Raw genomic sequence first — 144,179 nt, 5'->3', positions numbered from 1 at the left:
ATCTCAAACACAAACAAACCCAATAGTGATTTGGGAGGACTGGACTGTGGATTTAACTATAAAATTAAACTATAAAATCTTGACTATTGACTATACATTGTGGACATCCAGAAATATTATATGCATTTAATCTATTCACTTAGCTTATGGGAGGAGAGATTAAATTACATATATCAAAGACCAGGTGTGTAGCTTCTGAATTTAATCAATTTCAATTATAAAATTACTTCATGAATTTGGTGAAAGACATAATGGAGAAAAAAAAAGTTTTCTTACTCCAGTTAAAAACCATACTGATGACAGATCCTGGGTGGTTTAAAAATAAAATGAAAATATAAAAAAGTTTAAAATTCACATTATAAGGTGGTTTATTAAAAATAATACAAATTTTAGAGTCAGATCTGACTTCAAGCCTTATGATAAACTATTATTTACAACTATTATGTATAGCCCCATTTTGTATTATTTCCATAGCATGGGGTCAATGGTTCAACCTTCTTGAAACTTATTTATATATCATATGAAATGACAAAACAATACCTACCTTAAAAGGTTTTGATTACAATGAAAAGAGATACGTATTTTAAAAGATTTGACATGCACTTATCAGTGTACAATAAATACTCAGTAATTTCCAGAAAATAATATTACAAAGATGGGTTAGATCTCAACAGCCCAGTTTTAAATGTATTGACAGGCATTATGAACTAAAACATCGTCAGGGCACTGGAGACCTAAAGACGGTTAACCCAACTAAAGGTTCTGTATTAGCCTGTTTTCACACTGCTATAAAGAACTACCCAAGACTGGGTAATTTATAAAGGAAAGAAGTTTAATTGATTCACAGTTCAGGATGGCTGAGGAGGCCTCAGGACATTCACAATCATGGTGGAAGGTGAAGGGGAAGCAAGACGCCTTCTTCATAAGGCAGCAGGAAGGAGAATGCACACGGGAGGAACTACCAAACACTTATAAAACCATCAGATCTCTTGAGAACTCACTATCACAAGAACAGCATGGGGAAAACCACCTCCATGATTCAATTACCTCCACCTGTTCTCTCCCTTCACACATGGGGATTATAATTCCAGATGATGTTTGGGTGTGGACACAAAGCCTAACCATATCATTCCACTCCTGGCCCCTCCCAAATCTCACGTCCCTTTCACATTTCAAAACCAATCATGCCTTCCCAACAGTCCTCCAAAGTGTTAATTCATTCCAGCATTAACCCAAAAGTTCAAGTCCAAAGTCTCATCTGAGACAAGGCAAGTCTCTTCTGCCTAGGAGCCTGTAAAATGAAAAGCAAGTTAGTTACTTACTAGATACAACGGAGATACAGGAATTGGGTAAATGTTCTCATTCAAATAGGAGAAATCAGCCAAAGCAAAGGGGCTACAGGTCTCATGCAAGTCCAAAATTAGGCTGGGCAGTCATTAAATCTTAAAGTTCCAAAATAATCTCTTTTGACTCCATGTCTCACATCTAGGTCATGCTGATGCAATAGGTGGGATCCTGTGGCCTTGGGAAGCTCTGACCCTGTGACATTGCAGGGTACAGTGCCCCTTCTGGCTGCTCATATGGCTGGTATTGAGTGTCTGTCTATAGCTTTTCCAGGTGCACAGTGGAAGCTGTCAGTGGATCTTCCATTATGGGGTCTGAAGGATGATGTCTGTCTTAGAGCTCCATTAGGCAGTGTCCCAGTGGGGATTCTGTGTGGGGGCTCCAAACCCACATTTCCTTTTCTCACTGCCCTAGCAGAGGTTCTTCACGAGGGGTCCACCTCTGCAGCAAACTTCTGCCTGGACACTGAGGCATTTCCATACATCCTCTGAAATCTAGGCAGAAGTTCCCAAAGCTCAAGTATTGACTTCTTTGCACCCACAGGCTGAACACCATGTGTAAGCCACCAAGTCTTAGGGCTTTCAATGGCCTGAGCTGTATGTTGGCCCCTTTTAGCCATGACTGGGATGAAAGACACAAAGTCCCAAGACTGCACAAAACAGCAGGGTTCTAGGATGCAAAGCCCATAAAATTATTTTTTCCTCATAGGCCTCCAGACCTGTGATGGGAGGGGCTGCTGTGAAGACCTCTGACATGCTCTGGAGACATTTCCCCCTTTTTTTCTTGCTGATTAACATTTGGCTCTGTGTTACTTATGCAAATTTCTGAAGCGCGCTTGATTTTCTCTCCAAAAAAATGGGATTTTCTTTTCTATTGCATCATCAGGCTGCAAATTTTTCAAACTTTTATGCTCTGCTTCCTCCTGAATGCTTTGCTGCTTAGAAAATTCTTCCGCCATGTACTGTAAATCCAATCTCTCAAGTACAAAGTTCCATAGACCTCTAGGGCAGGGGTAAAATGCTGCCAGTCCTTTTGCAAAAGCATAGCAAGTATCACCTTTCTTCCAGTTCCCAAGAAGTTCCTCATCTCCATCTTACACAACCTCAGGCGGAACTTCATTGTCCATATGACTATCACCATTTTGGTCAAAGCCATTCAACAAATCTCTAGGAAGTTCCAAACTTTCCCACATTTTCCTGTCTTCTTCTAAGCACTCCAGACTGTTTCAATCTCTGCCTGTTACCCAGTTCCAAAGTCGTTTCCACATTTTTGGGTATCTTTACAGCAGCACCACATTTTTGGTACCAATTTACTGTATTAGTTGGTTTTCACGCTGCTTAAAGATCTGCCCAAGACTGGGTAATTTATAAAGAAAAAGGGATTTAATTGACTCACAGTTTAGAATGGCTGGGGAGGCTTCAGGAAACTTATAATCATGATAAAAGGTGAAGGGGAAGCAAAGCACCTTTTTCACAAGGCAGCAGGAAGGAGAATGAATGCAGGAGGGACTACCAAACACTTAAAAAGCCATCAGACCTCATGAGAACTCACTCACTATCAGGAGAACAGCATGGGGGAAACTGCCCCCATGATCCAGTTACCTCCACCTGGTCTCTCCCTTGACGTGTGGGTATTATGGGAATTGTAATTCAAGATGAGATTTGGGGGGGGACACAAAGCCTGACTATATCAGGTTCAATTCAATTTTTACAAGAAACACTGTACTAAATAAAAAAAGCATATGTGCCTTGTTTGCATCCCACTGGCTACCAGTTCAATATCCATGAAATACAGAAATAATACAAAAAATTCTTTATTCTTCCTATATCCAAGCAGTCTTTTATATAAGACATCTATAGGTTTTTGTCTGATTAAATAGTAAATCAATATACAGCAACATGTCAAACTCTAACTAGAAACACAAAGAAATATGAGACTATATCAAAATAAAAATTTTATTATATAGGCAAGTTCAAAAAAGAAAAAATATCTCCAGACACTATAAATTAGAAGAGAATTAAAACTTTCACATTAAACATGAGCTGATATTGCAGTGGTCCATAACGGTTTCGAAGCTCCATATATGCTTCTCTAAGGAGACAGGGCTCTAACACAAATGTGGATAAGATATATGACCCAGAACCTACTGGAGGAAAAGAAACTACACCTCTCACATAAAGCAAAATGCCTTCAAGTACTATCCTGTCTGACAAAATAGGACTTGAATACCTCTCACTAATACCCTGAAGATACTGCAACGAAGCTTCCCATTTAAGGCCTTTCACCTGATTCAGCCTCCAAAATTTGTCACTTGATTTACCATACGTATTTATTCTCATTCACAGATGATACAGTTATCTACACAGAAGTCAGTCAGACTGGCTCTAGAGTTTGTGACCTTCATCACTATGCTGTGCTCTCGTGTAAATTTTTTGTTATGCCTGAAATCTCCAATTGGAAATATAATAAAATTGCATTGGATTCATATATTAATAAAAGTAGAATTGATATCATTATCTTAATTTTCATTCAGAGACAGATGCTTCAGTCTCTTCATCTATAAGGTACAGATGATAATAGTAATACCTAATAGTGTAGTTGTGAGGAACGAATGAGCTACCGCTTTTAAATCACATAGAACAGAACTTGTTACATAGTAAGCGCAATATGTTTTTTAAACACGTATCAAAATATGAAACAAAAAATATAATGAAGTCCAATACAATTTTTGAGAAGACTAAGGAGTCCAACTACAGATCAGAATTTATTAAAAAATGGTAGTAATTAAGACATTGTATTTTTGATGCAGGAGTAGACAGTCCAAAGTAATAGAGAGCTGAACAACTAATGGAAGCACACTAGGGAACTTGGCATATGACACAGATGGCAATAAAAATCCCTGGGGAAACAAGGTAATCAATAAATGATTCTGGGACAATTGATTTCCCATTTGGAAAAATCATATTCCTATTTCACAGCATAGTGAAAGATAAATATCAGATGTATTAAAGATAAAAATGTAAAAAAAAGAACAAATTTCAAAGCTGTTAGATAAAAATGTAAGAGACTACGTCTATAACCTTAGGGTATAGAAGGATATTTTTAAGTAGAATAAACACAAAATGTCAAGGAAAATATTGGTTAATTTGACTACATGAAAATACAAACTCTTTGTACAATGAGGTCAAAACACTATGAACAAATAAAAACTTAAACCACTAACTTGGAAAAAAAAAAAAACACGTGGAAACATATTACCCATAAAGATTACTAACCACATTATATAAAGAACTTCTAATGAATAAGAAAAACAAACAACACAAAAGAAAATGATGAAAAAAGATATAATTAGGCACTAGAGACAAGAACATGGATGGGGCTTTGTATTTGGTGATATATTTATGAAGAGATGATTAGCCTGGAAAATTAAAGCAGTGCAAATTATATTACATGGGTAGAATTAGAAGGTCTTATACTTTAAACTCAGCAGATGTAGAGAAATTGGATCTCTCACACACTTCTGATATGAAGATAAACTGGCATGCTACCACTTTGAAGGGCAATATGACAGTGTCTTGTAAGGTGGAAGATTCACATACCATATGACTCAATTCTACTTCCAGGTATAGAGAATATCTCTACATGTACAAATTTATTGAGGGCTGATTCTGTGCCATAACTCTTCTGAGTGCTTTACATGAATTATCTTACTTTCACAACAATTGCATAAGATAGTCACTGTCATAACTTCATGTTACAGATAGCAAACCTAGGAAGAAAGAGAATTAACAATTTGTCCAGGTATACGTAGCTAATAAACCAAAGATCTGGGATTGAAACACAACAGTTTGGCTAGCACTATCATATGTCTTATACACAAAAGTGTGATTCTACATTGTTAGTAATTTTCATACACATAAACATAATTCAACATTGTTAGTAATAATAAAATAATAATTATTATTAAAATTACCTAAATATCCCCAGTATAAAATGGCTTGATAAATCGTTAATAATAACAAAATAATAATAATTAAAATTACCTAAGTATTCTCTAGTATTAAATGGCTTGATAAATCGTTAATAATAACAAAATAATAATAATTAAAATTACCTAAGTATCCTCTAGTATTAAATGGCTTGATAAATCATTAATAATAACAAAATAATAATAATTAAAATTACCTAAATATCATCTAGTATAAAATGGCTTGATAAATCGTTAATAATCATATGCCAGTTAAAATAAGGGAAGTAGATCTACATGTGTCAACACAGATCTCAAAACATAAAATTAAGTCATAAAACAAAAGTACAGAGTGATTCATGCTTTCTTTATATAATTTCTAAAACAAAATAATATATTAGTCATGAACATGAAAATATTTAATCAAATATAAATTTATGGACAGCAGTAGTATACACTCATTTTAAAATAGTGGTCACTTCTGGAAGTGTTTAGGGAATGAGAATATGGAATTAGGCATAAAAAGAGGATTTTAACTAGACTTTCAACATTTCATTTTTCAAAAAACCTGAGGCAAATTCCGGCAACTCAACAGTACAAAGACAAACCACTCAGTTAAAAATGGGCAAAGGACTTGAATAAACATTTCTCCAAGGATGATATGCACATGTCTAATAAGCATATGGAAAGATGCTCAACATTGATAATCATCAGAGATATGCAAGTCAAAACCATGATAATATGACTGTCCGTATCTACTAAGATGGCTATAACAAAAAAACTAAAGCTAATGTTGGCAAAGTGCAGAGAAATTGGAACTCCTATAACTTGACAGTGGGAATGGAGAATAGTGTGGCTGCTGTGGAAATTAGTTTGGTGGTTTTTCAAAAAGTTAAACATAGAATTACCATATGACCCAAAATTTTACTCCTAATTGAAAACAGGAACTCAAACCGATATATGTGTATGCTAATGTTCATTGCAGCATTATCTATAACAGACAAAATGTGGATATAACTCAGATGTTCATCAACAAATGCATGTATAATCAAAAGTGGCATATACATATAATGGAATATTATTCAGCCATAAAAGGCATTAAATTCTAATATATGCTACAACATGAAGTAATCTTGAAGATATGCTAAATGAAATAAGCCAGACACAAAAGGACAAATATTACGTGACTCCATTTACATGAGGTACTAGAATAGGTAAGCTCACAAATACAAAGTAGATTAGAGGTTATCTGGGGCTGGGAAAAGAGTAAATGGAGAATTATTGTTTAGTGGGTATAGTTTCCGTTTGGGGTAATGAGAAAGTTTTGGAAAGTGATAGTGATGGTGGTTGTACCACATTGTATATGTAATTATTCCAGCTGAATTGTAGACATGAAAATGGATAAAATGAGAAATTTTGTTATATTAATTTTACCACAATTTCTAAACCAGAGGTAAATATGGCTAAATATTAACATTTTTATTTTTCAGTGATGAATACTTGTGTGCTATGTTATTTGTATTTGTCTTTATGCTTGAAATATTTTATAATAAAAATATCAATGATTGATTTAATTGGAAGAAAAAGTAATAAATTATTGAAAAATAGTAACTTTGAATGTTTTTAAGATGTCTGGATATAGGGACTTCATGAATTCACTAACCGAAGATATCATGATGCATTGCATTAAATATTAAAACTAATGATTTAAAGCAACCCAAATCTGCTGAAATGATTTGGAAGCTGAAGCAATGCATGCTTTTATGTGCGTGAAAGCTTAAGTTTATTTGACTGTGAAGCAGACAAAGGGCCATACACTTTGACAATCTCAGCAGTTTAGGGAGAAAGCGGCATTTAAATTTTAAAAGGCAAGCAAAACAGACATACTACATTTACGCTGTCCCCATTAGAACTGCAAACTATGAATAAGCAGGAAAGAGTGCTATCAATGCTACTTCCAAGCCTATGACTAATTGTGTGAAAATTTCTCATATACTATGTTTCCCCCGTATAATCTATAGTAAGGGTATCTTTTTTCAATAAGAGTTTTATAAGAGGAACTTAACTACTGGTTCGTTTTCAACTGTTTGATGTTCATCTTAAAACAGTGGAGCTTAATTTCTATGGTTAAAAAAAGACTTGGAAATAGTCTTTAAGTGTGCTGTATTAATAAGAAAAAATTCAGAACAGGTGATAGAACTGAATTCAGATTGTGCCTTATCATTTATTGAGTAGGTGATGTTGAGCCAATTGCTTACCTTGTCTAGGTCTTCATCTCATCATGAAAAAATGAATGGGTTGACACCAGATGATCTCTGAGGATCAACTATTCTATATTAATAAAGCTCTGTGCTCATTTTATACAGTAAAGTAAAAATGATTCCAGAATCTTAAAATAAAAGCCAATTTAAAACAGAATTTTCCATGGATCATACCAGTTAGGCCGAATGATATTTTTTCACTTTCCTTTGGATAAATTTAAATAGAAGAATGAACACAGTTAAGAGGAAGGTCAAACTGATGACAGGTTCATGATGAATAAACACTCTTAATGATGCAAAATATCGTTTTGAAGATCTTGTTTTTCAAACCCACAAGCCTATTTAGTTGCTTATTTCATTGCAAAGTTGTTTTATGTACACCAAGAAAATGTGGGTATTTGTTTATTTGGTTGTTGTTTGACTTTGGGTTTTCATTCTTATAAAGATAAATTTATATTTGTCCTTCAAAAGTAATAAGCAGAAGTAAGGCAAGTAGGTACCCACTATTTGGGAGCAGCCCTGTCCAAAAGAAAGGTAATGTGAACCACATATATAAATTTAAAATCTTTAGTAGCCACATTAAATATTAAAAAGAAATGAATAAAATTCATTTTAACAATAGATTTTATTTAACATATTTTCATCTCAAAATGTAATCAATATCAAAAGTCATATTAGTGACACATTTTGCATTTATTCTTACTTGGCCTTTGAAATCCAATGTGTGTTTTATATTTATAGAACATGGAAATTTGGACTAGCCACATTTCAAGTGCTCTTGGCTACTGTACTACACAGTGATGATCTAGAAAAATGGTATAATATGGCTTTTACAAATTATTAAGTGAAAGCTATCTCTAGTATTGCCATGCCAAACAGGTCACTGGTGGGGAAATGCACTGATCTGAATAAAAAACCCAAGCTGGCTGGTGGAGCAAAGATTTCTAGTCCAGCTTTCGGTCCCCAAGATTCGAACTTCAGGGGGATGCATCAGGATGGACATAAGTGACTAAGTTGGGACCCATATGCAGATAATTGCAATATGGAGTAGTTCTGTGAAAGTAACATTTGCCAGACGTGATGTTATTGCAAACTTAAAATGCACGCAGTTCAGTAAATTTGGTTTGTTGATTATTTGATTATAATTTCACAGTATCTGTGAGAAGCTTTTTTTTATTTTAATTTTTATTTTTTGCTTGTTATGGTTTGAATGTCCCCTCCAAAACTCACACTGAAACTTGCTCCCCAACGCAGTAATGTTGACAAGTGAGGCCTTTAACAGGTAATTGTACTGTGAGGGCTGTGCCCTAATGAATAAATCAATCTATTCATAGAATAATGGATTCATGAATTAATGAGTTAATGAGTTTTCATGAGAGAACTGATAGCTTTATAGGAAGAAGGAGAGAGGCTTGCGCTAGCACGTAGCACACTTAGCCCTATTACTACGTGAAGAAACCACCTCAGGTCTCTTCACAGAGTACCCCCCAGCAAGAATGATCTTACCATATACGGCCCCTTGACTTGAGACATGTCAGACTACATAACTGTAATAAATAAATTCCTTTCCTTATAAATTACTCAGCTTCAGGTATTCTTTAATAAGCAACATAAAATGAACTAATACAAGGTTGTAGACAGAGGATAAGAGCATGATTTTTCATTTTCTTGGTATCGTTGGGGTGTATCCTGGATTAGGTGGGAATGACTGGAATAATTATGATGCAGGGACTGCATTGCATAACATTTGTCCACAGTCTTCCATAAGCTCAGAAGTGGCCCTTTGAGTTTCACTTTCTCTAGATCAATCAATCAATATATAGAAAGAAAGAAAAAGAAAGTTAGAAAGTTGAAAGAAGGAAAGGAAGAAAGAAGGAAGGAAGTAAGGAAAGAAAGAAAAGAAAGGAAAGGAAGAAAGAAAGAAAGGGAGAGAGAAAAGGAGTCTGTGAAGCTCTGGCAGATGTAGACGGCCCTATGCTCTTTATTTTATAGTAATGGCCCTTAGGCCTTTGCTCAGCAACTTTTCCTTCTTAAGTTTAGATGCCAACATATTATAAGAGTAATGATGATAACGTTACCCTCTGTTTATATTTCGTTTTCATTTTCAAAGTCACTTTTACATATATTATTTTGATTTCCATGAACTATTTGTAAGTTAAAGAAAGAAATTCATCCCTGCTATCCCCATGGTATTTAACCCTGATAAAATAAGCTCTGGTTCCTGAGCCTTACTCCTCTTACCCTGTAATGTGAATAATGTCACTTTTCTCATATAATTGTTAGATTAAATAAGAGGGCATATTTAAAATGCATTGCATAATGTATGTGATCATTAGATGTTAGTTACTCTCATGGATAGAAACTTAACTTAAAAATTTAGCAAACTGTATGGCCAGTTTTAGACATATTGCAACCAAATACGTAAACATTTTGTCAGATAAAATCATGCTCTCATAAAGCTAGAAGGATCTAAGATTCAATTCATTGGGAAGCTGCAGTGTAGCAGACACTGTGCTAGGCACAGATGATCTAATCCACACTTAAAGAGACTGAAGCTGAGGAGAGGAAGTGCTTTGTTCAAGGTCACATGGTTAATGTATAATGACAGTGTCATGAAAATATAAGTTTTTAAAGTAAGCACAAACACTTTTCAAGAGACTACTTTCATCCCTTCTTCGAAACTCATAATAATTTTGTGATTTAGCTTGGGTATCTACAGAAACAGCACACTGCGGGCAACCTTGATGGTATACGAGTCAGGTATACTGACAACAGTAGTGACAGTTGACATCCTGGGTTTAAGGGGAGAAAGCCAAAATAGTACATTCCTATGGTCCATGACAATATCTCATGTTCACAATGATGACACCGATTCTTCCAAAAACAGAGTTGAACATATTAAAAAAACAAAAAACAAAAAAAAAACCCTTTTTGAACTTTTTTGAAAAGTTCAAAAAATTTTCATCAAAATCGTTAAAATGAAACTAGAAAAGATATTAGGCAATAAATGATTTTCAAACGTGTTCCTTACAGAGGGGGCTCAGAGGCCACTGACTACAAATTTCATATAAGGTTTTATTTGACAATAGATAGATAGATAGATAGACATAGAGATACAACTCTATTTGTATCTCAACACTAATGTTGTTCAACCACTTTCTGTTGTCAAATGTGGAAACTTAGGCCTGGTTGTAGCTGCCCTTCAAGTCTTCTCCCATCCTTGTTTCCCTGGGTCCAGTAGGCTAGACTACTAAACCAGGTTCTAGCATATCACTAGGCTGCACACACTACTAAGATAAGCCAAGGAGATCACCCTATTCTAGGAATTTAAATCTCACACAGAGATATACGGAGACTGATAATGTTTTGACCTCCATCATCTGATAGCAGTTCCCTAAAGATGGAGTTCATGAGTTTCTTTTGCTGTAATCTCCAGCGCTACTCTGGTTCCTGTCCTTCCTGAGATTTGCTTATCTAGTTCTTTTCATTTAGTGAGTTAACCCAATACCCTCTCAATACATCACCTTAGTTGCTTAAATTAGTCAGATTATGTATCTTCTGTTTGCAACAAAGCTGCTTAAGGAAAGCCTTGGGGAAGAAAAGTGATTTGCTCAAAGTCAGACAGTGAATGGTAAAAACTTCAAAAAATGATAGTCTCCTGATTCTCAATCTGGTCTGTAGAGCTAGATGCCTCACCTCCCATGTGGAACTCCCCATTCTATAATGCTTCTGAATGAATGTGGCATTACTGTAGCAGACCAACACAAAATTGAGGGTTAAAATTGAGAAAGGGCTTTTCGGTCCCTGAGCTCAAAACATACCTACATAACATACGCCATTTGTATAGTACTTTCTCTCCATGACTTGCTCAAAGATCAAAGGTCCAGAAATTAAAAAGCTGGATTGCTGTCTTTGTTTTGGCACACTAAACCTGACAGCACCTTCCTATCTGAAGAAAGGATAACTGTGCTTCAGCTCTTATTAGTCAGGATCATCTAGGCTTTGCTCTAGTAACAAAAACAAATCCTGAAATTTGATGGATTAACACACGGAAGTATTTTCATTTACATATAGGTCTGCTGGTCTGTCCACTATGTGGGCCAATTCCCTTCCAGGAGTGACTCAGAAATCCAGGTTTTCCTCATCTTGTAGCGCTGCTATTTCAACAGGAGGCTTCTTTGGTGACAGTGAGGGTTAAAATACAGGAAGGCTTTTCACCTTCTCAGTTCAAAGAATGACAATGCACTTTACTTCTGCTTACGGCACGGCACTGGTTTACCTAGAATATTCAATATCTGAACTGAATAATTTTGTAACACTTCCCTCCTCTATATGACACAATTATTTTCAGTAACAATCATTACATAAAATAAATAATAATAATGATCCGAAAAGTTCAAACTTTTGTTTTCATATGAAGCCTGTAAAAACTAAAAGACTAAAAATAAAATATTTTAGCTAAAAAAATTAAAAAGTAATAGATTAATACTTCATATTTATAAAAAGGTCATTTTTGATAATAGGGAGAAATTATACCTACATATTGGTAGGACACAGTAATAAATAACAATGGTATTACTGTTTCTGATTTTAATATTTCTGCTAATTTGTCAGATTCATCAAAATCAACCTCATATTCATGTTCGCTCAGAGTCAATTGAAAAATACTTTTTGTTAGTTTTAATTTTAAAATGTTTCTTTTCTGTGAAACAGATTTACAAATAATTAGGAAACATTATACATAAGGATAAGTTTGATAGAGATTCATCAAATACAGCTTCAAAATAAATTCTACAAATTACAGTACTGTCCATGTCTTTGTTTCTTTAGGATTTCTTTCAGAGGCCTCCAAGTTTCTCTGCCGTCAAAACAAAATTTAAACACAAATTAAAATGCTGAGTGGTTGTATAGAAAGAAAGGTTTATGGTAACTCACGTCTAGGTCTTTGTCTTCAGGATCCCTATGCTATCATGGTTTATTTGGTATCTACTGGAGGGATATATAGTATCCCAGGAGTTGGAGATAAGAACTATGTTCCAAGGAGCTCAAATGATTCCAAACTCTGACAAACTTACCCTTAAAGGAAACTTGTGTAGTTGAGTCTGTGTCTTGGAATTGACTTTATTCCTGGTAGTTATCCAAATTCACTTTCATATAGAATATAGTATTTCTTTTTTTTTTAATACTTTAAGTTTTAGGGTACAAGTGCACAACGTGCAGGTTTGTTCCATATGTATACATGTGCCATGCTGGTGCGCTGCACCCATTAACTCGTCATTTAACATTAGGTATATCTCCTAATGCTATTCCTCCCCCTTCCCCCCACCCCACAACAGGCCCCGGTGTGTGAGGTTCCCCTTCCTGTGTCCATGTGTTCTCATTGTTCATTTCCCACCTATGAGTGAGAACATGCGGTGTTTGGTTTTTTGTCCTTGTGAGAATATAGTATTTCTTAAAGCAGGGGTCCCCAACCCCTGGGTCATGGACAGATATCAGTTCGTGGTTTGTTAGGAACTGGGCTGCTCAGCAGGAGATGAGCGGCACGTGAGCGAGCGAAGCTTCCCTGCATTCACAGCCTCTCCCCATCACTCACATTAGTGCCTGAGCTCCACCTCCTGTCAGATCAGCGGCAGCAATAGATTCTCATAGGCTCCTTCTCAGAATCTAATGTCTGATGGTCTGTCACTGTCTCCCATCACCCCCAGACGGGAGTGTCTAGTCGCAGGAAAACAAGCTCAACGCTCCCACTGATTCTACATTATGGTGAGTTGTATCATGATGTCATTATATATTACAATGTAATAATAATAGAAATAAAGTGCAAAATAAATGTAACGCCCTTGAATCATCTCAAAACCATCCCCCAACCCCCAGTCCGGGAAAAAAATTGTCTTCCATGAAAACGGTCCCTGGTGCCAAAAAGGTTGGGAAACACTGTCTTAAGGGATTAGTAATAGCAAAGTGCTAAGTTGAGATGTAGAGATATATGATTAAAACTCAACAGTAACCACGGCAATTACTTTGAACGTAGACTGCCAAAATATACAGTGTGTGTGCATATATATGTGTGTGTGTGTGTGTGCGTGTGTATTAAGGAAGGAATAATATATCACTGATACTTTATCGAATTGCCAAAATGAGGTGGGAATAGGTTGGTTTTAAATTCTCTACAGACTACCTTATTATATGTGCCCAGGGGTTGCTACAACAGTGGCTCACAATTCATTGGTGAGAACTAGTCACTCAACTTTCCTCAGCTGCAGGAGGTCTGGGAAGTGTGGGGCGCTACGAATTTGAAGTGCTCAAGCCACGCTATCCAGCTCTGTGCCCCAGGTTCTGCAGGATATTTCCAAGTGTGTGTGTAGAAACACTTCTGGCAATAGGGGGTCAGATTCTATCGGGCCTGGTAGAGATCGAGAGAAGAGATACACGTATATTAATGAAAAAGTTTTCCTACATAAGGCCAGAGGTTATTGTTCAGAGAGGTTTCAGTAAGAACACTGCATAAATCATAGCTTTGGTACAGAGGGATTAATTTTCTGATTGTTTTCAAGGCCTCCTTCTATTCTCAGAATTCAGTGCTATCTTCTGGGGTTTGGCTGCACCCCAGATAAGCCTAATCCTTGGTCAGAAGAGATACAATTGGGAAAATATACAGTAATGGAGTATTTTCAAAAAATGCTTGCTAAGAATCACCTGGGACAACCTGTTAACTATACACATTACCAGATCTTTCTCCAGGAAATTCTACTTCAGTAGTTCTGGTTTAGGCCCCAGGACTCTGTGTGTAGAACAAGTATACCAGGTGATTATTGTCTTCAGGTGATTTTGGAGAACACTGTGCTAGTTAGAAGAGTAGAGTCTCTGTAGTGGGGGGGAAAAAAAAAAAAACAAAAACCCCTGGGTTTGACTATCTGTTTAAAGGAAAATGTGAGTTTCCCTGAGTCAAGAGCAATTTTTAGCTGTCTGGTCCTGACAGCTTCATGCCCGACCAAAGGCAGACCCAGCACTCTTCAGTTACAGTTCTGGCTCATCTGGTCAATGTGGTTACTGGCCTCAAGGGGAACAATTGTAGCAGGTGACGGAACGAATTGTCTTGGTCGCTTGTGGGGATAGGTAGGACGATAGAGACGTATAAGGCAGGGGTTTTCAACATGTTCGGGGGAAGATGCATTGTAGTTTAAAGGAGATTTTCAGGTGCTTTTAGATGCATTCCACAAGTACTCAATCAGTGTATTTCAATGTTGGTCCCATCCAGAATCAGAAAGTAAGGGTAGCTTTAAAAAATAATGATGCCTAGATCCCAACCCCAGAGATTCTAATTTAATTGCTCTTGGGTATGGCGTGGGCACTGGGATTATTTTTAAGCTCCCAAGGTGATTTTAATGCTCATTCAATGTTTAGAACTGCTCCCTTAGATTGAAAAACCAATGATCAATGACTTCCACCTGGCAGGTAGTGGTTAGGGTTTTTCCTTTACATGGAGAGGCATGCAATTGGTAAATGGAAGCAGTAGGAAATGTAGTCAAAGTTTACCTTGGAACCAGGGTAGACTGGCAGCAAACTGTGACGTTTCAGGTTTGCATATATAGGTCAGGTCTGCGTTACAGACTCTGAGAAATCTTGAGATAAAAAGACTTTCAAAGATGCCTGGCACAGAGAAGATGATCAATGCAAAATAAGTGAATGGCAGTGCAATCTGACACCTGGATGAACTGGAGTATTTGAAAGTGAGCAGAAGAGGGCACTCTAAAACGGGTCAAATTGCAGCATGATCCCTAAGTATGTATGAGGTGGGGGCTTGATATGAGAATAAGGCAAGAGCCCAAATTGTAAAACCAGATTTTACCAGTTTAGATAATGTGGATGCAAGTAATAGAATACCCAACTAAAAGTAGCTTAAACAGTAAGAGTATATTAATCTCATATCGGAATTTTGGAGGTAGGCGGCTCCACATTAATTCATCTCAATGATCTCAGGGCTGTAGACCAGCTCGTCTGTTCCGTGATTCTGTTTGCTTAACCTTTACGGTCACAAGACGCATGCCATGTCTCTAAGTTTTGTGTCTTTGAAAAACTGCCTACAAGAGCACAAGAAAGAAGTTGAATCTGAGCTGGTGTCTTCAGGAAAAAAATGAGAAAAACAATTCTTTTCTAGAACACTCTGCACCCTACTCACCAACAGACTCCCCTCACGCTTCATTGGCCGTGCCAACCTCTACATTAATTACCGTCAAAAAGGTACAGAGCTACCATGACTGTCTTAGATTACTGTTCATTCCCTGGGACCTTTACTTTGCCATTTCATATTTTCTGTTGGAAAGGAAGGGGGAGAAGATCGAGGGGACTTGCACTACCCAGTTGATTTGAAATTGAGCTTATAACATCAGGATGTAACCCTCTTTGTATTTTCTTAGCTTGGGAATGGTTTCATCTTGGGATCTGGATTACTTTGCTCATGAATGATGACTGGGGTGGCCTTAGCAAGGAAGCAAGCCAGTTATTGCAGAGTATTGGATACTGAGTTTTGTTATTAGTTTGCACAACTGCTAACTAGAGGGCAAATGCATGTGTATTATTAACAAAGAGTGACAAAAGACATGCATGCTCTCATATACAAAGAGACTTGACAGAAAATGATGCAGCCAGCTGGAAGGTATTATTTTAATGGCCACCAGTTAAAGGATGGTTAGGCTGGACACCTGCCAAGTTGTATTTTCATTTTTTCTCTCTTTCTCTGTCTGTCTCTCTCTCACTCACCCTTGCAAGCACACAGAGCTTTGAGAGGGCACTTGATCTTGTTCTTGTTTGGAGATGCTTATTGACATATGTAGGGACTTATTGAGGTCAAACAATTCCTCATTTGTACACATTTGCTCCTTTTGCCCCACTCTGCACAAATTTCATATGCTTCTGAGAATCCCATCTTGGTGAGTAAATTCTAGAGAAGCCTGTCTCCTGTCCGAGGAAACCAGATACCCAGCCTGAAGCAGACTGTTGTATATATTTGATGTAAAAAAGAATAGAAATTATGCACTGCTGTTTTATATGGCAGTACTAGGAGCTTATTGCTGGTAACAATATCAACACATTGCGTGAGTCTTCTAGTGAACGTTTTTATCAATCTGATAGGTGACTATTGTCTGGTATTGATTCTTTGATGAATTTGCTGATTGCAGTGCAAGGAAACCTCAGATGAAACATGAGTGAACTCTAGCAATTTACTATTAATGAGCACCTATAGATTAATATCTGTTATGATAACCATATCTCCTAGAGTCGTATTTTTCATTACAATTGCCAAGAATTATTATAATAATTACAATAGCTAACACAAAATGCTTTCCTATATTCTGGGCACATTTGTAATTTGTTTATTCACCTTGACTTAATCTTCACAGCGATGCTATATGTACTAATGTTATCCCAATATTACAGGTGAGAAATCTGAGGTTTAGAAAGATTAAGTAATTAGGTAATTGAACACAGATATTAAAAACAGAGTCTGTGTTAAAATCCAAACTGTCAAATGTTAAAAATAATACATTTGCTCATTCTGCTAGAACACCAAACATTGTGGAACCATGTCATGTAAGTAGCAGGAATAGTGGAATTGTTTAGTTCCTCATTTTAATGGGACTGTCTATAATACAATGTTTCACATAGAAGTTTGATATTGGCTGTGATTTATCATGTTAAGTAGGTACCCTTTAATTTCTAATTTGTTAAACATTTTGTCAGGAATAAATTTTATTATTTTTTTTTCTTTTATTATTATTATTATCATTATTATACTTTAGGTTTTATGGTACATGTGTGCAATGTGCAGGTAAGTTACATATGTATACATGTGCCATGCTGGTGCACTGCACCCACCAACTTGTCATCTAGCATTAGGTATATCTCCCAATGCTATCCCTCCCCCCTCCCCCCACCCCACAACAGTCCCCGGAGTGTGATGTTCCCCTTCCTGTGTCCATGTGTTCTCATTGTTCAATTCCCACCTATGAGTGAGAATATGCGGTGTTTGGTTTTTTGTTCTTGCGATAGTTTACTGAGAATGATGATTTCCAATTTCATCCATGTCCCTACAAAGGACGTGAACTCATCATTTTTTATGGCTCCATAGTATTCCATGGTGTATATGTGCCACATTTTCTTAATCCAGTCTATCATTGTTGGACATTTGGGTTGGTTCCAAGTCTTTGCTATTGTGAATAATGCTGCAATAAACATACGTGTGCATGTGTCTTTATAGCAGCATGATTTATAGTCCTTTGGGTATATACCCAGTAATGGGATGGCTGGGTCGAATGGAATTTCTAGTTCTAGATCCCTGAGGAATCGCCACACTGACTTCCACAAGGGTTGAACTAGTTTACAGTCCCACCAACAGTGTAAAAGTGTTCCTATTTCTCCACATCCTCTCCAGCACCTGTTGTTTCCTGACTTTTTAATGATTGCCATTCTAACTGGTGTGAGATGGTATCTCATTGTGGTTTTGATTTGCATTTCTCTGATGGCCAGTGATGGTGAGCATTTTTTCATGTGTTTTTTGGCTGCATAAATGTCTTCTTTTGAGAAGTGTCTGTTCATGTCCTTCGCCCACTTTTTGATGGGGTTGTTTGTTTTTTTCTTGTAAATTTGTTGGAGTTCATTGTAGATTCTGGATATTAGCCCTTTGTCAGATGAGTAGGTTGCGAAAATTTTCTCCCATTTTGTAGGTTGCCTGTTCACTCTGATGGTAGTTTCCTTTGCTGTGCAGAAGCTCTTTAGTTTAATTAGATCCCATTTGTCAATTTTGGCTTTTGTTGCCATTGCTTTTGGTGTTTTAGACATGAAGTCCTTGCCCATGCCTATGTCCTGAATGGTATTGCCTAGGTTTTCTTCTAGGGTTTTTATGGTTTTAGGTCTAACATTTAAGTCTTTAATCCATCTTGAATTGATTTTTGTATAAGGTGTAAGGAAGGGATCCAGTTTCAGCTTTCTACATATGGCTAGCCAGTTTTCCCAGCACCATTTATTAAATAGGGAATCCTTTCCCCATTTCTTGTTTTTCTCAGGTTTGTCAAAGATCAGATACTTGTAGATATGTGGCATTATTTCTGACGGCTCTGTTCTGTTCCATTGATCTATATCTCTGTTTTGGTACCAGTACCATGCTGTTTTGGTTACTGTAGCCTTGTAGTATAGTTTGAAGTCAGGTAGTGTGATGCCTCCAGCTTTGTTCTTTTGGCTTAGGATTGACTTGGCGATGCGGGCTCTTTTTTGGTTCCATATGAACTTTAAAGTAGTTTTTTCCAATTCTGTGAAGAAAGTCATTGGTAGCTTGATGGGGATGGCATTGAATCTGTAAATTACCTTGGGAAGGATGGCCATTTTCATGATATTGATTCTTCCTACCCATGAGCATGGAATGTTCTTCCATTTGTTTGTATCCTCTTTTATTTCCTTGAGCAGTGGTTTGTAGTTCTCCTTGAAGAGGTCTTTCACATCCCTTGTAAGTTGGATTCCTAGGTATTTTATTCTCTTTGAAGCAATTGTGAATGGGAGTTCACTCATGATTTGGCTCTCTGTTTGTCTGTTATTGATGTATAAGAATGCTTGTGATTCTTGCACATTGATTTTGTATCCTGAGACTTTGCTGAAGTTGCTTATCAGCTTAAGGAGATTTTGGGCTGAGACAATGGGGTTTTCTAGATATACTATCATGTCATCTGCAAACAAGGACAATTTGACTTCCTCTTTTCCTAATTGAATACCCTTGATTTCCTTCTCCTGCCTAATTGCCCTGGCCAGAACTTCCAACACTATGTTGAATAGAAGTGGTGAGAGAGGGCATCCCGGTCTTGTGCCAGTTTTCAAAGGGAATGCTTCCAGTTTTTGCCCATTCAGTACAATATTGGCTGTGGGTTTGTCATAAATAGCTCTTATTATTTTGAGATACGTCCCATCAATTCCTAATTTATTGAGAGTTTTTAGCATGAAGGGTTGTTGAATTTTGTCAAAGGCCTTTTCTGCATCTATTGAGATAATCATGTGGTTTTTGTCTTTGGTTCTGTTTATATGCTGGATTACATTTATTGATTTGCGTATATTGAACCAGCCTTGCATCCCAGGGATGAAGCCCACTTGATCATGGTGGATAAGCTTTTTGATGTGCTGCTGGATTCTGTTTGCCAGTATCTTATTGAGGATTTTTGCATCAATGTTCATCAAGGATATTGGTCTAAAATTCTCTTTTTTTGTTGTGTCTCTGCCAGGCTTTGGTATCAGGATGATGCTGGCCTCATAAAATGAGTTAGGGAGGATTCCCTCTTTTTCTATTGATTGGAATAGTTTCAGAAGGAATGGTACCAGCTCCTCCTTGTACCTCTGGTAGAATTCGGCTGTGAACCCATCTGGTCCTGGACTTTTTTTGGTTGGTAAGCTATTGATTATTGCCACAATTTCAGCTCCTGTTATTGGTCTATTCAGAGATTCAACTTCTTCCTGGTTTAGTCTTGGGAGGGTGTATGTGTTGAGGAATTTATCCATTTCTTCTAGATTTTCTAGTTTATTTGCATAGAGGTGTTTGTAATATTCTCTGATGGTAGTTTGTATTTCTGTGGGATCGGTGGTGATATCCCCTTTATCATTTTTTATTGCATCTATTTGATTCTTCTCTCTTTTTTTCTTTATTAATCTTGCTAGCGGTCTATCAATTTTGTTGATCCTTTCAAAAAACCAGCTCCTGGATTCATTTATTTTTTGAAGGGTTTTTTGTGTCTCTATTTCCTTCAGTTCTGCTCTGATTTTAGTTATTTCTTGCCTTCTGCTAGCTTTTGAATGTGTTTGCTCTTGCTTTTCTAGTTCTTTTAATTGTGATGTTAGGGTGTCAATTTTGGATCTTTCCTGCTTTCTCTTGTGGGCATTTAGTGCTATAAATTTCCCTCTACACACTGCTTTGAATGCATCCCAGAGATTCTGGTATGTTGTGTCTTGGTTCTCGTTGGTTTCAAAGAACATCTTTATTTCTGCCTTCATTTCGTTATGTACCCAGTAGTCATTCAGGAGCAGGTTGTTCAGTTTCCACGTAGTTGAGCGGTTTTGAGTGAGATTCTTAATCCTGAGTTCTAGCTTGATTGCACTGTGATCTGAGAGACAGTTTGTTACAATTTCTGTTCTTTTACATTTATTGAGGAGAGCTTTACTTCCAAGTATATGGTCAATTTTGGAATAGGTGTGGTGTGGTGCTGAAAAAAATGTATATTCTGTTGATTTGGGGTGGAGAGTTCTGTAGATGTCTATTAGGTCCGCTTGGTGCAGAGCTGAGTTCAATTCCTGGGTATCCTTGTTGACTTTCTGTCTCATTGATCTGTCTAATGTTGACAGTGGGGTGTTAAAGTCTCCCATTATTAATGTGTGGGAGTCTAAGTCTCTTTGTAGGTCACTCAGGACTTGCTTTATGAATCTGGGTGCTCCTGTATTGGGTGCATATATATTTAGGATAGTTAGCTCTTCTTGTTGAATTAATCCCTTTACCATTATGTAATGGCCTTCTTTGTCTCTTTTGATCTTTGTTGGTTTAAAGTCTGTTTTATCAGAGACTAGGATTGCAACCCCTGCCTTTTTTTGTTTTCCATTTGCTTGGTAGATCTTCCTCCATCCTTTTATTTTGAGCCTATGTGTGTCTCTGCACGTGAGATGGGTTTCCTGAATACAGCACACTGATGGGTCTTGAGTCTTTATCCGATTTGCCAGTCTGTGTCTTTTAATTGGAGCATTTAGTCCATTTACATTTAAAGTTAATATTGTTATGTGTGAATCTGATCCTGTCATTATGATGTTAGCTGGATATTTTTCGCGTTAGTTGATGCAGTCTCTTCCTAGTCTCGATGGTCTTTACATTTCGGTATGATTTTGCAGTGGCTGGTACCGGTTGTGCCTTTCCATGTTTAGCGCTTCCGTCAGGAGCTCTTTTAGGGCAGGCCTGGTGGTGACAAAATCTCTCAGCATTTGCTTGTCTGTAAAGTATTTTATTTCTCCTTCACTTATGAAGCTTAGTTTGGCAGGATATGAAATTCTGGGTTGAAAATTCTTTTCTTTAAGAATGTTGAATATTGGCCCCCACTCTCTTCTGGCTTGTAGGGTTTCTGCCGAGAGATCCGCTGTTAGTCTGATGGGCTTCCCTTTGATGGTAACCCGACCTTTCTCTCTGGCTGCCCTTAACATTTTTTCCTTCATTTCAACTTTGGTGAATCTGACAATTATGTGTCTTGGAGTTGCTCTTCTCGAGGAGTATCTTTGTGGCGTTCTCTGTATTTCCTGAATCTGAATGTTGGCCTGCCTTGCTAGATTGGGGAAGTTCTCCTGGATAATATCCTGCAGAGTGTTTTCCAACTTGTTTCCATTCTCCCCGTCACTTTCAGGTACACCAATCAGACGTAGATTTGGTCTTTTCACATAGTCCCACATTTCTTGGAGGCTTTGCTCGTTTCTTTTTATTCTTTTTTCTCTAAACTTCCCTTCTCGCTTCATTTCATTCATTTCATCTTCCAGGGCTGATACCCTTTCTTCCATTTGATCGCATCGGCTCCTGAGGCTTCTGCATTCTTCACGTAGTTCTCGAGCCTTGGTTTTCAGCTCCATCAGCTCCTTTAAGCACTTCTCTGTATTGGTTATTCTAGTTATACATTCTTCTAAATTTTTTTCAAAATTTTCAACTTCTTTGCCTTTGGTTTGAATATCCTCCCATAGCTCGGAGTAATTTGATTGTCTGAAGCCTTCTTCTCTCAGCTCGTCAAAGTCATTCTCCGTCCAGCTTTGTTCCGTTGCTGGTGAGGAACTGCGTTCCTTTGGAGGAGGAGAGGTACTCTGGTTTTTAGAGTTTCCAGTTTTTCTGCTCTGTTTTTTCCCCATCTTTGTGGTTTTATCTACTTTTGGTCTTTGATGATGGTGATGTACAGATGGGTTTTTGGTGTGGATGTCCTTTCTGTTAGTTTTCCTTCTAACAGACAGAACCCTCAGCTGCAGGTCTGTTGGAGTACCTGGCCGGCCGTGTGAGGTGTCAGTCTGCCCCTGCTGGGGGGTGCCTCCCAGTTAGGCTGCTCGGGGGTCGGGGGTCAGGAACCCACTTGAGGAGGCAGTCAGCCCGTTCTCAGATCTCCAGCTGCGTGCTGGGAGAACTACTGCTCTCCTCAAAGCTGTCAGACAGGGACATTTAAGTCTGCAGAGGTTACTGCTGTCTTTTTGTTTGTCTGTGCCCTGCCCCCAGAGGTGGAGCCTACAGAGGCAGGCAGGCCTCCTTGAGCTGTGGTGGGCTCCACCCAGTTCAAGCTTCCAGGCTGCTTTGTTTACCTAAGCGAGCCTGGGCAATCGCGGGCGCCCCTCCCCTAGCCTCACTGCCGACTTGCTGTTTGATCTCAGACTGCTGTGCTAGCGATCAGCGAGACTCCGTGGGCGTAGGACCCTCTGAGCCAGGTGCGGGCTATACTCTCCTGGGGCACCGTTTCCTAAGCCCGTCGGAAAAGCACAGTATTCGGGTGGGAGTGGCCCGATTTTCCAGGTGCCGTCTGTCACCCCTGGAAGGGGAACTCCCTGACCCCTTGCGCTTCCCGAGTGAGGCAATGCCTCGCCCCTGCTTCGGCTGGCGCACGGTGCACTCACCCACTGACCTGCGCCCACTGTCTGGCACTCCCTAGTGAGATGAACACGGTACCTCAGATGGAAATGCAGAAATCACCTGTCTTCTGCGTCGCTCGCGCTGGGAGCTGTAGACCGGAGCTGTTCCTATTCGGCCATCTTGGCTCCTCCCCCAGGAATAAATTTTAATATGACCAAAAACATTTTCTGTATTTAATGAGAAGGTTGTCTCATCTTTTATTTTTTTCCTAGTGATGCAATTAATTATATTGATAAAATTTCAAATGTTACATAATCCTTGCATTTCAGGGATTTGAAAACCATTTTAATGCAAGTCAAAACCACAGAGAGATGTCACCTTGTGCCTGTAAGGATGGTTATTAAACAAAGTATAGCAAGTATTGGAGAGGATGTGGAGAAATTGGAACGCTTGTTACACTGTTAGTGAGAATGTAAAATGGTATAGCTGTTATGGAAAACAGTATAGAGGTTCCTAAAAAATTTCAAAATAGAGCTACCATGTGATACAGCAATCCTGTTTCTCAGTGTTTATTCAAAATAGATGAAATCAGGATCTCAAAGAGATATATACACTGCAATATATATTGCAGCATTATTTAAAATAGCCATGATATGGAGATAACCTAAGTGTCTATCAATGGATGAATGGATAGAGAAAATGTGGTATATACATACAATGTAATACACTTCAACCTTAAAAAAGAAATCCTGGCCCGGCGCAGTGGCTCAGGCCTGTAATCCCAACACTTTGGGAGGCCGAGGCGGGCCTATCACAAGGTCAGGAGATCGAGACCATCCTGGCTAACACGGTGAAACCCCGTCTCTACTAAAAATACAAAAAATTACCCAGGCGTGGTGGCGGGCGCCTGTAGTCCCAGCTACTTGGGAGGCTGAGGCAGAAGAATGGTGTGAACCCGGGAGGCGGAGCTTGCAGTGAGCCGAGATCGCGCCACTGCACTCCAGCCTGGGCAACAGAGCAAGACTCCATCTCAAAAAAAAAAAAAAAAAAAAAAGAGAAAGAAATCCTGTCATATGTGACAACATGGAGGAATCTGGGAAGACGTTATTCTAAATGAAATAAACCAGTCTCAGAAGCACAAATACTGCATGATTTCACTTAGATGAGGTATCTAAAGAAGTCAAAGCCACAGAAGGACAGAGAAAAATGTTGGTTCCTGGGCGCTGGCAGGATGAAAAAATTGGGGGAGGAGGTTGTTGTTCAATGGGTCTAGAGTTTCAGTTCTGCAAGATGAGTGAGTTCTGGAGGTCTGCTGTACAATGCTGTGCCTATAGTTAACGATAACGAATTGTGCACTTTAAGATGTGTTCAAAGAATAGATCTCACGTTAAGTGTTCCTACTGGAATAAACAATTATTAAATATATTATACACACTGCTAGATGTGTTTTATTATCATTTTACTTGGTGTTTTTTGCATATGTAAGTATAGTCTATAGAGTACTGTATGTTTTTGGTATTAACTGTCTGATTTCCAAATATCAGAATAATGTTTGCTATAGAAGTTGCTTTGAGGAACTTTCCTTATTTTCCTATGTGTTGGAATGTTTTATATAGCACAGAAATTCTTTTTAAGGGTAGAGAAGGGTTTCTTAACCTCAGCACTGTTGGCAGTTTCAGCTGGGTAATTATAAACTATAGAGTGTTTAGCAGCACCCTTGGCCTTAACCCACTACGTGTCAGTAATGATCCTCCCCACCCCGTTTGTGACAACCAAAAATATCTTCAGACATTGATGAGAGATTTTTGCCCCTGGGGGCAAAATCTACCCCCAAACCCTGCTGCCACACACACACCAGTTAAAAACACTGATGTAAAGGAATTCTGCTACTAACTGCCTGGGCCTGGAGCCTTTTTAAGAAGATTTTTCTTTAATAGCATTTTCTATTCCTTTCATGAGTATTATCTTTCCAAGTTTTCCACTTTGTGTGCCAGTTATGGTAGTTCTCATATATTCATAGAATCATTTATTTCCTCAAGAATTTCTTCATTATTAATAGAATCTCCATTGTATCTATTATTAGCAATATCATCTTTCCCATATTTTTTTATTTGAATTTTCTCTTTTGTTTGCAGTTACCAGAGGTCTCTCTATTTCAATGTTTTGGTGTTCATTTCCCAAATTCATTTCCTGATTTCTTACCAGGTACTAGGTACTGGGCCATGTACATCAAACAAGTTCCCTGATATAGTAAATGAGCCTGGCCGGGCGCAGTGGCTCACACCTGTAATCCCAGCACTTTGGGAGGCCAAGGCGGGTGGATCACCTGAGGTCAGGAGTTCAAGGCCAGCCTGACCAACATGGAGAAACCCTGTCTCTACTAAAAATACAAAATTAGCCAGGTGTGGTGGCGTGTGCCTGTAATCCCAGCTACTCGTGAGGCTGAGGCAGGAGAATCACTTGAGCCCAGGAGGTGGAGGTTACGGTAAGCCGAGATCGCACCACTGCACTCTAGCCTGGGCAACAAGAGTGAAACTCCGTCTCAAAAAAATAAAATAAAAAAAATATATGAGCCAGTTGCAGGGTACACATTTGTAAACCTATAATTGCAGTATTATAAATTGTAGAATAACAGCATAGACTAGGTACTGTCAAAAGACAAGAAGAACAAGTAAATATGAACTCTAGAGTCAAGGAACACTTACCAGAAGCTTGATTGGAGTCTCGAAGAAGTTAAAGCAAAATGATCTTAGAGATTATTATGTGGAACTGATGATAAATGTTCTAAAATTTTTAAGAAAGCACAGCTGAGTATGGGAAGATCTGGAGAACAGGTTACATTTTGGATAGAGTTGTTAGTGGTGGAGATAACTTCGGGTGAGGAGAACTGCAGAAAAAGAATTTTAAAATGTAAAAGTCAAAAAATTAAGGTACCTTTTTATATTTGAAAGAAAAAAGAATGCTTTTGAAAATCTCTAGAATTAGTGACAGGAATGTGTGTGCTGTATGAAAATTAGGATGCTGAAGTAATTAGAGGGCAAAACCATTAAAGTCTACTTTCACTCATACTTATTCATTATATTTCTGCATGTACCATGCACTTTCTAACTCTCCTTTTCTCTCTCTGATATGTCCTTTTCTGAAGTCTTACATTCATTTCCATAACTATAGGAATTTTGCTGTTGCCTGAGGAAACCTGTTCTTAATGTGAAAAACTAAAAGTGTTTCACATCCCTTAGCATAAGTGTTATGGTCATTGTACATACATTTCTCAAATTATTTTTATAAGGAATGGCAGGATCTCCCTTTGCGTCCATCTGATTTCTGGCATGAATCATAGTCCTGCTAGGCAGTGCACCAACGTAAGAAGGACTGAGTCAAGGTCAGGACTACTAAAGAGGAAAACGCTGAAGTGATAATGTTGTTAAATTAATATGAACTGAAGGTTTGGTTTCTGTTCACCTCTCTCGAAATTAGAATTGCCTAGCTTGTGCTCTGGAAATGTGTGCATTGCTTTCCAAGTCACCTTTTCTATTGCCGTTTCCAAAATTGTAATGTGACTTGTTCAGTTCTTTCCACGTGTTCATGTCCCTAAGTAGAAGAGCTATTATACTGCACCTTGCCAAATGGCAAGTGTACCAGCCTTTCTGAGGAATCCCATGTGACTTTAAAGAGATAGGCCAGAAATAATGGATTTTCAGTCAAACTAACTTTTACAATGGAAAATGTTTGATGCAATGCACATAAGTCGTGAAAGACCTATGCCAAGAATTGAAAGCACTTGGTGTACCACTTAGCTATTTTAAGAGTGAGGTGTTATATAAAGTTAGTCCGTGTGGAGTGGATTGGGATTCTCACTGGCGAGCATTTCCTGGTGTTTATGCAAGCATACTTGTGTTTACTTTTGAATAGCCTTTCCCTTCTCCATACTTTTCTTCCCGTTGAGAGAGAGACGGAAAGGAAAAATCATTTAGGAAAAATACAGACAGCAGAAGTGGCCTGCCTGAAAAATCACAGCAATGGGCAAAAATGAAACAACCTGGGAAAAATAAAACACTCAGCCTGCACCTGCACACAGATAAGCAAACAGGGTCCAGCACAGAAGGTCTTTTTCTTTGTATGATTGCTGAGTTCCCAGGAAAACGTTTCCTCCCCTTTTCAGGCATATACATGGTGGGAACTTGCACAGGGAGGAGGGAACTTACCTAAAACAAACACACAGTTATACAAAAAAGAGAAGCAGTGCTTTGTGCTTCCCTAGAGACATACCCATAGCTGCATAAGATAAGGGAAGTTGCACAGACAGCTTTACTGAAAAGTTACTCGTACTGCTGCAGAGATGAGAGGAGTTTCTTACAAAAGCTTTTAAACTCAGCTATAACTCAGCAATCCACTTGGACTCCCCTCTCTGGGGAGCTTTCTTCTTTCACTTATTAAACTTTTGCTCCAACCCCCGCTTTATGTCCATGTTCCTTAATTTTCTTGGAAGTTGGACAAAGAGCCTGGGGTACTGGTTCAGACAACAAGAAACTGCTACAATAAGGTGCATTGGTGAGACTGCAACATCATGGGCATGGCAGTGGGCCCTTTTTCATTCTTCAAGACTTCACTCCAGTCACTTATGCTAGGAGGCTGTCTGTGATTATTTTCTCTTATCCAAGGGGAGTTTGCCATTCATTTTTTTGTGCTTCCACTATAATATGTACATACCCTTTTCATTACATTTATCATGCTGTATTATAATATGTTTGTCTACTGTCCTCTCCTCCAGCAATTAATACACTCTGAGGTGGAGTGCCTAGCATGGGTCCTATCAAGCATTTGGGAAATGAATTGAATGCTGCCCTCTCTGCTGATGTGTCTGACTTCTATATAACTGTCACGTATTGTTCAGTCTTTGAAGCTAATAGAAACCTTCCCTTTGGCTTGGGGTAAAGACTTTATCTGGGGCCCCATAGAGCACTGAGTGCTTTTGCTCTAACAAAAAACTTTTGCACTGTATTATCCTTTTATTTTCTAAGCCTGTTTCCTGTGATTTTTTTGAGGGAAGAGTTTGCACTGGATTTATCTTTGTAGCACCCACAGCCTAGTGTTTGCCTGGTGCATAACACATAATCAATAAATGTTGGAAGAATGAATGGATGAATGGGTTTGTGGATAACTATTGGAAGTAATATGACAGAACAGTGACTTAGAATCACAACATCTGGGTGTAATTCCCAGACCTGTCCATTATTATCTGTTTGATTTTGGACCAGTCACTTGATTGTGTGAAGGCTCACTTTTCTCAATTATACCATAGAAACAGAAATCCTTATTCTGCCTACCTGAGGGGTCCGGTGCAAAGAGAAAACAAATAAATAAAGGCTATGAGATTAAAAACAAAAAAAACTTTAAGTGCAAAATTATGGGTGATTATAAAAGGAAAAAAAAAAATGGCCAGGTGTGGTGGCTCACGCCTGTAATCCCAGCACTTTGTGAGGGCGGGTGGATCACGAGGTCAGGAGTTCAAGACCAGCCTAGCCAACATGGTGAAACGCTGTCTCTACTAAAAATACAAAAATTAGCCAGGTGTGGTGGCCCATGCCTATAGACCCAGCTACTCATGAGGCTAAGGCAGGAGAATCCCTTGAACCCGTGAGACATAAGTTGCTGTGAGCCAAGATCGTGCCACTGCACTCCAGCCTGCGCGACAGAGCGAAACTCCGTCTCAAAAAAAAAAAAAAAAAAAAAAGTCAAAAAATGACCTACCTTTATCTTTTTTATATAAAGCTGGAATAGTATTTTTCTTTTCTTGAGACAAGATCTCACTCTGTCACCCAGGCTGGCATACAGTGGCTGGATCTCAGCTCACTGCAACTTCAGCCTCCTGGGCTCAAGCAATCCTCCCACCTTAGCCTCCCGAGCAGCTGGGACTACAGGCACAGTCTACCATACCTGGTTAATTTTTTATATTTTTTTGTGGAGATAAGGTTTTGCCATGTTGCACAGGCTGGAATAGTCTTCTTTTGACAATAAGATTTAAACATTGTTTTTGATGGTGGGCCACAACATGCTGACACTGGGCTAGATGAAATGCAGAACTCTTTGTTATACATGTCCCCAAGTGAGAGAAGGCTACTGGGTAGGACCACATAGGGGATTGCATCTGGGGACAGGGTGACAGCCAAGTGGAGCCGTAGGGGGCAACTTATGTATGACAAGCAGGTTGGGATTAGCTAGGTTTTTCAGGCTCCCTAAAGATTGGTTAATTTGAATAATTTCTCATACACCCAGTGGCATACAGGCTGTGCCTACTTGTCTGGCATCTAGCCCTTAGGCAAATAGGGTGAGTGCATACTGTCCCAAGTGTGAGAGTCTGGATAAGGGTTGCCAGCCAGTGTCTCAAAAGTGGGTCAAGAATGAACTGAAGGCCGGGCATGGTGGCTCACACCTGTAATCCCAGCACTTTGGGAGACAGAGGCGGGGGGATCACGGGGTCAGGAGTTCGAGACCAGCCTGGCCAAGATGGTGAAACCCCATGTCTACTCCAATTAAAAAAAAAAAAATAGCCAGACGTGGTGGCAGGCGCCTGTAATCCCAGCTACTCGGGAGGCTGAGGCAGACAATTACTTGAACCCGGGAGGCAGAGGTCGCAGTGAGCCAAGATCACGCCACTGCCCTCCAGTCTGGGTGGCAGAGTGAGACTGTCTCAAAAAAAAAAAAAATGTACTGAAAGCAGCAACAACACAAACAAAACTATAATAAAGTCTAAGGATCTCTAATATATATATTTTATCTACAACAACTACATGAGAAATATTTTTCCTACAGAAACTCCTAGTTTCTATCTAAATCAATGGATGGTAGATATGGAGGAGAAGAGTGGGGGCCAAATTCTCAGCTCTGTTTTACCTGAGATTCTTGGTAAAAGTGCAGCATTATAGATATAAACCAGAATTTGGACTTTCATCCTCTGCTTTCAAAATTTAGTTCTGTATTCTATTTGCTTTCGAATGTATCACCTAAAGTGCAAGGTTGTTAATAAGACAGAAGATAATACATGTAAAGTGCCTATGTAGAAATTATAGCTATATTTCAATTCCCAGTGAATATATGAATATAAGCAATAAGTTAAAATATCTGCTAAAATTAAAAAAGAGAGACATCCAGAGATAATATGCATCTGTATAAAAGTATATAAACCATCTATAAAACCATCTTGGAAAAGAAATATAAATAAGCAAAAAGTAGAAAAGACAGAAGAACATATTTAAAAAATCAAAGGCTTGAAATCTGCAAAAGCCACAATGCAGGAAATTTTACAGAAAAAAATTATTCATTTCCTAGGGCTGCCATAACAAATTACCAGAAACTTGTTGGCTTAAAACAGCAGAAATTTATTCTCCCACAGTTCCGAAAGACAGAAGTCTGAAATGAATATCAATAGGCTGAATTCAAGGTATCAGCAGGGCAAGACTTCCTTTTCCAGCTTCTGGTGACTGCTGGCATTGCTTGGCTTCTGGCTGCATCACTCCAATCTCTGCCTCTCTGGTCACTTTGCCACCTCCTCTTCTGTAAAATTTCCCTCTGCCTCTTACTTATAAGGACGCTTAAAATTGCCTTGAAAGATCACCCAGATAATCCAGGATAATCCCTTATTTCCAATATCCTTAACTTAATCACATCTGCAAAAACACTTTATTCTCATATAAGATAACATTCCAGGTTTCCATGAGTTCGGATTTGGATATCTTTGAGAGGAGTCATTTTTACCACAGATAACGATCAAGTTTCCTCAAAAATAATTTCAAAATTTAAAACAAAGAAGAGAAAGAATGGAGAAGAAACTATGAAAGAGATTTAAGAGCCAGTCACTGACTCTTGCCTGTAATTCAATTACTTTGGCAGGCTGAGATGGTAGGATCGCTTGAGGCCAGGAGTTCAAGACACACCCGGTCCACATAGTGAGACCGTATCTCTATTAAAAAATTAAAAATTATCTGGGCATGTTGGCAGGCTTCTGTGGTCCCAACTTCTTGGGAAGCTGAGGTAGGAGGATGGCTTGAGGCCAGGAGTTCAAGGTTACAGTAAGCTGTGATCATGTCACTGCACTTCAGACTGGGCAATGAAGGGGGTGGGTCGCCCCTTCACACCTGTGGGTGTTTCTCGTTGGGTGAAACGAGAGACTTGGAAAAGAAAAAGACACAGAGACAAAATATAGAGAAAGAAATAAGGGGACCCAGGGGACCAGCGTTCAGCATATGGAGGATCCCACTGGCTTCTGAGTTCCCTTAGTATTTATTACGGTGTTTTTCAGAGAGGGGGATGTGTCATGGTCACAAGACAATAGTGGGGAGAGGGTCAGCAGACAAACACGTGAACAAAGGTCTTTGCATCATAGACAAGGTAAAGAATCAAGTGCTGTGCTTTAGAAATGCATAGACATAAACATCTCAATGCTTTGTTAAGCAGTATTGCTGCCCGCATGTCTCACCTCCAGCCCTAAGGCGGTTTTTCCCTATCTCAGTAGATGGAAGGTACAATCGGGTTTTATACCGAGACATTCCATTGCCCAGGGACGGGCAGGAGACAGATGCCTTCCTCTTGTCTCAACTGCAAGAGGCATGCCTTCCTCTTATACTAATCCTCCTCAGCACAGACCCTTTACGGGTGTCGGGCTGGGGGACGGTCAGGTCTTTCCCTTCCCACGAGGCCATATTTCAGACTATCACATGGGGAGAAACCTTGGATAACACCTGGCTTTCCTAGGCAGAGGTCCCTGCGGCCTTCCACAGTTTTTGTGTCCCTGGGTACTTGAGATTAGGGAGTGGTGATGACTCTTAAGGAGCATGCTGCCTTCAAGCATTTGTTTAACAAAGCACGTCTTGCACAACCCTTAATCCATTTAACCCTGAGTTTGACACAGCACATGTTTCAGAGAGCACGGGGTTGGGGGTAAGGTCACAGATTAACAGCATCTCAAGGCGGAAGAATTTTTCTTAATACAGAACAAAATGGAGTCTCTTATGTCTACTTCTTTCTATACAGACATAATAACAATCTGATCTCTCTTGCTTTTCCCCACAGGGCAACACAGTGAGACCTGTCTCTATAAATAATTAATTGATTAAATGAGATTTAAGAGATAACATGAACCAATATCAAGATGTGAAACTTATTTGGATCCTGATTCAAACAAATACATTGAAAAAAAAAAGATGACCTTTGTGAAATTCGCATATCAAGTGATATTTCATGATGATAAAAGTTTGTTTTTTTCTGAGAGATAATGGTATTGTGGTATTCCTTAATGAAATAATTCTTATCTTCTAGAAATACATGATGGAAATACATGATGGAATAGTTAAAGAGGAAACGATATGACACTTCCATGATGAGACAAGATATAATGAAAAGCAGCCTATCTAAAGGCTTGGGACATAGTAGGAGCTAAATAACCGTAGCTGCTACCAAAATCTGCAGATGTTCAAGTCGCTTATATAAAAGGGTATAGTATTTGCATATGACCTATGTACATCCTTCCATATACTTTATTTATTTTATTATTTTTTTTTTGAGACAGAGTCTCGTGCTGTCACCCAGGAGTGCAGTGGTGCGATTTCGGCTCACTGCAACCTCCACCTCCTGGATTCAAATGATTCTCCTGCCTCAGCCTCCTGAGTAGCTAGAACTACAGGCACCCACCAGTATGCCCAGCTAATTTTTGTATTTATTTATTTATTTATTTAGTGGAGATGGGGTTTCACCATGTTGGCCAGGGTGGTCTCTAACTCCTGACCTCAAGTGATCTGCCTGCCTCGTCCTCCCAAAGTGCTGGAATTACAGGCGTGAGCCACCATGCCCAGCAATCCTTTCATACACTTTAAATCATCTCTAGTTTATTTATACCTAGTACAATGTAAGTGTTATGTAAATACTGGTTTTACTGTCTTGTTTTTGTTTGTATTATATTTTTAAAATATTTTCACCTTGCAGTTTGTTGCATCTCATGATGCAAAACCCATGGATATAGAGGGTGAACTATATAAATATACACATGCATATGTAGACACATACACACATAACATATATGTGTATGTACATACACATATTCATATTTGCATACAGATAGATGTGCATATCTATCATCTATCTATCTATCTGTAGGTTCAGCATCCCTAACTCAAAAACTTGAAATCCAAAATGCTCTAAAATCCGAAACTTTTCGAGCACCAACATGGTGCCACAGTGGAAAATTTCACACTGGACCCCATGTGATTGTTCAGAGCAAAAATATAGCTGAAACTTTGTTTCATGCATAAAATTATTAAAATTATTGTCTAAAATTATCTTCAGGGTATGTGTATAATTAATAAGGTGTATGTGGAACATAAATGAATTTTGCGTTGAGACTTGGGTCCCATCCCTACAATACCTCATTATATATATGCAAAATTCCAAAATCCAAATCTGAATTCCAAAACACTTTTGATGCGAGATAAGGGATAATCAACCTGTACTATATGTGCGCATATGTATATTATATATATACACATGTGTCATATGTGTATATGTAACATATACGTATATATAATATATACGTATATAACATATACGTATATATTATTGTGTGTGTGTGTGTGTAGTATATATACACATAGTATTAATGAGGGATCTCCAGAGAGGCAGAACCAATAGAATGTATATATTAGGTTGGTGCAAAAGTAATTGCGGTTTTGGACCTTGAATTTTAAATCTTTATAACTATGCTCAAACACATCTTTATTCATCAAAATAAGAACCATTACAATCAACACATTTTTGTCAATGAGAAATACATTTGTTTATTCCTGTGGTGTAAAAATCCATGCTTTGGGATTCAATGAACTCTTAGAAAGCATTTTCTGCATCCTGGTTGTGGAAGCATTTTTCCTCAAAAAGTTGTTGAGATGCTTGAAGAAGTGGTAGTCTGTTGGTCAGAGGTCAGGTGAATATGGCAGATGAGGCAAAACTTGGTAGCCCAATTTGTTCAACTTTTGAAGCGTTGATTGTGTGACGTGCAGTCAGGCGTTGTAGAGAAGAATTAGGCGCTTTCTGTTGACCAATGCCAGCTGCAGGTGTTGCAGTTTCTGGTGCTTCTCATTGATTTGCTGAGCATACTTCTCAGATGTAATGGTTTCGCTGAGATTCAGAAACCTGTAGTGGATCAGACCGGCAGCAGACCACCACCAAACAGTGACCATAACCTTTTTTTTTTTTTGGTGCAAGTTTGGCTTTGGGAAGTGCTTTGGAGCTTCTTCTCAGTCCAACTACTGAGCTGGTCGCAGCTGGTTGTCGGATAAAATCCACTTTTCATCGCATGTCCCAATCCAATCAAAAAGTGGTTCATTGTTGTTGGGTAGAATAAAAGAAGACAACACTTCAAAAGGACGATTTTTTAAAAAATTTTTCACTCAGTTCATGAGGCACCCACTTACCAAGCTTTTTCACATTTCCAATTTGCTTAAAATGCCGAATGACCATAGATAGCCCCTGTTGCCATAATTAGTCTCAGAGGTAAAATTGCTGTGTATTATCTCCCTCCTCCAATACCCATTCTAGATTTTCTTACATGAATCACCTCTTCTAGACCAGATGACTTTCCTGGAGTTCTGACGCAGCGATGCAGATTTGTTTTTTTTAAACTGAGACTTGAGTCTGTGTTCACATTTTTTTTTTTTGAGACAGAGTCTTGATCTGTTTCCCAGGCTGCAGTGCACAGTGGTGCAATCACAGTTCACTGCAGTATCAACCTCCCAGTCTGAAATGACTCTCCCAACTCAGCCTCCTTGCTAGCTGGGACTACAGGCATGTGCCACCACACCTGGCTAATTTTTAACTTTCTGTAGAGATGGGGTTTCTCTGTGTTGCTCAAGCTGATCCCAAACTCCTGGGCTCAAGCAGTCTTCCCGCCTCAGCCTCCTAAACTGCTGGGATTGCAGGCATGAGCCACCGCCCCTGGCAAGATTCTTAAGCTTAAACCTTTTGGCTACTCTACTTGTCCATTGACCATCAAAATTGGATAAGGAAGAAGCAAAAACACAGCTTACTATGGCCCTTTTAAAAGCATTCCTTCTCTGGGAACCAACATGTCTAGAACCACTGAGTCTAAATAAGTTGCAGGGATAGGACACACAAATTTCCTAAATAGGTCACAGAAAGTAATTATAAGCAGGCATTCCTATTGTCACCCATTGAGTTCTATCTATTGGTGATAATGTTCAATGTTTTAGAGCGTTATCTCTAAACTATAGCCTCAGCTGTATGTTTAAAAAGTCATTCCATTGCTCTATCAGACTGATCACTTCTGGGTATTGCTGTATGTGATAAAGACAGTGGACCCAAATGTCATGTGCCAAATACTATACTTCTTTTGATATAAAGTAGATCATTTGATCCAAGATCATGTTGTACAGAACCCCATAGCAGTGGGCTAAACATTCTATATTCCTTGAATAATTGTGCTGCCTGAGATCCTGCAAGCGGGAAAGTTCTATCCAAAATATACGTTGATCTCAGTCAATATGCCACCATCAAGTTGCTGGTGGGTCTAATTAATAAATATCGCCATATTAGAGCATTAGTTTTGGTCTCCTTTTATAGCATATTGAACAGTGGATGGTGGTAATAGCTATATCAGACTTGATGAATCAGAGTTCCTGCCATTAGGCCCATGCATAGCCTTCATTCATATCTATCAACATGGCTACTTCATCTATGTGCCTTTTATGCCAGCTGAGGTAGCCAATAAAAGAAACTGGTTAATGTCAGCTGACCAAGCAATTCTGTCTATTTGTTTGTTTAGTGCCTTTCTCGTGGTCGATGGTTCTTGGAGAGTATTAGCATGTAATGCAGATGTCTTCACAGTGTGCACACTACCATAAGTCCGTTCACATGCCTCTTCCTTAGACCTCCTTGTCTGTGATCCTCCAGTCTTTTTTATTCTAAGTCTTGGAGCAATAAGCCAAACAATGATTTTTTTTTAATAATTATTCTAGACCACTTCTCTTTTCACATGAAATGGATAAGCAGGTGCATTGGCTTCAGCTCTAAGGATTTAGAGGATTTTCTTTCTCTGCTATCTTAGGGGGCCATCCCTGTGTGAGGCTGTAATGTAGTCACAGTCCACCTGGGGGCTGTACCCACATACCAAGCAGACCCTACTGTAAACCAAGGTTGGCTTTCCTTAGCCTCAATTATGTGGCCATAGGGGTGAGCTGAGGGAAAAATGCCAGTGCAAGAACTGGGGGTGTCATAGGGTTTGAGGCCACTTGCCCATGCAGATTACCTGCATCATTGGCCAAATACCATTTACCCGAGGGCATAATTATCTGATCTGGCAAAGCTATTACATCAGCACAAAAGGTAAGATTGAGGATATTATTTGGTTGAGTTTTTTAATAGTCCAATTTCATCTGCCAGGGTACATTTATTTTTGTAGGATCCAAAAACAGATGGAAATATAATGATGGATGACTATCTCTGTTTCCCTGAAGTCTTTTAATAGGGTACTAATTTCTGCCATTTTTTCTGGGATCCAATATTGTTTTAGATTTGCTATGTTGGCCAGCAGTGAAAGGATTGTGGTGTTGAGTGTTTCAGAGACTATTGCTCGGTTTTATGCAGAATGATAACTCTTACCTTCAAGCCAAAACCCTAAGTGGGGTCTCTGCAAGCTCCCAAGTATGTACATTCCAATTATACAATCAGTAACTAGAATAATTACCATGAGGTAGGCCTGCAGACCCAGTGATCTCTATATGCTCCATAACTCCATTTATTATTTGCTCCCTATAAGTACCAACTCTAAAAGGGGGGCCCTAATGACATTTAAGGTCTCTGAGAATCAATGCCAACTTGGACTCCATGTCTCAAAATGTCTGGTATTATCCTTTCTACAATGTGCAATTACCCAAGTGGATGGTTATAGGTTCTTTTGGAGAAATACTGTGGTACTACTCACCTTATATCCTTACCATGGTGTTGGCAGGGTCTTTCTTTATGGGAACCTGGCCTATTTTTCAGTCAGTGAGTTCTGGGTCTGAGAACTATCATCCAGAACTTGGGTGAATTGACTGTCATCCAGAATGTGGGCAAGAGACCATAATTTTTCACTGGATCACCTACTTTCAGTTTCTTCATCACCTATTCTTGATTTGTCTTGGTTGTATAAATTAAGCAATACCATTGTTTACTGTCCATTTATCTTGCCCTCAGAGACACTGTATTCTATTAGTCATCCTTAAAGCTCTTTGTGGATCAGAATCCTTTGGCTACCTGATCCACTCTGATCTTGATGCACTTTATGATCATTGTGTCTACTGGGCTTCTATGATTTAATTGCTGTCACCTGGTCTCTAGTTATTTTTTGACTCCTTTTATCCTCTTTGCTGTCAGGAAACATAAATCTGTAACACAATCTCCTACTCTCAACACTGACATAGAGAGTACAGCCAGTGTATAAATCCTAAGATAACACTCAATATCTCACATGCCATTGTATAATCCCCTCCTCTTGAGTGTGGGAAGAACCTTTCACTTGCTTCTAGCCAATAGAATATAGCAGAGGTCATGGGATGTCATTCCTCGATTAGGTCACATTATATAACACTCTGTCTTAGTAGACTAGAATGAAAGTTTCTCCTTCCAGACTTAGAGAAGCAAAAAGCCATGTTGTGAAATGCCTATGGATAGGGCCAGCCACATGATGTTACTGTGGGCAGCCTCTGTGACCTGAGGACAATTTCCAGTGAATATCCAGTAAGAAGCCAGGCTTCTCAGTTCTACAAATAAATGGATTCTGCCAACAACCATGGAAGCTTGGAAAGAGAACCCTGAGGCCCGGGAAGGAATGCAGGATGGCTGGTACCTTGACTGTGGCCTTTTGAGAGATCTTCAAACAGAGGATCCAGTTAAGCTATACCTTGACTCCTGACCACAAAAATTGTTATATAATAATTGTATGTTGTTTTAAGCAATAAATTTGTGGTAATTTGGTACACAGCAATATAAAAGTAACACAGCCACACACTTGTTTCTCAACATTGCCAGTTCCTTTGTTACCAGAGTATTCCATATTCCTTTGTTAAATGGATTTTCATCTGGACCTGTCTGCAGCCTATGATGGGTTGGGTTTTCTGGCCTTATATAGTAAATCTGCTCTAGCATGTCTAACTAATTATGTGAACTTTTGGATTCCTTCTTCTTCCTTCTACCATGGTATTTATTTTTCACTTAGAGTAGGCACTTTTTACATTACTCTTCTTCACTTCAAGTAGGGACTTTTTTGCACTTTCTCCTTGGCCTTTGCTAGGTTTTTAAATCCTTAATCCTAAGAGATCCATTCCATATTGATAAACTCACCCCTTCCATCTGCATTTTCTCTCCCTTTGAGTCATCATCTCCAGGGTCTAGCCCTGTTTATACCCTTCTTTTAGTATCTCCAGTTCATTCAGCATATGCTCCCTTTCCCTCCTTTGCCAGCCCAGTACTTTCCCTAGCCAAGTTATGTTATGACTTCACCTTAGTTATTTTTCTGTTGGCCAGAAGGTGGATGGAGATTAATTGTGACTCTAAATTGTCGTACAAAGCAAAAACCTGTGTACTTTCTTCAAGAAAAGAATGTATGCTATTTTGAAAGAGAACAGTGAGACACTGGGCCAACCTAGTGGGTTCAAGGGAACCTGAGGAATCAAGAATTGCAGATATATTGACACAGATGGCCCCATCCCAAGATTCAGAGTTTTTTTCTTCTCTGTGATTGTTCTGTCTAACATAATCAGGATTAAACATTCAATCTTCTTGAGAGCTTGTTTGGGGGCTCTAGCAGGGGAGCGCAGCTACTCCTATACCCTTGACTGAAGACTGGTCCTCCTCTATCAGGGATGGTTGTCCTCTTTGACCAAGCAAGCAGCTTCAGGAGGGATGTACATGGAGTGGTGAGGCAGGAAGGGGACACCCACCTAGCCAGCCATATCAACCGGATCAACCCTGGCAATCAATGGGGTGACAGATGTCACAGCCAGACCACCCTCACATCCATGCATTCAAGCTTCTTGAGCTACGCTACCCTTGTAAATAATTTCTGATTCATAACCTCAGCTTTTTCTGCCCTTCAGCTGCAGGAGAGGAGAGGTTCTTTATATAAAAGAATCCCTCAGATTTTTCTATTTTGCCTTAAATTGGGAATTCGTTACACTCAGCCTTTCCTTGTTTTTCTCCAGTGCATCATTAATAACCACAAAATCATCCAATTTCATACCCCTTATAATTACCACTCTCCTAAAACCTCATAAAGGCCTCAGATATTGTGTATACTATTACATTCTTTTCTATCCCCCATTCCATTCCAGTTTACCACCAATGAATATTTTAATAATTGCACTGCTCTATCATGCCAGTGACTATTAGTACTCCAACTACTACCAGAAATGAGGTCATCCCATCTATCTTACCAGTGAATAATCCAGCTCCAAAATCCCATGGTTGAGACTATAGGTCAGGTTTCTCAGGGAAACAAACAGTTGTAAAATGTAGGTTTATTGGAGAATGGCCTCACAAGTGGCATCTTTAGGTGAACGAGAGAAGAGGGAAGAGCAGAGAGAGAATTTAAACCTTGAAGTGGTTGCAATCAAACTGTCCCACAGGGACCTCTGAAACTGGAGTTGTCCTTCAGAATTGTCCTGAATTGAGGCAAGGGGGTCAGGTCTTTGTCCCGTCACACTGACCGGACATTCAGTGCAGGCTGTTGCAAAGGAAGGGGTATAGCTTTGGGCAGGGTTGCTTCATTAAGTCAAAGGTAATTTCCAGAGGGGACTCATAAGCTGTGAGTCATTAGCAGCCACCAACAAGTGGGAAAAAGAGTGGCTTTGTCTCGGTGGGAATATTTGTATGGAGCACTGCACCATGTACTCTTACTTCTAAAGAGGCTGGTAGCCTGTGATTATAGATTATATTGTAGTTAAGGAGGTTTTCTCATCAGATCCATTTTTCCCAATAGTATACTTTAAAACAGAATGAACATTTTAACAATATTTTCCTTAGTCAATAAATATTTGTGGAATGCCTACTATGATAGGCACTGTGGATACATCCATAAACACTCTGCAACTGAAGAAATAAAAGCATCCCCTTCAGTCCTGCCAGATGGAGACTAGGAATTAGAATCATCCTTGATTTAGAATGTAGTCATTATAAACACTATTTTGAAAGCTTCAGCTGCATCTTTCTGTAGTTAAAGGACATAAAGAAATGTATGGCTCAGCAACCACGTTATTTTCCATTCACAGTTGACAAAATAAAACCCTGAAAGGGAAGTAGGTATTAAGGCAATGAAGACGAGGAACTAACACTTCTCTGTACAATAGAATAAACTAGCATCAGTGTGAGAGAGCCAGTTTTGCAAATTATGGGGCACTTGATAGGTTGATACTGTACTATCTTTGCCAATTAGTAATTGTCTGTTTTCTTGGTCGGTTTTATTAAGGTAAAATTTACATAATTTTTTTTTACCAACTTTAAGTGCACAATTTGATGAGTTTTGGCAAATGTACATAGGCATGGAGCAACACCAAAATCAAGATATAGAGTATTTCTATCACTCCTAAAATTTATTTGTGTTCCTTTGCCACTGATCAGATATCAGTCACTATACTTTGTCTCTTCTATAATATGTAAATAAAATGAGACAATATGTAGTCTTTTGTGTCTGAATTCTTTCACTTAGCGGTAATCTTTTTGAGATACACCAACAAAGATTTGTGCACAAATATTGATAGCAGCTTTATTCATAATAAACCCAAACTAGAAACAGCCCAAAGTCCATCAGCTGGTGAAAGGATGAAGAAACTGTGTTAAACTTTTACTATGGGATAGTACGCAGCATTAAAATGGAGCAAACTACTGATAAATATAATAAGGGTTTTCTGTTTTACAGGCATAATAAGTAGTTATGTTTTTATTCACTGAAAAATTGAATTTATAAGATAAGAGAAAAAATTACTCAATACTTGGATACAGCTAGGGGTTAGCTCAATGGAGGATGCTGAGGAGTCAAGAAGAGACAAACCTACTACCTTTGTTTTCCTATTAGAATAAGCATTTTGTTATTTCTATCCATATCCTCATGACTTAGCATACATGTAACCAATATATACTCTTTTGTGAGTTGACTTGACAGGATTAGAGTAGAGTAGTTCAAAAAATTGAAAATCCCCTACAAGAGTCTGAGATGGAACAGTGATCATTGGTGTGGGGATTGGTAAAACACTTTGGCAAATTCATTAATATATAACAATCATCTTAAATATAACCATACACATGTTTTTAACTTTTATTTTAGATTCAGGGTACATGTGCAGGTTTTTTATAGAGGTAAATTGTGTGTCATGGGGGTTTGGTATACAGATTATTTTGTCACCCAGCTAATAAGCATATTACCCAATAGATGATAGTTTTTCAGTCTCACCATCTTCCTACCCTGAACCCTCAAGCAGGCCCTGGTGTCTATTGTTTCCTTTTTTGTGTTCATTAGTACTCACTGTTTAGTTCCCACTTACAGGTGAGGACATGCCGAATTTAATTTTCTGTTCCTATGTTAGTTCACTTGGGATAATGGCCTCCAGCTCCATCCATGTTACTCCAAAGGAAATTATCTCATATATATCATTTATGTCTATGTACCATGTTTCCTTTACCCAGTCTACTGTTGATGGGCATTTAGGTTGATTCCATGTGTTTGCCATGGGGAACAGTGCTGCGATGAAAACATGCATGTATGTGTCTTTATGGTAGAATATTCCTTCGGGTATATGCCTAGTAGTGGGATTTCTGGGTAGAATGGTAGTTCTGTTTTTAGGTCTTTGAGGCATCTCCAAACTAATTTCCACAATGGCTGACCTAATTTACAATTTCCTCCAGCAGTGTTTAAGCCTTTCCTTTCCTCTGCAACCTTATCAGCATCTTTTATTTACTGACTTTTTAATAATAGCCATTCTGACTGTTGTGAGATAGTATTTCATTGTGGCTTTGATTCGTATTCCTCTAATGATTAATGATGTTGAGCATTTTTTCATATGCTTGTTGGCCATGTGTAAATCCTCTTTTGAAAATGTTTGTTCATGTATTTTGCCCACTTTTTAGTGGGGTTGTCTGTTTTTTGCTTGTTAATTTGTTTAAATTTCTTAATAGATTCTTCATATTAGATCTTTGTCCAAAGCATACTTTGCAAATAATTTTTCCCATTTTCTAGGTTGTCTGGTTACTCTGATGATAGTTTATTTGCTGTGCAGAAGCTCTTTATGTTAATTAGATTCCAATTGTCAATTTTTGTTTTTGTTGCAATTGCTTTTGGAGCCTTCATCATAAAATTTTTGCCAGGGCTTATGTCTAGAATGGTTTTCCTAGGTCATTGGTCATGGTTTATATAGTTTTAAATGTTAAATTTAAGTCTTTAATCCATCTTGAGTTAATTTTTATATGGTATAAGGAAGAGGTCCAATTTCAATCTTCTGCATATGGCTAGCCAGTTACTCCTGAACCATTTATTGAATTGGTAGTCCTTTCCTCATTCCTTGTTTTTGTTGACTTTGTCAAAAGTCAGATGCTTTTAGGTATGTAGCATTATCTCTGGAATGTCTGTTCTGTTCCATTGGTCTATGTGTCTGTTCTTGTACCAGTACCATGCTGTTTTGTTTACTATAGCCTAGTAGTATAGTTTTAAGCCAGGTAATGTGATGCCTCCAGCTTTGTTCCTTTTGCTTAGGATTGCATTGACGATTTGGTCTCTCTTTTGGTTCCATATGAATTTTAGCGTAGTTATCTTCTGATTCTGTGAAAAATGCCATTGGTAGTTTGACAGAAATAACATTGAATCTGTAAATTGCATTGGGCAATATGGCCATTTTAACAATATTTTTCCTATGCATGAACATGAAATGATTTTCCACTTGTTTATGTCATGTATGATTTCTTTCAACAGTATTTTGTAATTCTCATGTCAACATTCTTCACCTCCCTAGTAGGCTGTATTCTTAGGGTTTATTTTATTTTTTGGATATTGTAAAATAAGATTTATTTTTTTATTTGACACTCAGCTTGGATGTTGTTGGTGTACAGAAATGATACTGATTTTTGTAGGTTTATTTTGTAGCCTGAAACTTTGCTGAAATTGTTTACAGATCTAGGTGTTTATGAGCACAGACCACTGGAATTTTTACATATAAAATTATATCATCTGCTAATAGAGATAGCTTGACTTCCTGTCTTTCTATTTGGATGACTTTTTATCTATTTATCTTGCCTGATTCCTCTGGCCAGAAGTTCCAGTACTATATTCGATAGGAGTGGTAAGAGTGGGCATCCTTGTTCTGGTTTTCAAGGAGAATGCTTCCAGCTTTTGCCCATTCAGTACAATATTGGCTGTGGGTTTGTCATAGATGGCTCTTATTATTTTGAGACATGTTCTTTCAGTACCTAGTTTATTGAAGGACATGAGGGAATGTTTCATTTTGTCAAAAGTCTTTTTTGCATCTTTTGAGATAATCATGTGTTTTCTTTTTTGTTTGTTTTTAATTCATGTGTGTGATTTACTGATCTGTATGTGTTGAACCAGCCTTGAATCTCAGAGACAAAGCTTACTTGAGTGTGGTGGATTGGCTTTTTTATGTGCTGCTGGATGTGGTTTACTAGTGCTTTGTTGAGAATTTTTGCTTCTGTGTTCAGCAAGAATCTTGCCCTGAAGTCTTCTTTGTGTGTGTGTGTGTGTCTCTGCCAGGTTTTGGTATCAGAATGAAGCTGGCCTCATTGAATGAGTTAAGGAGATAACCCTTATCCTAATTTTTTTGGAATAGTTTTAATAGGAATGCTAACAAGTCTTATTTATACATCTGATAGAATTTGACTGTTAATCCATCTGGTCCAGGGCTGCTTCTGGTTGGTAAGCTTTTTATTACTGCATCAATTTAAGAACTTATTTCTGGTCTGCTCAGGTTTTAAACTTCTTCCTGGATCAATATTGGGAGATTTTACATTTTCAGAAATTTACTGATTTCTTATAGGTTTTCTAATTTGTGTATATAGAGGTTTCCACAATACCCCTTTTTTGTATTACTTTTAACATTTTTTAATTTTTTATTTTTGTAGGTGCATAGTAGGTACATACATTTATGAGTTACATGAGATGTCTTGATACAAACATGCAATGCATAATATTAACATTGGGGTAAATAGGTATGCATCACCTCAACCATTTATCCTTTGTCTTTCAAGCAATCAAATTATATACTTATACTCGTTTTAAAGTGAAAAATTAAATTATTTATTATTATAGTCATCATTTAGTTCTAGCAAACACTAGGTCTAATTTTTTCTTTATAACTATATTTTTTACTCATCAACATTCCTCTCTTCTGTCATAGCCCCTGGATTACTATTTCTAGTCTCTGTTAACCATCTTTGTATTCTCTATATCCATGGCTTCAATTGTTGGAATTTTTAGCTCCGACAAATAAGTGAGAACACATCATGCTTGTCTTTCTGTGTCTGGCTTATTTCATTAAACATAATGACCTCATATGCTATCCATGTTGTTGCCATTGACAGGATCTCATTTTTTATGGGTGAATGGTACTCCATTGTTTGTAAGTACCAAATTTTCTTTAGTCATCTATTTATAGAAACTTAAATTGTTTCCAAATCTTGGCTACCTGATTTTTGTAGGTTTATTTTGTAGCCTGAAACTTTGCTGAAATTGTTTACAGATCTAGGTGTTTATGAGCAGAGACCACTGGAATTTTTACATATAAAATTATATCATCTGCTAATAGAGATAGCTTGACTTCCTGTCTTTCTATTTGGATGACTTTTTATCTATTTATCTTGCCTGATTCCTCTGGCCAGAAGTTCCAGTACTATATTCGATAGGAGTGGTAAGAGTAATGAATATTGCTGCATTAAACGTGATAGTGCAGATATCTCTTCAATATAGTGATTTTTTTTTGTATATATACCCAGCAGTGGGATTGCTAGATCATGTGATAACTCTATTAACTCTATTTTTAGGTTTTTGAGGAACCTTCAAATTGTTCTCCATAGTGGTCGTACTAATTTGCATTTCCTGCAACAGTGAATGAGGTTCCCTTTTCTCCACATCTTCAGCAGAATTTGTTATTGCATGCCATTTGTTTTTCTTCTTTTGAGAAGTTGTATGTTCAAATATTTTCCCTGTATTTTGATTGGATTATTTGATTTTTTTTCTATAGAGCTGTTTGAGCTCCTTATATATTCTGGGTATTAATTCCTTTTCAGATAGTTAGTTTGTAAATATTTTTTCCCACTCCGTGTGTTGTCTCTTCACTTTGTTGGTTGTATCCTTTGCTGTGCGGAAGCTTTTTAACTTGATGTGATCCCATTTGTCCATTTTTACTTTGGTTGCCTGTGTTTGTGGAGTATTACCAAATAAATTTTTGCCCAGCCCAAAGTCCTAGAGAATTCCTACAATGTTTTCATTTTGTAGTTTCATAGGTTGAGGTCTAAGATTTAAGTCTTTGATTCATATTGATTCAATTTCTGTATATGGCAGTAGATAGGGGTTTGGTTTTATTCTTCTACATATGTATATCCAGGTTACCCAGCACCATTTGTTAAAGAGACTGTCTTTTCCCCTCTGTAGGTTCATAGAATCTTTGTGGAAAATGACTTAACTGTAGGTATTGGATTTGTTTCTGAGTTCTTTATTCTGTTCCATTGTTTTATTAGTCTGATTTTATGCCAGTAGTATGCAGTTTGGTTACTACATTTTTGCAGTATAATTTGAAATCAGGTAATGTAATTCTTCCAGTTTTGTTCTTTATGCTCAGGATACCTTTGGCTTTTCCGGGTCTTCTGTGATTTTATATAACTTTTAGGATTTTTTTTTCTACTTTTGTGAAGACTGTCATTGGTATTTTGATAGCGATTGCATTGAATATGTAGATTGCTTTGAGTAGTATGAACCCTTAACAATATTGACTCTTCCAGCCCATGTACCTGGAATATCTTTCCAGTTTTTTGTGTCCTCTTTGTTTTGTCAATATTTTATAGTTTTTATTGAAGAGATCTTTAACTTCTTTAATTAAGTTAATTAATTCTTGGGTATTTAACTTCATTTGTGACTATTGTAAATGTCATTAATTTATTGATTTTTTTTTCAGATTGTTCTCCCTTGACATGTGAAAATGGCACTGATTTTTTTTTTATGTTGACTTTGTATCTTGCAACTTCTGGATTTATTTATCCATTCTAATAGTTTCTGGTAGAGTCTTTATGATTTTCCAAAGGTAAGATGATGTCATCTGCAAACAAGTATAACTTGAATTCTTTCATTTTATTTTGAATGTCCTTTATTTCTTTCTCTTGTCTAATTGCTTTAGTTAGGACTTCCATTTTGATGTAAATTACAGTGGTGAAGGAGGGCATCCTTGGTATGTTCCAAATATTAGAAAAATCTTTCTATGATACCAGCTGTGGGTCTATCATATATGGCTTTAATTATGTTGCAATATGTTTCTTTCATCTCCACTTTTTTTAAGGTCTTTTATCATGAAGGGATGTTTACTTTTATCAAATGTTTTTACAGCATAAACTGAAATTATCATACAGTTTTTTCCCTTCATTCTGTTTGTATGATGTATCACATTAATTGATTTGCCTATGTTGAACCACCTTTGTATCCCTGGGATGAATACCACTTGATTATGATGAGTGATGCATTTGATGTGTTGTCAAATTTTATTTGCTAGTATTTTGTTGATTATTTTTACATAAACATTTATCAATGATAATATTGGCCCATAGTTTTCCTTTTTTAATATGTCTTTGGTTTTGCTCTCAGGGTAATACTGGCCTTGGTAGAATGAGTTTGGAACTATTCCCTCCTCCTCTACATTTTGCATAATTTGGGTGGAGCAGGTATTAGTTCTTCTTTAAACTTTTGGTAGAATTCAGCAGTGAAGCCATCGGGTCCCAGGTTTTTCTTTGATAGCAGACTATTTTATTTTATCATGGCTTCAATCTAATTACTTATTGTTGGTCTGTTCAGATTTCATATTTATTCATGGTTCAATATCGGTAGGTTGTATGTATCTAGGAATTTGTTCATTTCTTCTAGATTTTCCAATTTATTGGCATGTAATATTTCATAGTAGCCACCTAATGATCCTTTGAATTTCTGCAGTATGAATTACAGTGTCTTCTTTCTCATCTCTGATTTTATATGTTTGTGTCTTCTGGTTTTTTATTAGTCTTTGCTAAAAATTTGTCAATTTTGTTTAACTTTTCAAAAAGCCAACGTTTGGTTTTGCTAATGTTTTGTATTACTTTTCGTTTCAATTTTATTTATGCTTTGATATTTATTATTTCCTTTTTCTACTAATTTTTGGTTTGGTTTGCTCTTGCTTTTCTAGTTCTTCAAGATGCATCATTACGTTAATCATTCGAAGTTTTTCTCATTTTTTGATCTCATTTATAGCTACAAATTTTCCTCTTACTACTGCTTTCCCTGTATCATAGGTTTTGGTATATTGTGTTTTAAGAAATGTTTCAATTCTAATCAGCAGGTGGCAAAGCCAGTCAGCCTTCTTTCTTTTTCTTCAGGGCGTAAATTTCCCCATGTCCCAGGCAGGTAGAGAGGTGCCATTTGGGAGCCTGGGACTGGAGTCAAAGAGTTTTGAAGCCCACCTGTTTTTTTATTGTACTATTACTGAGCTGGGACTCAATCCATGAGGTGAAGTCCTTACTGCTCTTCCCTCCCCTTTTTACAGGCAGAGTAGCTTCACACTGTGGCCACCACAGGCCCGTGGGGAGTACTGCCGGGTTATTGCCAATGTTTCCTTAAGGCCCAAGGGCTTTCTTAAGTCAACTTGGGGTGAATGCTGCCTTGCCTCAGAGTCACCCTTCAGAGCAGTGGGCTCCCATCTGGCATAGGGCAGGTCCAGAAATGCCATTTAAAAGCCAAATCCTGGAATCAGGGACCTCCAAAGCCTGCCAGGTGCTCTACCCCACTGTGACAGAGATTGTAACTATCGTGAAAGACGAAGTCCTCTTTACTTTTCTCTTCACCTTTCTCAAGCAGAAGTCTCTCTCCATAGCCACCACAATTGGGAATGTACTGAATCTCACCTGAAGCCAGCAAGTCTTAGAGTCTCACCCAAGACCCATCATGTAGTACCTGGGTATTACTGCTGGCTATTCAGGGCCCAAGGGCTCTTCAGTTAGCAAGTGATAAATCCTGCCAAGACTGGGTTCTTCCCTTCAAGGCAGCAGGCTCCCTTCTGACCTAAGGTATGTCTAGAGATGTAATCTGGGTGCTAGTTCCTGGAAAGGGCACATCATATCTCTGACAAGTGCCCTATCCTGCTTTGACCGAGCTGGTATCTAAGATGTAAGACAATGTTCTCCCCACAATTTCCTCTCCTCTCCTCAAGTGGAAGGAAGGGGACTCTTGGAGCTGCAAGATATGCAGCCTGTGTTTAAGTGAAGGGTGGCACCAGCCCTCCTTTAGCAGCTCTGGCTCGTGTCTCAGTAGGTTGCATGTTTCACCCGTCTACTGGCTCTGAGCTCAGTTCAGCACTAGGACTCCCCTAGTAATTGCAGTACTTGTGGCTGTCTTTCATGTTTATTTAGGGACCCATAGCACTCCAGCCTGAAGTGGGGAGGCTTTCCAGAACTCAAGTTCCAACTGTTGGGATGAGTGATTCCCCTCAGCCTAGGGCTGGTTTAAATACCTCCTCTATGGACAGGCATCAGCTGAGTTTGGTCTGGTTTTGCTTTCTGCTATAACAGAGCAGCATTGAGTTCAATGCAGTGTGTCAAAATTGCTGCTCTCTGTATCTCCCAAGTGCACAGATTCTCTCTCCTCACTGCACAGCCACTACCAGGGACGGGGGGAGAGTCATGTTTGTAATTTAACATTGTTTTTTTCTGCCTCTTTAAGCTATATAAATATAAAACCAGATACTTTGAATTCTCACCTGATTTTTGGTTCTCATGAAGGTGGCCTTTTGTCTAGATGGTTATTAAATTAGCATCCTTGCTGGGGGCACCATCAATGGAGCCTTCTATTCTGCCATCTTTCTTCACTCCTCCCCCAACCTCAGTTTTGTTTTTTTTTTATTTCTCTGCAGTCGGTGGTAAAGTCTTTATTGTCTTTTCTGATTATGTTTGTTTGAAACCTCTCTGTCTCTCTGTCTCTCTCTCTCTGTCTCTCTTTCTCTCTCTTTATTAATCTAGCTAGCATTCTATCAATCTTATTCTTTCTAAGAACCAACTTCTGGTGACATTGATCTTTTGTGTGTTTTTTGTGCATGTCAATTTCATTTACTTCAGCTCTGCTGATTTTGTGTATTTCTTGTCTTCTGCTAGTTTTGGGTTTAGTTTTCTCTTGTTTTCTAGTTCCTCTATGTGTGATATCTGGTTGCTAATTTGAGAATTTCTAACTGTTTTATGTGGGCATTTAGCACTGTGAACTTTCCTCTTACTGCTGTAGTTGTGTTTCAGAGATTCTGGTCTGTTATATCTTTGTTCTCATTCATTTCAAGAAATTTCTTGAATACTTTCTTAAGTTCGTTGTTTACCCAAACATCATTCAGGAGCAGTTAGTTAAATTTTCATGTAGTGATATGGTTTTGAGTGATCTTCTTAGTATTAATTTTTATTTTTATTGCATTGTGGTCCAAGAGTGTGGTTGGCATAACTTATTTTAATTTGCGGAGAACAATTTCAGGTCCATTTATGTAGTCAGTTTTGAGGTATGTGCCATGAACACACGAGACTAATGTATATTCTGTTGTTTTTTGGTTGGAGAGTGCTGTAGATATCTGTTATGTCCATTTGTTCTAGGTTTGAGTTCAGGACTCAAATATCTTTATTCATTTTCTGCCCCCATGATCTGTCTAATGCTGTCAATGGAGTGTTGAAGTCACCTACTGTTATTGTGGCATTATCTAAGTCTCTTTGTTGGTTTCTTAGTTGTTGTTTCTTTTTTTTTTTTTGAGATGGAGTCTCACTTCTTCGCCCAGGCTGGAGTGGAGTGACACAATCTCGGCTCACTGCAACCTCCGACTCCCGAGTTCAAGCAATTCTTTTGCCTCAGCCTCCCCAGTATCTGGGATTACAGGCATGTGCCACCACACCTGGCTAATTTTTGTATGTTTAGTAGAGACAGGGTTTCACCATGTTAGCCAGGCTGGTCTCGAACTCCTGACCTCAAGTGATCCACCTGCCTCAGCCTCCCAAAGTGCTGGGATTACAGGTGTGAGCCACGGCACCTGGCGGTCTCTTAGTTCTTGCTTTATGAATCTAGGTGCTCCTGACTTGGGTTCAAATATATATAGAATAGTTAGGTCTTCTGGTTGAATTGAATCCTTTACCATTATGTAATACCCTTATTTGTCTGTTCTGATCACTGTTGGTTTAAAGTCTGTTTGTCTGAATTAGAGTAACAACTGTTTTTCTCTTTTCCATTTTATCAGTACATTTTTATGGATCCTTTTAGTTTGAGCCTATGGGCGTCATTGCATGGGAGATGGGTCTCTTGAAGACAACATACCATTTGGTCTTGCTTCTTTATCCAGTTTGCCACTCTGTGCCTTTTAATTGAGGCATTTAGCCTGTTTATATTCAAGGTTAATAATGATATTTGCGGATTTGATCCTGTCATCATGTTGTTAGCTGATTATTTTGCAGAGTTAATTGTGTAGTTGATTTATAGTTACAATAGTCTATGTATTTTAGTGTGTTTTCTGTGGTGGCCAGTAATAGTCTTTCATGTTCATAATTAGCACACTGTTAAGGACCTACTGTAAGGTAGATATGGTAGTAACAAATTCCCTTCACCTTTGTTTATCCTGTTTGAACAGGATCTTATTTCTCCTTTGCTTATTAAGCTTACTGTGGCTGTATATAAAATTCTTTTTTTTATTATACTTTAAGTTTTAGGGTGCATGTGCACAACGTGCAGGTTAGTTACATATGTATACATGTGACATGCTGCTGTGCTGCACCCATTAACTCATCATTTAACATTAGGTATATCTCCTAATGCTATCCCTCCCCCCTCCCCCCACCCCACAACAGGCCCCGGTGTGTGATGTTCCCCTTCCTGTGTCCATGTGTTCTCATTGTTCAATTCCCACCTATGAGTGAGAACATGTGGTGTTTGGTTGTTTGTCCTTGTGATAGTTTGCTGAGAATGATGGTTTCCAGCTTCATCCATGTCCCTACAAAGGACATGAACTCATCATTTTTTATGGCTGCATAGTATTCCATGGTGTATATGTGCCACATTTTCTCAATCCAGTCTATCATTGTTGGACATTTGGCTTGGTTCCAAGTCTTTGCTATTGTGAATAGTGCCGCACTAAACATACGTGTGCATGTGTCTTTATAGCAGCATGATTTATAATCCTTTGGGTATATACCCAGTAATGGGATTGATGGGTCAAATGGTATTTCTAGTTCTAGATCCCTGAGGAATCGCCACACTGACTTCCACAAGGGTTGAACTAGTTTACAGTCCCACCAACAGTGTAAAAGTGTTCCTATTTCTCCATATCCTCTCCAGCACCTGTTGTTTCCTGACTTTTTAATGATCGCCATTCTAACTGGTGTGAGATGGTATCTCATTGTGGTTTTGATTTGCATTTCTCTGATGGCCAGTGATGATGAGCATTTTTTCATGTGTCTTTTGGCTGCATAAATGTCTTCTTTTGAGAAGTGTCTGTTGACATCCTTCGCCCACTTTTTGATGGGGTTGTTTGTTTTTTTCTTGTAAATTTGCTGGAGTTCATTGTAGATTCTGGATATTAGCCCATTGTCAGATGAGTAGATTGCAAAAATTTTCTCCCATTCTGTAGGTTGCCTGTTCACTCTGATGGTAGTTTCTTTTGCTGTGCAGAAGCTCTTTAGTTGAATTAGATCCCATTTGTCAATTTTGGCTTTTGTTGCCATTGCTTTTGGTGTTTTAGACATGAAGTCCTTGCCCATGCCTATGTCCTGAATGGTAATGCCTAGGTTTTCTTCTAGGGTTTTTATGGCTTTAGGTCTAACATTTAAGTCTTTAATCCATCTTGAATTAATTTTTGTATAAGGTGTAAGGAAGGGATCCAGTTTCAGCTTTCTACATATGGCTAGCTAGTTTTCCCAGCACCATTTATTAAATAGGGAATTGTTTCCCCATTTCTTCTTTTTGTCAGGTTTGTCAAAGATCAGATGGTTGTAGATATGCGGCATTATTTCTGAGGGCTCTGTTCTGTTCCATTGATCTATATCTTTGTTTTGGTACCAGTGCCATGCTGTTTTGGTTACTGTAGCCTTGTAGTATAGTTCGAAGTCAGGTAGCGTGATGCCTCCAGCTTTGTTCTTTTGGCTTAGGATTGACTTGGCAATGTGGGCTCTTTTTTGGTTCCATATGAACTTTAAAGTAGTTTTTTCCGATTCTGTGAAGAAAGTCGTTGGTAGCTTGATGGGGATGTCATTGAATCTATAAATTACCTTGTGCAGTATGGCCATTTTCACGATATTGATTCTTCCTATCCATGAGCATGGAATGTTCTTCCATTTGTTTGTGTCCTCTTTTATTTTGTTGAGCAGTGGTTTGTAATTCTCCTTGAAGAGGTCCTTCACGTCCCTTTTAAGTTGGATTCCTAGGTATTTTATTCTCTTTGAAGCAATTGTGAATGGGAGTTCACTCATGATTTGGCTCTCTGTTTGTCTGTTATTGTTGTGTCAGAATCCTTGTGATATTTGCACATTGGTTTTGTATCCTGAGACTTTGCTGAAGTTGCCTATCAGCTCAAGGGGATTTTGGGCTGAGACGATGGGGTTTTTGGTTGGAATTACTTTCCTTTAAGAATGCTGAGTATAGGCTCCCAATCTCTTCTGGTTTTTAGGTTTCTACTGAAAGATCTTCTGTTAGCCTGATGGGGTTCCCTTTGTAGGTTACGTGCCTCCTCTCTCTAGCTGCCTTTAACATTTTTTCTTCCGTGACTTTCTTGGAGAATCTGATGACTATATGTCTTGAGGATGGATGTCTTCCATAGAATCTTACAGGTTTTTTTAATTATTTTTGTTCATTTCCTGAATTTGAATGTTGGCCTCTCTAATGAAGTCGTGAAAAATTTCATGGATGATATCCTGAAATACGTTTTCCAAGTTACTTGCTTTCTCTTCCTCTCTTTCAGGGATATGAGTCATAGATTTTGTCTCTCCATAATCCCATATTTCTCAAATTTTAGTTTTTTATTCTTTTTTTCTTTATTTTTGTCTGACCGAGTTAATTCAGACAAGCAATTATTGAGCTCTGAGATTCTTTCCTCAGCTTGGTACATTTTGCTTAATATATGCAATTCTTCTCTGAAATTCTTGAAGTAAATTTTTCAGTTCTGTCAGATCAGTTTGGTTCCTTCTTAAAATGGCTATTTCATCTTTCAGTAAATTCTTTGTATTGTGTTTTGACTTCCTCCTGAATCTTGATAAACTTCATTCCTATCCATATTCTGAATCCCATGTCTGTCATTTAAGCCATTTCAGCATGTTTAAGAACCGTTTCTGGGAAACTAGTGCTGTCATTTGGAGGTAAGAAGAGACACTCTGTTTTTTTGTTCTTGCACTGGCTCTTTCTCATCTGTGTTGGGTGATATTCCTTTAATCTTTGAAGTTGCACTCCTTTGTATAGGGATTTTTACTTTTATTTTTGTTGATACCCTTGGGTATTTTATTGTGTTATGAGTTCAGCTTAGTCAACTGGCTTCCTCTCTGGAAGGTTTCAGGGTGCTGAGGTTCAGATCAGCACTCCTGGGATGTATGCTCTAACTCTGGGGGACTAATACCAGACCCTTTGCTTTGTTCTCTGGCCCCTTGAGGTTAGGAAACTGTTGCACTTGAGGGATTGAATTGTTCCTAGTTTTCTGGTCACAGCAGTCTAATGGGGGTTGCCAGACAAAGTACTTCATTAGGATAGTGGCAGCAGGGACTGTGGTCCCTTGTGCATGCCAGCAGCAACAGTGGTGTGGATGTGTGGTACTCATCAGTGGGGTTACTTTGGCAACATTCTTGCATGGGCTTGCACCAGTGGCAGCAGCACAGCAGGGGCAGGACTCCAGTGTTTTTGCATGTACTTGTGCTGGCTACAGCAGTGGAGTGCCCATGCATCAATGGGATGAGATGCTGGCAGGAGCAAAGTGATGGGGGAGGATTTGGTGGGGGAAGGCTATGAGTGGGTGTGTGTGCATTGGTGGGACCAATTTTTCTGGAGCTCTTTAAAAGTTAGGCTTGGTCTGCAGTGAAGAAGTTATAAAGAGGGTCCTTGGGCAGCATTCTGATTCAGGATCTAAGGCTGCCCTGCATGCAGGTATGTCCAGGGTGGGGCCCCAAGAGAGGCTAGCAGACAGGGTAGCACTCAGATCAGGCTGTCCCCATTTCATGGGCAAGACGTTGCTGCTTTGTCCAAGTCCAATAGTTACCCAAAAGCTAAAGCCACATAGGGAAATGTGGGAAGCCGTGGAGTATGGGGATCACTGGCCATCTTCCACTGCAGCCGTTTCGTTTCCATGCCAAACCCTCTAGGTTCTGCAGAGGCTGGAGTCCTGCTCCTGCCACCTCTCTAAGCAGCTCTCTCTTCCGGCTCAAGTGTCCACCGGGGTCATGGGGTCTCCTGTAGCTAGGATTCCAAGGTCCATGATAAGATTGGGCCACTCCTTGTCTGTTTGACTCACCTCTTCCCAGGAGCCACTGGGAGCCAGGGATGAGTTCCAGTGTTCAATACCCCAGTCACGTGTTCCCAGCTTCATCCCTCTCCAACCTAGTGTTTGCATCCTCCCTCTATCCACTCTGAATGCCTTCCTTCCAAAAATCTGCTCACAGTTTGCCAGCCTTCCTGATGTCTCTGTCTTTTGGTGCAAGATGTTTTTCCTGGCTGCATTTAGTTGGCCGTCTTAGCTGACATCCACTGAACTGTTCTCAGGAGGGTTTAGTAATTAAGTAATGGAGAGTAACATTTCCCAGCTTTTGGGTGTCCCAGTATCCTCCCTATGGATTCCCCAGCACCTCCAGGTCACAGGGTGACATGGGCTGTGACAGAGTCACCTGGTGCCTTCCAGAGAATAGGAGATGGAGCAATGGAGACAGGACCCAAGCTCAGTGTGCAGGCACAAGAGACATACATATTGACTCACTTTACTTATGGAACTCTTTTCTATAAAAACAGAAATGCAACTCAAGGATTTTATATACTGATGGTCAATGTAATTTTATCCATTTTATTTTATTTTTAAATAAAATAATTTATTAGAACACTTTTATATATTTAAATAATATATTTATTAGAACACTTTTAAATTTACAGAAAAATTGACCTCAAGTATAGAGTTCCTATATGACTCTATACCCGCCCCCAGTTTTCTCTATTATTAACATCTTGTATTTATATAGTACATTGCTGTTAGAATCAATAAACCAATCATTGATATATTATTGTTAATTAAAATTAATAGCTAAATTGGGGTTCATTCTTTGTGTTGTACAGGTCCATGAATTTTTACAAATTCACAATATAATATATTCACCATTATATCATAAATAATAGTTTTACTACCCTAAAATTATTTGTGCTTCACCTATTCATAAAATCCCTTCTCACTCTTCAACCTTTGACAACCACTGATATTTCTACTGTTTCTGTAGTTTTGCTTTTCAAAAATGTTATATAGTTGGAATCATACAGTATGTAGCCTTTTCAGATTGATTTATTCCCTAAGCAATGTAGTTTTAATGATCTTGTGTGGCTTGATAGCCCATTTATGTTTATTACTGAATAATAATCCATGATATGGATATATCACAGTTTGAATAGCAATTCATCTATCGAAAGACTTCTTGGTTGCTGACAATTTCTGAAAATTACTAATATAGCTGCTATAAACATTTGTGTGCAGGTTTTTTGTGTAGACATGTTTTCTACTCATGAGTATAGGAATACCTCAAAGAGATATTGGGGTTTGGTTCCAGACCACCACAATAAAGCATATATCCCCATAAAGCAAGTCACGTGAATTTTTTCCAGTGCATAAAAAGTTGTATTTATACTGTTCTGAAGTCTATTAAGTGTGCAATAGCATTATATCTGAAGAAAACAATGTACATACTTTTTAATTTAAAAATACTTTATTGCTAAAAACTGCTAAGGCTCATTTGAACCTTCAATGATTTGTAATCCTTTATTCTGATGAACAATCTTGCCTCATTTTTGATGACTGCTGACTTATGGAGGTGATGGTTGCTTAACATCATAAACCAAACTCTACTAGCTTCAAACTTTCTTGCTGCACCTTTCTAGCCTTCCTCGGCTTTCATAGAATTACAGAGAGTTAGGACATTGCTGTAGATTAGGCTTTGGCTTAAGGGAATCTTATGGCTGGTTTTCGATCTTCTATCCAGGCGACTAAAATTTTCTTCATATCAGCAATAAGGCTGTTTTGCTTTCCTATCATTCATGTGTTCACTGGAGTAACAATTTTAATTTCCTCTAATAACTTTCCCTTTGCATTGACAACTTCGCCAACTGATTGTCACAAGCAGCCTAGCTTTCAGCCTATCTAAGCTTTCAGCATTTCTTTCTCACTAAACGTAATCACGTTCTGGCTTTTGATTTAAAGTGAAAGATGGACAGCTCTTCATTTCACTTGACCACTATGAGGCCATTGTAGCATTATTAATTGGTTTAATTTTAATATTTTTGTGTCTCATTGAATAGGGAGACCAGAGAAGAGGGAGAGAGATGGGAAATAGCCAATAGTTCAGCAATCAGAACGTATACAACATTTATCAATTAGATTCACCATCTTATGTGGGTATGATTCTTGGTACCCCAAAATAGTAATGATAGTAACATCAAAGATCACTGATTACAGATCACTGATCACAGAACAGATATACTAATAATGAAAAAGTTTAAAATGTCATGAGAATTACCAAAATGTGATACAAAGACACAAAATGAGTACATGCAAAAAGGCAATGATAGATTTTTCTATACATAGAGATGCCACAAGTCTTCAATGTGTAAAAGAAGCAATATATGCACAATACTGTGAAACGCATGAAACAAGATATGCCTGTAAATACTTAGGAGCACTATTTCTTCATTTTATAACAGCCTCACCAGAATTTGGTGTTTTGAGTATTTTGGATTTTAGCCATTCTTATAAGTGCGTAGTGATATCTCACACCTTGTTTTACTTTGCAATTCCCTAATGCCATTTGATCAAGCATCTTTACATTGTTTATTTGTTAACTGTATATCTTCTGTATTGAGGTGTCTATGAAGACGCTTCACCCATATTTTAATTAGGTTGTTTTCTTTCATATTGTTGAATTTTAAGAGTTATTTAAATATTTTGGATATAAGTCTTTTATAAGTTTTGTATTTCTTGTTATGTCTTTATCAAATGGTTTTGGTATTAGGGCAATGCTCACTCATAGAATCAGTTGGGAAGTATTCTCTTTGCTTTTATTTTTTGTGGAACAAGTTGCAGATAAAAAATGCTATCATTTTTTTTTCCATAATTGCGTCCTAGAATTAACCAGTAGAATCATTTTGGCTTGCTGTTTTTATTTTTTGGAGGTAATTAACTATTGATGCAAGTTTTAAAACAGATGTAGCCATTTTCAGATTATCTGTTTCTCCTTGTGTGAGACTTGATTATTTGCATATTTCAAATAGTCTATTTTATCTCAGTTATCAAATTTGTGAATTTTTACTCTAACATTTATTATGTAAAATTTCTGATTATGTTGGATTGAATTTACCCTTTTTTATAGTTTACTAAGGTGAAATTTTAAATTATTATTTTACATATTCTAATTTTCTTATATGCATTTATTGTTCTAAATTTACAATTAAGGACTGCTTTTATTGCATGTAACAAATTTTAAATGTTGTTTTATTTAAAGAATTGGCAAATAATGTATATATTTATCATAAACAACATGGTGTTTTGAAGTATATATATATACACACACATACATACATACACACATACATATATATATACACACATTGTGGAATTTCTAAATAGAGCTAATTAAAATATGCATTACCTTAAATATAAAATAACCTGTTATAACAAGGTTTCTTGTAAGACTAATGGTAAACACAAAGCAAAAATCTATAACAGATGCAGTAAAGCTAAAAAGCAAGGGATTAAAAAACACAATTAGAGAAATTTACCACAAAGGAAGATATTAAGAGAGGAAAAAGGCAAAAAGACCTACAAAACAACTAGAAAACAATGAACAAAATAATAGTTGTAAGTTCTTACGATCAATAATTACCTCAAATGCAAATGAATTACATTATCCAATTAAAGAACATAGAGTGGCAGAATGCATAAAGAAACAAAACTTGAAGCGATTCATGAGGAGGAGGCAGAGAAAAACGGTGGAATAGAAGGCTAAACCAATTGTGCTCCCCAAAAGGGTACCAATTTAAGAACTATCAACACAAAAAACAACTTTCTAAGAACCCAAAATCAGGTGAACCCTCATAGCACCTGGTTTTTACTCCGCATCACTGAAAGAGGCTCAGAAAAGATAGAAAAAACAGTCTTGGATCTCTGAGGCCACACCTCCCCCACCCCCCTCCAGCAGTAGCCTAGTGCTGAGACTATATCTGGGTACTGGAGGAGGGAGAACACAACAACTGTGAGGCATTAAACTCATTGCTGTCCTATCAGAGCAGAAAGGAAAACCAGACCAAACTCAGGTGATGCCCTCCCATGGAGCAAGCATTTAAACCAGTCCTAGCCAGAGAGAACTGCGGATCCCAGTGATCCAAAAGTAAGTTTCTGTAAACGTCACCACCAAAGGCCAAAGTGCTCTGGGTATCTAAGTAAACTTGAAAGTCAGTCTAGGCCATAGGGCCAAGCTCATAGGCAAGTCCTAGGGCTGAACTGGGCATAGAGACAGTGGAATAGAAGGGCATGCAAGCTACTGAGATGCCAGCTGTGGCAGTTAAGGGAGTGCTGGCATCACCCCTCCCCAAACAAGCTGCATAGCTCCTGGCTCCAAAAGAGACCCCTTCCTTTTGCTTGAGAGGAGAAAAAAGAGTGAGAGGAGTTTGTCTTTCATCTTATATACCTACAGATTGTGAAGACCCAGGGCCTTGAGCAAACATAAGCAGTTGCCAGAAAGTTCTTACAGCAGGCCTGGACAAGATCCAGTGCTGTGCTGGCTTCAGGTCTGATCCAGAAGAGCCATACTTGTGGTGGCCATGGGGGCGCTTTTGTCACTTCACTCCCAGCATTCAGTGGCTCAGAACAGAGAGAGAGAGACAGAGACAGACTCTGTTTGGGAGAAGCAACCAAAGAGAACAAAAGTCTCTGCCTGGTAATCTAGAGAACTGCCTCACATCTAGTCCAAGAACATCAAGATGCTACGTCTACAAGTCTGCAAGAACCACAATGTTACTGGGCTTGAGGTACCCCCTAAAGCAGCTACAGCTTAGATCACAACACACACTTCCTTTCAAATATCTGGAAGGGTTTTTCAAGAAGTACAACTACAAATAAGCCCAGACAGTGGGCACTACAATAAATATCTAACTCCTCAACACCCAGATATTAATATCTACTACCATCCACACAATGTGGGAAAACATGAACTCACCAAATGAACTAAGTAAGAAACCAGGGATCAATTCTGCAAAAACAGAAATATGCAAATTTTCAGAAATTTTAAAATAGCTGTTTTGAGAGAGCTCAAAAAAATTTAAGGTAACACAGATGAGGAATTCATAATTCTATCAGATAAATTTAACAAAGAGACATAAATAATTTAAAAGAATAAAACAAATTCTGGAGCTAAAAATGCATGCAATTGGCATACTGAAAAATGCATCAGAGTCCTTTAATAGCAGAATTAATTAAGCAGAAGAAAAAATTATTGAGCTGGAAGACAGGTTATTTGAAAATACACAGAGGAGAAAAAAATAAAATAATTTTAAAACCATTAAACACACCTACAGGATCTAGGAAATAGCCTCAAAAGGGCAAATTTATGAGTTATTGGCCTTAAAGAGGAGGCAGAAAAAGAGATAAGGGAAGAAAGTTTATTGAAAGGGATAATAGCAGAGAACATTCAAAACCTTGAGGAAGATATATATCAATATTAAAATACAAGAAGGCTATAGAACACCAAACATTTAACCCAAAGAGGACTACCTCAAAGAACTTAACAACCACATGCCCAAATATCAAGGATAGAGAAAGAATCCTAAATGCAGCAAGAGAAAAAAAAAAAGAATAATGTACAATGGAGCTCCAATATGTCTGGCTATACGCTATTTAATGGGAAAGTTATAGGCCAGAAAAAAGTAGCATGTTGTAAGAAAAGTGCTGAATGAGAAAAACTTTTACCCTAGAATAGTATATCTAGCAAAAATACTTTTCAGACATGAAACAGAAATAAAGACTTTCCCAGAAAAGCAAATGCTGTGGGATTTCAACACCACATCATTCCTACAAGAAATGTTATAGGAAGTACTTCAAATAGAAAGGAAAAGGACTTGAATATACAATAAGTAATCACATAAAGGTACAACACTCACCGGTAATAGTAAGTCCAAAAAAACCCCAGATGTTTTAACACTATTATTTGATGTGCAAAATATTCTTATTTTAAGTAGGAAAACAAAAAGATGAACCGATCAAAAATAATAACTACAACAACTTTTCAAGACTTTGGCAAAAGTACAGAAATATATAAATAGAAACAGCAAAAAGTAAAATAGTGAGGGGGATAAGTTAAGACATAGAGTATTAGTTTTCTTTCTCCATGTTTGTTTATGTAAACTGTTCTTATTAAGATAAAATAATGGGCTACAAGACAGTATTTGCAAGCCTCTTGATAAACTAAAAAATATATGATGGATGCACAAAAAATAAAAAAGCAAGAAACTAAATCATATTACCAGAGAAAATCACTTCACTAAAGGAAGACAGGAAGGAAAGAAAGAAAGAACTACACACTCGCACACACACACACACACACACACACACACACACAGAGAAAGGAAAAATGAAAACAAGAAAATGGCAGGAGTAAGTTCCTACTTATCAATAATAACCTTAAATGAGAATGGACTAAATTCTTTAATCAAAAGATATAAAGTAGCTGAAAGGGTAATAAAATAAAGATTTATTTATATTTGGCCTGCAAGAAACACAGTTCACCTATAAAGACACACATAGACTGAAAATAAAGGATGGAAAAAGATATGCCATGTCAATGGAAACCAAAATAATAGCAGGAGTCACTGTACTTACATCAGATGAAACAGAATTTAAGACAAAGTTATAATAAGTGACAAAGAAGATCACTATATAATAATAAAGGGGTCCATTCAGGAAGAGAATATAACAGTTTTAAATACATATACACCCCAATCTGGAGTATCCATATATATAAAAAGATATTATTAGCACTACAAAGAATGATAGGTCCCAATATGATAATAGCTGGAGATTTCAACAACCCACTTTCAACACTGGGCAGAAGTTCTAGACAGAATATCAACAAAGAAACATTTGATCTAATTAATATAGACTAAATGGATCTTTTTTTTTTCTCTTCTTCCTTGAATTTTTATTTACTGAACTAATATCACAGTAAGAAAAGCTGAAGTCTGTCAACAAACCTGGACAGAATTTTGTCACAAACCATCGTAGGCTCTTCAGGCCCAGTAGATTTTGTCCCAGGCCATTATATGTTCTCTAAGCCCATTGAATTCCCCTGAAAATCAGTTACTACCCTCCGAAAATCATCCACACTTTTCCATTTCCCTTCCCCAGTTATCCATTGGGATACTGGGTAATCACTCTGTGGTTTTTCTCCTGTGCACACTAATAAATTTGGATGCCATATCTCCTATTAATCTGCCTGTCTTCAGTCGATTGTTCTGCAGACCTTCAGAGGGCAAAGGAAGAGTTTTACCTTGGCTCCCACACCTTCAATACTGCTCTCTTCTGGAGAGAAAAGGAGAAAAGTCTACTCCTCAATAAAAATGTGCAGCTGCCATGTTATCTGCCATGAGATCTGAGGAGCAGAGGAAGCCACTGCTGAAGAGAAGAAAGAAGCACGACATGAGATGGAGAGCACTGCTGCTTTAGGTTCCTGGTAGCTTTCAGTTCCTTCGGAGGCCTAAATGGATCTAATAGATATTTACGGAACATCTCATACAGTGACTACAGAATAAATATTCCTTTATTTAGCGCATGGATAATTCTCAAGAAGAGGCCATATGTTAGGTTCACAAAATGAATCTTAAATTTTTTTTAAATGAAATTATATCAAGCATTTTCTCTGGCCATAATGGAATAAAACTAGATACTAATAACATGAGGAATTTTGGGAACTATACAAAATACAAAGAAATTGAACAATATGCTCCTGAATTACCAGAGAGTCAATGAAGAAATTAAGAAGAAAATTGGAATATGTCTTGAAATGTGTAATAATAGAAACACAATATATGAAAACCTGTGAATCACAGTAAAAACAGTACAAAGAGGGAAGTTAATTGATATAAGTGCTTACATAAAAACAGAAAAAACTTTATATAAACAATTTAGCCATGCATTTTAACAATGCATCATTAAAAAGCAAGTTCAAACCAAACCCCAAATTAATAAAAATAAATATCAGAGCAGAAATAAATTTGAAATGAAAAAAATACAAAAGATCAATGGAACAAAAAGTTAATGTTACATTTCAAAATGCAATTCCGCTTTCCTGACAGTCTCCCAAAGTCTTAATTCACTCCAGCGTTTACACAAAAGTTCACAGTTCAAAGTCTTACCTCAGACAAGGCAAGTCCCTTACACCAATGAACCTGTAAAATTTTAAACAAGTCAGTTAATTCCAAGATACAATGGGAGTGCAGGCATTGGTTAGTACTCCTGTTTCAAAAGAGAGAAATCAGACAAAACAAAGGGGTTACAGGCCCTATGCAAGTCCAAAAACGAGCAGATCAGTCATTCAATCTTAAAGCTACAAAATAATCTCCTTTGTCTCCATGTCTCACGTCTAAGTAACATTGACGCAAGAGGTGGGCTCCCAAGGTCTTCAATAGCTCTGCCTCTGTGGCTTTGCAGTTTACAGCTCCCCCTGCCCCACCCTGCCACCAACCGCTGCTTTTACAAGCTGATATTAAGTGCCTCTGGCTTTTCCAAGCACATGGTGCAAACTGTCAGTGGGTCTATCATTCTGGCGTCTGGAGAATTGTGGCCCTGTTCTCTTAGCTTCACTAGGCAGTGCTCTAGTGGGGACTCTGTGTGGGGGCTCAAACCCCACATTTTCCCTCTGCACTGCCCTAGTAGAGGTTCTCCATGAGGGCTCCACCCCTCAAGCAGACTTCTGCCTGGGAATCCAGGCATTTCCATACATCTTCTAAAATCTAGGAGGATGTTACCAAGCCTCAACTCTTGCTCTCTGTACACCTGAAGGCTAAACGCCCCATGGAAGCCATGGCTTGCACCCTCTGAAGCAGCAGCCAGAGCTGTACCTTGGCTCTTTTGAGCCATGGCTGGAGCTGCAGTGGCTGGGACACAGGGAGCAGTGTCCTGAGGTCGTGCAGGGCAGCAGGGTCCTGGATCTGGTACACAAAATATTCTTTCCCTCTTAGGCCACCAGGCCTGTGATGAGAGAATCTGCCCTGGATGTCTCTGAAATGCCTTCCAGGCATTTTCCCCATTGTCTTGGCTTGGCTCCTCTGTATAAAAATTTCTGCCACCTGCTTGAATTTCTCCCTGGAAACAGGTTTTTCTTTTCCACCACATGGTCAGGCTGCAAATTTTTTAAACTTTTATGCTCTGCTTTTGTCTTAAATAAAAGTTCCAGTTTCAAATTATCTCTTTGAACAAAGCTAGAGCTATCATTCTGTCTGACTTCAAAATATACCACAAAACTATAGTAATCAAAACTACATGGTACTGGCATAAAAACAGACATATGACCAATGGAACAAAGTTGAGAGCCCAAGAATAAATCCTCTAATTTTCAACCAACTGATTTTCAACAAAGGGGCCAAGCACATACACTGGGGAAAGGAGAATTTGTTTAATAAATGGTGTTGGAAAAACAGGATACTCATATACAGAAGAATGAAATTAGACCCTTCCCTTATTTATCACCGTATTCAAAAATAAACTCAAAATGGATTAAAGACTTAAATGTAATTTCTGAAACTATGAAGAAATTGCAAGGGAAATTTTAAAATTTCTTGAGAGAAGCACATCAAAAAGATCATTCACAATAATCAAGTGAAATTTATCTCAAAGAGAGGTTTCCAAACCTGGGCTAATTTTGTGACTATTTAGTAATGATCCACACCCTCAAATTTTTCATTTGCCTTATATTCTGTTCAGTGCTTTAATGAAGATGGTTGTAAGCAGGTCATAAAATTCAGATGCATGGAGGGGAGTTTGTAAGCATTTCATATGATACTGAGGTTAAATGCGGCTGATATTACTTTGGTGTAATGGTGAACTAATTAATGTTTAACAACTGGCACTCTGGGTTGAAAAAGCCCCTATTAATAGCATTGGCTCACTTCCGTGGTGGTAAAATTCTTACTATTGCTAAGTTAAAGTTACCAAGCTGATGTTACTGAGTGTATAGGTGGGAAGAGATACACAGTAGCACATTCTTATTTAGTATTGCATTATATATGTACAATATAGATGTAAATAATCTCAATAACATAATAAAATGGAACAAAATATTTAAGTTTATATAACTTAATTTTTAATAATGACTGTGGGAACCAGATATAAAAATTCCTACAGATTTGGGCCAGGCATGGTGGCTCACACCTGTAATCCTAGCACTTTGAGAGGCCGAGGTGGGTGGATCATGAGGTCAGGAGTTTGAGACCAACCTGGCCAACATGGCAAAACCCCGTCTTTACTAAAAATACAAAAATTAGCCAGGCATGGTGGTGGGCATCTGTAATCCCAGCTACTTGGGTGGCTGAGGCAGGAGAATTGCTTGAACCCGGAAGGCAGAGGTTGCAGTGAGCCAAGATCATGCCATTGCACTCCAGCCTGGGTGACAAGCACAAGACTCCATCTCAAATAATAATGATAATAAAAAAATAAAAAATAAAAAATCCTAAAGATTTAACATTTAATTCTTATGAGTTTGACAGGATGGTTTCAGCACAGTACTTCTATAGGTTGCAAATATTTGCTATAATTAACCCAGATGCCTTTTCAAGGAAGTATGGATGATTCCATCTTCACTGTGGGTGAACATCCTCATGACTACTCATAATTATAATAATAAGGACTGAATATATGGTAAGCACAACTCTAAGAAGCAACTGTTATTGATTTTAATATTTAATATTTCCATTAAAACAATTAGAGTTCTGAGGCACTCAATAGACAATGATCTTTCCATTGTTTATATAACTTATGTGAAAGAGCTAGACTACAGGTCTACATCTGTCCAATACCAAAACCCACACTTTTAAACAATATCCCATACTGCATATATGTAAGCATGTTAAATCATACAAAATCACTGGAATTTTGCTAATTTTGACTTACAAAAATGCAATGTGATTGCATTTAACTTAATATAAATATGAATATGGATACAGATACAGGTGCAGATAAGGGACCACCTGCCTGCTCTAGTTGGCATGTACTTTTAATATTATTGAGAGGTAGCAAATGGAAGAGCACACCTCTAGAGATCAGCAACCTTGCATGTTGTAGCAGGAGCACTGCATGGTATCAGAAGATTCGGACCCTATACTTTATTAGCTACAATAAACACAACAAAACTTGTTCTGCCTCATTTTCAGGATTTTTACATATTAAGGAAAGCACTTTAAACAATATTGATATAAAAATTATTTTTATGAGTTTCATAGTGTTTTTGGTATAACAATGCCCTGTATGGCAATGGGAAAAAAATATAGCAATAGCATTTATCACCAAAGCTGTGCTCCCTCATTTTTCATTAGATGCATTTCATGTTGCTTGTACTACCTAGCTTTCTATTAATAATAATAACTTTAATAAAAGTGTTTAACTTTTGTACACCAACTATGTGTCAGACTCTGGACACTTTATCTATGTTAAACTATGAAATCCTCACAAAAATTTTCTGAAGTGTATGTTATTATTTTCAGTTAAACATAATGTGAGTTTCAGAAATAATAGTGGATCCAGGGCTGGGAGCATTGTCTGCGTCTTTAGCTGGTGCTTTTATCTTCCAGCACTGATTCCCACTTTGAAGACATAATTGTGTTTTATAACTTGTATCTATTCTTATAGCTTCTTGCATCTATCTGTGTCCAACACAGTGAGTGGCATCATAGCAGATATCTCAATGACCATTGAAAGAAATATTTGAAACAAAATTTGTTTAGAGATTTGAATTCTATGTAGAATCCTAGATTGAAGTTTAATATTTTGGTCTAGAACTTTGAAATAAAATCAGTTGACTGTGGAATTACTCCTAACTTTGCTATCTGAATCAGAAACCAAAGGGCCCATTTCCTGCATTTTGGGGCTTGGAATCAGATTCCAACACGTTGAGGAGCTCACACAGACCCTTTGGAAACTGTAAAGTTTCCAATAATATCTACTTAAAATGATTTTCTTTCCTTCAGGTACCCTAAGTATTCACAGGTTAGAAATTTATCTAGTACCACCAGCTGTGTTAATTAATGTATTTTGGCAGAATTTATTGTGTAGATAATTTATTCAGAATCTGAACACATGGTCAGGATTTGGTACCAGGCTATGTGGAATATGTTACAGAGGAGAAAATGACCTGAAGTGATTCTAATTCATAACTCTAGGCTGCTATCAACAACCTCAGAAAGGAATGTTAATTAGAAAATGGCAATGTTGTAGAGTGAAGAAAGCAATGTCCTATTTCTCTGAAGACCCGGGTACATGTCATGAATAACACTTCTCAAATGGGTGGCTTTATAGTGTTCCTTCAACTCTCTGAGCCTCTGGTGTTTTCATCTAGAAAGAGAGGATTATAATTGTATCTTCATCATTGGGTTGTTGTGAGGATTACTTGAGATAACATATATACATAAGTGGCTAGAATACAAGTTGTTGCAATATAAATATCACCTGCCTCTAATGTAAAACCTCTAAGGTTTTTAATAATGTCCTCTGAAGTCAAAGAAAGTCGAGTGAAAGGTGGATTTTCAAGTTCTCTGTGGCTTGGCTCTTCAGTCTAGTTCATTTAACAAGTTGTCATCTTGTTTCTCTGTTAAAAATAAGTCTGCTCCATGTCAATGAAAATGAAAAAAAAGGAACTCTTCAATCAGCTTTGTTGCTAGTCCTATAGGGATGCTATGCCTGCCTAGTCTGAAATGTAGTCATTTCACAATATTAGTTGCCTATCAACCATAAATTTTATTAAAGCGTTTTCATGTATGTCTGTTATAATGATAAATCCTGGGTTGAAGGCTCTTTAAGTATTAATCTATAAATCTGATTATAGCATAAGTTAATTTTTTCTCTAAATAGTATTCAATATTAATTAATTAATTCAACCAGTATTTTCTGAGCACTTATGTGCTAGAACATATTCTAGGCATGGGGATACAGCAGAGAAAAAGGTGATGTTTCTGTACACAATTAGCTGTCATTCTAGTAGGGAGTAGTCAGAAAACAAATTTTAAGTAAATAAATAAATATATTGTATGTTAGATAGCAGGTACCACAATGAACAATAAACAGAAGGTATATGAAGATATGCTAGCAAGGGAAATAGAAAGTTATGACTTTTAAAAGAATGGTCAATTAAGACTTCACTGACAATGTATAATTTTAGCCAAAGTTGGAAGAAAATAAGGTAAGATAAATTATATTGATCTATAAATTACTGTCAGTTTATATGCTAAATTATTTAGAAATGATTATCTTATTTAATCTTCACAACCACTCAATAAAGTAGACATTTTTGTACTCATTTTTTCATTGAGGAAACAGAAGATTAAAGAAATTACGTAAGTTGTTCAAGGTCACACTATTAATCTTTCGATGAATAAATGAACTAGGAATCATCAAAGACTTTTCTAATGTCAAAATTTTAATTTCTTTTTGTTACATGGTTCTATCTTAGGTTTACATATATGGACAAGTTTATAATAGATTAATTTCCCCTGTTATGGGGAACCTTTTGTGTTCCCCCAAAAGTCATGTATTGAAGTCTTAAAACTCGGTAGCTCAGAATGTGACTGTATTTGGAGATAGTGCTCTTAAAAAGCTGATAAAATTAAAATGAGGCCTTTAGGGTGGGCCTAAACCAATCTGACTGGTGTCCTTATGAAACAAGAAATTTTGGACACCTAAGGAGATATCTGGGATACAAACAAACTGAAGAAAGGTTATATGACACCAGAGTGAGAAGACAGCTATCTGCAAGCCCAGGAGAGAGGCCTAAGGAGAAACCAACCCTGCTGACACTTGACCTTGGACTTCCAGCCTCCAGAGCTCTGTTTAAACTACCAAGTCTGTGGTATTTTGTTATGGCAGCCCTAATAAACTAATATAGATACACAGTGATATTTCACGGTATTTCATTGTGTCATCTGACATACTCTTCTTTCACGGTACTTTTAACACTGGTACTTTGCCTCAGGCTGTTTACTTCACCTTAAACCTTCCTTCTTAGGCTTTCCCTTCTCTTCATTACAGATCAGTACCACATAAAATGCAAATTAGTGTATAAAACTTTTCTCTACTTTTTGAAACTAGAAGCAATTTTCTTTTCCTTCACAGCCCACTAGCAATTGTCTTGAACCTTATTTACTTATTTATTTATTGAGACAGAGTTTTGCTCTTGTTCTCCAGGCTGGAGTGGAATAGCATGATCTCGGCTCACCACAACCTTCGCCTCCCAGGTTCAAGCGATTCTCCTGCCTCAGCCTCCCGAGTAGCTGGGATTACAGGCATGCACCACCATGCCTGGCTAATTTTGTATTTTTAGTAGAGATGGGGTTTCTCCATGTCGGTCAGGTGGGTCTCGAACTCCCGACCTCGGGTGATCTGCCTGCCTTGGCCTCCCAAAGTGCTGGGATTACAGGCGTGAGCCACCACACTCGGCTTTGAACCTTTCTTATAGCATTATTCATAGTATCTTTGGCATTATAATTATTTGAGTACTTACCTTAGCAAAGTTGGTTAGCTCTTGGGCCCTTGAATAACCACTGGAGGGGAGTGAATAGCCTCCCATATGAAGCAGCATCTTGTTTTCACTACCCGACAAAGTTGACTTAGGCCTCCATATTTTTGTGGGTGGAGTTAGACCACAGTCTACTGAGTTTCTCAAACTTCAAGAAATCCACCTTAGGATTTTAAAATTGGATGCATTAAAGCTTCTTTTCCTAAGTTTGACATGAAAAGGATATCCCTCCCCCACCACCAAAAAAAAAAAAAAAGAAAGAAAAAAAACCACTTTTCTTCTTCAGAGCACAGCAATAATTCTCTTTTAAATAACATAAATTATTCACAAATCCTCCCCTTATCTCTCTTAACTTAAATTTTTAATATCTTTGTTTGGGATTAGAACTTTGTAATAGGTAAGGTATCAATCCACCATAAGATCTCTTCAGGACCAATGTTGGGAATGTCTTCTGCTGGCAGCTCACAGTTGGGAACCCCAAAGAACACTGCATCCTTACCCAAATTTACAACAACTCTTATGTCATTTAGTCTATGGACAATGACTGGCTCTCTGAGGGTTCAAAAGTAAAAGCCCCTTTCTTCAATTTGAGACAACACCGAAGAGCTGGAAATTCAAGCTCCAGTTATTTCTGAAGTATACTCTAAGGCTCCATTTGCAAAGTAGTGGGAATAAAATTTTTCCTCTGCTCCACCTTGCCTTCCCTACTTCCTTATACGTATATCTTCTGAGAACATTCCCAGCAAACCTCCTGCATATAAACCCTCATCTCACAGTCTGTTTCCAAGAAATCAAATCTGTCATAAAAACAAAATCAGATATATACTTTGGAAAGATGCCTCTGCTGACAATGTAGAGTAAAGAATGGAGGGATATGGGTGAGACTAGAGGCAGTCAGACAAATTAGAAGACTAACTTAGGTAAGATTTGATGAAGTCATTGAAATGGTCTTGTTGCACCATTTATTGGTTTATAAATTATAAACATGTATAACCATACCAGTATTTATGTGAATTACAAAACACAAAAAAACAAGAATTAAAAGACATGAGATAAAAATCATCATTCTCAGTAAACTATCGCAAGAACAAAAAACCAAACACCGCATATTCTCACTCATAGGTGGGAACTGAACAATGAGAACACATGGACACAGGAAGGGGAACATCACACTCTGGGGACTGTTGTGGGGTGGGGGGAGGGGGGAGGGATAGTATTGGGAGATATACCTAATGCTAGATGACGAGTTGGTGGGTGCAGCGCACCAGCATGGCACATGTATACATATGTAACTTACCTGCACATTGCGCACATGTACCATAAAACCTAAAGTATAATAATAATAATAATAATAATAATAAAAGAAAAAAAAAAAAGATTCCACATCAAAAAAAAAAAAAATGAATAAATAAACATGAGTTTTTTAAATTATTTTCTTCTAACACCTCTTTGGATGATATTTGTTTCACTTATCTTGGAATTATCTTTTAGCAAGAAGACTTTTTTGAAGAAGAAATAAAGTGCTTTTCTTCGTTCTCCTTTTTGTACAAGAATTTTATTACCATACCCTGCCATTATCATTTCACTTAACTTATAACATAATGGCTTCCATCAATTCTTAATGTTATTCTACAATTACGTTATGTGTTGGCACAGCATTAAAAGGGCATGCAATGGAATATATTTTACAGTGCAAAAACATATAAATATACTACTGTGATGTTAAATGCTTGAGTCCTTTTCAAGTGATTATAGAGATCTGTAATTTGCAATAACACACGAGGACTTTGTCATTTATCACACTGGTTATTTTCTGTGTGTTAATTTATTTTGTGTTTGTATTCCTTTGTTTTAACATGTAAACTTTCATCATAAACTGACAAACAGCCTTTGAATAGTATTTGAAAGTTTATAATAAATCCTGTGTTCGCTAAGTATCATCTTAGTTCCACAGTTAAAATAAAAAGCAGTAATGACGTTTTTGTCTCTTGTACCAGTAGCAAATCTTGTCAGAGATGAACCCCGAGTCCCCTGACACATAATAGAGTTCTTTGTTAAAAACCTTTGTTAACTATTCCAAATTTCAGGTGAAAAAAAAATGTCATTTGCTCCTCTGTATGGAGCTATGGATAATTAATCTCCAATTAGTTTTCAAGTAACCATAAGGAAGCAATAGGAAATAATACTATGTGGGATGTCAGTCCCTTTGAATCAAGCAACATTACAAACAGTCATTTCATCACTGATTTTCTTTTTGCATTTTATTAGAAAAGTAACAGCCTGAAATGTTGAAAGTACTGAGTTGATATGAAGTGGGATTTGCCTGGACTAAAAATGCAGAATCATTTCCTTCTTTCATTTACTTTTACAGGAGAGATATAAGAAAAAGTGGTTTGACAGTAGATAGACATTTCATTTCATTTCATAGCAAAATTATTTTGTATAATATTTAAAGGCAGTAACAAATGTACCCTTATTGAAAATGCCATCCTACAGAACTATCTGGTAAAGTGAATAATATCTGTGAAAACTGTCTCCAAACTGCTAAACTTTGTAATTCTTTTGATGGAAAAAGTGGCAGATAGGTAGAGAAGGGCCTGTCTTAAATTCTTTCCTACAAAACGGCATAAGGAGGTGAAGGAATTCAGGAATAAAAGCTCCTATTGTGTTGTGCCCTCCTTTATGAGAGCAGGTAGGAAGAGGCTTGTTCAAGTTATACCAGCCCATAACTTCCATCAGAGTGGTTTTCCCAGGAGATGACTTTTGTTACCTCATTACTTCAAAAACGATGTTTTACCTCCAATAGTCTATTAAATAAAAAACAAATTTATGACTTCAAGACGCTTACTGTCACTCAACTTTCTTTTCATCCTTTTTTCATCCAAGTATAACATGAATATTGCTTAATGTCTATATTATCTTCTATTCCTCTTCCCAAGACCTCTAACCCTTTAAATGAGGTGACACACACACATGCACACACAAAGATTGCTTGATTCTTTTATTGCTGTTTATCCCAAATTCAACTTTAGCCTAGAAATAGCCTGCTAACCCAAAGAATATTTTGTTCTTTGCCCCACTCAAAAAGTCCAGTTAGTTTCATATGAACCCAAGTTTTATGTATATAGGTAGTTTTGTATATATATGAAGTTTAAACATACAAAATACAAGAAAACATAAGGTGCTGATAGCAATATCTGTATACCTATCACTGAGATTTAACAAATATTAATATTTGATTCAGATTTATTTTTATTTTTATTTTTTAGTTTTGTATGTACATGGAAGGTTTATGTAGTTATGGGTTACATGACATATTTTGTCACAAGAATGCAATGCGTAATAATCACATCAGAGTAAATAGTGTATCCATCACCTCAAGCATTTATCCTTTGTATTACAATCTAATTATACTCATTTAGTAACTTTAAAATGTACAATGAAATTACATTTGATTATAAATTACATTTGACTATTGTGCTAGAAAACACTAGGTCTTATTTATTATTTCTAACTTTTTTTTGTACCCATTAACCATTGCCACTTAAGCCCCACACCCCCACTACCATTCCCAGCTTCTGGTAGCCAGTCTTCTACTCTCCATCTCCATGAGTTCAATTGTTTTAACTTTTACCTCCCACAAATAATTAAGACCATGAAAGGTTAGTCTTTCTATGTCTGGTTTATTTCACGTAACATCATGACACCCACTTCAAACTATGTTGTAGCAAATGACAGACTATCATTCTTTTTGAAGGAGGAATAGTACTCCATTGTGTATATATACCACTTTTTCTTTATCCATGTATAGGTTGATGGACATTAAGGTTGCTTCCAAATCTTGGCTATTGTGAATAGCCAAGGTGTAATAAACATGAGAGTGTAGATATCTCTTTGATATACTGATTTCCTTTCTTTGAATATATACGTAGGAGTAGGATTGATGGATCTTATGGAAGTTCTATTTTTAGTTTGTTGAGAAACCTCCAAACAGTTCTCCATAGTAATTTTAGTAATTTATATTCCCACCAGCAGTATACAAGGGTTCCCTTTTCCCAACAGCCTCATCCACATGTGTTATTGCCTTACACTTGGATAAAAGCCATTCTAACTAAGATGAGATGGTATCTCATTGTAGTTTTGATTTGCATTTCTCTTATCAATGATATTGGTCAGCTTTTCATATATATGTTGGCCATTTGTATGTCTTCTTTTGAGAAATGTATATTCAGATCTTCAGCCCATTTTTTATTGGATTATTAGATTTTTTTTCTATAGAGTTGTTTGAGCTCCTTATATATTCTGGTTATTAGTTGACAGGTGATTAGTTTGCAAATATTTTCTTCCAGTATGTGGGTTGCTTCTTCACTTTCTTGATTGTATTCTTCGCTATGCAGAAGCTTTTTAACTTGTGATTCCATTTGTCCATGTTTGCTTTGGTTGCCTGTGCTTGTGGGGTATTACTCAAGAAATCTTTGCTCAGACCAATGCCCTGGAGATTTTCCCAAAAGTTTTCTTGTACTAGTTTTATAATGCTATGTCTTAGGTTTAAGGTTTTTTTTTTTTTCAATCAGTGTAGATTTTATTTTTGTATATGGTGAGAGACAGTGGTCCAGCTTCATTCTTTTCCATATAGATGTCTAGTTTTCCCCACACCATTTATTGAGGAGAACCTCCTTTCCTCCATGTATGTTCTTGGCCCCCTTGTGGAAAATGAGCTCACTGTAAGTGTATGGATTTATTTCTGGGTTGTCTATTCTGTTCTTTTTGTCTGTGTGTCTGTTTTTATTCCTGTGCTATGCTGTCTTGGTTACTATACCTCTGTAGTATAATTTGAAGTTAAGTAATGTAATTTCTCCAGTTTGGTTCTTTTTGCTTAGGATAGCTTTAGCTATTCTGGGTCTTTTGTGACTCCATATATATTTTAGCATCGTTTTCTCTATTTCTGTGAAGAAGATCATTGGTATTTTGACAGAGATTGGTTAGTATGGATATTTTAACAATATTTATTCTTCTAACACATAAACATAAAATATCTTTGCAGTTTTGTCTTTTCTTTAATTTATTTCATCAGTATATTACAGTTTTTATGGTAGAGATCTTTCACTTCTTTGGTTAAGTTTAATTCCTAGGTACATTATTTGTATCTATTGTAAATTCAATTAGCTTATTGATTTCTTTTTCAGATTGTTCCCTGTTGGCATATAAAAATGCTACTGATTTTTTTGCATGTTGACTTTGTATCCTGCAACTTTATTGAATTAGTTTATCAGTTCTCATAGTATTGTGGTGGAGTCTTTAGGTTTCTCCAAAGGTAAGGTCATATCATCTGACCATCAGGATAATTTGACTTCTTTATTTGTAATTTGGATGCCCTTTATTTCATTCTCTTGTCTGATCACTCTAGCTAGGACTTCCAGTACTATGTTGAACTGCAGTGGTTAAAGTGGGCATTCTTGTCATGTTCCAACTCTTTGAGGAAAGGCCCTCATATTTCCCCATTCAGTAGGATACTATCTGTGAGTCTGCTGTATATGGCTTTTATTATGTTGAGGTATTATTATGTTGAGGTATGTTCTTTCTACACCCAGGTTTTTAATGTCTTTTTTTTTTTATCATGAAGACATGTTGAATTGTATCAAATGCTTTTTGAGAATCAACTGAAATGATCATATAATTTTTGTCCTTCAATTTGTTGATATGATATATCACATTGATTGTTTTGCATATGTTAAACATCCTTGCATCCCTGGAAGGATAAATACTTGCATCCTTGCATCCCTGGATAAGTCCCACTTGGTCTTGATGAATGATCTTTCAAATGTGTTATTGAATTCAATTTGCCAGTATTTTGTTTCAGATTTTTTCATCCATATTTATCAGCAATATTGGCTTGTAGTTTTCTCCTTTTGATGTGTCTTTGTCTATTTTTTTTGTATCAGGGTAATATTGGCATTGTAGAATGAGTTTGGAAGTGTTTCCTCTGTTTCTATTTTCAGGATACTTTTGGCAGGACTGCTATTTGTTCTTCCTTAAATACTTGGTAGAATTCAGCAGTGAAGCCATTGGGTGTTGGGCTTTTCTTTGCTTGGTACTTTTTGTTACAACTTCAATCATGTTACTTATTGTTCTGTTCATGTTTTAGAGTTATTCACAGTTCAATCTTGATAGGTTGTATGTGTCTAGAAATTTATCCATTTATTTTAGATTTTCTGATTTATTGGCATATAGTTGCTCTAAGTTGTCACTAATGATCCTTTGATTTTCTGTGGTGTCAAATTTAATGTCTCCTTAAACAGAACAGCTTTGTTCTGTTGCTGGTGAGGAGCTGCATTCCTTTGAAGGAGAAGAGGAGCTCTGATTTTTAGAATTTTCAGCTTTTCTGCTCCGGTTTCTCCCCATCTTTGTGGTTTTATCTACCTTTGGTCTTTGATGATGGTGACGTACAGATGGGGTTTTGGTGTGGATGTCCTTTCTGTTTGTTAGTTTTCCTTCTAACAGTCAGGACCCTCAGCTGCAGGTCTGTTGGAGTTTGCTGTAGGTCCACTCCAGACCCTGTTTGCCTGGGTATCACCAGCAGAGGCTGCAGAACAGCAAATATTGCAGAACAGCAAATGTTGCTGCCTGATCCTTCCTCTAGAAGCTTCGTCTCGGGGGGCATCCAGCCGTATGAGGTATCAGTCAGCCCCTACTGGGAGGTGCCTCCCAGTTAGGCTACTTGGGGGCCAGGGACCCACTTGAGGAGGCAGTCTGTCCGTTCTCAGATCTCACACTCCGTGCTGGGAGAACCACTACTCTCTTCAAAGCTGTCAGACAGGGACGTTTCCAGATATCTTTTTTTTTTAATAAAAGGAAAACTGTAGGTTGAGCTGATCCCTTTGTATTCCTGAACAGTCTAATTTCTCTTTTTTCTAACATGAAACAATCACAAACAGAAATTTATTAAATCAATCAAGTACCTAATTTTGTTTACTTGATAGTAGTTGCCTCTATTTAAAATGTAAATTGTTTTAGCATTGGGGAGCTGTTATTACATTGCTCTTCTTTACTTATACTAGCAATGTTTAACCACCTTCTCATAAGCACTTGTGGGGTACAGGTTCCAATCTGATAGATTATTGTGCTGGTTTCTTTTCCTCAGACCGCTAGTGATGTTCAACATATTTTGTGTTTTTTTTTTCTTAGATATTCCAATTTCCTCTTCCGCAAGATGGCCATTTTCTATTGTGTCTCATGAATTTGATTTTCCTTATATTGCAATTGCTAAATACATTTTTAACGTGAAAGTCACAAATAGCTTCTCCAAGTTCGGCTTGTCTTATAACTCTCTCTTTTTAAATTATTTTAACATTTTGATATAGTCAACTCCATCAATATTTTATTTTCTAATATGTGCTTTGTAGTGTCACATTTAAGAGCTTCTTTCCTACCACGAGGTTACAAAGATATCCCTTATGTTTTCTAATAATTATAAATTATATTTTAAACATACATATAGCTAAGCATCTTTAATTCAATTTAGGTATACTGAGAAAAAGAACTTTCGCTTTTATCACAAGGGAAGCCAATTTTCTCATGTAGTTATAATGCCAACCACATCATGTATTAATATGCATAGATTTTTTTCTGGGGTGTCAATTCTGAATCTTTAAATTTTATTGATTCATAATATACATACATACTTTTAGAATACATGTTGTAATTTAATACATTCATATAATTTTTAAAGATTAAATTCATATACTTTGGATATGCATCACCTTAAATATGTGTCTTTATGCTAGAAACATTTGAATTATTCTCTTCTAGCTATTTTGAAATAAACAATAGATTGTTTTAAACTATAGTCACCCTACTTATCTAACACTAGGTCTTACTTCATTTATTAAACCATGTATTTCTACTCATTAACTAATTTCTCTTTATTCCATCCTTCCCATTAAAATTCCTGTCCTCTGGTAACCACAAATCTATTCTCTGTCTCCAGGAGATCCAGTTTTTGGGAACCAAATATGACTGAGCACATGTGATATTTGTCTTTCTGTGTTTACATGACCTCCAGTTCCACTTACATTGCTGCAGATGACAGAATTTCATTCTTTTTATGCCTGAAGAATATTCCATTTTGTATATATACCACATTTTCTTTATCCAGTCATCTGTTGATGAACACTTAGTTTGATTTCATATTTTGGCTATTGTGAACAATGTGCAATAAATGTGGAAGTGCACATTTTTTTTTATGTATTGATTTTCTTTTGGACATAGACCAAGTGGTGAAATTGCTGGATCATATGGTAGTTACATTTTTAGCTTTTTGAGGAGCCTTCATACTGTTCTCCATAGTGGCTGACTTAATTTACATTCTTATCTACAGTGTTTGAGGTTTCCTATTTCTCCACATGTTTGCCAGCATTTATTACTGTCTGTCTATTTCATAAAAGCCATTTTATCTTGGGCTAGATGGTATCTTGTAGTTTTTACTTTTATTTTTCTTATGATTAGTTATGTTGAGCATGTTCTTCTTATATCTGTTGGCCATTTGGATGTCTTCTTTTGAGAAATGTCTATTCAGATATTTTGCCCATGTTAATTGAATTATTCTCTCTCTCTCTTTTTATTTTTATTTTGCTGGTGAGTTGTTTGAGCTCCTTATATTTTCTGGTTACTAATCCCTTGTCAGATGGGTACTTTGGAAATATTTTCTCTCATTCTGTGGATTGTTTGTTCACTTTTTTTATTCTTTCCTGTGCTTTGCAGAAGCTTTTTAGCTTGATGTGATCCCATTGGTTTACTTTTGCTTTTGTTTCCTATGCTTTTGATGTCTTACACACAAAAAACTCTTTGCCCAGACCAATGCCCTAGTGTGTATTTTCAATATTTTCTTCTAGTACTTTTGTGATTTCAGGCCTTACATTTAAGTCTATAATATATTTTGATTTGATTTTTTTGTATGATGTGAGATAGAGATCTGGTTTCTATCTTCTGCATACAAGTTTACTAAACTGGATAGTTTTTCCAGCACCATTTATTAAAAGACTATCCTTTCCCTGTTGAATATTTTTAGCATCTTTGTTGAAGATGAGTTGAGTGTAAGTGTGTGTATTTATATCTGGGTTCTCTAATGTCTTCCATTGGTCTATGTGTCTCTTTTTAGGCTGGTATCTTGCCGATTTGGTTTCTATAGCTTTGTGGTAAATTTTGAAGTCAGGTAGTGTGATGGCTCCAGCTTCGTTCTTTTTGCCCAGCATTGTTTTGGCTATTCTGGGTCTTCTGTGGTTCCATATACATTTTAGGATTTATTTTCTATTTTAATGAAGAATGTCATTGGTGTTTTGATAGGGACTGCATTGATTCTGTAGATTGGTTTGGTCAGTATGCTTATCTTAACAATATTGAATCTTCCAATCCATGTGCATGGGAAATCTTTCCATTTGGGGGTCTTCTTCATTTTGCTCATCAGTGTTTTACAGTTTTTCTCGTATAAATCTTCGGCTAGGCTGGGCGTGGTGGCTCACGCCTGTAATCCCTACAGTTTGGGAGGCAGAGGTGGGCAGATCATGAGGTCAGGAGTTCGAGACCAGCCTGGCCAACATAGTGAAACCCTATCTCTGCTAAAAATACAAAAAAAAAAGAAAAATGGCTGGGTGTGGTGGTGAGCGTCTGTAGTCCCAGCTACTTGGGAGGCTGAAGCAGGAGAATTGCTTGAACCTGGGAAGCGGAGTTTGTAGTGAGCCAAGATCGCGCCGCTGCACTCCAGCCTGAGTGACAGAGTGAGACTCTGTCTCAAAAATAAATAAATAAATAAATAATTTAGCCAAATATTTTTTATTTAACACCTATGTCTTCTACATTCTTTGTAGCTATTGTAAATGGAATTTCTTTCATTATTGTTTTTGGATTGTTTGTTGTTAGTATATAGGAATGCTACTAATTTTTGTATGTCAATTTTGTTTTCTGCAAGTTTACTAAATTTATCAGTTCTAATAGTGTTTTGGTTGTCTTTAGGTTTTTCTAAGTATAAGATCATGCCATCTGCTAACAAGGCTAATTTGACTTCTTTTTCAGTTTGAATGTCCTTTATTTTTTTTTTCTCTTACTTAATTGCTCTGACTAGGAAATCTAGTACTATTCAATAAAAGTGGGAAAAATGGCCATCCTATGTCTTTTTCATTATCTTAAAGGAAAGGTCTTCAAATTTCCCTGATTCACAATTCTGTTAGCTGTGGGTTTTTCATGCATGGCCTTTATTATTTTAAAGTATGTTCCTTCTATAACCAGTTTAATGAGGAGTTCTACCATAAATTGAGGTTAAATTTTACCAAATGCCTTTTCAGCATATAATGAATTAACCATATGTGTGTTTTCTGGGTTTTGTTAATGTGATGTATCATGTTCATTGATTTGCACACATTAAACCACTCTTGCATCCCTGGGATTAATCCCACTTTATCATTGTGAATTCAGTTTGTTAGTATTTTGCTTAGGATTTTTGCATCTGTCTTTGTTGTCGTTTTCTTTTAGTTTGGATGTCAAGGTAATGCTGGCCTCAGAGAATGAGGTTGGAAGTATTCCCTTCTCTTTAATTTTTTGGAAAGTTTGAGTAGAATTGGTATTAGTACTTCTTTAGATATTTGGTAGAGTTCAGCAGTGAATCCATAAGGTCCTGAGCTTATCTTTAATGGGAGACTTTTTATTATGTCTTTTCTCTCACTATATATTATTGACATATTGAGGTTTTTTATTTCTGTATGGTTCAATCTTGGTAGGTTGTATTTTCCGTCTGGCTTGCTTTGGTGTTTAGTGAATATATTTGCCTAGAGGTTCTTTGCTGCTAGCTTGCTGCTGGCTTTCCAGCTCTAGGTGGTACCCTAAGTCCAGGCTCTTTTCAGCTCTAGTCAAAGATCAGTATTTTATTGAGGATTTTTGCATCGATGTTCATCAGGGATGTTGGTCTAAAATTCTCTTTTTTTGTAGTGTCTCTGCAAACTATCACAAGGACAAAAAACCAAACACTGCATATTCTCACTCATAGGTGGGAATTGAACAATGAGAACACTTGGACATAGGAAGGGGAACATCACACACTGGGGCCTGTCGTGGGTTGGGGGAAGGGGGAAGGGATAGCATTAGGAGAGATACCTAATGTAAATGACGAGTTAATGGGTACAGCACACCAATATGGTACATGTATACATATGTAACAAACCTGCACGTTGTGCACATGTACCCTAGAACTTAAAGTATAATAAAACAAACAAAAAAAAGATCAGAGTGCTGCTAAGCCTGAATGGTGGAAGTTTCAAAGGGAATATCCTGATGGTACGGGAAGAGTGGTTGGGGTTAATGCCCAGGGAACCTCTGGAATAAAAGTCCTATAGTGTGGTGCTGCTGAATTGCTAGTTTGATTTGGTGTTTCCTATGGCTGAATTACAGATCAGAATTTTCCAGGTTTGGGGATGGTACACCCACCCCACCCTGCCCGCTCCCCTCTGCCCTGACTTTGTCTTTGACTGCCCTCAGGGATACTGCCCTCTTCAGGCACTCACAATGCTTCACATGGGTTCGGCAGTGACAGGAATTCTGCCAGAGAAATCAAGATGGTGGGGAAACTGATTGTCCATCTCAATTTTACATCTTTCAAAGTAGAAACTGTGAGTTGGGGGACTTTTTTGTTTTTAGCATACTTGGTGCCCAGCAGAATGGGGAGAGGGGCATTGTAAATATGGAAATCTAATACTCTTACCATCTGCTCAGAGCTTTTTTACTTCTCTGGCTCACATTTGAGTTCTGGGCTACTAATGGTAATAACTACTATATGTTTGTTTTTGTGTTTCTGTGGAGAGGAGTGACACCAACTTGCTTCTATGCCACCATTTTTGAGCTGGAAGTCTTTGTTTTATTGATCAGCATCGATACTAAGATAACTTTGTCCTATGTATTGATATCTAGTAGAAAAACTCTTTCTTCTATTATTGTTTTAAGTAGAATTATTTTTGTTATTTTCTTGACTTTTAGTCCTCAATATGAATTTTAGAATCTATCTAGTGCCCAAAAATTCCTTATAGGGTTTTGATTGAAATGGTGTTAAATTTACAGTTAAATTTGAGGGATAATTTTCGTTTTATAATACCGAGCTTTTTTATACATGAATATAGTTTACAGTCCATTTGTTTAAACTTTTATTTCTTTGAAAACGTTGTATACTTTTCTGTTTAAAAGTATTTCTCATATGTTTTATATTTATTCTATGAAAGTTACACTGTAAATGATTATAGCATTTTATCATTTCTTTTCCATTAGAATTTTTATTGATTATTGCTGATATGTAGAAACACTGTTAGTTATCTTATGTTGACATGCTTAGAAACCTTGCTGGACATTCTTATCAGTTTCATTTATCTATGGATCCTCTTGGTTTCATTATGAAGAAATTCATCATCAGCAACGACAATTTTGTTTCTTTCTTTGTTTTTTTCATTGTAATGTATCTTAATTATTTTTCTTATAATATTTCATTTTGAATTCCCAGTACAATGTTAAGTAGTAGGGGTCATAGAAGAAATTTTTTTTGTTTCTCAATAAAATGGACATCCTTCTAATATTTTACAATTAAATACATATTTTCATTAGGTTTTTTAAATAGATTTCTTTTTTCATAATGAGAAAAATATTAATCTATTCTTTGTTAGTAATTTTAGTTATGTATAAGTTTAAACATTTATTGAATCATTTTTCTCCATCTTTCAATATTGTTTTTCTTTACCAATATGATAAGTTGCATAGTTAGTACTATAATTTGAATGTTTGTTCATATGTTGAAATCATAACCCCAAAAATGATAGTATTAAGTGGAGGGTTTTTGGGAGGTGGTTAGGTCATTGAGATTCAGTCCTCCTGAATGGGATTAGTGCCGTTATGGAAGAGACCCAGTGGAGAACTTTAGCCCTTCTGCCATGTGAGGACACAGTGAAAAGATGGCCATTTATGAACCATAAAATGAGCCCTCACTAGACACAAAACTCTGCTGGCACCTTGACCTTGGTCTTTCTAGCCTCCAGCACTGTGATAACTTAGTTTATTGTAAGCCACCCAGTCTATCACAGTTTGTTATCATGGCACAAATGGACTAAGACAATTAGATTTTCTTTAAAAATTAGAGACAGGATATTGCCGTGTTGCCCAGGCTGGACTTGAAGTCCTGGACTCAAACAGTCCTTTTGCTTCAGTATTCCAAGTAGCAAAAACTATAGGCACATACCACCTTGCCTAGCTAATATTTTCTGACGTTAATGCATCCTTATGTTTCTAAGAGAAACCGTCCTTGACCATTATGTTTATGTACACACATCCATGGATTAAATTGCATAATAATTTAAGATCTTTGCTTCTATACTATGTGCTTACTTTGGTAATATTATTTTATTGTTTGTCACCAACATTGTATTAGTTTCATAAAATGAATTGAATAGTTTTCTCTCTTTTATATTCTTTGATATAATTTGTATTCTGTGGCCGGCCACAGTGACACACGCCTGTAATCTCAGCACTTTGGGAGGCTGAGGTGGGTGAATCACTTGAGGTCAGGAGTTCGAGACCAGCCCGGCCAACATGGTGAAACCCCGTCTCCACTAAAGACACAAAAATTAGCCGGGCATGGTGGTGGGCGCCTATAATCCCAGCTACTTGGGAGGCTGAGGCAGGAGAATCACTTGAACCCGGGAGGTGGAGGTTGCAGTGAGCCAAGATCGTGCCACTGCACTCCAGCCTGAGCGACAGAGTAAAACTCCATCTTAAATAAATAAATGAAATAAAATAATAATAACTTGTATTCTATAGGAACGATCAGTCACTTGAATATTTGATTAAATTTGCCTATAATACTTCCTGGCCCTGGTGTCTTTTTCATTAGGGCAGAGGTAGAAATCAACTGTCAGTTCAATTTTATTAATGATTGTGGATATATTCAGTTATTTGTTTAGTTTTAAAAATACATTTTAGTAATAATTTTCAAAAAATTTGGCAAAATGTTACTTATACTATTTTTTCTTATAATTTTTTTAAATTCCTGTCTGTAATATGGCAATTTTTATAATACACAGGTTTTATCTTTTCATTTCCTATAGAAGCACATTATTCTTTAGTTACCATGAGAATTAGATCTATAGACATTTTTTTAGTTAGTTACTCTGATCCAGAAAGTCAAATGATTACAACTCACAGTAGGTACCTAGTTAAGTCTCAAGGTGCCCGGAACACTGGGGCACTATCTCTGTAGGTATTTACATATCAGAATATATGAATCTCATACCAGAAAACATCTCTAGGTCTGGAGACACCAGAGTTTATCTGGCTCTTGAAAAAAAAAAGGTATTTATATTTAAAATGTTAGGGTGAGAACCCATAGATACTTTCTATTCCACCTCAAAGGAGCAAATTTAAAAAAAATTATTTCTGCAGAGGAGGGACAGGGTTGTCACTGTGCTGTACATAAATAAAGAAAAACATTGTTCTCTGTTCCCTGCTTATGTAATTTCTCTTTCCTTTGCTTATGCAGTGTCTGGCTACTTATATAGGCAGGTTTTTCGTCTGCCTTTTATCACGTTATCCTAAGGGTAAGGTGAGGGGTAGGAGAGAGTAATATACTTATTCTTCCTCTGAGGTAATTAATAAGAAATATGTCTCTGATCTGGAAACACCTTGTACATGTATAATTGTATTTCCATAGCATGTAATATTACATAAAGATGAAATTTAAAACCTCATCAGGGTACCTGCGGGAATTGGGGACTTTGTGTGTTCCCACAAGAGACGTGAAGGGAATATTTTTGTGTCTACTATATTCTTTTGCCCTAATAATGATTCTCTTCTAAAATAGTATTTATGTCATATTAATTTTGCTGCATCTGGTTTATTTTGGTTAATATTTCTTCTCCCATACTCATAATTTTTAAAAAATTATATTCTCTTTTAGGTCAGTACAGAAGCTAGATTTTGTTTGTATACTTTTAATCCAATCTGATTTTTTAAACAATATATGTGTTTAGTTTATTTATATTTATTATGAGTGGTTGTTTAACTAGACATATTTTATTCCAAAAATACTTATTCAGAGTCTGTTCTGTGCCAGGTACATTATAGGTACTAGAGATAAAGCAGCAAAGAAAATGGACAAACATCCCTGCCTTCATGGAATACACATTTTATTGTCATGTTTAACATTTTTAATTAGTATTATTTTTCTTTCTTGCCCTTTCTTCCACCCAGCTTCTGTGAAATGTAGTTTTTAAATTACTGTTTGTTTTTTTCCACTGGTTTGGAAGCTGTAGCTTCTATTCCTTATTGATTATCTTTAATTTTTAAAAGATGACCACTAAACCAAATATATTCTATTTAAGCCTAAATAATTCTATCTTTTCAAACACAAAAACTATTTTTGTATTATTTTATTGCCAATACTCAATTAAATTTGGCAGCATTTTCATACAAATGTATGTGTTTGCCATTAATTCTTACTTCCAAACCCTTCTGTATTTAATTTCCTTCTTTAATTATTTATTTTCTTTCAGTGAGATTCTGTAGGTAGTAAAATTTCCTATTATGTCTGAACACAATTTTTTTATTCTTGCTCTTCAATGAGAAGTTAGCTCGGTATGAATTGTAGATTGTCAGACATTTTACCCAGCAATGATATTACGGATATTCTTCTAGAATCTACTTTTGCTGATGTAGTAAATCAGCCAAATGATCATTTTATTTTAATTTCTCTGATGACTTTTGAGATTCATCTTGTTTTTTTATGTTTTCGGTTTCAGTACAGTATACATATGTATAGATTTACTTTATGTCAATTGGATGTTACTTGATATGTACTCTTAATGTCTACCTGGAAAATTACTTCCCTGTTATTTTCTGTATTCTCCTCCTCTGGAATTACAATTAGATGTATAGTAGAATATCTCAATTATCCCTCAGAGCTCTTAAACTGTCTTTTTGAAAGTTTTCATGTTTTACGTCTTTATCTTTTTTGTGAAATACCTTCAGGGTGACATTGTCCAGTTTAAATAATAACTTCAAATAACTTCAAATTCTCCAACATCCGTCTTGTCAAACTGTCTGTTTTAGAATTTATTCCACCTATTTTTTTAATTTAAATAATCGTATTTTCACTTTACTTTTTAAATTTTGTGGGTGTATAATAGGTGTACATTTTATGGGGTACATGAGATGCTTTGATACAGGCATACAATGCATGATAATCACATAGGAGTAAATGGAGTAGCCATTACTTCAATCATTTATAATTTGTTTTAAAAACAATCCAATTATACTCTTATAGATATTTTAAGATATACAATTAAATTATTATTGACAATAATTACCCTGTTTTGCTATCAAATACTAGAGTGTATTCATTCTTTCTACATATTATTTTGTACCCATTAACTATCCTCACTTCCTCCCATCCCCTCACTATCCTTCCCAGCCTTCAGTAACCTTCCTTCTACTCTCTATCTTCATAAGTTCAATTCTTTTAATTTTTACCTCCCACAAATAAGTGTGAACATGTGAAGTTTGTCTTGCTGTGCCTGGTTTATTTCACTTAACATAACAACTCACAGTTCCATCCATGTTGTTTCAAATAACTGGATCTCATTCTTTTTATGGCTGAATAGTATTCTGTTGTGTATATGTACCACATTTTCTTTATCCGTTCTTCTGTTGATGGATTAAAAAATTGGAAGCACTTAAGTTGCTTCTAAATCTTGCCTATTGTGAATAGTGCTACAATAAACATAGAAGTGCAGATATCCCTTCCATATACCGATTTCCTTTATTTTGAGTATATACCTAGCAGTGTGATTGCTGGATTATAAGGTAGCTCTATTTTTAGTTTTTGTGAAAACGTCTATATTGTTCTCCTTGGGGGTTGTACTAATTAACATTCTCACCAACAGTGTGTGAGGGTATCTTGTTCTCCACATCCTCACCAGTATTTATTATAGCCTATCTTTTGGATGAAAGCTATTTTTACTAGGGTGAGATGATACCTTATTGTTCATTTTATTTTTCAATTGGTTACTTTTTCATTGATTCAGTAGTCCACATGTATTGACTGAACACTTATCATAGTCCAGGCCATGTTCTATGTGCTCATTATGGATTAGAAAATAACATCCTTAATTCTTTGTTCTTCAATTCTAGTGTGAAGAGTCTGACAGTATAAACGCACACAATAATTTTACCTGATTATAAGTTCAGTACAGTGAATTGACAGAATATGATGTGATACAAATGACTTGGCTATCGGTTAAGACTGGTGAGTAAAGAATTTCACTTTGAAGAAGAAACCTTGAAGCTGAGACCTTGAGTGAGATGATCCAACTGTTTCTTAATTCATATCTCCTACTTTTTACCACATACATTATAGAAATGTCTTATTTTTTATATTTGGAGGATGTAAGCCAGCTTCTGAAGTTCTTTACGATACGGTTTCCATTTCTAGTGTATGAATCCTTCTATTTCCTTTAGCTTGTTGGTTCTTCTGGTTTTTTATCATTTAAATAATAATGTTAAATTTGATCATTAAATTCATAATATTAATTTCCTTTGTATTCTTTGGAATTTTAATTTGCAAGCTTAATCTGAGTATTGATTGCTCATTTGCTTGCTTTTGTTTTTGTCTGTGTATTTGTTTTTCTTTCTCTTCACTCATGACTACTTATATCTAGCAATTTTGTAGTTCTTCTACTCACCTTTTAAATTCCCCATTAACAACCATGTTCTGAGATCTCCTCCTGTGAAGCTATCTAAAGCTAATGTGTAACTTTACCCTATTCCCAGTTGCAGGGCTACCTCAACCTTTTTTGTGCCATTACTTAAGGAAGTGGTCATAGATTTTTTTCAACCTGGGATCATAGGTTAGGGTTGTACCTGAGCCTCCACTTCCAAGGTGTAATTCTTGCCTTGAGGATACCCTATCCACCCACCACTGCATGTGTTCTATTCAAAGGCTCAGCCACAGGTCTAACTTCTTTTGAGTCTGGAAACTCAAAAAGCCTTTTATTGGCTTCGTGTAACTGAGAGATGGACAGCTGGCATTGGCTTCAAGACAACTAAATAAGGACTGAAATTCAGCATGTAACTGCTGACCTACTGTCCAGTGAAATTTTCCTTGTTCTTAAAGTCATTCCTTCCCCACTCCTTGCCCTAGATTCTGGGCACAAAATGTTGAATATCATCTCTGGCTTGTCTCCAACATTAGGATATAGAGCAGGAAGTAGCTGACTTATGAGTAATTGTTCATCCACCCACCCAACATCCATAATGTGGTAACTGTTCCTGCCTCTTTTGCCTCCACTACTTGATCTCATTTGTTTATACCAAGAGAGGATATAGGGGCTGGCTAAAGCTATACTACTGTAAAATTCATGTGTCTCTTCCAGATATCCTTAAATTCCCCAAATAAGCCTTGCATTCTGTGTGACTATGTGTTTTCTAAATAAGTACAATCTACCATGAAATGTCCGTGGCTCTCTATAAGTAGGAAAAAAAGAAGGATGTTTTCATTGTTCTAAAGTTTTAGTGACTGAGAAGTGCCATTAATCACAGTTTCTCTGCCACTGCCCTAAGATATTATCTTGAGGGCAGATTTAGGGGTGTATCCATTTGGTAAGGAATTAAGTTCCCTTTTACTAGGCAGTTTGTACTTAGAGACAGTGCATAGGCATGTTGCAACCTGGCTTCCCACACGTTTGCGAAGTGGTTGTCAGGACTTCTTCTCCAGCCAAAACCCATGCCAAATGGTATCTGAGTCTAAATTTCCTGGGCTAGTCTCCTCTGTTACAGAATCTCTGTCATCTGTGTGAATGCAGATGACTTTTTCTCCAGCTCTCTGAAGTGTTTTTAAGAGGTTTATCCAGTATGCATTCTGATTTTCAGCAAGAAGGAAAGCCTCTTCTAAAGCTTGCAAAGATTCAGCCAAAGTCACTTGTATGCTTTCAGATTCCAAACACCTTTGGCCATTACATCAAATTCGGCAGTTTCTTGGCCTCAGATGACTACAGCATCTTTTGTGTCTATTCTGAACAAGATTCAAAAGTCTTTTCTCCCTAATAGAATTTCCAGTGCTAGAAATATGCTTGAGTTTTGGTAGGTTATCATTCGTATAGCAAGCAAAATATTCTGTCCAAGTAAGATAGTCTATGTCTTAAGCAGGATATCTAGGCAAGGGTGAATTAGGGCTCTTTCATATCCCAGGAAATGCTAACATCTGTTGTTATATGCCACTTTCTCTCAGAAAAGAATTTCCTGTTTTGTTTTATTTCTGGTTTTAATTTAAATAAATTAAAAATCTAATATAAGGCCACAAACATGAAAATGTATGAACTTTCTCTTTGTACATATTCTCCTGTGAATCACAGAGAAGTTAATCTCATCATCAAAATGTAGTACAAGTGCATTCATTCTCTTCTCCTGAGAATCCATTCTATAGATCATCATGCCAAGGGGGTAAAACATATACTGCAGCACTCTCTCCAACTTAACAATGCAATGTCCTCATCTCATAGCTTTGGTATGTTTATATATCTTAAAATAACAGAAAAGTTGCAAATATACTACAAATAACTTTTATTTTTTGCTTGTAACATTTGAGAGTAAATTGATTATCTTTTTTGCAATCCCTTCTGAATAATTGGGTGTATATTGCCTTCAGTCAAGGATATTCTCCTACATAACTGCAATATAGCCACAAAATTAGAAAATTAACCCGGATATATTCTGACCATATAATCACACATAGGAGTGTACAGATTTAGAAACAGCCAGATCAAATCTTGAATGCTTTGTTGCTTAGAAATATCTTCTGCCAGATTCCCTAAATCATCTTTCTCAAGTTCAAAGTTCCACAGATCTCTAGGGCAGGGGCAAAATGTCACAGGTCTATTCGTAAAACCATAGCAAGAGTGACCCTTCCTTCAGTTCCCAATAAGATCCTCATCTCCATCTGAGACCACCTTAGCCTGGACTTTATTGTCCATATCAGTGCCATCATTTTGGTCAAATCCATTTAACAAGTCTCTAAGAAGTTTCAAGCTTTCCCACGTTTTCCAGCCTTCTTCTGAGCTCTCCAAACTTTTCCAACCTCTGCCTGTTACCCAGTTTCAAACTCGCTTCCACATTTTCAGGTATGTTTATAGCAGTGCCCCATGCTCGGTACAAATTTTCTGTATTAGTTTGTTTTCACATTGCTCAAAGGAGCTACCTGAAATGGGGTAATTTATAAACCGAAGAGGTTTAATTGACTCATAGTTCCACATGGCTGGGGAGACCTCAGGAAACTTATGATTATAGCAGAAAGTGAAGGGGAAGCAAGGCATGTCTTACATGGCAGCAGGAGAGAGTGAGAGTGGGGATGTATCACACACTTTAAACTATCAGATCTCGTGAGTACTCATTATAACAAGAATAGTAAAGGGCAAGTCCACCCCTGTGATTCAGTCATCTCCCTCTAGGCCCCTCCCCTGACATGTGGAGATTACACTTCAGTATGAGATTTTGGTAGAGACACAGAGTGAAACCATATTAGGGTTTCTTTTCTTTTTTCTTTTCCATATTTGTTAAAGCCTTCTTTTGTCCCCGCTAGCTTTAATATATTTACATGTGTGATCAATACCTTCACACAGACACAATCTCTCTTTGCTGCCACCTTAATTTCCATATCAGCCTAGATTTCTTTCTCACCTATTTTGGGCTCCAAAATCCTGTCACCTTTTTGTATGAGTGTACTTTTTACCTCATTTTTGCACCCGCACATTAAGCCAGACTGTTGCTGATGCCACCACCCTGTATGGAAACCTTGCTCACCCTGCTCAGTTATCTACACCTCACACTGATACGCCTTCCATGTGGAAGCCCTCTTCATTCTGCTTGTCTCTCATACCACATGTCAGATTGCCCCTCCACACACCCTGTGCATGGATTCTTTCCTTACCCCACTCAGGCCCTGACCTTTTAATTCAGAACACTCCTCTTTCTCAGGTATATCCTTTTCATCCTACTTGCTCACTGACGCTCATGTCTAGGCCAGTCTACTTAATCTGCTTATTGATATAATACTCTTGTGTATGTGTGTGGTTGAACTCATACACTTGTGATTGGTGCTGCTAATGACCATTTCACAGCCAACCTAAGAGTACATGGATGTGCAGGAGTCTTTGGATGTACCATATGTGTTTAAGAGGTTAGCGATGCTATGGTTCCTTTCTTGACCCTGGATAAAGCTCTAAACTAGATAAGAAAAAAATGACATCTGGATTAATGTCCTACTAATGCATACCAACATGCAGCACTAACAATATGAAAATAGTTGAAATGAGCTTCCATAAACTTTAGTGTTGAATTTGAAGCTTACTTCTTCCAGATTGAAATCTGACATCTAGAAAAGGCTAACCAGAATATTCCAAAAATAAAAGGATTTAAAGCACAATTAAAATAAAGAGGTAAGCTTAAATATTGAAAGAACTAATTTCATCTTATTTTCCTCACATTATTACATAATCTTCTAAAATTATTCCTATTTTATTTCAGTGAAATGCTTTTACAGAATAACTGAAATCATTCTTAAAGTCTCTAAGATGGATATAGGTAGCCCAACAAGAATTAGGCAGAGGTAGAATATTGGAAATACAGTGTGGTTTAGGAAAGAAAAAATACATATTTGGTGTATTCTCAGAGACGAAGGCAGTTTAAACCATTTACAGATTCAGTTGTTTGTGTTTGCAATACCTGTATTGTTTAAAATGGTGGTTGGTAAACATTTTCTGTAGAGTTAGATAGCAATATTTGCTTCATGGGAAATATATAGTCACTGTTGTATATCCTTGGGTGGCGGGGTGTTTTAACAACCCTTTAAGACTTAAAAAAAAAATTCTTAGATCATGGACTGTATAAAAATATGCTAAGGGTGAATTGACCAGCTGGCTATAGTTTGTTTTCCTCTGGTTTAAAAAAAATGTCCAATGGTTCTCAAAGTGTGATTCCTAGAGTAGTAGCTTTAGTGTCCCTTGCGAACATGACAGAAATGCAAATTATTACCCCAGACTTGCTGTATCAAATTCTGGCAATCCATAGTTTAACAAACTTCAGTTGATAATGATGCCTCCTCAATTTGCAAGACACTGATTTAGATTCAAACAAGAGCCTTTTAACCAGATGTTATGTTAGATGCTGTCAATCTAAAGATGAACAAAATCCACCTTCATCTGCAAATACCTTATAATTTATTAACAAGTAATTTATTGCCTAAGGAGTGCTGCAGATTTAAAATTCACACTGAGACTTTTCCCGCAATTCTAGTGCTCAGTCTATGTTACCATGGTGCCTCTTTGAGGGGAAGGATTTCCTTAAGGATAACTATTTATCTGATTATAATTCTTTTCCTAATTTGTTTGTATGAATCTCTTTCCTTTTTCCTATGCCTTCCCTCTCTTTCATTTTTCAGGGTTTGGGCCATTTGACAGTTGTCTACCTTCAGAGTCCCCCAGTCTCCACAACCCCTTATCATAACCTAGACATTACTTTTGATTGATAATAACTCTTTCCACCAATTGCCAATCAGAAAGACTTTAAAACTACATGTGACCTGGAAGTACTCCTCTGAGTTGCCCTGACCTCCCAGATAAAACCAATGTAAATCTTACAAGTATTAGTTGATGTATTACATCTTCCTAAAATGTGTAAATGCAAGCTGTACCCCAACCACCTTGGGCACATTTCGTTACGGCCTCTTGCTGGTGTATCACAGGCATGTCCTTAACGTAGGCAAAATAAACTTTCTAAAATGATTGAGATCTGTCTCAGATATTTTGAGGTTCACAAATTGGTAACCATGAAGGGATTCTTAGTGCAGGTGCCCCTGAGCTTTGACAAGTCTCCTATAGGTGCTTAGTACCAGCTTGAGATAATCTTATGGCTCAGAGCAATAGGGTAATTTGCTGAAGCCTAAGAGCTCACCCTTTAATAGAATCCCTGATCTTCCAAAATTCGGTTGGGTTCTAACATTTGTTTTGCTCTACAACAACTTTTCTGGAGTTTTACTTGCTTCAAACAAGTAAGGCAAGTTTTCCTGCTTCCATTGACAATGGATTACAGGCAGTGCCTTTCTGGAGTTTGAGCTTGCTTCCAAGAGGGAAAGTGAGTTTGAGTTTTTGCCTAGTTCTAGGATGGTAGACAGCAGTCTTCAGCCTGAAACCCATAACTAGGTAAGTAACTGAATTGGGGTTCGTCTGGGCTAAAGTTAAGATTAACAACCAGCTGGTCTTTATTCCTTCTTACCACTAGAACCCTCTGTAATCATACTGTTGGGATTTTTTGTTATTCTGGTATTTCTCCCGTTATATCTTACTAAGTCTCATTTGGTCAAATCTAAATGAGAATTCCAAATTATGGAAAACAAGACTCTGAATTGGCTAAAATTCCTCACAGCTACAAAAGAAAAGAAAAACACATAAAACTATGTGCTTGGTTTCTGTGTTTGCTTCCTGTCTTAAAAAAATATTCTTTCATTTACTTTTCTTCCACTCTATTCCTCCCTCCTCCTTCTCCATCTTCAGTGTCAAGATAAAAAAATCTAAGAAGGCTTGTAATGACTCAAAACCCTTGAAGGACTCATAACAAAGGTGCTACTCAACCCTTTTTGGGGTGTTCTATTTTCTTTGTGAAGTTTAAAGAGTCATGGGCAGATTCTTAAGTCTAAAGCTCTGATTTCCTGTATTGCACTACCTTATATCTTTGGCTTTGGGGAATCCCAGAGATTACCTTGTACTGTTAGAGGATTTGACCTTGGCATGTGTAATGGTGGATTCCTAAGAGCTACAAAGTTAGTGGTGGCTGAGAACAGTTTACAGGAAAGGGTCTTAGCTGTTTTTCTTTCTTTCTTTTTTCCTAGGAAGTTGTTGTTTGGGATCCTAATTGTAGTTTGGAGGTACATTCTAATTAGTCTTCTCCATTTACTTTCCTCAAAAAAATAATTTCAATTGGTTTGTCTGTGCATTGGGAACTGAACTGTTGTTTTGTAGATAAATGAGAGAGACTGACTTTTCTCTGCTCTGAAGAGAAATGGTATTTTTCTCATCCCAACCAAAAGATGCCCCTGGGTTACTGGGGGCAGGGTGGGGGGGATGCTGAGTAGAAGTGTCTGAGGGGTTGATACCCCACAATGTGCAAAAACCCTACAGGGAACCTCCAAAAAATTAGCTTAAAAAGGCTCATCCAGGAAATGCATATAAGAGCTGGTTACTCTACATTTGAGACCTCTCAGAAGTGCTAAACCTTCAAAGAGAAAAACTAAGACATGTAAGAGGGTGGAAATGACTCAGTGGTGACATACTGTGGCGTCCCATTCACAATCAGCACATTTTTATCCACTACACTAAACCCTAGGCCACAGCTCATTTTCTCCTTTTGAGAAAAACCGTGGGAAACAAATGATCTACGAATGAGAAAACAGAAAGAGAATGACTTCCTTTCAGGCACCCCATTTGGTTTAATGGTGCCTCTACTTACAGATAGTTGTGGAAATGGAAGGGCATGCTGGGTTTTCTAATACTTCCAGTGGTTACACATTAGGTCTGTTTTTGTGAACATTTAAAACTGATGAGTAAATTATATCAAGGAAAACTTAGATGTCAGTTATCAACCTGCAACTATAAAGTTCCCAAGTTATTTATATATCACTCTGGTGTTTTCTTTTCTGCCTGCTTTAAGTCTGCTGTTACATTTTACTGAGATAAAATCCACTGTTTGTATCCAACCATTTCTTATTGTTGTTATTTTTGCAAACTGGTGAGTTTGTAATACTATCTCATTGCTAGAGTTCTGAGTAAAAGCTGTGGAATCTTTGTATTAGTATGTGTTCATTTATGTGTACATACACATATTTTGTTACGTGTTTTTGGCCACAAGGTACCAAATTGGCTTAAAGTTAAAGAGTACTTACAAATCATAAGCCCAAATACTTTTCAAATTCACACTACTTAAGTAATATATTTACAGAATGGGAAAAAATATTTGCAAACTATGCATCCAACAAAGGTCTAACATCCAGAATCTATAAGGAACTTAAGCAAATAAGCAACAAACAACCCCATTAAAAAGTGGGCAAAGGCTGGGTGCAATGGCTCACGCCTGTAATCCCAGCACTTCGGGAGGCTGAGGTGGGTTGATCACTTGAGGTCAGGAGTTCAAGACCAGCTTGGCTATCATGGTGAAACCCTGTCTCTACTAAAAATACAAAAATTAGCTGGGTGTGGTGGTGCACACCTGTAATCCCAGCTACTCGGGAGGCTGAGGCAGGAGAATCGCTTGAACCCAGGAGGTGGAGGTTGCATTGAGTCAAGATTTGGCCACTGCACTCCAGCCTGGGAGACTCTGTCTCAAGAAAAAAGTGGGCAAAGGATGTGATCAGAAACTATTCAAAAGAAGACGTATATCCAACAAGCATACAAAAATGCTCAGTATTACTAATAATTAGAAAAAAAATCAAAATTGCAATGAGATACTGTCTCACACCAGTCAGAATTGTTATTACTAAAAAGTGAAATAAAAACAAATGCTGATTAGGTTGGGGAGAATAGGAAACACACCTGCTGGTGGGAATGTAAATTAGTTCAGCCAGTGTGAAAAGAAATTTGGTGATTTCTCAAAGAACTTCAAACAAAATTGTCATTTGATCCAACAGTCCCCTTATTGGGTATATACCCAAGGGAATATAAATTGTCCTATCATAAAGACACATATGTTCATTGCAGCACTATTCACAAAAGCAGACATAAAATTAATCTGTGTGCTCACCGATGGTAGACTGGATAAAGAAAATGTGGTAATCATACATCATAGAATACTACAGAGACATAAAAAAGAATGAGATCATGTCCTTTGCAGCAACAGAGATGGAGTGGGAGGCCTTTAGCAAACTAACTCAGGAGCAGAAAACCAAGTACTGCATGTTCTCAATTATAAGTGGAGATAAATGTTGAGTAACTATGGACATGAAGAAAAGAACAACAGGGACTAGGACAACAGGAGTGCCTACTTGAGGGTGGAGGGTGGAGGGTGGGAGGAGAGTGAGGATTAAAATACTATCTATTGCATACTATGTCAAGTGTGTGTGTGTGTTTGTGTGTGTGTAAATAAGGCCCTCATGAGGACCTAGCCATGCTTCTATAACTGTGAGAGATAAATTTCTGTTGTTTATAAGCTACCAAGTTAATAGTAATTTGTTATAGTAGCCAAAACTGAATGAGGCATTTGCCTTTATTAAACCTTTTTTAAATTTAAAGCTTATGTTAAAAGTGAGGAAATAGGGAAATCTATACCATGCTATCACAAAATGAAAGGATAATGGCTGTTTGAATTTTAGACAAAGTGGTCTTCAGAACAAAAGACAAAAATCAGGAATAAAGAGGAGCATTGTGTAATGATAAAGAAGTCATTTTTTCATGAGGCCTTCACAATCTTAAATGTGTATTCACCTAACAACATAGCATCAAAGTTACATGAGCAGAAACTGATGAGACTGAAAGGAAGAGACAAATCCGTTACAGTTGGAAACATTAACATACCTCTATGAATAATTCACACATCAAGCAGGCAGAAAATCAGTAGGGGTATAGTTGACCTAAACAGTACCATTAGTCAGCTTGATCTACTTGACAGTTGTGGAATATTCCATACAGGAACAACAGAATACAAACTATAGTGAAGTTAACATAGAACATCCTAAGATAGGAAACACACATTAACAAATTTTAAAAAGTAGAAATCATACATAGTGTATTTTGGACCATAATGAAATTAATCTAGAAATCAATAAAGAAAGATGGCTGGAATTTTTCCAAATAGTCAGAGACCAAAAAAAAACAGCTTTGAAACAATGCATGGATCAAAGAAAAAGTCTCAAAAAATTAAAAAGTATTTTGAACTAAATAAATGAAACATAAACTAGTATTTATCAAAATTTGTGAGATGCTATGCAAATAGAGCCTAGAGAGAATTTTAGAAAATTGAATGTATATATTAGAAGAGGAATATAAAATGAATAATATAAGCATCTACCTTAGAGAAGGAAACAAATAATCCAAAATAGAGTAAAAATCAATGAAATTGCAAATATGGATTAATGCAATCAATATAACAATATCTATTTTTTGAAAAGATAAACACAATTGAGAAATTTCTAGACAGGTTAACTAGTTAAAAAAGAAAGAAGACACAATTTACCATCAGAAAAGAGCATCATGACTGATTCCACAGACATGAAAAGAAATATTATGAAGAACTCTGTGCCAACAAATTTGATAACATAGATGAAATGGACCAATTATTTGAAAGATACAATCTACTAAAATACACATAAAGAAAAAATTATGATTATGAATAGAAACATGTTTACTAGGAGATTGAATCAATAACTGAAACCTTCCATACCGGAAAGCACAAGGCCCAGATTGGTTCACTGGTGATTTCTATGATATATTTAAAGACAACATTGTATCAGTCATCTATAGAATTCTCTTTCAGGAAATAGAACCAGAGGAAATACTGTCTGACTTATTCTCTGAGGTCTACCTATCCTCATACTAACACCACTCAAAAATATTACACAAAGGAAAACTGTAGATTATCGTTTTCTTAACGTTTTCTGTTGTTTATAAGTCACCAAGTTAATCGTAATTTGTTATAGTAGCCCAAACTGAATGAAACATCTGCCTATAAGAAAACTATTTTAAATTTAAAACTTATGTTAAAAGTGAGGAGATAGGGAAATCTATACCATGCTATCACAACATAAAAGGAGAAATGCCTATTTGAATTTTAGACAAAGTGGGCTGCAGAACAAAAGACAAAAATCAGGAATGAAGACATTTTCTTTTGTGAACATAAATGAAAAAATCCTTAATAAAATATTAGCAAATATAATCCAACAACATATATATTACTTAGGCACCATGACCAAGTGAAATATTCCGGGTATGCAAGGCTGGTTACCACTTGAAAATCAATTAACATAATCCACAAATCCAAAAGGAAGAAACAAAACTGTCTTTGTGCAAGGATCATAATATTCTCAAAAAATTTTCAAAGAATCAACAACAACATGAACATGCAATTTGTAACTAATTATAGCAAGTTTTTAGGAAACAAGGTTGAAATATAAACATAAATTGTTTTCTTACATACCAGCAATAAACAATTGAATTTTTACAATAAAATCACACTATTTACAATAATATAAAAAAATGAAATACTTCGGTATAAACCTAACAAAATATATAACAGATCAATAGGAGGAAAAGTACAAAACTCTGATGAAGGAAATAAAAAAAGATCTAAATAAATGCAGAGATATTTTATGTTAATGGATGGAAAGACTCAATATTGTTAATATGTTCATTTTTCTTAACTTGATCTATAGATTTAGTACAATCCCAATCCCATCAAGTTATTTTGTGAATATCAACCAAATGATTATAAAATTTATATGGAGAGACGAAATACCCAGAATACTGACACAGTATTAATAGGGAAGAACAAAGCTGGAGGGCTTCCATTACCTGATATCAAGGCTTACTATAAAGCTAGGAGAAATTAAGACAGTGTGATATTTGTGAAATAACAGACAAATAGATCAATGAAACAGAATGCAGAGTTTAGAAGTAGGTTTATATAAACATAATTTTTGGGCTAAGGAACAAAGTCAAATTTATGAAGAAAGATTAGTCTTTTCAGCAAATGCTACAGAAACAATGGAACATCCACATGCAAAAAAAAAAAAAAAATCTAGAGACATACCTTAACACTTTTCAAAATAATTACTTCAATATTTATGATTGCACTAAATGCAAAATATAAAATTATAATTGCGTATTTTTCAGTTCTCATGCTACTAATAAAGACATAACTAGGACTGGGTAATTTATACAGAAAAAGAGGTTTAATGGACTCACAGTTCCACATGGCTGGGGAGGCCTCACAATCATGGCAGAGGGCAAAGGAGAAGCAAAGGCACATCTTACATGGTGACAGGCAAGAGAGCTTGTGCAGGGAGACTTCCATTTATAAAACCATCAGATCTTGTGAAACTTATTCACAACAAAAAGAACAGTATGGGGGAAACTGCCCCAATGATTCAGTTATCTCCACCTGGCCCCTCCTTGACACATGGGGATTATTACAATTCATGGTGAGATTTGAGTGGGGACAAGTCAAACCATATCATTCCACCTCTGGCCCCTCCCAAATCTTATGTCCTCACATTTCAAAACCAGTCATGCCTTCCCAACTGCCCCAAAGTCTTCACTTATTTCAGCATTAACTCAAAAGTCCACGGTCCAAAGTCTCATCTGACACAAGGAAAGTACCTACTGCCTATGAACTTGTAAAATCAAAAGCAAGTTAGTTACTTCCTAAATACAATGGAGGTACAGGCGTTGGGTAAATATGCCCATTCCAAATGGGAGAAAAGGAAAAAACGGAGGGGCTACAGGTCCCATGCAAGTCCAAAATCCAATAGGGCAGTCATTAAACCTTAAAGTCTCAAAATGATCTCCTTTGACTCTATATCTCACATCTAGATCATGTTGATGCAAGAGGTGGGCTTCCGTGGCCTTGAGAAGTTCCACTCCTGTGGCTTTGCAGGGTACAACCCCCCTACCCCAGCTGCTTCCACAGTTGAGTTCCTGCAGCTTTTCCAGGTGTACAGTGCAAGCTGTCAGTGGATCTACCATTCTGGGGTCTGAAGGATGGTGGCTTTCTTCTCACAGCTCCACTAGGCAGTGCCCCAGTGGGGACTCTGTGGGAGCTTCAAACCCACATTTCCCTTCCTCACTGCCCTAGTGGTGATTCTCCAGAAAACTCCGCCCCTGCAGCAGACTTCTGCCTGGGCATCCAGGCATTTTCATACATCCTCTGAAATCTAGGCAGAGGTTCCCAAACCTCAATTCTTGACTCTTGTGCACCTGCAGGCTCAACACCACGTGGAAGCTACCAAGGCTTGGGGCTTGCATCCTCTGAAGCAATAGCCTGAGCTGTACCTTGGCCCCTTTTAGCCACAGCTGTAGCAGCTAGGATGCAGGGCACCAAGTCCCAAGACTGTACACAGCAGGGGGGCCCTGGACCCAGCCCAGGAAACCATTTTTCCCTCCTAGGCCTTTGGACCTATGATGGGAGGGGCTTCCATGATGTTATTTGACATGCCCTGGAGACATTTTCCCCATTGTTTTGATGAGTCGCATTTGGCTCCTTGTTATTTATGCAAATTTCTACAGCTTGCTTGAAATTCTCCCCAGAAAATGTTTTTTTTTAATTTTTTTATTTTTTTCTGTCTCATCATCAGGCTGCAATTTTTAAAAACTTGTATACTCTGCTTCCTTTTGAACATTTTGCCACTTAAAAATTTCTTCCACCAGATACCTTAAATCATCTCTCTCAAGTTCAAAGTTCCACAGATCTCTAGGGCAGGAGCAAAATGCCACCAGTACCTTTGCTAAAACATAGCAAGAGTCACCTTTATTCCAGTTCCCAACAAGATCCTCATCTCCATCTGGGACCACCTCAGCCTGGACCTTATTACCCGTATCACTATCGGCATTTTGGTAAAAGCCATTCAACAAGTCTCTAGGAAGTTCCAAACTTTTCCACATTTTCCTGTCTTTCTGAGCTCTCCAAACTGTTACAACTTCTGTCTGTTAATCAATTCCAAAGTTGCTTCCACATTTTCAGATATCTTTACAGCAGCACCCCACTTTTCCAAGGAACACTTTAATGTATTAGTCTGTTGTCATGCTGGTAATAAAGACATACCTGAGATTGCATAATTTATACAGAAAAATATATTTAATAAGCTCAGAGTTCCACATGGCTGGGAAGCCCTTAAAATCATGGCAGAGGCAAAGGAGGAGGAAAGACACGTCTTAAATTGTGCCAGGCAAGGGAGCTTGTGCAGGGAGACTCCCACTGATAAACCTACCAGATCTCATGAGACTTCTTCACTACAATGAGAACAGTATGGGGAAAACTGTCCCCATGATTCAGTTATCTCCACCTGGCCTGCCCTTGGCACATGGGGATTATTACAATTCATTGTGAAATTTGAGTGAGGACACAGCCAAACCCTATCAAATTGCTTTAGAAGAAAGGTCAGAAAAAATATAGGCAAACTTGGCTTTGAAGGTAAGTTGTAGCAACCCGAAAAGCAAAATTAATAATAGAAAACATAAATTGTTCTTTATTAAAATTAAAATCTTTTGCTCTACAAATGACACTGTCTAAAAAATTATAGACAAGCCAAGACTGAGAGAAAATATTTGGAAGACACATATCTGACGGAGAACATGTTTCTATAATATACAAAAACATTTAAATTGCAACAATAAGCAAACAACCCAATTTAAAAAGTGGGCAAATATCTGGACATACATGTTACCGAGAAGATAAACTGTTGGCAAACAAGCCTGTGAAAAGGTGCTTAACATATTTTTATGGAATTTTAATTAAAATTACAATTTGGTGACAATATTCCTGTGAATTGAATTTTGTTTTGTCAAGGATATGTTGTATTAGTTCGTTTTCATGCTGCTGATAAAGACATACCCAAGACTGGGAGGAATAAGAGGTTTAATGGATTTACAGTTCCACATGGCTGGAGAGGCCTTACAATCATGGTCGAAGGCAAGGAGAAGCAAGTCACGTTTTACAAGGATGACAGCAGGCAAAGAGAGCTTGTGCAGGGAAAGTCCCCTTTATAGATCCATCAGATCTCATAAGACTTATTCACTATCACAAGAACAGCAATATAATAAGCTATCCATATTGGTTCGTTAGTTTTAACAAATGAGCCATACTAATATAAGATGTTAATAGCAACGAGATTTGGATGTGGAGTATATGAAAACTCTATACTATCATTGCAATTTTTCTGTAAATCTAATATTGTTCTAAAATAAAAACTTTATTTTTAAAACAGTAAATAATATCAAACCAAGGTGGCAAGTTTAGAAAGCTTAGAAATACCAATGGGAATAGCATTCTTGTGGCATCATCTCTAGAAGGCTTCCATAACTCTACTTCCTTTCCAGTAAGACAGAACTAGATGTTTTCCCATGTGGTTCCGTATTTTCACTGCTTATTTTCTTCATGACATCACACTGTAGACAGTAAGCTTATTATTTGATTCTAAACTCATCGCCAACATCATACTAAGTGGGCAAAAGCTGGCAGCGTTTCCCTTGAGAACTGGAACAAGACAAGGATGCCCACTCTCAACACAGTTCTAAAAATCCTAGCAAGAGCAATTAGGCAAAAGAAATAAAAGCCATCCAAATAGGAAAAGAATAAGTCAGAATATCTCTTCACTGAAGATATGATTCTATATCTAGAGACCCCTAAAAATTCCAGCAAAAGGCTCCTAGGACTGGTAAACTACTTTAGTAAAAATTTAGGATACAAAACAAGTATGCAAAAGTAATTGGTATTTGAAGACACTAATAACATTCAAGCTGCGAGCAAAATCAATAATGAAATCCCATTAGCCGCAAAAGAATAAAATACCTAGGAATACATCTAACCAAAGAGTGAAATATCTCTACAGGGAGAACTGCAAAATACTGCTTAAAGGAATCAGAGATGATATGAATAAATTGAAAAATATTCTATGCTCATGCATTGGAAGAATCAATATCATTAAAATGGCCATGCTACCGAAAGCAATTTACAAATTCAAAGCAATTCCTAAAAATCTACTAACATCATTTTTCACAGAATCAGAAAAAATCTGTTCTAAAATTCATATGGAACCAAAAAGAGCCTGAATAGCCAAAGCAATAGTAAGTAAAAAGAAACAAAGCCAAAGGCATCATGTTACCCTACTTCAAACTATACTACAAGGCTACAGTAACTAAAACAACATGATATAAAAACATGTATAAAACTGGTATAAATACAGACAGACAGACCAATGGAACAAAATAGACAGCCCAGAAATAATGCCACACACCTATGACCATCTGATCTTCAAAAAAGACAATAAAAATAAGCAATGAGAAAAAGATTTTCTATTCAACAAATCATGCTGGAATAACTGATGCTCTATATGCAGAAGAATAAAAATGGACCCCTACCTATCACCATATACAAAAGTCAATTTGAGATAGATTAAAAGATTTAAATTTAAGACCTCAAACTATAAAAATCCTATAAGAAAACCTAGAAAATATCTTTCTTGCTATCAGCCTTGGCAAAGAATTTATGACTAAATCCTCAAAAGCAATTGCAACAAAAATTGACAAGTGGGACCTGATTAAACTAAAGAGCTTCTTCATGGCTAATTATCAACTGGCCAGGCACTGTGGCTTACAACTGTAATCCATGCACTTTGGGAGCACGAGGCAGGCAGATCACTTTGAGCTTAGGAGTTTGAAACCACCCTGGTCAACATGGCAAAACCCCATCTCTATAAAAAATAAATAAAATACGATAATTAGCTGGGCATTGGTGGCTCATGCCTGTAGTGCCAGCTTCTTGGGAGGCTGAGGCTGGAGAATCACTTGAGCCCGGGAAGCAGAGGTTGCAATGAGTCAAGATGGTGCCACTGCACTCCAGCCTGGGTGACAGAGTGAGACACAGAAAGAAAAGAAAGGAAAAGAGAAAAGAAAAGAAAGAGAGATAGAAAGGAAGGAGAGATAGAAAGGAAAGAGAGATAGGAAGGAGGGAGAGAGAGAGAGAAAGGGAGGAAGGGCGGACAGAAAGAATCAACGGAATAAGCAGAAAACCTAGAGGATGGGAGAAAATATTTACAACTATGCATCGGAGAAAGGTCTAATATCCAGAAAATAGAAAGAACTTAATAAGAAAAAATAAATGACCCTATTGAAAAGTAGGCAAAGGTCACGAACACTTCTTAGAAGAAGGCATACAAGTGGCCAACACACATATGAAAAAATGCTTATCATCACCAATCATCAGAGAAATGCAAATCAAAATCACAATGAGATACTATCTCATACCAGTCAGAATGACTTTGGTAAAATGTCAAAAAATAACAGATGCTGGTGAGGCTGTGGAGAAAAGAGAACATATATACACTTCTTGATGTGAATGTAAATTAGTTTAGTCACTGTAGAGAGCAGTTTAGAGAGTTCTTTGAGCAATCTCATAGCTGGGTATATACCCAAAGGAAAACAAATCATTCTACCAAAAAGACACGTGCACCCATACGTTCATTGCAGCACTATTCACAACATCAAAGACATGGAATCAGCCCGGGTGCACATTGATGGTGGAGTGGATTAAGAAAATCTGGTACATATACACTGTGAAATACTACATAGCCATAAAAGAGAACAAAATCATGTCCTTTGCAGCAACATGGATACAGCTGGAAACCATTATTCTAAGTGAATTAATGCAGGAACAGAAAACCGAATACTACATGTTCTCACTTACAAGTCAAAGCTAAATATTGGGTTCACATGGACATAAAGATAGGAACAAGAGACACTGGGGAATACAAGAGAGGGGAGGAAGGGAGGAAGGGAAGCAAGGGATAAAAAAAAAACTCCCTATTGAGTCCTATGCTCAGTGCCTGGGTGACAGGCTCAGTCATACTTCAAACCTCAGCATCAAGCAATACACCTTTGTAACAAACCTGCACATGTAGCAGCTGATTCTAAAATAAGAGTTGAAAATAAAGCAGAAATTGACATATATTTTTGTATCCCCATCATTTAGCATAGTTCTTGGCACATAGTGTGCCGTTCATAAACGTTTGTTGAATACATGAATAAATAAATGGAGAAAATAAGTTTCCTCTACAATAATTAACTCCACTTGATTCTAAAGTTTGTCTAAATCTTCAGCATTCAATAGTATATTCAATGCATAAAATCGGTAATGACACTGAGAATGTGTCTGTAGCTAATGAAAGTGAATGAAAGCTTTTCAATAATCATTGCTCAATCGTTTTTGATTGAAGAATGTTCTGTATTGTCCCTAATATCTTTATTCTCCACATCCTTCCTCAAAAGTAAGGGGATAGGAATGCCCAGTCAATTGATAAGGAGAGGCCACTGAGGCTATCAAAGATGTCAACATGACATTTCACCTCTTCTATTAATAAACTTGGTTTAAAATTGACTGCTTTCTAATCTCTCTTTGAAATTATTATTCATTCTCTTTTACTAACTATAAAATGTGTCACTTAAATCTTTCAAATAAATTTATAGTTCTATTCTGTTGAGATAATAAGGAGCTATATTTTATAAATCATGGCCTTTACGAAGCCTTTTCTTGCCATCTGCATTTAATGTTTAATTTACTCTTAGCTTTGCACAGGGATCTCTCAAAACAAAAATCAAATCACTGCTGTTATTATTGTCATCGGTTTCATTTCAGTTTAGGCTTTTGATCTTATTATTAAAGGTTAGTGATTATGTACTCTCTTTGTTGTGCATTAGTCATTAATAGGCCTCATTACTGAGTAACTACTAATTTTGGCAAATGAGCAACAGGTATTTTGTCTTAAGATAAAATGTTAAAGAGAACAAAGCAGAATAGTAACCTTTGAGTTTTTCCCTATCTGATGTCTTGCAAGCAGAACACATATTTTCTTCCTAGTAAATATTTATGTAGTACCATACTGAGTAGATCCTAGCTGCCTAGCACTGTGCTTTATAACAGGGGAAATACAAAAAGTCTGAAGCCTAGCTATGAAATTTTTCTAGTTATTTTTTAAGCTTAACAAAGGGGTGTTTTTAGTAATTAGCTTTATTCAATTATACAATTAATACATGATCATGATTTAAAAATTTAAAACAACAGAGAAGACTATAAAGTGAAATGTCAGTTCCCATTCCTCCTTTTCTGATCCACCATTCTCCCTTCCTCGAGACAAATGCTTACCAGTGCCTTGCAGAAAATAAATGTGAGCCTGTTATACATTAAATTATGCCTTTTTACTTTCCAAATTAGTATACAGATGTTTACCTCATTCTTTTAAATGGACATATATTAATAGTAATACAGTAAGTAAAGATATGTTTAAAACATAAAGATTTTATGTAGAAAATGAATTTATGAAAAGGGAAAATAAATGCAAAATAAAGGAGAATTTTTTATCAAATACTGACAGACCCATACGCACTGTGGAAAACTGAACTTTTGTTTATTCTCCTTAACAAATATAGGCCCTTACTAGGGAGCTGTTGTAAGTATTTTGAAATCCTTTATGCAGATTAATATTTATGTACATTATTCACTGAGCACCATATCTGAGCCAAAATTAGTACTAGTTGCTTACTATGTATCATATTATTGAGTTATCACCAAAGACATTGTAGTCAAGGAAACTTGAGTTTTATTCCCTAAGTTGTTTAACAACTGTATAGTATTAGGTACTGTGTCCTCTGTCTCCTAATCTTTAAAAAGACAATAATAGTACTTACCCAAAAGGGTTTATGTGCTAATTGATATATGTAAATACCTAAAGAGTTTTTATGAAAATGAAATGAATTAATATATGTAGAAGCACCCAGAACAGAGGCTAATGAAGTATAAGTTCCATACAAGTTAGCTAAATAGTAACAAACTATGTATTTAGCATAATGCCCATGGGTCATGCAACAAATTATGTGAGTCACAAATTATGTTAGGGTCTAGAGATATAATGGAATATTCTGGGCAATTGAAATTAGAAAGGGTATCTGGGGGGATGGATTTCACATTATTTGTAAGGTTACGTGTTGTTTGAATTATGAATGATATTTAAGATATGAATTGACTTATATTTTACCAGTTATACACAAATATATAGTCTCTAAAATTAAATAGAAAGAGGCTTACAGTAAGTGTATGTATACTTCTGTCCCTCCTTTGTATACTTAGCCCCGTTCTTTTTTTTTTTTTTTTTTTTTTTTGTATTTTTAGTAGAGACGGGGTTTCACCATGGTCTCCATCTCCTGACCTCATGATCCACCTGCCTCGGCCTCCCAAAGTGCTGGGATTACAGGCGTGAGCCACCGTGCCCAGCCTAGCCCCGTTCTTAAGAGTCAATCATTTCAATTTTAGCTGTTTAAAATGGTATTAACTGCCATATTTGTAAATGGTATTCATATAATGGAGTCATCAGTTTCTGACAATAGTGACTACTGGAAATATATTATAGTAGTTGGAAATTTAACTTCTTATACTATAATGCTTCCCCCTTTCTCAAGCCAGTTTCTCCCCGCGTGGTTATATTAGAAAGTTTTCTACCATTGTCAAATGAGTGTTTAACCTTTGCATCAATAATGATTCAAATATTCTTGATTTCTGGGTCATTTGTTTCATGGAGTACACTTACTTAAAGCATTTTATTTGTACTGGAGTTAATAATCTCCTTCTCCTTTTCCTCCTTACCTTTCTTTTGATTGGCTTTTAGGTACTCATTGCTACATTTTTCTCCAAATATGAATAAATATGCTCCAAAATATGTCAAAAGCATCTGTTGATAATGTCTACAAATAGTCCAAAACATTATATTACCCATGAACTTCTTTATGTAGAACTTAGAACTATCTTCTTCCTAGAGGCTCTAATTTCCCTTTTTCTGACCTGCACTGGTTTTCTAAAGCCTGCTTCCTAGCTGTTATTCTGGTACTTCATTTGACCATTCTTCAGGCTTGTGTCTCCTACATCTTGGGTCCCATGTCTTTATCTCTTAGTTTACCCCTTTGTCTTCTGAAATATATCTTTTGGTAACTTTCTTAGAGTACACAGTATGCAAATTATTGAATTTTCTTATGTCTAAAAATGTGTTTTGTACCTTCATTTGATTGATAAGTGGGTTGGTATAGAATACAATGGTGAAAACATTTAGCACCTGGAGATCTTTTTACATATACTAGGAGCTGGGTAGAGGATGAGACCAAGAGTTTAGTAATTGAACTTTTACTTAATTCCTCTTTAAGCCTGTGTCTTATCCAAGTTTTCTGCTTCACTTTTCATCTCCAAGTTGAAAGACCCTCAGATTTAATTTCTCCCAGGAGTTGAGAGTCTTCTGGCTGACAAGTTAGGAGAACGAATTTCTGATAGTATCTATGCAACTACATCCACTTTCTGCATTACTTAGCGACTTTATCCCTAATCATTGAAGCCAATGGGAGTCCTTCACAGCACCTTTTCTTGTCAGTCTTTGCTAGTCTTTTCTTGTCAGTGTCTTTTTGAAAAAAAAATTGTATTTGTTGTTTTTTCTCCTGTTTTTTTTTTCTTTTTCTAATCTTTCTTGGTTTGTACCTTACAGTCTGTATTAGGCAGAATTCTGCCCTGAAAAGCACACATAATTTCTACTATTCAAATTTCCTATAACTTGCGGTTCTCTGTCACTAAATTGTGGGTTCCATGAAGCCAGAGCCTTTTAAATTCCTCTAATATTCTTGACAGAACATTAGAAGCTTAGTAAAAAGTTTTTCATGAAAGAGTATAAAAAAGGGAAAACTAAAGTAACCACATCTAGGACAGAATTCAATTGCTTCTGTTCTTCCTAATCAAAATGCCATCTAGGTATTATCTTGCTAAAATAGTCTGTTAAAATAGTTTATTAATTTTTATGGACAACCCTAAATAATCACAAATTTAGCTTAAAACCCCTTATATAGATTAAATTAAATTGTGTCTCTTTGGTTCTTCATCTGTGTGTCATAATTAAAATTAAACCATCTGCAGTCATTTTGTATTGATGGTAATTAAGGACTTTTGATTTGGCATTCTATAAAGGTGATGTGTTTAAAGTCAAATCACCTAAAATACATTTTATGTTTCGTCCCTTGACCTTTGAGAAATTCAATTAGGTAATTAATATATAGAATTAATGACATCAGTGATTTTAGCTCTTCTGCGGCAGAATCCCTAAGATGCCTCAGACCTATCCAATGAGGAAAAAAATGCTTCTGTTTCTCAGGACATGCCTTTGGTTTCCATGGAAACAGTTCAGTAAAAAGTTTGGAGTGTTACATATTACTTAATATCTTATATTCATATAAATATTGCCAGAAGAGATGTCATATCTATTCAAGTGTAAAGTATCATGGGAATTAAGCAAAGGAATATATCAAATTGAAATTCTTTGTGGTCCATCACTGTTAACACTGCTGGCCTGGAAGGAATTTCAGTGAGAATCTCAAGGACTATCTTGAAAAAAATAATCAATATTTTCAGTGCAGAGTGCACTGATTTTAATTACTGAGGATTCTTGTAATCACTCTTTACTCTTCTATTAAAATTGCCAGTAGAAAAAAACTTCCGGACTTAAATTTAGCTTAGATTTTGAGGGATATCAATTTAAAATTGGCTTAAATATATTCACTTAGATTTATTGGGGAACCATGAAACTGGATTGATCCTGAATAATAGATGTTGTTGGCTTTTCATTATAATGTAAAATTCTCAAATGTGTTAGCCATTTCAATAGATTTTTTTTTTTTTCTTACTTTCAAACAATTCCGTATACTATTGGCCAATCTCAACTATTAAGCCCAGGCATCTAGTTATTTTGGATCACTAGGAATTCTCACATTGTAAATCTACAAATCTTACAGATTACAAAAACAATGCTGAATAAATCTTTAGAGATAATCATGTTCAAGTGTTTTCTTTCATGTTTAAATTTGTCAAACATTGGAGGAAATTGACAAATATTAAAGGAATTTGATGAATGCCATGAAATCTACATATCATACTTTCTTCTATAATATGTTTACATTGAGCGTCATATGCAATTTCCAGTAATGGCTGCTACATATCGAACTAATCATTCTGTAACGCACAAATCCCTGTGAAGTCTTTCCTGTACTGCTTAGTCTCAGAAGGAGAAAAGCTAAGGCAGACACTGCACCCACCTTGTCCTAGTAGTACTTTGAGATCTGTGTTTGCTTCCTTCCATATCAATCTTGCCAGACTGTAAACTCCCTGAGGCCAGGAGCCATGCCTTATCAATTTCTAATTGACTCTTGCCTAGCTTATCTGAGATACAGTTCAATAAATTAATATTAATCGATCCAGTTTGAAACATGCTTTGCTTAAAGAAGTATATTATTGTATTTAACAATTTATATTGGATGAGTATTAAAAATAACCTAGAAGTAATTTTTGCATAAATTTCAATGTGTGACACATGCTAAATTTTCAAACAGCCAACTAGCCTCTTCCACAGACCCCCAAAAATGCCTACGTGACTTTTCTGTGAGAATGATGCATGAATGGCATTTAAATAGCTCAGAGGTTAAGAGATACTGATAGGGTATTACAAAAACATCCTTGAGAATGCATTGTTTAGGAAAAAGCCCATTTCAAAATCTCTCCTTAAGTCACTGTTGCAAGTCTTTTTCAGTACAAAACACTGTGATTTACAAGAGAAGCGGTTACACCAACAATATGTGATGGTACCCAGGACCCTTGCTGCTCTCTAACTCACTGCCTGACTTTGTCACTAAACTTTTTGGTGCTTGTCAGTGAAGCTGTAAAAGTATGAAAAAAACAGTCTCGCCTAGAACCTTCCTAAGGTTCAGAGTTGTTCTGAAAGGTATGCATCTTAAAAATAAAAGTAATTGAAAGGAGAATGCCATGAGCAATACTATCAATCTAAGTAGCAAAAATTGCCCAAATGCTTGTTGAAATATTTGACATAAAGAATTTTAGGGACATCATTGACTCTCCTGTATCCCTATCTCATCCCCTTTGGGTGGAATTAATCCTCCTCGGTAGCATCAAACACTGCAGAAACCAATCCAAAAAGAAAGCTGCAACAAGTGCTACCAACCCAAACTGATTCACAGAAGTTGCCACACCAAGCCAAGGAGCTCTACCTTCTTTTTTATTTTTGTTTGAGGTAACATCTTCTAGTAGTGCCCATTCTGGAGTGCACTGGCACAATCATAAAACCTCTACCTTCTTTCAGTGCTAGGATATTCTTCCATGAAGTAATGGATGAGGTGGAAGGGGCATGATAATATGACGCATGAAATATTTCATTTATTGACATTGACTAAAATAAAGTCAGTTATGTGGCTATGGTGTTGAAAATATCTTGTATGCAGGTTCAGTACAATTTTATGTAATTTTTTTCAATAGATTTAGGGGGTACAAGTGCAATTTAATTAAATGGATATATTGTGTAGTGGTGAAGTCTGGGCTTTAAGTGTACCCATCACCTAAATAATGTACATCGTATCCAATACCATTGGATCCAATAGGTATCCAATAGGTACTCCCCCACCTCCCTCTTACTCTTCCACCTTTTGGAGTCTCCAATGTGTTATTCCAATTTGTATTTTCATGTGTATGCATTGTTTAGCTCCCACTTATAAGTGAGGACATGTGGTATTTGACTTTTTGTTTCTGAGTTATTTTACTTAGGATAATGGCCTCCAGTTCTATCAATGTTGCTTCAAAATACGTGATTTCATTCTTTTCATGGCTGAGTAGTATTCCATGGTATGTGTGTCGGGGAGTGTATTAGGGATATAGATACATTATATAGATTCACATTAAGTGTATATATATGTATATATGTGTGTATATATATATACACACACACACACCACATTTGGTTTATTCAATTCTTCATTAATGGAAATGAAGGTTGAGTTCATATCTTTACTATTGTGAATAGTGCTGTGATAGACAAACAAGTGTAGGTGCCTTTTTGGTAAGACCATATATTTTGAGATTCCTGAATCAAATGTAGTTCTGTTTTTAGTTCTTTGAAAAATCTACATATTATTTTACATAGACGTTATAGTCATTTACATTCCCACCAACAGTATATAAATGTTTCCTTTTCTCCACATCCTCACCAATATTTGTTGATTTTTGACTTTTTAATAATAACTATTCTGACTGTTGTAAGATGGTATCTCATTGTGGTTTTAATATGCATTTCTCTGATGATTAGTTATGTGGAGCATTTTTCATATTTGTTTTGGCTGCTTGCATGTCTTTTCAAAGATTAATTTAAATGTCTGTATGTATAATCTTGTACTTTGTCTATTGAACAAAACCCCTAACAGATTCTTTCCTTTTCATACCCTGAAGGTGGAGTTTGCTGGACCATATTTTACTCTGACTCCTGATATACTTTCTGATTGCTATTTACTTCATTTTATAAGCTTTTTTTAATTATTAGAAGCTAATTCTGAAGGGCACAGAAAATAGCCTGGGCAACAAGAAGTGGGGTCTATGGAGTTCAGTCTGTTATAACCTCTGCTTAATTTGGTCAAGTTCAACTGCATTCTTCACACACTTCATTCGTGTTGTTTACTAGAGTGCAAATACTTTAACGTCTCTTCGTCCTTTTCCTGTTTTCTTTTTCTGCAATGTGTTATTTCTATATGTATCCCTGATTTCATTGATCTAGCAAACACTATTTCTACTAATTGAAGCAATGTATTTTTCTTCTCCTATACCAGAGATGCCTTCTCTAACAACCTGTCTAACAATCATTAAATCAATTCTGTTGTCTGGTGATACTCACTCAACTAGGCATTATAAAGGGAGTATTAAATATTGTTTCTGATTTAACCAACTCTCCACAAAGTAATATGTAACATTTTATGTATTTCCTTCTTCTGCAGACCATTCAAACCATTCACCTCCAAGCTGCTTTATTCTGGAAAATACCTAGGGGAGCCATCACATTTCTCTCCTATTTCATACTATAGATACTTTATTAATAACTTTTCAAATGTTTTGTGAGAAAACAGAACTTGCAACTCTTATCGTTTAAGTTTTCAGTTTAGTTGGCATGATAATATATATTTTGCCTGAACACTGTCATGGTATTTAACAGTTTGTTGATGTTTTGGAGGTTAGATTGTTTACATAGGGAGATTGATTTTTATCTAACTGTATTTTTGCACCCAGTAACCAACCTCTTTTCATCTGCCTCTCTCATACTGTTCCCAGTCTCTAATAAATGCCATTTTACTCTCTACCTCTATGAATTCAACGTTTTTAGGTCCCACCTATGAGTGAGAGTATGAAATATTTGTCTTTCTCTGCCTAGCTTATTTCACTTACCACAGTGAACAATGAACTTACCTCTAAGTTCACCCATTAGAGATTGATTTTTTAGGCCATTATTACTTAGAAACCAAGATTGGCCTTAGCTATCCATGTTGAAAAGAAATCATGACGTATACTTATAATGATACAGACTTGTATTTCTTTTGGAAAATGTCATTTGTTAACCTTAAAAATATTCTTTTTGATGTAGACTAAAAATGAGAAATAAACAGAAAAAAGGACTAAATGGGAGAAGATGTGCCATTAGATTATTCCAGAAATATGTTAACTCCAAAAATATGCATGACTTACAAAAATACACAACAAAATTAAGGTTAGCATAAGGTATATTTTAAAACCATGTGAATTCATTTCAAAGGGTAAATTGTTTTATGATAAATAGTAAATATAGTTCCCAAAATGGACTATAGCTACTAATGAACATCAGATCCCAGGCTTTTCATTACTGGGAGACTTTTTATTACAGATTCTACCTCACGACTTGTTATTGGTCTGTTCAGGTTTAGAATTTCCTCCTGGTTCAGTGTTGGTAGGTTATATGTGTTTAGGAATTTGTCGATTTCTTCTAGGTTTTCCAATTCATTAGCGTATGGTTACTCATAGTAGCCACTAATGATCATTTCAACTTCTGTAGTACATTTGTAATGTAACCATTTTTACTTCTGATTTCATTTATTTGATCTCTCTTTTCTTCTTAGTTTGTCTGGCTAGAGGTTTGTAGACTTTTTTTAACTTTCCAAAAAACCACCTTTTTATAGGATGGTCTGATACTGATGAAATCCCTCAGTTTTTTTTCCTCTGGAGAAGTCTATATTTCTCCTTTAAATCTGAAGGACATTTTCACTGGACATACTATTCTAGCACAAAGTGTTTTTTTTCTTTTTCTTCAGCACTTCGTATATGTGAAGCCACTCTGTGCTGACCTGTAAGGTTTCCACTGAAATATCTGCTGTCAGATGTGTTGGAGCTCCTTTGTATGTTATTTGTTTATTTTTTTCTTGCTGCTTTAAGGATCCTTTCCTTACCCTTGGAATTTGGGAGTTTGAATATTAAATTCCTTGAGGTAGTTTCCTTTAGGCTAAATCTGCTTGGCATCCTACAACCTTCCTGTACTTGGATATTGATATCTTTCTCTAGGTTTTAGAAGTTCTCTGTTTTTATCCCTTTGATTACATTTTTTGCCCTCTTTGTCTATCTCCTTTTCAAGGACAATAACTCTTAGATTTGCCGTTTTTAGGCTATTTTCTAGATATTGTAAGTGTGCTTCATTGTTTTTTATTCTTTTTTCTTTTGTTTCCTCTATTAGTCCATTCTCACGCTGCTAATAAAGACATACCTGAGACTAGGTAATTTATAAAGAAAAGAGGTTTAATTGACTCACAGTACAACATGGCTGGGAAGGCCTCACAATCATAGTGGAAGGCAAAGAAAGAGCAATGGTACATCTTACATGGCGGCAGGCAAGAGACTGTGTTTTCCTGAACTGCCCTTTATGAAACTATCAGATCTCATGAGACTTATTCACTATCATAAGAACTGCACAGGAAAACCTGCCCCCATGATTCAGTTACCTCCCACCAGGTCCCTCCCTTGACACATGGGGATTTTGGGAGCTCCAATTCAAGATGAGATTTGGGTGGGGACAGAACCAAACTATATCATCCTGCCCCGGGCCACTCCTAAATCTCATGTTCTCACATTTCAAAACCAATCATGCCTTCCCAACAGTCCCCCAAAGTCTTAATTCATTTCAGCATTAAATCAAAAGTCCACATTCTAAACTTTCATCTGAAACAAGGCAAGTCCCTTCTCCCTATGAGCCTGTAAAATCAAAAGCAAGTTAATTACTTCCTAGATGCAATGGAGGTATAGGCGTTGGGTAAATACACCCATTCTGAATGTGATAAATTGGCAAAAATGAAGGGGCTACAGGCCCCAAGCAAGTCCAAAATCCAGCAGGGCAGTCAAATCTTAAATCTCCAAAATGATTTCCTTTGGCTCCGTGTCTCACATTCAGGTCATGCTGATGCAAGAGGTGAATTTCCATGGCTTTGGGCAGCTCTGCCTCTATGGCTTAGCAGGGTACAGCTCCCTCCTGGCTGCTTTGATGGGCTGCCATTTTCTGTGGCTTTTCCAGGAACACAGTGCAAGCTGTTGGTGAATCTACCATTCTGGGGTCTGGAGTACGGTGGCCCTCTACTCACAGCTCCACTAGGCAGTGCCCCAGTGGGAACTCTGTGTGAAGGCTCTGACCGCACATTTCCCTTCCTCACTGCTGTGGCTGAGGTTCTCCATGAAGGCCCCGCCCCTGCAGCACACCTCTGCCTGGACATCCAGGTGTCTCCATACATCCTCTAAAATCTAGGCAGAGGTTCCCAAACCGTGATTCTTGACTTCTGTGCACCCATAGGCTCAACACCATGTGGAAGCTGCCAAGGCTTGGGGCTTCCACCCCGTGAAGACACAGCCCGAGCTCTATGTTGGCCCCTTTCAGCCACGGCTTGAGTGGCTGGGACACAGGGCACCAAGTCTCAAGGCTGCACACAGCAAAGGAGGCCCTGGGCTCAGCCCAGGAAACCATTTTTCCCTTCTAGGCCTCTGGGCCTGTGATAAGAGGGGATGCTTTGAAGTTCTCTGACATGCTCTGGAGACATTTTCCCCTTTGTCTTGGTGATTAACATTTGGCTCCTCATTTACTTATAAAAATTTCTGCAGCCAGCTTGAATTTCTCCCCACAAAATGGGGTTTTCTTTTCTATCACATCCTCAGACTGCAAGTTTTCCAAACTTTTATGCTCTGCTTCTTCTTGAACACTTCACTACTTAGAAACATTTTCCCCCAGATACCTTAAATCATCTGTCTTAATCTCTGGGGCAGGGGCAAAATGCTGCCAGCCTCTTTGCATAGAAGGAGTGACCTTTACTCCAGTTCCCAACACATTCCTCATTCCATCTGAGACCGGCACAGCCTGGACCTTATCGTCTATATCACTATCAGCATTTTGGTCAAAGCCATTCAACAAGTCTCTAGGAAGTTCCAAACTTTCCCACATCTTCCCGTCTTCTGAGCCTTCCAAGTCACTAGGAAGTTCCAAACATCCCCACATTTTCCTGCCTTCTTCTGAGCCCTCCAAACTGTTCCAACGTCTGCCTGCCTATTACCCAGCTCCAAAGTTGCTTCCACACTTTCAGGTATCTTCACAGCAGCGCCCCACTCCCTGGTACAAAGTTACTGTATTAGACTGCTCTCATTCTATTCTCTTTCCTCACTTTCTCCCAAACATACAGAGTCTCTCTCTGTGTTCTGAGCCACCTAAAGCTGGGGGTGGAGTTACAAGTACACCTGTGTTCACCACTCCTGGGAGTGAACTGAGTCAGACCCAAAGGCAGCATAGCACTGTCTTGCCCAAGGCCTGCTGTAACCACTCTCTGGCTACTGCCTTTGTTTGCTTAAGTCCCTTGGGCTCTACAATCAGCAGGTGGCAAAGCCAGCCAGGCCTGTGTCTTCCCCTTCATGGTGGCAAGTTCTCCCAAGCCTCACTTGGGTCTAGAGGTGCCTTCTTGGAGTCAAGAACTGGAATCATAAATCTTAAAAGTTTCTCTGTTGTTCTGTTGTAGTGCCACTGGACCAACACTCAAACCACAAGATACAGTTTTTCTCACTCTTTGCTCCCCTTTCCAAAGGCAGGGGAGAACTCCTTGTTTCCACCACCAGCACAGGCCATGGGGAGTACTGTCAGACTACTGCCAATGTTCCATTAATGCCCATGGGCTCTTCAGTCAGCTTGTGGTGAATGGTGCTTAGCTTGGGACTCACACTTAAGGGAAGTAGACTCCCCTTTGGCCAAGAGCAGGTCCAGAAATGCTATCCGAGCCAGGTCCTGGCATCAGGGAGCTTAAGAGGCCACTTGGTGCTACACCTTCTATGGCTGTGCTGGTACCTTATGTGCAAAGCAAAGTCCCCTTTATTTTTCCTCTGTTTTTCTCAAGCACAAGGTGTTTTGCCCAGTAACCACCACATACGGTAATGTGCTGAGTTTCACCCAAAGCCAGTAAGTCTCAGAGGGTCACCCAAGTCCACTGGGGATAGTAACTGGGTATCACTGCTGGCTATTCAGGGCCCAGGGACTCTTCAGTTAGCAGGTGATGAATGCTGCCAGAACTGAGTCCTTTCCTTCAGGAAATTGGTTTTATTCTGGCCCAGAGTGTGTCTAGAAATGTTATCAGGGTACTAGGGCCTGGAATGTGAGCCTCATGACTCAGATCGGTGCCCTATCCCTTCAGTGGCTGAGCTAGTAGCCAACATGCAAGACAAAGTCCTCCCCACTCTTCCCTGTCCTCTACTAAAGTGGAAGGAATGGGTCTCTTTTTGACCCGCAAGCTGTGCAACCTTGAATTCAGGAAGGGGTGATGCCAGCATTACCTTTGCCCCTTCAGCTGGTGTCTCAGTGGGTTGTGTGTCTTCCCAGTCCATTGTCTTTAAGGCCAGTTTGACACTATGACTCACCTAAAAGTTGCAGATTTTATGGCCGAGACTGCCTTTCCAGGTTACTTAGAGACCAAGAGAAGTTTAGCCCTTGGTGGCAAGATTTGTGAGAACTTAAGTCCTGACTCTTAGGATCAGTGATTTCCCTCTGGCTAGGGCTGGTTTCAATGCCCTCTCCATGGGTGGCCATCAGCTAAGTTTGGTTTGATTTTTGTTTCTGCTCTAACAGGACATCGCTGAGTTCAGTCCCTCACAATTGCTGTGTTCTCCCTCCTTCAGCACCCAGAGACACTCTCTGCACCATATTGCCCCTGCTGAGAGCTGGGGAAGTGGAGACATGGGCAATTTGAGGCTTTCCTTTTCTCTGTCTCTCTTCAGTGCCTCTTTCAGCAATATGAAGAAAAAGCTAGATATTATGATTTTTGGTTCTTATGAAGGTATTTATTTAGTGTAGATAATTGTTAATTTTGTGTCCTTGTTGTGGGGGTGATTGGTAAAGCTGTCTATTTTGCTATATGAGGGAGGTATGGAGCTTTTTAATTTTTGTAGCTTCTTATTTAGGAATAAAATGGGAGGCAGCTTTGCCTGACATAGTTCCCCACTAGACTTTTTCCTTGGCTTAGTGATTTGGGGTTCCCGAGATTAATTTTCCTTTCATAAGTGGCAGCATATAGGCTTATTGGATATTGCTCATTGATCTAAGAAATACTATGAAGCATTCTTACTTTTAGTTTTTAATTGCTGTGGGTAGATCTGTGACACATTCTTAATGTTTATTTCTGGTTGTGATTTATTCTTTCCAGGACAATGCATTTGTATAGTAGAGAAAAAGGTTTTTCTTGTATTTTTCAAATGTATGCCAACAAAGTTCTGATGCTTAAGTTACCATTAATTCTGTATATGTTGCTATTACAATGTTATATTTCTATTAAAATAGAATGCTATAGGGCTTTCTAGAATTTTTTTGTAATGGCCAGATTATCAGTATTGTTGTTATAAGTTAATAATTTTTGACTCTCCAGTGTGTCTGTGATATTGTCCTAGATATTTGGAAGAGGACACAGAGATTAATTTTTAAAAGTCACATCTATGTCCTTGCAACCTACTTTTTTTGGCAACATCAATATAGACTCATTAAGAATAAAAGAAATGAGATTGAACAACATATGGACTCATTGACTTCATTTCTCTTAGTGTCTAAAAGACTCACTAAGTGTAACGAGGTTCTAAAGAGAGCATTTCAAGCCAAAGTGAAGTTTTCATGGCAATTAGCTGATAAAATTGTCCTTCAAAATGCCAAACTTAGTCTGTAGTTTAATCATTTCTTTAACAAATATTTACAAAGTACCTGTATGTTTTCAGGTATTGTCCTCAGCACTAAAATATAATAGTGGAAAAAGAAAAGACAAGGTCCCTGATCACATGGGAGCTTCCATTCCAGAAGTGTGAACCAAAAATTGTCTTCTCTTCACCTCCCTTCATTTTAACCATCCCTAGGCAACATTGATTCCCCCTCTGTTCCTTATAATGACTGAAGGTACTATTATCCGCTAAGGCATACAAGTTAGAAACTTGGGAATTATTTTGCACTTTTTCTACTTCTTCTCACATTATTTAATCAGCCACCTATACTTTCTGATGTGTATTTCTTCCTTGTGTCTACTTTAAAATAGGCCTTCATTGTCTCTCCAAAAGACTTTTAAAAGAGACGGTTATTTTTGATTTGTTTTCCAATCTAGATTATATTTCCCCAGTACTTTAAGAAACTTGCTTCCAATTCTTGTCCCAAAATATGTTTGATTATTCCATTTCCTGGTTCAAAGTAATTCAGTGACTTTTTATCCTCTATAAATCTCCACGTAATTTGAGCCAAATGCAGGGCCATGTGGGAGCTGTCTCATACAGCTTGTGGGAGTCCATGAAGAGCATCTCTTCCCGATTCTGTGTTCAGTGACATATGTTAGCAGCTTGAAATTGGCCATGGTGAGAATATTTGTACTATATGTATTAGTCTGTTTTCATGCTGCTGATAAAGACATACCCCAGACTGGGAAGAAAAAGAGGTTTAATTGGACTTACAGTTTCACACGGCTGGGGAGGCCTCAGATTCATGGTGGGAGGCGAAAGGCACTTACATGGAGGCGGCAAGAAAAAATGGAGAAGATGCAAAAGCGGAAACCCCTGATAAAATCATCAGATCTCATGAGACTTACTCACTACATGAGAACAGTATGGGGAAACTGCCCCCATGATTCAAATTATCTCCCACCAGGTCCCTCCCACAACACTTGGGATTTATGGGAGAACAATTCAACATGGGTGGAGACGCAGAGCCAAACCATATCACAACATAAATTGACAAAACTTACAAATGAGGGCTTTCTGGGGAGCTGAGTGTTAATTTAGCAGCACACAGTTTGCACAAACTGTTTTCCCAGGTTTTCCTTTCACTCTACTCCTCCAGTGAAACCTTCCTGTATTCATTTCATTGTGTTCCTGTTCTTGGCCTTGCTCAGTCTGTTTATTTTGTCACAAATGTCCTCCGCTACCCCAGGTTCTTACCTGTCTATGAAAAACCTACTTATCCTTCGACCCTACTCAAATCCTCATCCTATGATTGTTATTAGACAGCCCTCCCCAACCACCAACCTGAAATACATCTCTCTTTCTGTACTCCCAGAGCCTTTGTTCCTCTAATATTACAACAAGCACTGCTGTCTTGCTTGATGCTTTATTGTGTACATGGCTGCTACTTTTACAAGTGAGTGAATATTTTGCTTTACTCCACAGTACCCAATAAAATGCTTTGTACATTGAAAATGATCAATAATAATAATTGGATTAAAATTGACTGAAAAAAGCATGACTCCTAATCTTTTCATGATGCAAATACTAAAAATTTCCTAAACAACAAGGGAGAAAAAGTCATACATCGGTTGAAAATAAAACTAGTAGGACTTTATTAAAACTCTGTACTGGTGATTTTCTTATTATGGATTCAAATAGGATATTTCTTCAATATCCATGATGCAATATATTAAATATTTTCAGTGAAATTGCTAAAGAATTCTTGGCATCACAAAATATTTTTCATAAGTAATATTTTCAGGCTTATTAATACTCTTCTTCCATTTCAGTTATTGTTGACATCTGCATAATATTTAAACAATTTAGACTGACCATTATTCATTTCTCTACTCATTATCTTTGTCAGTTACTCAATTAGCATGCTTATCTTTCATTGAAGTGACAGCTTCCAAAGTATAGAAAAATTCATTTATAAATGAGTTATCAATATATTGACCTTTGGATTCAACTGATTTACCCACTTGAGAGTATGGGCTATAAAATTTTTCATGGAAAATAACATTAATTACATTTTCTCATTTTAATATTAAAAGATGCTCATTAACTAAAAAGCACAAGATGCCAATAAGTAAAGGAAGCAACAATAGTGACCTACTATTTCATCTACCTAGAGATAAACACAATTGTTGTATATCTTTTCCTTTTATTTATTTCCTATTTGTTTTATATGTACTAATTCATTCAATCACTCATTCAATCATTTATTAATATTTATATGCCAAGAATATTTCTGAGACTTAGAGACAGATGAGGGAACAAAACAGACAAAGCACCTGCACTAAATGGAACTTAAACTCTAGAGATGAATACACACAGAAAATAAATGATGCATATATTTTAAAATATTACATAGATTATAATGGATATGAAGAATGCTTATGTAAATAAATAAATAGAAAGTAAAGAGGTGTTATATTAAAGTTGTCAAGAAAGGCCTGTCTGAGAAGGTGATGTCAAAGTAGAAGCCTGAATAAAGAAAGGTAAAATGCCATGTGGATGTCTCAGGGAAGGAAATTACAGGCAGAAAGAACATCATGCAAACTCAAAAAGGTAAAAATGAATTTGTTATGATTAAGGAGCAGCAAAAGTATCAAATGTGTTTCAAGTACAGCGAGTGAAGAAGTAAATAGTAAAAGATGAAATCTGGAGAAAGCTTGGTCCCAGAATATGTCATTCCCTTGTATTAGTCAGGGTTCTCCAAATAGACAGAATCAATAGGAAATAGAGATAGAAGTGGAGAGAGAGAGATTGAGAGAGAGGGAGAGAAAATTGATTATGAGGAATTGACTCATGTGATTATAGAGACTGAGACATTTCATGCTCTGCCATCTGTAAGCTAGAGACCCCAGAATGTTGGTGGCGTAATTCGGTCCAAATCTGAAGTCCTGAGAACAAGGAGGGGGCCAATAATATAACTCCCAGTATGAGGGCTGGAGGAGATGAGATATAATGTCCCAGATCAAGCAGTGAGTCAGGGAAAAAAAGGAACAAATTACTCTTTTCTTCACCTTTTATTCTATTCAGGTCCTCAATGGATTAGATGATACCCAGCCATAATTGGGAGGAGGGCTGTCTACTTTACTGAGTCCACTGATTCAAATGCTAATCTCAGTTACAAACATTCTCATAGGCACACTCAGAAACACTGTTTAATCTTCTCATCCTGTGGCCCACTCAAATTGTCACATAAAATTAACCATCACAGCCTTTATGCACATATACTCATAAACAAAACTATTGCCAAGGACGTTCCAAATTTCAGCTTGCTACATGAATCACAAGGACAGCTAGCCAGATGCACATGAACATTTGCCTGGCACAGTGTCTCCACTAATGAAGTGACTTCAACTCCTGTGATTAGCCCCTGTAACCAATGTTCTTTTATCACAGTACAACTTACGTGTACTCCTACTTTTGACTTTAAATCTTCTTCTTGCCTCAACCTATTTTGATATGCCCATGGTCCCCATAGCACATATTCCAAATTTTCAAATCCCCTGCACACTCTCAAGTAAACTTATTATCTTTGGAGAATCTCTCTCTCTCTTTGTTATTTAGTTTGACACATCAGGCATTTCCAATTCACTCACAGTGGGCCACCTTGTGGTTCATGTTTCAGCAAACCAGTGAAACAAATTGAGCCTTTTCTAACTCCCTGAGCTGCAATGTTAAAGGCAGAATCTCTGATTAGTAAGCCCTTGTCAATAAACTTGGCCCAATCCAACTTTATGTTCCTTCCACATATCATGCAACATCTTTAATATCCACTCCCACATATGCTGTCTGGATTTTTGCCTGTATAAATTAGAAAACTCAAAAAGTTATTTTGAAGTGTAGCACATCTCCTCATGAGTCATACTTTGTACCTCACTTTTAGGAACTGTTGGGACTTGAGTCTAGTTGTAGTTCTAAAAGAAAGAGGGATGTTGGGGATGGGTTATGAGGATAATCACCACTGTCTTGCATGGCTACTGCCTCAGGGGAGAACATTAGAGTTTGCTCAGGCAATGGAGAGTTAATTCCCTTAAATGGAAGTGGAAAGGCTGCTCAGACTATGGGTGAGGATGCCGCCACCACTAGTTGTAGGGAGGCCACTTCCACTGGGGATGGGGAGATCACTTCCAAAAACAAAGAAAACTCATCAGAATTTAAGGGTTCAGTATGCCCAGCTTCATCAATATCTTCCAATACATTCTGATCCTAACTTATAGAATTCCATTCTTTCCCAATCAATTTCCTTACTATAACTATAGATACTCTTACAGGCTGGGGGCTACACTCGGTTTTAATTCAGCCAGCCACTGCACAAGGTTCAGTGTTTGATTTTCAAGAATTTCAGCTCTGCAACTACAGGGAGTAAGGGTTTCTTTCAGGGTATCCAGAGAAGACTTTAGGTTCTTTATGTGGGTCTTGAGCTGAGAATTAAAATACCTGAGCTCATTCTTTTCTTTCACCACTTTTCTAGTGACATTAGGAGCAACCAACTAGTGGCATTATATTGGTTAGCTTTTCAAAAATGTTTGAAGGTATTATATACTAAGTCACATAGCTCCTTACTTCTTATAAGTAGTTTATTAGAAGTATCCAATATAAGTATTTTCCATGTCTCTATAAATAGTTTGTACCATGGTCTATCAGTGCTTTCTTCATTATTGAAAATAGAGTCATGAACACCTTAAAATCTAGTCAGATTAGCAAGCTAATTCCAGAAAACCCAGAACCAATTCAGAAAACTCTTAAAATTATGCTCCTCTAGAAAAATTATAGGTACCAAAATCTGTGTTCGTCATGGTTCTCCAGAGAAAGGGATTTGCGATGAATGGCACTTGCTGGAACCAGAATTTGAGTTGTCAGCGGAAGGTTGTGATTTGTGTCCTAGATCTCAGTGACCTCACCTAGAAAGAGAGAGTAAATAGAAATAAGAAGTCCTGGGATGCACCTTGAAGCACTCTAACAATTAGAGATTTTTAAAAAAGGAGAAGAATAAAAAAAGAAAAAGCAGACCAAGAAAGTGGCAATGAGTTATGAGAAAAATAGGAGAGTAGATTTGATGTCCTAGAAGCCAATGAAGAAACTATTTTAACAAGGAAGCAATCAACTCTATCGAAAGTATTTGATGGATCAAAGACTTAGATTGGAATTTAATTTGGCAATTGTATCAGTCATTGGTGAAATGACTTTTAGTGCTAATTAGTGTAGATTTTGGCATATAATATTTAAATTTGATGTGCATAGGTACAATAAGTGGATATATGAGAAAGATGCGATTTTGCTAATTATTTTTGTAGGGTTAAGCAAGTCTATATTGCATGCTCTGTAAGTTAGAAAATATATTGCTGTATAAGTTTGAAAATATACATGCTCTGTAAGTTTGACAGTCTATACTGCATGTTCTATATGTTTGAAAACAGATAAATTACTGAATTAATTCAACAAATATTTATTGGAATCTCCTTTGTGCCATATACTCTTTTGAGTTCTGGAGATGGAGCAGGAAAACAAAAGTTTTAACTGCAAGGAGCTCATATTCTGATGGGGGGAGATAATCAACAAAATTAAGTGAATTATACACTATGTCAGATGATGTCTTAGTCTGTTCAGGCTGTTATACAAAAATTCCTTAAATTGGGTGACTTATAACCAACAAAAATGTATTTCTCACAGATCTAGGAACTGGGAAACCCGTGATCAGAGTGCCAGGATGATTGCATTCTGGTGAAAGCCCTCTTCCAGGTTGCAGACTGCCAAATCCTTCCTGTGTTTTCACATGGTGGAAAGAGTCGGGAAACTCTCTGGGTTCTCTTTCATAAGGGCACTAACTTAATTCATGAGGGCTCTGCCCTTGTGACCTAATCACCTCTCAAAGGCCCTACCTCCTAATACCATCATATTGGGGGTTAGGATTTCAACATATGAATTTTGGGGAGACAGGAGACACATGTATTCAGATCATACCATATGCCAATATGTGTTATAGAGAAAAATGAAATTGAAAAGGGGCATAGTGTATGACAATGGTGGAGGAAGGGTTGCAATTTTAAATACAATGAACAAAGAAGACTTCTCTAATAAGGTGAATTTTGAGATGAGGCATGGAGGTAATGAGGTATCTGGGGAAAATTTGCTGGCTGGAGGAGACAGAAAATGCTAAGGTCCTTAGGAGGGAACGATGGCATACATGTTCTACAGAATGTAAGAAGACCAGTGTGGCTACAGCATAGTGAGAAAGAGTTAGAGTAGCAGTAGATGAGGTCAGAGAGGAAAAGACAGGCAGAGGCAGAATTTAGGCCAGATCATGTAGAGCCTGTTAGAAAACTGTAGGACTTCAGCAGTTCAGGTCTAATAACAGTATTCTGTAGATGGGGGCTTTCCAGAGAGCTATAAGACAGGACAAATACGGCCTTCCCTTACTATCCAGTATTGGGAGAGGAATTAGTTCGAGAACTCATGAGGATACCAAAATCCGTGAATGCTCAAGACAATTTTCAACATTGAATTGCAGAGTTTACATCATTTTAATTTTGTGTAGTAGCACAAAATAGAAAATAAATAGCACGTAGTAGGTTTAAATGCAAATCCATTGACCTACTATGTTGCTATTTATTTTCTATTTGTCCCATTTGCTCTTGGTTTCAGTTTTTCTCTTACCTTGCTTTCTCTTCAACAATTTTTTATGATTCTATTTTCTTTCCACTGTTAGCTCGCTAGCTATCATTCATTTATTTTTGGTTGCTTTAGGCTTACAACATTACATTTTTAGTTCATTACTGTCTACCTTTAAATACTAGCATATTATTTAAAGTATAGTTAAAAAAACCTGAAAATAGTATATTTTTATTTTCTACCTTTCTGTTTTTGTTCTATTCTTTATGTTTCATTAAAATTCCCACAATGCGTAATTATTGTTTTTGCTTTAAATGGTCAATTATCTTTGATATGGTTTTTAAAATGTGTAAAAAAGATATTTTATATTTCCCACACATTTAGCATTTTAGGGCTTTTTCTTTCTTTGTGTAGACACAATTTTAATTTTGTATCAATTCTTCTTTAGTCTGAAGACTTCCTTTAAAATTTCTTCTAATACAAGGGTGCTGGTAATGTATTCTGTCACTGGAAATATCAACACAATGAAAATGTCTTTATTTCGCTTTTACTTTTGATATTCTTGTTGGATAAAAAAAAAAATTCTATGTTGGTAGTTTTGTTTTTCTTTCAGCACTGAAAAGATGTATCCCTACCATCTCTTGTCTTTATAATATCTAGTAAAAGTCCATTGTCATTCTTATCTGTGTTCCCCTTTATGTCATGAGTCATGTAGTTCTGGCTGTTATTAAAAATTCTATTTGTCACTGGTTTTAAGCAATGTTAGTAAGTGTCTTGGTTTGAATCCTTAGGCTTATTTTCCTTGGAGTCTGTTAAATTTCATTTTTATTTTTTTTTTTTTTGAGACGGAGTCTCGCTCTGTTGCCCAGTCTGGAGTTCAGCAGCACCATCTCGGCTTACCACAGCTTCTGCCTCCCAGGTTCAAGCAAGTCTCCTGCCTCAGCCTCCAGAGTATCTGGGACTATAGGTGTGCATCACAACACCCGGCTAATTTTTGTATTTTTAGTAGAGATGGAGTTCCACTATGTTGGCCAGGCTGGTCTTGAACTCCTGACCTCATGATCTGCCTGACTCAGTCTCCCAATGTGCTGGGATTACAGGCATAAGCCACCGCGCCCAGCCTAAATTTCTAAAATTTGTGAGTTTATATTTTTTTAATTCAGAAAATTCCTAGCCATTATTGTAGCTTAATATTGTCCCATAGCTCACTCATGCTCTACTTATGTTCATGTTTCACTTTTTTTCTCTCTGTGCTTCAATTCAAATAATTTTTTCTATGTTTTAAAGTTTTCTGATTTTTTTCTGCAAAATCTAACTTGCTTGTAATAGCATCCAGTGTATTTTTCATTTCAGTTATTGCATTTTTTTCCTGTACAAGTTTCATCTAGCACTTTTTTATTCTTTCTCCTCATCATGCTAATATATTTGTCTAGCTTATTAAACACATGAAAAGTATGTATTCTGTAAAAGAATTTATAATTGCTTTAACATCCCTGGATGTTAGTTCAATCATCTCTATTATTTCTGGATTTCTCTATTGATTGATATTTTTCTCGTTAATATGAGTAATGGGTCATATTTTCCTGCTTCTTTGCATACCAGGGAGATTTACCTTTTGGGTAGTAGAATTTATTGTATCTACAAAATAGTGTTAGATTTTGCTCTGGCTTCCAGATGAGTTACTTAGAATTAATTGAATTCTTTCAAGACTTGATTCTATCTTTGTTAGATGTGGTTCATAGCAATTTTAGGTCTAAGCTAATCTAGCCTCACTACTAATGTAATACTATTCTAAGGATTCAGACCTATGACATATGAATCTTTCTTGTCTGATTTGTGGAAGCAGGACCTAGTTATACACCTGTGTGGACTTTCATAATTGGTTTGCCTACTCCCTTTTGGTTGTTCTTTTCAATATTTCAGGTAATTTTCAGGCATGCGTGTACAGATAAGTACTCAGCCAAACATGTGAGGATTCCACTGTGCATCTCTCCTGAGCTCTTTCACTCTATTTGTGTACTTCCCTATTCTCCAGTAATCTGTGCTGCAAATTTCTAACCCCTTCAAGTTTTCTTGGCAGGTTTCTGTTTGCATCTCCTTAGTTCAGCAAGACTGCAGACCCTGAATGGGTTACTCCTGCCTCAGATGTAGCCTAGAAACTGCTTACAGGAAATAAACTGATGAAATAATTAGTGCTTACTTTGTTGTCATCTTTCAGAGTTTGTATTTCTGTATCATCTGTTTTCCAATGCCTGAAAACCTGATTAACATTTTTCTGGTTTCCTCTTGCCTGAGGCAGGAGGACTAATCTGATTCTTGTTACTCTATCTTGACTGACAATTATGTTTTGAAAAGTTCTCTCTGCTATTTTGTTGAGGATACATTGAAGGGAGGAAAGTATGTAGCAGTGAGACCAATTAAGAAGCTATTATGCAAAATTCTAGGCTAGATATGATGATGGCTTGGATCTGGGTGGCAGCAATTGAGGTTGAGAGAGCTAATTATATTTTGGATATACTTTGAAGACAGAAAAAGACAGGATTTTATTACAGAGTGAGTGCAAGTTGTTTGAGAGAGAAATCAAGAATAACTAAAATAGATTTTTAACATTTATCAATTTATTTCATGGTTATTTATGTATTTGTGTTTGCTCACTTTTATTTTTGTAGAAATTGTCCATTTGATTGAAATGTTCAAGTTTACTATAATAGAGTTACATGTGTTTTTACTTCTTCAGATCTCTAACTCTATAATTATTACCAATTTTTCATTTCTGAAAAGTTATATTTTTTTCTCATACATAATCAACTAGAATTGACAGGGCTGTAGTGATTTTAACTCAAGTCTATCTTGCAATGTAAAAAAAGTAATTAACTACAAGAGAATTAGAAGACAACATCATGATGCGAGAAACTATCATAGTTATATCGTCAATAAAATTATGTCCTGTAATTGTATAATTAATTCAGGAAACATTTTTGTGTTGACTCTGTATACAGAATTTTAGAAGAAAAACGGCATCAAAAACACAACCTTACATGTGTACAACACTTTCTACTTTATGCAGTGAACATTCACATTATTTTCTTTGCATATCATAATTACATTACGACACAACATTTTCCTTGGTGTTTTACAAGGTATAAATGGAAGTTCAAAATGGAAAAGTTATTTGTCTAATATATCTGTTGAATGATAAGGCCTGCATAGTATACACACACACACACACACACACACACACACACTAGTGTGTTTATATATATTCATATATATATATTCATATATATATTCATATATACATATATATTCATATATATATTCATATATATATTCATATATATATTCATATATATATTCATATATATATTCATATATATATTCATATATATATTCATATATATATATTCATATATATATTCATATATATATTCATATATATATTCATATATATATTCATATATATATTCATATATATATATAAATTTCTGTGGATACATAACAGTACAAATTTTTGAGGTAAATGTTATGTTTTGATGCAAGCTACAATGTGTAATGATCGAATCATAATAATTGGGATATTCATTTCCTGGGTAATGGAATATTAAATAGTAATTGGAATATCCTCATGCATTTATTATTTATTGTGTCAGAAACATTCCAATTCCACTTTTCTAAATTACTTTGAAATATATACTAAGTTATTTTTAACTATAGTCACCCTGATGTGCTATGAAACATAAGATCTTATTTATTCTATCAAACTATATTTTTGTACCCATTAGCCAATTCCTTTTTATCCTTTCCTCTTATCTACCTTTCCCAGGTTCTGGTAACCATCATTGTACTCCCTATCTCCATGAGATCAACTATTTTAGTTCAAACATATAGGTGAGGACATGCAATATTTGTCTTTTTTTGTCTGCTTTTTTTTTTAACTTAATATAATGTCCTCCAGTTCCATCCATATTTTTGCAATTGACAAGATTTTATTTTTTATGGTTGAATAATATGTATTTGTGTATATGCACTATATCTTAAAAAATCCATTCATCTGTTGATGTACACTTAGGTGGATTCCATAACTTGGTTATTGTGAATAGCGCCTCAATAAACATGGAAGTATCCATATCTCCTTCATATACTGATTTCCTTTCTTTTGAATATATACTTAGCAGTGGGATTGCTGAATCATATGGTAGTTCTATTCTTAGTTTTTTGAAGAGCACCATACTCTTCTCCATACTGGCCTATGAATTTACCTTCCCATTAACAGTGTATGAGAGTTCCCTATTCTTCACGTTCTTGCTAGCAACCATTATTGCCTGTTTTTTTTTTTTTAACATTATTGTCTGCCTTTTAAACAGAAGTAAGATGACATATCATTTTACTTTTGATTTTCATTTATCTGATGTGATTAATGGTGTTCAACATTTTTTCTTACACCTCTTTGACATTTGTGTGTCTTATTTTAAGAAATGTCTATCCAGATATTTTGCCCATCTTTTAATTAGAATGAATATATATATATATATATATATATATATATATATATATATATATTTTTTTTTTTTTTTTTTTGAAACAGAGTCTCACTCTGTCACCCAGGCTGGAGTACAGTGGCGTGATCTTGGCTCACTGCAACCTCTGCTTGCTGGGTTCAACCTCCGCTTCCTGGGTCAATGAACAGAGCTTCCTGGGTTCTCATGCCTCAGCCACCTGAGTAGCTGAGATTACAAGGGAGTGCCACCACTCCTGGCTAATTTTTGTATTTTTAGTGGAGATGGGGTTTCACCATGCTGGCCAGGCTGGTCTCGAACTCCTGGCCTCAACTGATCTGCCAGCCTCAGCCTCCCACAGTCCTGGGATTACAGGCATGTGCCACAGCACTTGGCCTGGATTCTTATTTTATTTTTTATATTAAGTTGTTTGAGCTCTTTATATATTCTGGTCGATGATTCCTTGTGAGGTGGGTAGTTTGCAAAGATATTCTTCCATTCTATGAATTGTCTTTTCGCTTTTTAAATTATTTCCTTTTCTGTACAGAATATTTTTAGCTTGGTGTGATTTCATTTGTCAATTTTTGCTTTGATTGCCTGTGCTTTTCAGGTCTTACTCAAGAAATATTTGCCCAGACTAATGTCCTGGAGAATTTCCTCAATGTTTTCTTCTAGTAGTTTCATATTTTCAGGTCTTACATTTAAGTGCTCAAGTAATTTTGATTTTACTTTTATATATGGTGAGAGATAGAGACCTAGTATTTTTCCTCTGCATATGGATATCCAGTTTTCCCAAAACCATTTATTGAAGAGACTGTTCTTTCTCCATTGTGTGTTGGGGAGGCTAAAGTAACTCCATCTTGGAAACTATTCCACCATATTGACTTCTAATTAATCCAGGTTTGGAGAACGCCTTTGATGTTTCCACTTTATCTATTGTTCCTTTTCTAAGAGCATGTACTTAATATAAATCCTGCCCTTAGAGCAAATCAACCTTGACAACCTCCTACTTACTGTAAACCCTGCCCTTAGGGCAAATTTCTACACTTTCTCTCTGAAGCATGTGTAACCCTCCCTCATGGTGTATCATCCCTGGTTCTGAGAGGTGATGATGTGGAGATGTACCTGTCTTGCAACCACTCAAGACTACACTTCTGTCCATAAGTTTCACAATAAAATCAAATTATAATGACAAACTGAACTTTTCTGCCTTGGTTTCTTGGCTCCTTCTGTGTTTGGGGGTCATTTTATATATATGCAGCTTTCACAAAATAAGTGTCAATCTCACCAGGAGCCTGAGAACCAAAGTATGGACAAGTGGTAAGAAGCGTCCGAGGGAAAAATCCTGGGGTGGCCCTCCTCATCTATGTGGTGTGGTGTTGTCCATTTGCTAGATTCCCGTGGACCACTGTGTGCATATGATGATGCCCTAAAAATGCCAGAGGGCCTAGAATGCTTGTTAGTGGAAAGCCACATGACCCACTGGAGTAAGGAAAGCTGCTAGGTGGTGGCAAAAGTGGGATGGTTGTGTTTTGTGCTGTGCAAATGGCCATGGAAGTACAACTAGCAGAAGAATGAGGGTAGGAAAAACAGATAATTACAATTAAAAAACGATATGTGAACCTCCATGTCTATGTTAGTGTCGAGTTTGGTGGACAAACTTGAAACTCATAAAGCACAGTTGGAAACTGTAGCCTGTCTATTTGATTTGTGCCACTGGGAGGGAGGCAGATGCACAGACAGACGTGAGCCATCTTTGCTAAACCAGACTGGAATGCTAAGACTTAGAATTCCGTGGAAGCAACTGTTTAGTGAGATGAAGACATAGAGATAATCTCAGAGGAGAAGAAAGATAACTCTCTTCCCCTCTTGAGAGCAAGACCACTCATGCAGTGGAAAGCAAAGGCCCAACACATGCAACTGGGCAATAATGAACAGAGTTTCCAGGGAAACCTTAACTATCTGAGACTACACCTTGGCAGTACTATTAGACATGGCAAAAACCTGTAAACAGCTGCTGAAAGAAACTCGCTACATTAATCTTAATTAATGCGTCACCATTAATGCACTACATTAATGGTGCATCTGTGGCACATTGGTGGAGAAGGCTTCTCCCTAACAGGGAGTTAAGCTAAAAAAAAAAAATGAGCAATGTAGCTACTCATCCTGATTTAAGACAGGATTTGCACAATGCTAGAACTGTTGAGGGTAATCGCGGTCTTATGTCAATCTCTGGAGAAAGTGCAGAGCAATTTAAGAGAGTTGGGCTTGTGCCAGACAATCTATTCAAAGTAATTTGCAGGACCGGATAAGGTAGTGTTTACTGTGGGATGAAATATAACTTGTTAAAAAGTGCTTACCCCCACACTCACCCAATTGACATGGTCCCCTCATATCTCTCTTGAGCTTCCTTGTGGGATAAGATGTGTACGACGTGGGGGAAACTATAACTGATCTTGGAAAAATTGAAAATAGAAGGTCCAACTGGTTACCAGGGAAAAAGAAAAGAAATAAGATTCTAAGTTTGTTGGACTAAAAAAGGGAAGTATAAAAGGCCCAGTGAAGGTTATCAGAAAACAAATATGGTATGATCTCATCTCAGCTTGGGTTGTCAAAGAAAATATAGTTTGGCAACCTAATGCCATTATTGGTGGACATTTGGAAAGACTTAACTCCTGCTCAGCAGCTTAGGACCATCCCCTGTGCCCTGTCAGAGGAGGAAGAAGAAGGAAAAGGAACCCCAGGTGAAAGAATTCCAGTCTGCATTCCAGGGGCAGACTCCTCCCAGCCTAGAGACTAGGGGTGTGGTCAAGTTTTCCTCCATGTGCAAGCCATAGGGGCTGACCAGAGGCCCCATGTGGAGCTCACAAACCATTGGTATCCCCCAAACAAGCAGATAACCTTAGCTTTAGTACCTTAATTTATGGAAATACAGAAAACCACCCTGGCAAGTGGGCAGCTATAGATGATTATGGGGGAAGCAAACTTCTCTCCCCCTTAGTATTAGGCAGAGTTCAGTACTTCCTTAGTTACTATACTGTCTTTATTTCACCAATTCCAGAGAATATCTTAGGTATGGATGTCCTTTTAGGATGTACTTTACAAACATCTGTGAGGAAATTTTACCTACAATTTGGGTAGTGAAAGATATTTAAAAAGGGGAAGCAAAAGGGAAATCTGTATATTTCCTTCCCTCGTGGCATGTTTCTAATGTGAAACAACACCGTCTTCCTGGTGAGATGGAAGAAATTACAGCCACTGTACAGGAGCTGGCCAAAGCTAATATGATTCCACCACTCCAGAGCCCATTTAGTACTTCCACAAGACCAGTGGGGAAAGTTGATGGCACCTGGTACACAATGATAGATTACCAGGAATTAAATAAGCTGGCTCCCAAGATATATGCTGCAGTTTCTATATAACTCAGCTGATAGGAAAACTAATACAAACTACAGGCACTTAACTTACTGCATTAGGTCTAGTCAATGCCTTCTTCAGTATCCCTTTACATTCTGACTCACAGGATCAATTTGCTTTTACTTGGAATGACCAGCAATGGACATTCCAATTGTTGCCTCAGGGAAATCTACATAGCCCCACTATTTGATATGGATTGATTCCTGGAGATTTAACTATATGTCCACCACCCCCTACTGTAAAATAGTTTCATTACATTGGTGATGTTATGCTGACCTCCGAAGACTTGTCATTGCTATGACAACACCTTGACTTATTGTGTACCTGTCTCCAATCCAGAGGATGAGCCATCAATCCATAAAAGATACAAGGCCCAGGACCAGCTGTAAAGTTCCTAGGGGTCACTTGGTACTCAGATGGGTGGAGCTGAAGTAACCCTTGTGTATACAAGGCAGTAGCTGTACAACCACAGACAGATACCATATGGTTTGAAATGGTAACACAGCAAAGCAGTCAATGGGCAGAACTCTGGGCCGTGGTTGGTTTGTACCCAAGAGTTATGGCTTATAGTCCTCTGTACAAACAGTTGGGCTGTATTTAAGAGTCTTTCCACTTGGCTTGCCCAGTGGGACCGAGATGACTGGTATGTCCTCAATAAACCCTTCTGAGGAGCAGCTATGTGGAAAGGTATTTGGGAAAGGCTACAAGAACCCACCATGAGGCTAAATGTGTATTATGTTTCAGCACACTGGTCAGATTCACCTCTCAGTAACACGGAGGCAGATACTGTAGTGAATATTAGAATGCTGGCTCTCTTGCAGTCATTTGAGCTAGCTAATTGGGTACATAAACATAAACATTGCAGTACACGTGTGGGCTGGCAAATAGCCAAAGGAGCAGATATGCCTCTCCACTATGTAGATTTAGTGTCACAAGTAACAGACTGCTCCCCTGCCACATCCCACATACACCTGGACAAATTCATAAGATGTCCAGCCATGTGAGAGGCTAGCAGATAGACTACATCAAACTCCTGCCAGTAAACTTGGGACAAAAGTGTGCACCAACACGTGTAGACATTGCCATGGGATTGTTACACACTTTTCTTTGCAAAAATGACAAACCAAACAGCCACCATTAAGCGCTTGGGGCAGCCCAGTGTCATGGATAAATACCCTCGTTGCATTAATAGCAACTGACGTGAGCATTTCACTGAACATAATGTACAAGATTGGGAACATGAAAGAGATATAGACTGGAGATTTTTCTTGCCATATAATCCCCAAGTGGAAGGGTTGATTGATAGGAAAAAATGGCATTTTCAAGGAACAACTTTGGGCACTTTCACAATTCAATACCTTGCCTCGGTGGGTGAAGGTCTTTCCTCAAGCTTTTGGGAAACTTAATTCAGTTGAGATAAGTACAGGGCTGGCACCCTACCAAGGACTTGGGACGACTTTAAAGGAGCGCCCATTAACCATGGTTGTAAAGAAATTTGAGGCCGGACATGGTAGCTTACGCCTGCAATTCCAACACTTTGGAAGGTGAAAGCAGGCAGATCGCTTGAGCCCAAGAGTTCAAGACCAGCCTGGGCAACACGGTGAAAACCCATCTCTACAAAAAAAATACAAAAATGCGTCTGTGTTCCCAGCTATCTGGGAGGCTGAAGAGGGAGAATTGCTTGAGCCCAGGAAGTTGAGGCTGCAGTAAGCCAAGATCACACTACTTCACTCCAGCCAGTGACAAGGGAGACCCTGTCTCAAATAATAATAATAATAAAATAAAATACAACTCAACAGATAAATAAATTGAAAAGAAAAAAAGAAAGTTTGACCAGATGCATCTCTACCAGAGCTGATAAAGGGTGAACAGCAAATGTTTTTAGGACTCCCCAAGATCTTGAGCTGGAGTAGGGGACATTTGAATTGGGGTTGAATTGGCATCGCCCCTGAGGTTGAATAAGATATTTCTTGCCAGGAAGCAAAAAATATCTACTTGGCATAGGTGTTATTTCCTGCTATTGTCTGGATTATTGCTGCAGACTCTTCTACAAGTAGAAAACAAACTGATGCCATCCACAGCCTCCTCAAATAAAGGCCCAGGGACCATTGCAAAAAGGAAGGCCATGTGAGATTGTAAGAGCCAGATTAGAGGGGTGGACTGTGGAGGATAAGGTAACTCCATCTTTGAAACTAATCTGCCATGTTAATTTCTATTTAACCCACATTACAGGAATGCCTATGAGATTTCCAGTTTATCTCTTGTTCCTTGTATAAGAATAGGTACTTACCATAAATTCTGCCCTTAGTACAAATTGACCTTGATCAGCTCAGACTTACTGTAAACCCTGCCCTTTGGGCAAATTTCTACCCAGTCCCCTGAAGTATGTGTGCCTGTCCCTAGGGTATATAGTTGCTGGGTCTAGTGGGTGATGGTGTGGAGATCTACCTGTTTGAGGCAACCAAAGACCATATTTCTGTCCATAAGTTACCAAATAAAACCACATTATGACAAGCTGGACTTATCTTTCTTTATTTTTTCTCAGCTCCTCTGCATTTGGGGGTCATTTTACATATATGGCCCTTCACAAAGCATATCTTCTTGGCACTTTAGTTGAAGATTAGTTGGCTGTAAATACATAGATTTATTTAAGGTTCTCCATTCTCTATTTCATCGGAATATGTGTCTGTTTTTATGCCAGTGCAATGCTGTATTGGTTACCAGATCTTTGTAGTATAATTTGAAGTCAGGTAACACATACAGTGCCTTCAGGTTTCTTCTTTTGCTCAAGATTGATTTGGTAATTCTGGGTCTTTTGTGATTCCATATACATTTTAGAATTGTTTATATTTCTGTGAAGAATGTCATCTTTTTTTAGTTTACACATTTTTCTTATTGTGGGTACATAGTAAGTGTATATATTTACGGGGTATATAAGATATTTTGATACAAGCATATAATGAATAATAATTACATCAGAGAAAATTGGGTATTAATCACTTCAAACATTTATGCGTGTTACAAACAATCCAATTATACAATTTTAGTTACTTTCATATATGAAATTAAATTATTATTGACCACAGTAACCCTGTTGTACTATCAAATACTAGATCTTAATCATTCTATTTTTTGTGCCCATTAAACATCTCTACTCCCCCACCGCCGCCATGATCCCCCACCCCCAATACCCTTCCCTGACTCTGGTAACCATCATTCTACCTTCTATCTCCATTAGTTCAATTGTGTTATGTTTTAGCTTCTAAAAATAACTGAGAACATGCAAAGTTTGTTGGTTTCTGGTTTATTTTACTAAACAATAACCTCCAATTTCATCCATGTTGTTGCAAATGACAGAATCTCATTCTTCTTTACGACTGAATAGTACTCCATTCATCTGTTGATAGACACTTAGGATGATTCCAAATCTTTGCTATTGTGAATAGTACTGCAATAAACATGGGAGTGCAGATATCTCTTCCACATACTGATTTCCTTTATTTTAAGTATAGACCTAGCAGTGGGATTGCTGGATTATATGGTAGCTCTAGTTTAGATTTTTGAAAAACCTTCAAAGCTGTTCACCACTGGTTGTATTAATTTACATTCTCACCAGCATTGTACAAAAGTTTCTTTTTCTCCATATCCTGACCAACATTTGTTGTCACCTGTCTTTCGATAAAAGCCATTTATACTGGGGTGAGAAGATATCATGCTGTACTTCTGATTTGCATTTCTCTGGTGATCAGTAATGTTCAGCACTTTTGTATACCTGTTTGCCATTTGTATGTCTTCTTTTAAGAAATGTCTATTCAGATTTTTGCCATTTTTAATTCAGATTATTAGATTTTTTCCCTTTGAGTTGTATGAGTTCCTTATATAGTCTAGTTATTAATCCCTTGTCAGGTGGTTATTTTACAGATATTTTCTCCTGTGGATTGTCTCTTAACATTATTGATTGTTTCCTTTGCTGTGCAGAAGCTTTTTAACTTGATGTAATATTGTTTGTCCATTTTTACTTTGGTTGCCTTTGCTTGTAGGGTGTCACTCAGGAAATTTTTGTGTAGATCAATGTCCTGGAGAATTTCCCCAATGTTCTTTTTTAGTAGTTTCATAGTTTAAGGTGTTAGTTTAATTATTTAATCTATTTTTATTTGATTATTTTTCTTTCTTTTGCCCATTTAGTTTAATTCTTTTTTTACATAGTGAGAGATAGGGATCCAGTTTCATTCTTCTGTATATCTATATCCAGTTTGCCTATCACCATTTATTGAAGCGACTGTCCTTTTCCCAATGTCTGTTCTTAAAACCTTTGTCAAAAATGAGTTCACTGTATATGTATAGATTTGTTTCTGGGTTTTTCACTCTGTTCCACTGGCCTGTGTGTTTCTTTTTATTCCAGTATCATGCTGTTTGGATTACTATTGCTCTATAGTATAATTTGAAGGTATGTAATGTGATTCCTCCGGTTTTGTTCTTATTGTTCAGAATAGCTTTGGCTACTCTGGGTCTTTTATGGTTCAATGTAAATTTTAGCATTGCATTTTCTATTTCTGTGAAAAGCGTCATTGGTATTTTGATAAGGATTACATTGAATTCATAGATTGCCTTGGGTAGTATGGACAATTTAACAATATTGATTCTCCCAATCCATAAACATGGAATATCTTTCCAGTTTTTTGTGTCCTCATAATTTCTTTCATCAATGTTCTATAGTTTTTATTGCAGAGACTTTTAATTTCTTTGGTTAAGTTTATCCCTAGATATTCAATGTCACTTGCAGCTGTTGTAAATGAGATTACTTTTTAAATTCTTTTTCAAGTTTTTCACTATTGGCATGCTATTGATTTTGTATCTTCCAAATTTACTGAATTTGTTTATCAGTTCTAATATATTTCTGGTGGAATCTTTTGGTTTTTACAAATATAAGGTTATATTAACGGCAAACAAAAATAATTTCACTTATTCCATTTGAATGCAGATGTCCTTTATATCTGTCTCTTATCTGATTTCTCTAACTAGGACTTCCTGTACTATGTTGAATAACAGTGGTGAAAGTGGGTATCCTTGTCATATTCCAGATCTAAGAGGAAAAGCTTTCAGTTTTTATTCATTCAGCATGATACTAGCTGTTGGTCTGCATAAATGACTTTTATTACGGTGATGTATGTTTTTTATATACCTATTTTTTAGGATTTTTGTTAAATTTTAACAAATCCTTTTTCAGCATCAATTAAAATGACTATACAATTTTTGTCCTTCATCCTGTTGAAATGATGTGTCACATGGTTTGATTAGCGTATGGAGAAATATTCTTGCATCCCTTCAATGAATCCAACTTAGTCATAATGAATAATTTTTGTGTTTCTGAATTTGATTTGTTAGTATTTTATTGAGGATTTTTGCATAAATGCCCATCAGGGTCATTTGTTTTGTTTTGTCTTTGTCTGGTTTTGGTATCAGGGTAATAATAACCTCAGAGAACGAGTTTGAAAGCATTTTCTCCTCCTCTATTTTTCAGAATAGTTAGAGTAGGATTGGTATTAGTTTTTCTTTAAATGTTTAGTAAAATTCAGCAGTGAAGCCATTTGATCCTGGACTTTTTTGGCTGGGAGACTTTTTTATTATGGCTTTAATTTTCTTACTAGTTATTGGTCTGTTCAGGTTTTGGATTTCTTTATGTTTCAGTCTTGGTAGGTTGGATGTGTCTAGGAATTTTTCAATTTCTGATAAGTTTTCCAGTTTATTGGTATATAGTTGCTCCATGTAATCTCTTTGATTTTCCGCAGTACTGGTTGTAATGTTTTTTTTTTTTTTTTTTGTCTCTGACTGTATTTAAGTCTTCTGTCACTTTTTTTCATCAGTCTGTCTAAACATTTGTCAATTTTGTTTACATTTTCAAAATTACATTTTGTTTACATTTGTTTACATTTTCAAAAACCAATTTTTTGCTTTGTGGGTGTTTCATATTGTTTTCTTTGTTTCCATTTTATTTATTTATGCTATGATCCTTAATATTACTTTTCTTCTGCTAACTTTGCATTGGGTTTGTTCTTGCCGTTCTGTTTATGATGCATCGTACAGTTTTTTTAGTTTTTTTTTTCTTTTCTGATGTAGGCACTTACTGCTATAAACTTTCCTCTTAGTACTGCTTTTGCTGTATCACATAGGTTTTGATATATTGTATTTCCATTATTATTTGCATCAATTTTTTTCATCTTTTTCTTAATTTCTTCATTTACCCACTGGTCATTCAGGATTATACTGTTTAATTTCCACATGGTTGTATATTTTCAAATTTCTTCCTGTTATTGACTTACAGTTTTATTCATTTGTGGTCAGAGAAGATACTTGATGTTATTTCATTTTTTTGAATGTTTTAAGATTTGTTTTATTGCCTAGCATATGGTTTATCCTTGAGATTAATTTATGTGCTGAGGAAAAAAGGTGTATTCTGTAACCACTGGATCATTGGATTAAATGTTCTGTAAATATTTATTAGGTCTATTTGATCTATACTGAAGATTATGTCCAATGTTTCTTTGTTCATTTTCTGTCTGGAAGATTTGTCCAATGCTGAAAATGGGGCATTGAAGTCTCCAGCTATTATTATATTGGGGTCTATCTTTCTCTTCAGCTATAAAAATATTTGCTTTATGGCCGGGCACGGTGACTCACACCTATAATCCCAGCACTTTGGGAGGCCAAGGCGGGAGGATTACGAGGTCAGGAAATCGAGACCATCCTGGCTAACACGGTGAAACCCTGTATCTACTAAAAATACAAAAAATTAGCCAGGCCTGGTGGTGGGCACCTGTAGTCCCAGCTACTCGGGAGGCTGAGGCAGGAGAATGGCGTGAACCCGGGAGGCGGAGCTTGCAGTGAGCCAAGATTGCGCCACTGCACTCCAGCCTGGGTGACAGAGCGAGACTCCGTCTCAAAAAGAAAACAAAAAAATTTGCTTTATGTACCTGAGACGTCTATTATTGGGTGCACATATATGTACAATTGTTATAGCCTCCTACTGAATTGACCCCTTTACCATTATATGATGATCTTTGTTTCTTTTTACCAATTGTTTTCTTGAAATCTATTTCGTCTGATGTAGGTATATATACTCCTGCTCTTTTTTGGTTTCCATAGGCATAGAATATTTTCTTTCATCCCTTCATTTTCAGCCTATGTATGTCTTTGTAAAGTGTGTTTTTTATAAGGAACAGAATACTGGGCCTTGTTTTTTTTTTTTTTTTTAATCCATTCAGCCACTGTAGTTCTTTTGATAGGAGAGGTTTTCCATTTACGTTTAATACTATTATTGATAAGTAAGGAGTTACTTCTGCCAGTTTATTATGTGTTTTCTGGTTGTTTTCAGATCCTATCTTCCTTCCTTCCTTCCTTCTTTCCTTCCTTCATTTTTATTTTTCTTCCTTCCTATCTAGCTCTTAGTAGAGATAATTCTCTTTGGTCGCATTTTTAATTTCTTGCTTTATATGTTTTGTGTTACCATTTTATTTTTTTAATTTGAGGTTACTATGAGTCTTGCAAATAATATCTTATAACCCATTATTTTAAATTCATGGCAACTTAACACTGATTGCATAAACAAACTAATGAACTATTAAAGAGAAAACTAATTTTAAAAAACACTATACTTTAGTTTTGTTCCTCTATTTTTTAACTTTTTGTTGTTTATTTTATTGTACTGTATATGTTTAGAAATTTTGCAGTTATTGTTTTTGATGAGTTCATGTTTTAGACCTTCTATTCCACATATGAGTAGTTTACACACCACAAATACAGTGTTATAATATTTTGTATTTTTATGTACTCACAATTACCAGTGAGTTTTTTATTGCTCATTAACATCATTTTCTTTAAAATCGAAGAACCTCCTTTAGCATATCTTATAAGATAGATCTGGTGTTGATGAAATTCCTCAGCTTTTGTTTGTCTGGAAAAGTATTTATTTATCTTTTATGTTTGCAGGATATTTTTGCCAGATATAGTATTCCAAGGTAAAAAGCTTTTCCTTCAACATTTTAAGTATGTCATGCCACTGTCTCCTGGACTGTAAAGTTTTCAATAAAAAGTCTGCTGCCAGACATATTAGAGCACCAATGTATGTTATTAGTTTTATTTATTGTGCTGCTTTTAGGATTCTTCCCTCATGTTTGCCGTTTAGGAATTTCATTATTAAATGTCTTGAGGTAGTCTTCTTTGGGTTAAACGTGCTTGGTATTCTATAATCTTCTTTTACCTGAATATTAGTATCTTTCTCTAGTTTGGGGTAGTTTTCTGTTATTATCTCTTTGAATAAATTTTCTTTCTTTCTCTCTCTTTCTCTACTTCCTTTTTAAGACCATCATCTCTTAGATTTCCCTTTTGAGGCAATTTTCTAGATCTTGTGGGTGTGCTTAATTCATTTTTATTTGTTTTCCTTTTTACCTCTGACTGTGTATTTTCAAATGGCCTGTCTTCAAGCTCACTTAGTAATTCTTTCTTCTGTTTGATAAGTTCTGCTATTAAGAGACTCTGATGCATCCTATAGTATGTCAGTTACATTTTTTCACTCCAGAATTCTTGCCTTGTCTCAGATGAGACTTCGAACTTTTGAGTTAATGCTGCCATGAGTTAAATCTCTGGGGAACTGTTGGGAAGACATGATTGTATTTTGCAAAGTGAGAAGAACATGAGAGTTGGGAGAAGCCAGGGATGGAATGATATAGTTTGCATATTTGTCCCTGCCCAAGTCTCGTGTTAAATTGTAATTCCCAGTATTGGAGGTGGGGCCTGGTGGAAGGTATTTGGATCATTGGGGCGGATTCCTCATGAATGACTTGACACCATCTTTTTGGTGATGAGTAATCTCTCTCTCTTACTTCACACAGAATCTTGTTGTTTAAAAATGTGTGGCATCTCCCCTGCTATTGCTCCTGCTTTAGTTATGTTATATGCTTGCTCCCCCTTCATTTTCTGCCATGATTATTAGCTTCCTGAAACCTCCATAGAAGCCCAACAGATGCCAGGACCATGCTTTGTGTAAATCCTACAGAACTGTGAGCCAGTTCAACCTCTTTTTAAAATAAATTACCCAGTCTCACGTGTTTCCTTATAGCAATGAAAGAATGGCATAATACGCCATTCAAGAGCCAAGACCTGGAATTGAAGACCCTAAGAACCTGCTTGGTGTTCTACTCCATTATGGTGGACGTGGTACTAAAGGTGCAGGACAGTCACTTTTACTATTTCTTCTGCTTTTCTCAAGCAGAATAAGTCTCTTCCTGTAGCTATCACAGCTGAAAATGTGATGGGTACCCCCTGAAGCCCACACATCTCAGAGTCTTACCTAATACCCACAGCATATACTACCTGGCTGTTGGTGCTGATTACTCAGGATCTAACTGCTCTTTAATCAGCAGGTGATAAATCCTGCCAGGACTGAGTCCTACTTGTCAAGGAAGAAGGCCCCCTTCTTGCTCAGGGTATGGCTAGAAATATCCTCTGGGAGGTAGATCATGATTCTACTCAGTACCCTATCCTAGTTGCTAAGCTGGTATTTGAATCATTGGAACGGATCCTTCTGATGCACTTTTTGTTTGCCAATTGAATTTTTCAGCTCCAGACTTCCTGTTTGATGTTTTTTATTATCTCAATTTTTTAAAAAATTACCCGTTGGAATTATGGATTCTCTTTCTGTGTTATTTTGGTTTGTTGAGCTTATCAAAACAGCTATTTTGAATTCCCCATCTTTAGTCAAATATTTATGTCATTCCAGGATTTGTCACTGGTGCCTTAGTCTGTTTGGTGAGGTCATGTTTTCTTGGGTATTCTTGATGCTTCTAGATCTTTGTTTATGTCTGTGTTTTAACAAGTTAGGTATTTATTCTCAGAGTTTGGGCTGGTTTGTACCTATCTTTCTTGAGAGCACTTTCCTAGAATTGAAAGGAAATTGAGTATCATGACCTAAGTCTGTGGTTACTGCAGCCATTTTAGCACTAGAGGGTGCCGTAAACCCGGTAACTCTGCAACACTTGCAGACTCCTAGATACACAGCCTTGGTGGAATTGAGGAAAATAAGGAAGACTTCTCTGGGTTTTCAGGTGAAGTCTCTCACTCTCTTTCTCCCATGCACAAGGAGTCTCTTTCTGTGATGAGCTGCCTGGAGTTTGGGAAAAGGAGATGTGGGCACTTTTGTGGCCCTGAAACGTGGCACCTTAATGGGTCCCACCAGAAGTCCTTAGCTTCCTAGGCCAGCACAGTAGTGGGGCTCACCCAAGCCCTGTGGTCTCTACTCTCTGGCTGTCCCCGATGTTTATGCAAGGGCCAAGGCCTCTTTAGTCAGCAGGTCATGAATACTGCTGGCACTGGGTCTGTTCCACCAAGGCAGCAAATCACCTTCTGGCCCAGGGTAAGTTCAAAAACACCATCCAGGAGCAAAGGCCTAGACTTAGGGGCAACAAGAATCTGCCTGGTGCTTTATTTGACTGTGGCTGAACTTGTACCCAAATTACAAGACAAAGTCCTCTGTAATCGGCTCTCTCTTTTCCCCAGGTGGAAAGAGTCTCTCCCTGATTGCACTGCCTGGAGTTAGGGGGAACATGATGTAGGCAATGCTGTAGCTACCACAGTTGGTGTTGTATTGGGCCACACACCAAGCCCATTGACTCTAAGACCAGTGCAGCACCAAGGCTTGCCCAAGGACTGTAACCTTGTGGCCTGACTGCCACTCAAATTTATTCAAAGCCTCAGGCCACTTAAGTTAGCTGGTGGTAAAGACTTCTGGGACTGGGGTTTCTCCTATTGGGGCAAAGGATTCCTCTTTGGCCCTGGTCTGGTATAAATGCTCTCTCCTTGGGTGCCCGCAGAATTCTGCCGTGTTGTGTTCCAGTGTGACATAGTAACACTGAGTTCCAATGTAAATTTCCACACTCACTTTGCTCTCCCTCCCCCAAGCATACAAATTCTTTCTTCAGACTGAACTTCCTAGGGTTGCAGGATGGATGATGTAGGCAATTCAAGACTATCCTTCCTACCATCTTCAATGTCTTTTTAAAATTATGATGTTAAAACAAAGTACTGTGATCGTTCACCTGATTTTTTGGTTCTTATGGCGGTGCTTTCTTGCTGAATAGTTGTTCAATCTGGTGTTCCTGTGGGGTCATGTTTACTGGAGGGTTCTATCAAACCATGTTGTTCCACCTCTCCTCTCAAGCCTATATGCATTTTCCCCGTAACATTCTGTGTTCTGT

This window comes from Pongo abelii, chromosome X, assembly GCF_028885655.2.
Source record: "Pongo abelii isolate AG06213 chromosome X, NHGRI_mPonAbe1-v2.0_pri, whole genome shotgun sequence".
In the NCBI taxonomy this organism is placed as follows: domain Eukaryota; kingdom Metazoa; phylum Chordata; class Mammalia; order Primates; family Hominidae; genus Pongo; species Pongo abelii.
Note: the sequence above shows the minus strand (reverse complement) of the source record.